Consider the following 143,024-nt stretch of genomic DNA (forward strand, 5'->3'; position numbering starts at 1 on the left):
ACTGCACCCTCCTCTGTCCCTGACAGAGAGACGGGTGATTGGAGAGAGCTGGTTGTATGTCACATTTGGAGACAGTGGAAATGCTTCGAGGATTCAGCCTCCAACCAAATAGGACACATGCTGGCAAATTTATAGAAGTATTAAACATTAAATGCTCTGATGCAATTGCGATTTCATACCCGGGAAATGAGATAGTTAATAACTGTCTCTGTGAACAGCTTTCAAGCTTGAGATGAGCCACAATTAGGTCAAACTGGCTGGTGCATTAGCAGAAGGACAAGAGGCAGTTTCAGGACTTTTCTTCTCTGGGATGGGTGAGACGCAGCATTAATCACAGTAATGCTGCTGCAGCGCCGATAGAGACAGCCATGACGCCTTCTCTGCATAATATTCCAAAGTGAACACTGCGTTTTCCTACTAATTTATGTTCTGCTACAAGGGCTGTACAGTAAAGCCTTGTGAAGATGCTTATAGCTCTGTAGTTCACGGAGGGGATGAGAACACATTTGGCTCAATGAGGAAACTTTACGACGGAGTCTTCTCTAGTTATATATCTGCAGACTTCGAGGGAGTCCGCAGTGCATCCGCTGCAGTGAAACCTCTGAAAGTGGAACAACAACCAACATTTGTTTCAGTTCACCTTACCATAAAATTCAATGAGATATAAAATGGGCATTAGAAGTGCACAATAACTTAAGAATGAAGAAAGAGGTCCTACCAGGCTTTCTGTTTCTGTTCTGCTGCATCAGTAGTGATAAGAATTTGCCATTTCTAGCGCAATTAAGTGGTTTTCAAGATGCTCAGTAAAAGGGAGACCTCACTTATTTTACAAGTTTTGCATAATGTGTGGAGCATGACCAGCATTGTTGGGTTTAATATTAGGAAGTAAAATTGATCAATTTATCGGCCGAATACATTATATGCTAACACATTTTTTGCAATGATCCCTCAAATGTGGCTATCAAACTTTTAACATACAGATATGTTATGGAGGCAGAACATTCACAGTTTATTGTCCACACCGACATCACTGCACTAAAACAGTCAACATACACACCAACATCAATATATCTGCAATGGGCCAATATAGCCAATAAAATTGTCCGGCTGTTGGTCGGGCTCTAATAATGTGATGATGCTATTCACAGCTACGATTGAAACCAAAAACAAAAGGAAAGCTCATCTAATTCAACTGAATTTGAAATGATCCTCTATCCAAGGCAAAACTAGTAGTTGCTTTGTTTTCCTTGTTCATTTTATGATCAGAAAAGTCATATTCGTAGAAGTGTTTTGATAAGAATTACAGATCTGCTCTTTTCTCTCCACTCTAAACATCGTGTGGATTTGTGTCAGCAAAGCAACACGCTGTAACTTTAACTGCAAATTACAAAAGGAGCCGCATGAACACAGGACGATGGAGATTGAAATACGAGATCCAATAAGCTGTTCTGTGGTGACAGTGCTGGTTCAAAAAAAAGAACATTGACAAAGATGCTCTCCTCCTCTGCACGTCTGCATGGGAGAAGATGATACAGTTCGTGCTATCCATCCGATCTGCTGAAACAGCAGTGTACCTCTCAAGGCTTCCCATCTCCGCAGCTGACAGTCAGCCTGATATGGAAGGCAGCAAGCAAGAGAGAATCAATTAGTGGCCCGTGTGTTTGAATGGCAGCCGGGATGGAGATTCAGAGAGCAGGATTCAAATATTGTCTGGAAATTGTCAGTGAAGCAAAAATAATGGCGATCAGATGTATTTTTATCTCAATTCAAATCAGTGTCAAGAATCTTTAGCAAGTGCACACCACACACACACACACACACACACACACACACACACACACACACACTGAGACAGCACTGTAAGGTACAGCAAGGAACTGCACCCTGCATAAAAAGCTAATTCCATGGTGATGAAATGATTTGGTGGAGGTGACACAGCAGAAACCGTCAGCAATGTGACATTGGATGAAAAAGTGATGATGCTCCCACAGAATTATAATAAGATGCGTTCAATGTATAATTACATACTGTATTTATTAACGTTGTATTGCTGTATATGACATTACAGGGAAAGGAATCTCAGGTTCAACTAATCACGAATACGTCTCACTATATAACCTACAGAAAAAGAGAAAGAAGTTCCTCATTCAACATCCAACAGCGTGTAGGTGGAGACCGAGACAAATGAAGATGACTGAACACATACTAATACATGCTGTATATAGAAAGTTGTTTCTCATTCCACTGTATGAAATAGTGATGAAAATAAACTTTTATAAGATGTTATAATTAAAAATCCCGTAAATAGAAGGTCCTGTATTATATAGAAAACTGTCTGACTTGTTTAAACATTTATTTCATGAGATGCACCACTCTTTGGTTTTATAAGGGAAGAATCATTTCTCACTGATCAGACAACCCAGTATCACGTCAAAGGATGTAACCCGGTGTAACCAGGCGTAACCGGGTGTAACCAGGCATAACCAGGTGTAACCAGGTGTAACCAGGCGTAACCCGGTGTAACCGGGTGTAACCAGGTGTAACCAGGCGTAACCCGGCGTAACCGGGTGTAATCCGATGTAACCAGGTGTAACCCGGTGTAACCAGGTGTAACCAGGGCGTAACCCGGTGTAATCCGGGTAACCGGGTGTAACCAGGTGTAACCAGGCGTAACCCGGCGTAACCGGGTGTAATCCGATGTAACCAGGTGTAACCGGGTGTAACCCGATGTAACCAGGTGTAACCAGGTGTTTAAGATCAGGAGAAGATGATTGTTGGTGACGCAGTCACAATTAGGTTTAGGCCCTTAATTCGGGTTAATAAAAGGACAGTGTTTGGGTTAAAATGATTGTAATTACGCAAGTTATTCAACCTCTCTACGTTAACTTTTGCTTTTCCGTGGACACAAACATCAGTCTGCACCAGCGAGAGACCTCCGTCGTTGACCCGAGTCAGACATGCATGTACTTTTTACACAAACGCAGGATGCAGTCTGGCCACACAAAACCTCGGCAGGTTTATTTGTTGCATTGAACTGTATAGGAACCATACAACAAAACACAATGCTTTGCACAACCTCAAGGACATGTTCGTGCTGAAACACTCAATCACATCTGCATTAGTGTTAGGAATAATTGCATTCACATGCTGAATAGGATTCTAAAAAGTGCAACCATTTATTTCCATTTGATGACAAAATGCAGAATGGCCATCGTATGATGTATTTAATGTGCTGCCAACCAAGGCTCTGTAAAAGCATTTATTGCTCAGTAAATCTCCTTAATAGATGAAAAAGTAGGAAAAAATCAATACTAAAACAAACACAAATTACAGACACCTCCAACACACACTGTATACAAAGTCCACAGCTCTGTTTATTCACTGAACTAAAGTGTAATTCATTAACAGATAAAAGCTTTAAAGTACGCTGGACCTTTTAATTTCATAATGAAAATCTGTGTATATTTCTTCTGCTGTAAAATCCATGTACCCTTTGTGTACCCAAACACACACAAACACACACAAACACACACACACACACACACACACACACACACACACACACACACACACACACACACACACACACACACACACACACACACACACACACACACACACACACACCAACCACCAAAACATATGACATAAAATGACATACAGATGAGTGAAGTAAAACCATAAGTGATGCTCACAAGGTCCAGTGAAAGATCTACTAATTGACAGGAAAGTAAAGTGTGTTGGTGGGCAGACATTTCTGTCAGCACGGTTGACATACAAAAGACGAGTGTTCATCTAGACGGTTCTGACATTCTCTGGAGTTGAGGGAATAACATGCAAATATGCTAATAAATCATGCTTGAAAATGGCCCCGTAATATCACAGTGAGGAAATTGGCAATTTTAAACCAGCAGACAGGACAGCCACAGAATTTAGATGAAAAAGAAAATTATACAATAGAAAGAAAATCGGAGAAAAAACAAGATAATTATGTATAAAAAAAAAACAATACAACATCAAACATATATATATTACTAAAAAACGAAATGTCTGAATTGACGCGTTTATTTATTTACTTTGCAATTATCAGTTAAAGCACCTTCCTGGGGAGGCAGAGCAGACACAACTGTGCTACTGTGTAAAGTTAGAAAATAATCGTTTTAATTATAATATAGCCTTCATGACAGTCACGGGTCTTGTGATGCACACAACACATAAAACCACCTAAAATTAGGTCTATTCTGTAGAAGGTGTCTTTTACATTGCTTCACAGATGATACACAATATAGAGAACTACGTCAACCTTATCTGTTCCTTTTCTGAAAGAAGAACTCAGTTCTCTTCAGATCTGTATTTCTGGCTTCTGTCTTTTCTGTTGTTTTGACTATCGTGTTCATGCAGACGGACGCGCTATGCTGGTCTGAGTCACACACAAGATAAGGCTGCTCTGTTACAGAGGGACAGCTCAGTAAATATTCGGACTTTCGACTCGCCCTATCTTGGCTTTCTCCAATAATAAAATGAACAAATGCAACTCGGTTACAATTTAGAACAAGGAAAGCGCATAGATAACCAGGAATGAGCGACCAATAATTTAATTATATGGTGGAATTACAATAACTGGGCAGAAGCTGCAGTTGGAGATGAGTTTTGAGGCAGCGATCGGCCGCAAAATCTTTTATATCTGGAAACAGGCTGAAAATAGCCCAAAACTTTTATTTGTGTTTTACAGCTTCTATTTCACAGTTTATTCATGAATTACATAATCCCCCATTTAATTAAATATGGTTATTCCCACTGGAAAGTGTGTGTGTTTGTGTGGTCTACATGCTAATTTGAAGTAAATGACTGAGCATCTTAGAGGACGACACCAGTGCTTTGCATCATGAAGCCAATTTACTGCCAAGCACATGTGCATGTTACTGCTGATCATTTTCCCAAAATGCTGTGCGGCTTTTAAAATATATAACTGCACGGCAGTAATGGAACTGACAGCAGTGAACGCAATTACGATGCTCCCTGTGATCAATTACCTATCGCAAGCAGTAGCCAGTTGTGTCAGTTCAGCGAGGGATTGACACTCACTTCGGTTGAGATGATTCATTTCCCTCAATCATCGCTCTCTCTGATGCTCCACACATGTTCCCGTATACACTGAGTGCCAGGTCTTCGGATTCCTCTGGAAAGTTCTCCGGGGAGCGGCGCTAAGACAGCCACGCTTTCCCTGCTCTACCAGACCGGGATGAAATCCACTAATCGGCTTTTGTGGTCAAACGTGATAAAGCTGCAACCAGGATCGTGGCCAATTTACAGTGTGCCAGTTCTGTCTGTCTTGTGTGAAGTGTATATCCACAGAGCAGCGGCTCAGCATCTTCCTCTTTAAAAACAGATTTCATTATTATCAGGCCTGGATTGGCAGAATCTCGTGGAATAACCCCATTGTGAAGAGGCTGCTTCACTCTTTTATACAGCTGGTGGCTCAGTAGAAGAGGAGCGCTGAGATGAGGCTTCTCAGTGTGGGGTCCCTCCAGCAGCTCCACGCTAAGAGGAGCCTACCAACACATCTGTGCAGATGGGGACTGGCTAGCATACATGTAACTGAGGACTGGATATGTTGTATTATATGGAATCAAGATTTCTATAAACAGTTGATTACTGTTGAGCAAATCAGACATCACAGAAATTAAGACTATTTTGATTTATTGCTGTTTGTCCCTGTTCCAGGATGGTGCGCTACCAATCGTAGCCCTGTATGGACATCTCCTTGAACTCCGTCGCAGACCTGAATATGAATTTACATGGATCATGTTGTAAATACAAACTGGGTGGCAGGAAATCTTGTTTGGAACCATTAGGCTGGGGAAAAAGTCAGGCAGCTTTAAAGCAACAAAAGATAAAGAATATTCTTGATAATGAAAGAAATTGGGAAATGAAAAACACAGGTGTGAATGAGTGTTGGCCAAATTCTATTTCCTGTTGCAACCTCAGTTTTAAGATCCTGGTCATGTACATGCCGGCTGTCCTGGAACACTTGATAGAACAGATACGTCGTTAACGTTGCAGGTTAAGAGTTTGTATTGCCGACAGTCTTTCCGAGTGGACTCGACTGGAGGTTCCAGCAGAAATCCAGGATGAGTTCAGGCTCCTTTGAGGTTTGACTGACCTGAGTCTTGGCTCCTTAAAGAATTTATGTGACTCGGGCCATGAAAGCAAAAAACTTTGAAGTCTTTGAAGTCTTTCATGTTTGGACCTTGTACGGTACCAATAAGGAATCTTTTTTAAATCTCATTTTAATAGCCAAAATTCACCTTAGATCTGAAAACTTGCAACTGACTTTCATTTTGGTTAAAGCAGCTCCAGTGCAGGAAACATAGCTTTTCCCCAACATCAAGATTAGAAACATGGTCACCCTCAGGCTCAGCAGTGTTGCTCTAACAACACTTCATTATCATGTCCAACAGCTAACTTCTTTTAAAACCTCCAGACAACACAAGTTTCTTATCAAAGGCAATTATGTACCTGGGATGTTTCAGTTACCTGGGGCAGCATGTTATGTAACACTCGGAGAGAAAAAGCTTGTGCATGAATGTACCTTGTATTTTAATCAAGAAACTTTGGGCAACAAAAAAAGAAATCCACCAAAAGCATATTACAAAATACACAGAGGAAAATTTAGACCCCGTTACAGCTGATTAGTTTGTAAGACCTGTGGGAACAGTGGCAGAAGGTGTACATCAACAAGGAACGGAAGCTCTTTATTCAGCTCTTAGACTGATTAATAGTCGTGGAATACTTAAACTCTAGACGGGTTCCGAGTTCAATTAATCACAGGTTTTATTGTGGGTCTTAAATCAAGAGGGGCAATTCTGGGCTCTCGTAATTTTAGAATATTGCTTTCATTATTTTTGAACAGGTCCCGTTTCTCCCTAAAGCCCTTCGGTAGAGAACGGTTACAGTAGCTGGAGTGCAAATTGAAGCATTTTAGGGTGTTAGAGATTGAGGAAAAGGGCAGAAGGTGCCTGCTCTGACTTGGATAAGAAGATACTTTGGCAAAGACAATCAACCTGTGACTCCAAATAGAAGTAGTATTATTATAGTTGGCTTTCTAAAGGCCTTGACTTCTGCAAAGTCAAATCATTGAGTGCAGAGGCAGAAAATCTGGACATTTTGTCAAAGTCCTAAACAGCCAGTGGCCGACCTATCCACTGAACTGAGGCGGGCAAACTGGGTGGCTGATTCCTGCTGGCCTTCATGTTACTCTATTGCTACCTTTATCTGTCCAACAGTTTATTATGCTCTGAACATGCCTTTTCAATTAACGTAGCACTGCTGGTTATAGACGTTTTAGCGTCTTTTGGTGGCAGCAGAGAGGACGAGGGAAGCAGGGCTGCAGGAGAAGGAAAAAGATCTGAAAGATAACTAGCTTTGGTTATTAATAATACATTAAAAACGATGTCATTATGGTCAAAAATCAGGGATATTACATCCATTCTTACGAAGAATCAGTAAATATGACGTAGCCCTGGTGGAGTGAGCGAGAAAAGTAATTATTTTCCAAATACTCAGATCTGTCCAAATGTGTTTGTTCAGCATTGGTTCAGTAAATGGAGATACATGTATTTCATATGAAACATGGCATGAAATTGACATAATCAGTATTTGTTATTTTGTCACATCTGGGAAATTAAATTCGGTTAAAACAATTTATTTTATTATAATTTGCATTTCGCTCTGTTTTATTGAGAAGTTAAAGGGCTTTATCAATTTAAAAGTTTCTTAAGATGATGAGAAAGAAAAATATGCAAAGAAAAGAGAAGAAGAGAAACTAAGGAGAAGGTATGGCTGTATGGTTTGTGAACAGAAGGGCAGCACCATGGCTCGGACATCTGTTTTTCAGATGGTCTGCCAGTTCTGCTGCCATGCACAGATTTCATACCGGCCCTGGAGCTCAAACATCACATGTAGATGCAAGGACCTTGTGCCCTGCGGGTAAATACACAGCGAGACCAGACTGTACATTAATATCCACAACATATCAAGTGATATCCGCTCTCTGGTCTACTGGACAAATCGGACTGTTGACGCTCTAGTTTTGAACTGGCTGTGAACTTGTGTATTTTTTCCGTCTCTCTTAAGTATGACTTCAGGTTTATGACTGTTACTTTCTTGCCAACACAACATGCGAAATATATTTAATGACTTATGTGGGCGAAAAAGTTTTCTTGGTGTTTTTAACAGCGCTTGTTGTAATGTGTTGCTACTACCAGACGGTGGCAGTAATGCACCTAAAAGCTGTTTGCCAACCGCCCGTTAAGCAACAGAAAGTGGAGAAGAAGACCACTTTACTTCCAGGCTCCATAAACGTGTGCGGCTCTATGAGATTAGATGCTACAGTAGAAACATGCAAATACTTTTACGAGCACCAAAAGCGCTCCGAGGTAAAGTTGGCATGTTATAAGTCTACCACAGCTTTGGACAGTCGTTTGAGGATGAAGCACAGAGCAGACGATCCCTCCACATATTAACAATCAACAGCTTAAAGCTTATATCAATAGCTAAAGTTTGACGTTAGATGTGCAGAGCAAACGATGGTCCACATCTCAAAAATGATAGCTAAAGAAAAGCTACACATCAGCTTTATTTTCAAAGTTTGATTGCATTGGTTTGGCCCGAGTTTCTAACGTGTTTGTGGGGGCTTCCAGTAATATCAAATATTATTTTTGTTTGAAATGCCCAAACCTAAGATGGAGGTTTGTGTTTGTTTTTCCACTGGAAGCTGTTCTAAAGTGATGCTGCTTGGCATCCTGCCCTTTGTCTTTGTAAATGCTGACATCACAAATTTAATTATCCAAAATAAACACACATGTAACATTTTGCAGTCAGCTGACTAATAAAAAATCTCATTAAAAACCATGGTGGCCATAATAAGTAGCCTCAACATGTCTGCCTCTTTCCTCTCCTCTGTTACTTAGCCTGTTTTATTAAATCTCTCCACCCCTTCCTGATATCTCCGTAATACTTCCTCTTTTTCCCGTTAGTTCGGTTCTTCTAGCTCCTCCCTAACTTTAATGATCCTGCCTCCTTCAGCCTCATTGCCCCATGCCCTCTTGTTTCTACCCCCATTCACAGAGACATCGTGGGTCCAGGCTCAGAGGTGTCCTTTTTGTCATTGGCAGCGATGACCTCCACGTCCCCCCCACAACCCCCCTCCCCTGGCACTGGGTCAATTATTCACTGCACGGGAACTACACCTGTGTCCCTCGTGAATCTCCTCGACAACCAGCCGCCAGAAAAAAATGAGTCTATTACCATGGTGGTGCCAGGTGATGGATTTCACGTTCACTAGTGGAGTGCAGGTAAAAACCTGGGGAAGCCACTGAAGGTGACCTTCGCAGCGAAGGCTTCTCTGCCAGTCTTATGTGCAAACATACAGACTCCCATGAGAGAGTATCAAAGGAGTGGAGCGGAGCATCGGTTTCCGTGTCAGACTTGTTTGTTTGTGGTGGGTTATTGTTGTGCGTGCTGTAAACCTGAACGACCTTGAGCTGTGAATTCTTCTACAAGACGTTCCCTGGTGGACTATAACGCCTGCGTAATAGCTATTAGACTAATAAAAACATAGTCCAACTGGCCTTTTGCATGGAGCACACTGAAGTGTGACATGATAAAAACCTGTGTCACTGAATCTTTGCATTGTGTCGTCAGAACTGGATGAATGATTTCTGTCCCTTTTCAACCTTAACTGTACGCCGTCATTCACGCTGATATGATAAAAGTTTATGATCACCATAAAAGACTATTGTGAACTGTTAAAATAGATTTTAAAGCTGGGCTGTGCTAGCAGTGAGGTACCCACTAGTAAGGTGGCATCTGCAGTGCTCAAGGCAGCATGGCAGCCATGCAGGGTAGCACCAAACCAAGCTGTTAGGCCTGCTGTCTGCTAATCCATTCCAGTGTGGCAGCACAGTCGCTGAACCCCATGCGAGCAGCACTTCAGGTCAACAGATATGGTCAATACATGTGGTCAGAACATGTGGTGAGGACAACGGTTCTGTTGGACCAGAACTAACAGACTCAGTGATTTGGTTTGGTGTGGATCTCACTCTGTTTTGACCGTGTGTGTTTGCCTGCTGTCAGCATCTTTATGGCTTCGTGTGTACGTTTGAAGCTGCATGTCCTTTTGTCTTTGTGCACTTATGCATGTTCATGTGAAGCATGTTGCCAGGCGACTTGGCTGCATACATGGAAGACAGGTGAGACATGTAGCGGGGGACAGGCGGGTTTTTGGAACAGCCTCGCCTCTCTGTAACTTTGGACCGTAGATGTGTCTGTCTTAATACCAGCGTGTGTCATCTGTCCTCAGCATGCAGAGGCACTGGAGTGTACAGCTCCAGTCTGCCGCTCCTCAGATTCACTCGTTTCCCAGTCGCTGCCGGGCCCGCCAACCAGGCCAGACATGGCACCGGCAGAAGACAAACACGACATGACTCAGGCTTGGTCACCCAGATATGGCTTTTGTTCCAAAACTAAATCTGTTCTTTGCTCAAAAATTAATTCATTTACTGTAAATGATATTTTCATATCAACGTCAGTGTAATTTATTGTTAAATATTTTATTGGTAAAGGTTCCATAAAGCTACAGAATTAAGGAGAAGTTGCTTTTATTTTGTCTCACTATGCCATCATCTCATCAGGTCAGAAGTTGCTGTGGAAATGAGACTAACAAGTTATGAACTACGTAGTGGGGGTTAAGAAACACAACTGTGAAACATTTATAGTATGCTTAAGGTTTTATGGGAAATTTTATTGCCCATCTGCCATTGGCACAGCTGTAAGTGCTTGAATTTACTGACATGTGTGAAACTCCTTTAGATATATAATGAATTGCTCAGATTATATAATTGAATATTTGCTCCTCTTTTGTATTCAATCACCATAAATATGCAATACAGCAGTGGTAATGTGCACGTAGCTGCAATCTCTGAAGATTTTTTAATATTCCCTTTAACAAAGGCTGACAAATAATTCACAAGACCAGTTAATAAATGCTCTTACACCCTATTACAAAACCCTCTTCATCCTCTAATCTTGTCATAGTTAATGATGTCTAATTTGAGCATGTGACTTATGAGTAACGAGCATGTCAGGTAATGAGACAATATGCATATGCAACATAATTCAATGTCTGTCATCAATCACACAGACCAAGGTCATGTGATTTGGTTTTACTCTGAAAAAGAGAAAGGCCCTGACAGGTCACATGGTCAGAGTTCCATAAATTATTAACCATAATACCTAACCTAACCTAACCTAAGTCAGGTCAGTTTATTTATAAAGCTCCTTTAAATATGATAAAGTGCTGCAGAACAGCAGACAGAATGAAAACACGTCAGATATAATTTAAACATATTAGACCATCAAAAACAGAATAAGCAATAAAAACTGAAATTGATGACAAAAATCAAAGAAATTAAAAACTATATTATGCAAAAACAACATCGTACATGAGTAGTAAGTAGTAGTATGTTTAATCACCGTGAGTTTCTGGAAGCTCTAAAAGTGTTGCTGTTGGCTTTGTGTGAGAAATTTAACTTTGAAAAGAAACAAATAGTCCGGCTTCACTCTTAGTGTTATATGGTGTGAAACTTCTCTTGAATTGATGTGTTTCCTTCCTGCACTTGTCCTCCTCAGATGTCTACAAAAGGGATCCAGTATAACATCTTGATAAAGAAATAGAAGTATCATACTTTGTACTTATAGTCTTTAAACGGTTGACTACTGAGCACTTGTTAAAATTTTACTACAGCATATTTATTTAGCTCATAAGAGGCTTAAGTATTAAACCTAATATTTCACAAACCAACATTAAATCAAAAAAAGATAAAGGTTGAGTGTTTCAAAGATTTAAGAAGTAAGATTGTAGGGCACTGAAATTGTAAGGAAAAATGTGGGATTAAACAGGTTTTATTAATGTAGAAAATAAAATCCAATTTAAACGTGGGCCTCATCTGAAAGTAAGACTGAATGTTTTCAGTCTAGATTTGAATTTGTAGTGAAGTTAATGACCTGATCTGGAGGGGGATGCTCTTCCAATGTTTTGGATCTGCCACTGAGTGAGTCTGGTCGACCCTGAACTTTGGATCTATGAACTATTAAAAGCTGTTGGTCCAATGACCTGAGCAGGTGATGTGAGGTGAGGTGTAGGGGTGCACCAGGTTGGACAGATAATTCAAGCCTGCTACATTTAAGCACCGACACACAAGCAATAAAATCTTAAATAATGCTGACTGGCAGTCAATGTAAGAACATCAGGATAAATAAAACATAACTACAAATCAATTATAAGTTCAACAATATTTTCTAGAAATGACTTTCCTATATGTTTAGTTTGAATGTAACTGCCTGGATTGTTTTATATTGTAAGGTTTAAAGAATCAAGCACACATGTATGAACTGCATGAGATTGTGCTCGTGGCTCGTGGCCATACAAAGCCAACAACTCTCAGACTGCCAGGTTTGCATCCCGAGTCCCATCTGTGTTTAGTTTGAACTGTATTTGCTTGTTCGGTTTAGTTGTATGTTATAAATATTGTTCCTTGGAGACGGGGTTGGCTAGTTTGGAGTGAGATTAATGTCTGATAATTATGCAATTTATACCTCATCAGTATTTTTAGACATTCATGTGATATTTTCTAAGAAAACATTTTCCTGTGATATTTTATCTCTATAGTATTATGAAAGAGGTGGAATTTGAGTGGTATAAATGTTTGGCGGTGGGTGAAATAGCACCCCCTGAGGGCACAAAGATAAGTTATGAATTTAAATAAAAAAGACAACACCTATTCCCACACAGAACCACAACACAGCACTTACTGAGTATCATGAGCTCAAACAGCTGTGTACATTTATTTGGTACCAAAAGGACCAGCATTTTATGTGAAAAATGTTTGTGATGTTTGAGAACTGATCCTCAATAACAACATTCATTTTGATGTCGTAACTCAATTTATTCAGTCAAGAATGTAGAGTCTCCTCCTGTGTTTTGAATGTTGATCATGAGGGCCGTCCTTTTATTTACATTGGGATCACAGATTGCGCCTTTAAGCCTCGTCCCTTGAGTTCTGATGATGAACTTATGTGTTACGACATTTAAACAGGCGGGTCTGGACAGCTTCTCATAACTCAGAAAGGTTATTCTCTGGCAGCAGATATAGATAAATGTCAGCAACGTTGGTGAGGCTTTACTGAAATAGAGCAGATATGATGCTGGCTGCTGATATTTACAGAGCCAAGTCTGGTGGGTGGTGGGTGGGGGGTGCTGTGGTTCTCACAGTAATTCTTGTCCAGCAATGCAGCTGATACCCGAAACAAACTGAATGAGCCCATCAAATGTCAATCAAGATGAGCTGAAGTTGTGCAAAAAAATCAGTTCTTCATCTGACCTCCTGGATTATGATGCAAAATAACAGAAGTTTACCTTTTCACATTGGATTTAATCAACTCGTCTCTTACATCCGGTTGCACCGTTTCCCCTCCAAGTGACACGGGTTGCAAACCAGAACTCATCTGAGTCCTACCGTCATTAATCCGGGGAGAACCTGGGGCATGCCTCCGCGAGAGGTGAACCCCAGAACTCGAATGAGGGATTGCAGCAGGGAAAAGGTGGAGATAACAGAAGAAGGCCAATTTGTGTGTTAGCCCAGCAGCAGGACAGGCAGGCACTTAATTCTGTGGAAGCGCATCATTATATGCACCATTTACCAGATGCCTATTTAACATGCAATAATTAGATCACTCAGTTTGGAGAGAGAAAAAGCAAAGACGTGGGCTACTTAAATGGGGTCCCTTGCCATAACATTAGCAACCCCCCACAGGGTCACTTGTCAAAACTGCTTGAGAGATTAATTCTTTGGAGTGTTGAGGAGAAAAATGTAAAGGCAGGCTCGCTTTTTTGTTTCTTTTCTTTGTTCTTTGTTCTCCAGTTTTACACTAAAACAAAGCACATGGCTCAGTATAAAGTTTTTACACTACAAGTATCGCATATTATTATTACAGTGAATATAGCATTCAAATATTGAATGCATACTTAATATATTGTGGTTATGATTGACAAAATAATGAAGACTGAATTCCATTTATTGTGATTTATGATGGTCACAGGCAGAGGGAGGGTTCAAGAAACGTTGTGACTCATTTTAACTGATTTCTGAGTATGTTTGTGGGGTTTTTTTCAATCTTCGTGAGTCAAACAAATTCTGTTATTAGATTTTTAAATTTTGACTCTGAACTCTTTGTCATATATACAGTTACTTGTTGTTACAATTTCCCTAATTTCCAAACCGGTTTCATCTCCTCATGAACCTGTCCATCAGTAAGTGACTATTACTCCGCTATAACGTCAGACTTTCATGGTGCAAACCAGACGAAATCCCTCTCCGCTGAACTCTCCCTCTTCTATTTGGACTGCGTTAATAATGCCCGTCCATTTCAGATGGAAAATCCTTTCATTTCTCTCACAAGCAACTTTGCCCAGTTCATCACAGACACGGCTACTCAGCTCATTCTCTCAACCAGGGAGCAGATAATAAAAGTGGAGTGTGAGTCTGTGCAGGGGTTAGACCCGGTCGCTCTTGTGTGATGGGCCAAAACCTGTGCGCTCTGTCGGTCCCGAGAAGCAGATGTTGAACCCTCTGCCTTTACTGGTGCTGTTATGGAGGCATTAATGGAGTAATTTATGGAAGAGATAAAGTGAAATAGGTCATCATCAGCTTTCAGCCCTTTCGTTGTGTGTGTGGTCTGTGCTGCTTTCAGATGAGGTTCAGCCGTGGAGCCCTCTGGGCCGAGCAGAGCTCGCGGCACCTGAGGAGTTAAATGGTCTGAGAAGGACACGGTCCACCATGCCTGTATTCTGTGAAGCTCTATAGAACAGCCTAATACAGTGGTAGAGGAGAGGTTGTGCTTCAGTGGTGACCTGAACGTGTGTCGTGAGGCTGCAGATGGACCGCAGGACAGTACAGGCTATACTCAAATATTCAAATGAAACCGTTGTACATCATAAAGCTTTGAAATGATCAAAATGAGGTGTTGAAAAGAATCAGCCAACCTTAACTTTATTTCTTAAACAGCTCATTTCTCCTGCTTTACACTTTGTAAGTTATTGTCAAGTGACAAACCACAGTGACGTCACCCATTGGTTTAAGAACTGCAGTTCGGAACCCCCCAGTCGGCCATTTTGGTTGTTACCATCTTGTTATTTTGGAGCCAGAAGTGACCCATTTGGATAAACTGGGTTGGAGTGAGATTTAGATCCAACTGAGAAACCACCTATACAGCCATCCCAGGCATGTTAATCAAACCAGGCATGCCTCTGAACATAACTCTCCTAATATCTAATTGAAATTGAAAGAAGAACTGAATTAAGCGAATGACATGACTCTTGGACTCCCGGCAAAAAAAATTGTATTCTAGTGGAGTGGGCGTGGCTAAATGGCGCGCTATCGCCCCCTCAAGAGATGCCCCGGCAGCTACATTTACATACTGTACATGCACGAAATTCGGTGGACATGTGTATCACATCGAGATGTACAAAAAGCTTCCAATGCACCATGACGTCAACTCAACAGGAAGCCCGCCATTTTGAATTCAGTCGCCATTTTTGGCGATTCACACGTTGTACTTTAATGAACTCCTCCTACAGATTTTGTTGGATGGACTTGAAATTTAGTCTGTGCACTCTCTTAACAATTACAAGTTATCAAAATAATTAGTTTTCGTTGATCGGTGTGCCCGCGGTGCCAGAGGTTTTTTGGAGCCAGCCCCTGGTGGCCCCCAGTGGTGTTGCCCGATAAGGCACTTCTGCATTTGCCTCAATTTTCAGATCTTACTATATTCATTTGTGGTCTATTGTTGCTGTGAATTGGCTTAAAGTCATAACCTGGCATGAAGTCAATGCTGCGGGTTGATTATTTACCTCATGATAAATATTAACTAATACTCGGCTATTACTAAAAGTAAAAACTATGGACAGCTTGGTTACTAAGGAAAACCAAAGTTCATTCTAAAACCATCACAGAGCTTTATCACTAAGAGTGAAAGTATATGAACTCTTCTTCCCTTCAGAAATGAAAGGTGTTTAGTGAGTAATGCAGCCATTGTCATGTGAAATGTCAGTGTCAACCAGAAATGATATACTAATTTAATAATAGAAAGAGCTTTTATATGACTGTGTCTCTGGGATAGGCAGATTTTGATTGGCCAGCGAGACCATTTCGCTTAGCAGACAAAATTAAACTACCTTCAACATAATTTATAGATGCAATTTTGTGGGACAGTCCTAAGCTCATATTTGATATGACAGTTTGAAGATGTGTGTGTGTGTGTGTGTGTGTGTGTGTGTGTGTGTGTGTGTGTGTGTGTGTGTGTGTGTGTGTGTGTGTGTGTGTGTGTGTGTGTGTGTGTGTGTGTGTGTGTGTGTGTGTGTGTGTGTATTCACATGTAAGAGTGTAATAAATAAAAGCATTAAATCTGAGACCAGTTGTAATTTGTATAGTTCTTGTAAGTGTACTTGATCTGTCAGAAACTGATCCAAACTGAGCAGGTTAATATTCATGTGATATTTCTATTGTAAACACAATATTTTCACACTCAAAACTTCTTCCCCTTGATGAGTTGCTGCAGTTTTTTTCTCCCATTGGTCTCCAACCACAACAGCAAACACAGGTCACCTCTCCTCCCATAAGATCACCCACTAGCAGGGCCGGTAGCGAACTTTGGCACCGACCGAATTGCATCAATTCTGCTATTGAAAGAGGCCAAATTCTGAAAACTAGGCTACATCCACGCAAACATGTTTACATTTTAAAACACAAAACTTTTGCTACATTTACGCAGAAGTAAATCCCATCAGCGTCAGTGAGCTACAGGATTTACCTTTCACCTGGCCAAATAGATCAAATCACTGAGATTAAAATTAGATTGAAACTTCCACTCTTCTTCACGCTTTTCAAAAAAACTGTTGGCCACATATGTCTGTGTTGCGTGTGGCTTGAGTAGTGGCTTCTCTTTGCACGGTCAAATAGATTTTATAAAATTGATAATGGAAAAAGTGTCTTTCATGAACTAGTATTGAAGTCAAAGTACCGCTCCTTGAATTTTTAAATGATGCCAGCCCTAAAAACAATCAAATAACAAATTAAGTCAATGTTTGTTTTTAATAAATATATTCCACAGAAGTCCATGAGATCTTTCTAATATTAGTAATAATGAAAAACAGTAAAAACTTTGCCATAACTTGTCATCAATGTCAATAATCTTCCCAAAAAACAGATTATCAGCACAAACCTGTCCTGTGAATATAAGGTAATGCAGCTCTTTCAGCAGGAGGCAGAGAGCAGCAGCATCCTCCAGGCAACAACTGACACTTCTTATGTGATCCATTAAAGTTCAGGGGAGTCTGCATCGGCCTCAAATCAAAGAGGAGGAAATTGACCAAAATATCTGTGAGGCAGGGGCATTCATCATCCGCAGATAAAATGCGTTCTCTCCATATGGATGTAATATTTTACAGCGACGGGCTTCAGCGCTGACAAAGTTCGGTTCACGGTAACACGGCTGCAGCAACCGGTCGGCACGGTACCGGGGTGATTAACATGTGACCTCTATGAATCCATCCAACCTTATAAGATGGGCAAAATATTCTTTGAGAGGCACCACGGCGGCTTTTAGTAACGTACCGTCATGCAGAGTCCTTGCAAAGTTAAAGCACTTTCAAGCATATGAGCAGAATCTATAAAGGACCTATTATGTGAGAATTAAATGGCAAATAACATGAATTTTACACTAACATGCTGGTCTTGAATGTAATGTGACAGCATGGTTTGGGCAGAGTTCTCTTTAGAGACCAAGGGGTCCTATTACTTAAATGAGCTCTATTAGTGTCTCTGTGGGGACCTCTGCATCTACCGAACTCAGAGCTGCTCACAGACTCAAAAACAGCTTTTGTTATGCCACCCCTCTATTGCCCTCCAGTTTCTTACTGATTTACATACAAATTGATCTTGAGGTAAATCAGATGTCACTTTTCTCCGGGTCACAGAGAACACGCTGAGATAATGAAATCAGGGTCCGCTGAGTGCTACACTTGCACAAGCTACCAGATGGGTCTCGCCTTTAATGCAACGCCTCAGTTTCTGTGTGCACACATTTGTGTGTCTGGCTGAGTGCACACACATGTTGGTGTGAATGCACATACGTGCATACGTGTTAGCTTATGTAAAAAAGATTTAACATCTTCTATTTATTTTGCCAGTAAATGAGTAAATGAGTGTGCTCATGTGTGCTCATGTCTTTGACAGCTCTGTACAGAACACACTTCCCCTGTGATTTTGAAGATTGCTCTGATTTGCCTGGTGAATAAATTTCCATGTCGCAAACTTGGAGGTTTCTGTCTTCCTGAGGAGAAAAATACAAAAACAATTCTCATTACTGGCCTGGGCTAGTTGTGCTGTTTGATGGTTTCTTTTCTTTATAAAGTGTAGATGAATAGTGTCTAAAGTTCTTAATATTAGATCAGTTAAACACTCCTTTGGATTCCTCCAGGCTTTCCTTTCCAATAAATGATTGACAGTTTGTCTTCAAGAAAGAAGGAGCAGTGAGGTGACAATTAGATGGACAAGAACCTGATGAACCATCACATTGCATTAATGTTGTCTGGGGGAAATTAAAGAGGCATAATGTGTACTGGGGACGGCGTATTTTAATAGATTATGAGTGTTGATGAAAGGCGCAGATTAACAGCATAAAATGGTTGTTAAAAGTAATTTTAAAGATAAGCAAAATCTCATGCAGCATATTAACGATCTAAAAAAGAATTAAATGACCTCACAAGGATTTCAGCACATTTACATATGCAAAATCCAGTTTTCATCAGCATATCACAATATTTTGATTGATATATTGTTCCAACTTATCTCCTCGTATCAGTTCATTTCTGCACTGTCAAAAAATTAATTAGCTGAAACCTTCCTGAGTTTGGTCATTTATCACAGGGAACAATGCAGTTGAATTGTTGTCAAAGGTGTGTTTTTGCTGTTTGCATTGTCTGCCAATGCAGTATGTATTATATTCACAGTCATTCTATTTTGACCATGATTTCAATATCGTCTTCATGGAAACCAAATTGATTATTTTGATTATTCCCTGAAGCAGCATCAGTGTTCACATCTCTTCTCTCGAGCTCTCGCGGCCCTGTGAAGCTGGTTGGTGGTGAATCATGGGCGTCCGCTGTGTTTCTGTGGACATTCAACCGGCCACCTCGGCTAACGTAGGAGCTGCGCTGCTTCAGCTCGCAGCAGCTACTCGGGGCTGGATAATTACAGCAGTTAACTACTGGGTTCTCATTGTGCTGTGTTTTAAATTTAATTCACTGAGTCTCTCTATCACAGCAAATAAACTACATTTATTACATTTACCATTATTACTTAAGGAGGCAGAGGAATAACTGAATTTAAGACACACTGAGTGAGAGAGAGTAGAACAGTGAGAGGGAGACCAAGACAAGCCATCGCTAACTGCTACTTAAGGTAATAAGCAAGCGGCAGTTAACAGTGACGTCATCGTTGGTTTGTGAACTCCGTTATAAAGACCTGAGTTCAGATTTTGTCCGTTTCCATCTTGTGAGCTTGGAATGTTTTGGAGCCAGAAGTGACCATATTTGGACGATCTGGGGAGGAGTCAGCGGTAGATCTGACTAGATATGATTGGAAACGACACTATGCCCCGCCCACCTCTAGCGAAAGCCTGACTGTATCACAGGCATGTCGATCCAATTGACACGCCCCCAAACACACAAAAAAACAACAACAACAACAAAGGCTTCATTTCGGATTGATGGATCATCAGAAAACTAATGAACTATATGAATATAGTAGATTAACAGCAAAACCACTGCCAGTAACAAACAAACATCAGCAAACACAAACAATTCACTTACCGCAGAATGTCATCCTGTTATTAATGAAAACAACTGAGGGAGCATCTGCCTTTTTTTATTTTATTTAATATGGGCTACTTATATTATATACTTTACATGTCTTGCAGCTGTATATTTTCAAACATGGAAGGAAACTTTGTCTTTTACTTCGATCACACGTTTAAATAAAAGTGCTTGTGGCATCTAACTTACAAATTGACATTAACCACGATATACAAAATACCAAGATATATAGTGTATCGCCATTCAGCCTAAAACACACATTTTTGGTCCATATCAGCCCTGATGTGAAATTAATATGCATGTATATGCTTGACTGTAAAGTCACTGAATAGAGTTTTGAGAAAAAGAAAAAACGAAAGTTGTTCATTATGGTGGATTTAGCTTTCCAAGCAAGATTCAAGTCTTTGATATTCTTACAGTATCTTCGCTTAACTGCATGAATAGCTGTCTGAAAGGCAGGGAACACATTTAAAACACAGTGTTTTGAAAAAGGTTAGAAAACTGCATAAAACCCACACAAATAGGCGACTTGTATAGATATTTTCAGTGTGTTTGTATTGTTAAAATTCATACGACTTTCAGGGGTGAAATCACTGCAGCTGCACTTGACAGTCAAATGAAGATTTAAAATAAATGTCGGAAACTCTGCAGACCTTCTGTGTTGTAATTCTTCTACTTTAAAATCATAAATACATTGAAAAGAAAGAGAGGGATGATGCGAGGCCTCTAAGTCATCAGTCAGACTGACAGCCTTGAAATGGAACAATACCATCGTCTCCTCCCCTCCTGGGCTGCAGACTGTTTGAGCATTTGTTAAATAACTCTCACATTCATGAGACACAGAGCAGTGCCTCTGAACCTATCCTATAGCAATCAAGGAAATGTGAAAAAAATACTGTTAATGTGTTAGTTTCAGACCCGGACACTGGTCCATTACAAGTAATGAAGTAATGAGTGAAATAAAAGCAGAAAGATGTACCATTATTAATGTATAGTTTTTGGAAACATGTGGTATAAATGAAATACATGGAATCAATATTTAATGGCTGAGAGATTAATGACTATATTATGCTTTATAGTGACTAAGGTAAAACAAAATCATATTATTTTATGTTGCATCATCCACTGATATAATTATTGATAAATTCTGCTATAAGATGAGCAGACCACCAGTACAGTTGAATGAGTCGGTATATCTTCCCCCCTCATAACACTGTCATCAGAGGATAAGAGCGCTCATAATGAAGCAATAGTTTATTTTACTCTCTGTGGGCACTCTGTGGGCAGTTTCTGGCCAGTTTCCGTGCTATGAGGGAAATAAATCAAAGGAACAATAACAAAAATGACCAGAGACCTCTCAGGGACTATGCTGAACTACTAAGAGTGATAAAGGCGACGCCTGACGAGTTCTGGACCAATGGCAGCGCAGCCTTGGCATAATAAATTTAACACAAATTGCTTGCTTTAATTGGGTTCATGATCTGTGGACTGGAGTGTCAGGAGCCTCCAGTAAAAAGGGCTGACAAATGAGACACACAGATCTCCAGCACCATTTAATGTTGTTATAAAGACTGAAAAACTATTGGAGATGTCTGCAGATAGAGACCGAGCTGGAGCCAGGCTTTGTATCGCCAGGATGGGGAAGACCAAACAGACCTTATAGGGACCGCTGTGGTCAATGTTAAAGAACTATGAACCAAGAAAAAGACCATACATTAGTCTGAAAACTCTCCTGCGTATTATATCTCCTCTAACAAACCTAATCTGTCAATGTGTTTAACATTTGGCGGGCTACTTGGATGTTGTGTTGCCAACAATTTGTGTAAGAATTTAGAAGCTCTTAAATTATACAATATAAAGTAACAGCAAAAGAGTTTGTGTACTCATTATCCACAACTTACCACAACCCATCATAGATCTTGGTAAGAGACCAGCAGTACAATTAAAAGCTGTTGTAGTCGTGAATTACAGACATTTATTTTACAGCAAACCCTCTACAGTCTTTCTATCTTGTTCAGCTGTGAGCAAGGTAGCAAAATATATTTCAAGTTCCTGTGCTTCATCCTTTTATTTTGAAAGTACACTTGAAGATGTCATTGACTTTTTACAAAATATTCAGAGGCAAAGCGGATATACATTTTGACTTTTAGATCTCCTCGTGGAGTTTTTGACCACTATAGCGCTGTGGAGAAATGTTTTTATGATGATGCACATGCTCACGATTCCATTGATGTACAGTCCTGGGCCTTTCTGTGCGGAGTTTGCATGTTCTCCCTGTGCTTGCGTGGGTTCTCTCCGGGTTCTCCGGCTTCCTCCCATCATCCAAAAACATGCACCTCAGGTCAGGTTACCTGGCGCCGCGCTAGTGGCAGCCTGCTGCAGCATCTCCCCCCTGAGAGCCCTCCTGCTGTAGTGAAGACATTTCCCCTCGGGGATTAATAAAGTGTATAAAATCAAATCAAAATCAAGTGAAGGTAATGCAGCAGGAAATGGACCAATGAGCTGGCATAAATATTGAAATAAAGAAAATGGGTGATGTTTTTACAAGCATACCTGGGATGAGGTTAATATATTTGCTTACAGATTGGCCCACTAAGGACTTACAGTTTGATTATATGAAGTGCTGTCATCAGCATAGTAAATTTGGGGGATTCAGAATGAACCCGTGGGAAAGAAAGATAAAGAAATAGAATTCCCTACAGTTAGAAACTAGATGCTGCGCCTTTTTAATTTGGGTCCAATCACATGCGTTTTAATTAAAAACTACCTGATCATCTGTAAAATAGTAAGTCAAAGATAAGTCTACAATAAGAGCAGCTGAGAATCCTTTCATGTTGTAAAATGTTCAAAACATTTTGATAGAAGTCCATTTTGTAGATTAAATCTATAAGATGTCTGTAAAACACCATTTTAGCCTGAACAGTAGCGCCCACGACAGCAAAGTCATTCTGTTGGTTAGTTTGAGGAATGAAAACAGTTTTGGAAAACGAACGAGCAGGAGGAAAGTCAAGAGTCATGATGACACACAACATCTGTGGTCATGAGGGAAACAGCTTGTTCTGCTCCATCCAGAACCAGCAGGACCAAAGTGGGACTGGCTGTAACACAAGCCAGATTTTGGCTGGAAGGAAGGTCAGCTCAGTCACATGTCGAGGAAAGTTGTGAAATCAGTTTCAACCATTCTGAACAAATGATATTTGCAAGTTAAATTTGGAAGTTTTCTGTATGTATTTTTTCAATGCGTTGTGCACAACAGACTAAAGCACATTTCACTTAGTTGCACCAAGCTGGTGGTAAAAAAACAAATGCTTCAGAGTTTTAGAAGAAAAACAAATTGAGAAATGTTTGTAATTTGGGTGAACTGATCATTTAATAAATGGGATTCTGAACAACAGTCACAAACATTAATGTTGAGCCCTGTGTCCGGGAACTTCATATAGTTTAATGAAACTGTGATGATGATTAAATCCGTTATTATTTCTCATTGCAGGGGATATTGTGTAAAAACCAGTCGGACTTCCACGTCGCGATGGAAAGACTTATGGAGACAAGACTCCCAAGTGGAAAGCAACCAGCAGTGCTCCTCTGCCCTAAGGGCCAGCTCAATGTCAGTTTTACTCATCAACAGACACACACACACACACACACACACACACACACACACACACACACACACACACACACACACACACACACACCAGTACACAGACATACACTCAGAGGCTGGACGAGGTCCTGGGGCAAAGAGGGATGTGATATGGAAATCCCTGTCCACTGATATCTTCCTCTGATAACTATGTGTGAAGGTCATTTGTCCCCTGCTTTGGCAAGACTCTCCATAAATCACAGCGAATTGGCATGATGGGTATTCGGGGAGGCAGCTACCGCCTCCCAATCTCTCCACTGCCCCATTTTCCCCTTGTCGCCAGAAACCTAACCAGATGTGTACAATAAATAATGACACATCTGGACAATTTCATCTTTTACTGTACACTTGGAGTAGACATGGACACCATCCTTCTTGAGGTCTTCATTTCTCTCTGCCTTCCAGTATGCCGGTGTGTCAGTGCGTTGAGTTATAGGCATGTCGACGGTGGCTGCAGATCTGGAAATGTTTTCAAAAACATTTAACAAGTGTCTAAAGGCAAGTTTGAAAAAAATGGTTTGACATCAAGAAATGTGTTTGCTGGTGTTGCAGGTTTTATGCAGTAGGACGGAAAAAAAATGCTCATGTCACTGTTATTGTCATGACATTTTTAGATAGTTAACATTGTGGTTCAATAATTCGTTAAATGATTTCATACCTTTCTCTCTTATTTATGAGCATCATTTAAAAATGATGTCATGTATTTAAAGATGTAAACTGCAAGAAGTTTCTAGAGAAGCCTATCTTGAAAATGAATTGTATCTAAATATGTTGGGTGCCATTTGATAGCAATACATCTATATAAATGGCACACCATATACATTTTCTTTTCTGCTGTTTCTTGGCTGCAAGCAGTTGCCAGGCAACCAGCTAAGACCCCAGGAGGTTACTGATGCCGGCCAAGAAATAGTTGCATACTGAGCAAAAAGGTGCCAGTAGCCATATTTTGGTACCATATTTTGTGAAAAGAGCCTGGCCAACTGTTTCCTCATGAATCCAGTCTTTTTGCTAAGCTAAGCTAACTGGCTGCTTGCTGTAGCTTATTTAACAGACAGATATGTGATTAATAAGTGTTTTATCTTCAGTAAATGTCAAACTCTTTCTTTAACAACTGATGCCAGATGCTTGTGAGATTAATATGGTTTCCCACAACAATGTCAGATGTGACATCTGTTCTATCTGGCAGTTCATTAGATAGCAGGCGTCTTTAGAAATAAACTGATTGGCCTGCTGCTGATTGGTCCACTGGTTTGAATTTGACCAAACCTGCGGATATGAAACTTTTGGCAATGAGTGCTGATGTTAAAATCAATACTGCACTAAGTAATAAAACAAAAACATAATTATTTCAGTCTCAAAAATGACCTAAAACTGTGCTGCATTCACGAATCGATCAATACAAAAATTATATTTTGTACATAATCTATTCATGAGCTTGAATCTTAAATCAGTCCTTTATTTAACCTCTCTGCCACGATGCATTCGCCTTGTTTCACACACAACACAAAGACACACCAAAGGCATGCAGCCAGGCTGAACCAAAATCATTCTCACATTCTCATGCAAATGGAAGTTGTTATGTGTGTGTGTGTGTGTGTGTGTGTGTGTGTGTGTGTGTGTGTGTGTGTGTGTGTGTGTGTGTGTGTGTGTGTGTGTGTGTGTGTGTGTGTGTGTGTGTGTGTGTGTGTGTGTGTGCGTGTGTGTGCATGTGTGTAAGGGGGTGTACTTATGAGAGCGGCAGGTTTGGCCCCCGAGGCGATGACAAAGCGATCAAACTCTATGTGTCACATATAAATTGCTTTGACCTTTTTTCCTCTCAGACTCATGGCTCGATGGCAACAAGGGACATTTTACCCAACTGGAAAGAGTGCTCAAGTCTGCAAAACATGAGGAAATGGCAAGCGAGGAAATTAACAGCGGTAAGTGTTTGTCCTCTACGGGGTCAAAACACACCACTTTGTTCCCTCGTGTTTATGCTGTGCCAATTTCCCAGAAGACATCTAAAAAACCTTGAGCATTTATTTCAACACTTTGTGTTCTGAAATAAAATTGAATTTACTTCATCATACAGACAGTATGATTGCAGAAACAAAATGTTGCCTTGTATCACAAATTCTTGCTTTAACAAGCAGACAGGTCAGCAGTGTTAATTCATTGCAACGGAGCTGCTCACTCACGTAGCATTTACCATCATACCTCTTAAACCCATTAAGTAGAGTGGCTATTTTGTTTTGAAGCCCCTGGTTGTCACACTCTTGACCACTTTAATACATTTCAATTCTTGATGGCTGCATAAGTAGACCTCATAAATGGACCTGTTGTTGTCTGTGGTGGCCATCTGGCCAGAAGTCATGTATATAAATGGACCTCGAGACACTTGACTTCTGTAGCTATCAGCTGTGATTACTCTCTTGGCCTAATACAATATTCATGCATTAGAGTAGGCATGCATTACTTTCTTTCTCCTCCTCATGCTGCCATCGGTAATTGAAATTTCTGAAGTGCAGCATGTTTAATAATGGAATTAATTTCCCATGCAATGTGTGTATGATTGACCACGCGCAGGGAGCAGAGGGAGCAGGCGCTGTTTCCAGAGAGCAGAAAATAGCAGGCTGTGAGCCATATTGTTAGATTTGTGAATTTATGATGGAAATAATGATAAAAGCATTATTTAAGATGATATTTATAATGCTCATTTTAATTATGTTGTGTGTAATTTAATCTAACTGCTTCACTCCTGCAATGGGGACATTTATTTTAATGCAATTTGACTGAAAGGATTTTCCTTGTAGATAGAAAATAAATGATTTCTTGCCATGAACGGCTCTTAGCAAAGACAGTAGTGTGGCTGTTTTTCAACACGGTGCAACAACCTTCAATTGTGGGAGGAAACAAAATAATTTTGGGGGAAACCAGAGAATTTTGAAAAAGACTTAGAAATAAATTCAAAAGACTTTGGGAAGGAGGCTGAGCTCCCCGTGAAGATGATTTAACCTCTCGAGTAGTTAATGTGGAACAGGCTGTTCCTGGCGAGGCAAGTCTGATCACAGGAACAAGAACAAAGGACTATCTCTCACAGGAAAAGCATTCATAGAGGCATGGCAATGTTTTATAAAGGCAGGGAACAAATCTGTTTTCAAGATTGTCTGCAGAGCTTTGTTTCCCAACTACAACTTGATTGCAAACCACTTCTCCTATAACCATCTCCTTTCTGTTTTGTTTCTCCATTTCTTGCTAATGAAACTGCACAAGGCAATTGCCCCATTATATCATGCAGAAATACAAAACGCAGAAAATGTTTTTTCCAGATGCTTTGTTCAGACATAAAATGCATTTTGTAGTGCAGGTGTTCAACACGGATACAAGACAAAAGAAGTTCAAATCAAAAACGATCGTTCGTGGCTTTATAAGATCATTCTCAGTTTTTAATTTGTGAAGAAAACACAGGACAAGCACATAATAAATTGATCTGCTTTACAACTGACAGAAAGGCATGATGAGGTTAGCACAAGGGGAGGGGTCCGTGCAGGGAGTGTGATGAAAACAGTGGGCTCAGCACAAAAACACTGTATGTTGCAGCCAAGACATATCAGGCTAATGAAATGTTCACAGGCTGTAATTGCTGTAATGAGCATGCAGATTGTGAAGAAGGGTGAGAGAGATGCAGCAGCAATCAACGACCCAGAAGAAGAAACCAGAGTCGACGGAAGAAAAAAAAAGAGCAAAAAATGTAAAGTTTCTATTTCCAAAATAGAATCTTTTCAAAAACAAAGAATACTGCAGAACATTTTTATGCTTTAATTGATGTTCAAACATGAACTTTAAGTGACATTCATTATGAGCACATCTGATGACAGGATTACAACAAACACTGACATTTTTATTTTTCCTCTTCATCTTTCTTCATCGTTCTGCCTTTTAGTTTATTGGGTTTCCTGTTTTACTTTGAAATCACTTACCTCTTGAGTCTTATCCTACTTCCTTTTCTTGTGTTTTTTTTCCACACTAGATCTTGTGTTCAGTTGTTTCATCAACCCATCAGCTCTCTACATATTTAGTGCATTTTGTGCTTTCCAGTCATTTTATTTCTCGTTAGTTTCCTCCCAGATGACTTTTGCTTGTTCCTCATTTTTTCTTGCTCTGAGTTTTATTTTATATATTTTTTATTAACCGGCAGTTTGCAAGTCGAGCTCACTCTTGCTGGGATTACTTTTTTCTGAACATGCCCCAGGTATTTTATGAAAGCAAGAAAAATCGAGCTTTAAACACAAAACTCTTCATATTTTTGTTCATAAAACTGAAAAATAGTTACAGCCGCGTTGAGTGAGAAGCCACAGTCTAGTAATTTCCAATAAATAACCTCAATCCTTCCAACTCTAAAAGGTGCCACCCACACGTTCTCTGACAATTTCACAGTTCAGAAATGAACACAGACAACCAACAAACACTAACAGATGATAAAATGCAAGAATGCAGGGATGAACGCAAAAGGCAGAACTGAGTGAGTGAGAGAGGGGGAAATAAATTGAACAGGAGAGAAACACAAAAGGTGAGAAAGCATCAAAGAATGACAAGACTGGGAGACAGGGCGTTACATAGAGACATTCAGCAGCGAACTGAGTTGAATTCAAATACCCAATGATTACATCTCTTAACGTGTCAAGTACATTTCCATTTAAAGTGCTTGCTTAAACATCCATGAAGAGGTGTTCTCCAGCTGCTCTGCACAGTAATGACTGGGAAGTCTCCTAAGACCCTCCAGCTTTGCAGTAGTTGGGTTCTTCCGCCACTCCTCTCCTCTTCTGCTCCAGTTTTGAAACAATACATCATGTCTATGCAAATGTCAGTCCACAAAATTCACTCTCCCTCAATGCTGTTTTGCGACTCCATCAAATCCTGAGGGAATATCTCTCCATTAAGTTCACCGGCTAGGTGCTAACTTTGTTTGCTGTTTGTAGTGCACAGTGCTGTTTGGCTCAAAACGGCTGCTTGAGTCTGGAAACGATGCGAATGAGAGCAGTAAGCCCGAACATCAGCAGTAAAGTAAACAATGAGCTGAAAGACACGGAAAGATCCGAAGAACTGAGAGAAGAGCAGTAATTTTCTGCTTTCAAATTACACTTTCAGACGGCAGACATGAATACGATGTGGTTCAACTCAACGAACGTCAAATGCATCCGGAGAGAAAACTGTCACACTCAGTGTGCTGCATCCTTCCATACATTTCACTCATAAATTAGAGAATTACACTTAATTACATCCAGTAATTACTATACATTTTTTTTGTCTGGTTGGTTAAATGACATTTGAAAGTTGGTATAATTGATTTTATTTGTATTCCTAGTAGCAGGTGACCAAAGCCAGGCTGCTCGTCCGACCCTGCTGAGAGGAGAGTTAGCTTCCACACACATCTCCCGGAAATGAGGGTTTAACCCGTTTGACTGAGTTGGCCTGCAAAAGGAAGCCATTGGAAATAGAAAAGAAATACAGATTAGTGCAGCTTTAAAGCAGGACAATTAATGCTTAATGACCGGTGGCCGATGTCCTCTGAAGGGACAGTCACGGAAATCACGAATGTGTCTCGCCCTGTTGCACATGGACATGCAAGGAAAGCAGATTTCAGTGTGACTGCAGCATAAACTGAGAGACTCCACTCCCGTCGGCACCAGAGATCAGCTCCTGTTTTAAATTGGCAAAAGAGCTTTTTCACAGCAGACGTTTCGACTTGCAGGCTGACGATGTGGACCTGCTGACACCGAGACCAGAGAAAGCTACGGCTGAAAACTGAGTGTATTCAGTTGAGTAAGAATGTGCTTAATTGCCGGACGAAGGTCAATAAAACAACTAATTTATTTTATTGGAAAAGTATGAAATGAACACAGAAAAAACTGAAAAAGAAACATGAGTCTGTATAATTTGTTGATATTTTGAATGGCGCTCTGCTTGGACTGAAGAAGGGATTCATGGTGCATTCAGGCAGCTGGGAATAGAAACGTTTCCAGCCAAGGAAACTGGGAAAGTTTGGAAACATCAACACTCGCTAGTTGAGAGAGTTCACATTAGAACAGCAAACAGAAACTCCCCCAGAAAATGTGTTTTACTTATTATAAGAATCACGTCATCATCCATATAACAGAGGGACGAAACAGAGCTCAGGAAGTCAACTTTATTCCTTCATGATATTTTCACGTGCTGGCGTTTTTAACATTTGACATTTGACATAACAAACTACGTCGGCTCGGCTAACAAGTCTGGCTATTTTTTGGAGCGAGGGCATTTCTTTCTCACCACAAACATGTCAAGTGACATCAAACCTACATCTCAGAGCTTTAAAAACCTCCCACGTTCAGAGTTGGTTATTCCCATCTCGACATGCGGTCAGGTGTATTTTCCCACTTGGATGTGGGAACTTTCCGAAGACGTGAAATCTTCGTCATTCTGAAGCACGTTCACCACAACCTTCCTGCTGACTGCATTCAGCATTGATAATCCCGTCACTCCCCGCAGGTCCGGGTATTAAAATGCAGCGCTGATGTTTGCCTTTGTGAAAGGTCTTTATTATTAAAGTGCCCTCACCTGCTAACACATTACAGCCCGTAAACAACATGAATGATGTGCTGAGCACTGCAGCCTAACACACATTTATTAAATTACACTTTTCAGCCACACATCAGCTTTCTCCTTTGATTCATTTCCTTTAATGAGTTTGCTGATGTAGACTGGCATGCTGTAATGAAAAGGTAAAGACAAGCAAGCAGGAGAGCCATAAATAAGTCTCGGAGCATGAGGAATAATGACAGGAGTTTAATGTCCAATTAGATTAAAAGGCTCTCTGACACAAAAGCAGGATGCTGAGCGCGCTGCTCAATGAGCCTGTGAGCGACATTGATTAACGCTAAACGGATCTATTACTCTCATCCATAGTGCTGATCAACAGCTCTACCTGCCACCTCTCTAACACTATAAATGTGTGTATAGTTGTACTTACTCGTACAACTAAACTCGTGTGTACAACTCGTCTACTCGTTGAGTCGGTTGCAAATTAACAAAACTGGCAACTAATGTCCAAAACATCCATCAGTTTGTGTATTTCTGAAGGACATCCAGGTCATTTTCTGTTTCCTGCCGTCTCTCTAAATTTATTTCTGTCCATAAACAAAAGACAAGCCGAGCCAGTGCATCATCGCTGATGTGAGTTTCATTACGCACTGGAGAATTGTCTCCTTGTAAAGTCTAGAAGAGACCGATAGCAGGCCACATTATTTGCTTTAGTTGAAAAAACATGATCGGGAGATCTGTCATCATATTTGTTTTCAGACACGTGTCAGCCTCAGCTTGCATCTTCCATTAGAGCTGAACATGAGAGGGCTTGTGGAGGTGTTAAATATTGCTTTGCTGCAGGGGACAGAAACTAACTGGTAGTCTCGGCTCTTCCTTATTCTGCCGACAGAAACCTTCGTGGGTCGTCCCTGTGTTGAGGAGAGAGAGAGATGGGCTGATGAGAGATGTCCTCCTGTGGAGGAATAGGTCACTACCTTTGACATATAACAGTCGACATTAACATTCACATGTCCGGTGTGTTCTTCACAACCAAGATCAAAGAAGCTATCGTGTGTAACAAACTGTGTCGTAGTGTATAACGTGCAGTTTCCTTTGGGGTCTCCGGCTCCTCTCTGAGATCTGCAGAGTATTTATTACAGGCTGGAAACCACGTGTGACTCATCAATAACATACATGAGAAAATGTTAGCTGTCTGCTGCCAGGCTTTTCTTATTTTATTACAATGCAAATGTGCTCTAAATCTTTTTGTAATGACAAAATCATCATTGTTCCAAGGCTGATTTTCTAATAAATACAGTGTGTGTCACATCTCATTTTCACAATTCATGCACTGAGGGAATATTTCTCCTCTGCCTACTGTTTTAATAAACAGCAGAAAGGAAAAATTGCATTATGTTTCTGCCAAATGCAAAAAAGACCAGAGGCTTACGCTTGGGTGGCCCAGTGATTCACAACGAGACAAAACTAACTGGGATGGTACAAAGCGACAAAGAATAAGATCAAGTGACTGTTAAGACAGTCTTACTGTCAGAGCGTCTCTCAGCCCGGACAACCAAACCGCCCGGCTGCTGGCCCGTCCCGCCTACAACCTTGTTTTGTATGAGATAAGTCGTCACTTCGACACTCGCAGCCTCGTTTACCCAATTTGCAGATGCAGATTTCAAACCAAAAGAATATTGTAATTCCCACTGTTTATATGAAATAAATGTGTCTTATATTATTTACACAAGTCCTCCAACCGATACGACCGTAGAGGTTGTTATTTCTGTGATAAAATCGATATAATTTGAACTGTGTCTGAACTTCAGCTTGACATTTGTGTGGCTAACACATCAAAGGATCCTAACTGACTCTGGTTCAGTGGTGTTAAGAGGTGGTGGTTGTCTCTCCTCAGGTCAAAGGTCATTTTATGACATCAGACGGTTGTTATTTATACGACCACTAGAGGCTGCTTAACGTTAACATATAAAGGTTACGAAATAAGCTGCTCCATGGGGCATTTATTTTGGTGGCAGACATTCTTCATTATTTATAATGTGAGAAGCAGAGATGTTACGTCTGTGGTGACTGAAGGTTTTTCATCAAAGACCGCTGACTGGTTTTATATTTAATTCAAAGCCAGTTGTGTATTGACACACTTAAAAGAAATGTTTAATATCTGTGGAGGTCATGAGACGCCAACCTCCGTCTCCTTGACAAGCGTCTGTCCTCTGCAGAACAGAAACAGCCTCATCAGTAATTTTGTTCTGAAAAAGTAGAAACAGATCGGAAGGATGAAGCCAATGTGACTGAACCAGGTACATCAGGCTTTCCTAAATCCAATTAGAGTTTAATTGGCATGATGTTACTCATTACAAGGTGCTGCATGTAATTATTCGACAAAAAATGTGTGAAGTGTCATCAGAAACGTGTATTATGTGTAAATAGACCAAACTGCAGAGAACATTCATGCATGCACACAGTCTGCATTCAAATTCATACCATGTACACTAATTTACATGGTCGCATGTATTATTGCTTGATTACAGCATGCTAGTCACATAATGTTTTGATTACTTGCATCTGAAATTGCTGCTGCCACGTTTTAACACTCAGCAAAAGCCTGCAGTCGTATCCTCATCAAACCGCACTGACGAAATGTTTTATTGGCACGAAATGCCTTGTGGCTGGTGGTTTGGAGCACAGACAGACCATCCCGTCTTTCTCCATTATTTATGAACCAGAATAATTGTATCAGTCGGAAAGCACCTTCAGAGCGTGAGTTAATAGCTGACAGAAAATACGTACATTTATATGGTGTCCATCTTTGTTTTCCTCAGTGTTAAACTGGACAAGAGACGGAAACCATGTTTCTCGAGTCAAAAGCATCCCGGTGCCTCTTGGAGAATATGAGGGCTCAAACCTGCTGCATTAAGGATTCTTTTATTTATCCAAAAAACAACTTAGTCCAGAGAGATTTTCCTCTTTAGAGTTGTCCTGAGATGCCCGTGAGTTCTTTCACTCCTGTCTGAATTGTTTTTTGTTTTTTTTTACTTTTGCAGGAATACTTTAGAGATTATGGCAGTTCGTCCATATAAAATAGCCCATATGTGTTGTGTAAACTTTTGACCGTGTCCTCCCAATGACCTTTCTGTGAAGCATCAGCAGCATTATAGTCTGTGTTCCATTTATTTGGTCTCTGTAGCGACAGCAGGAGCTCTGGTTATCAGCTTATTTTGAGTTGCTGCAATAATTGATTTATGGCCAGAGCGAGAATCAGCTGCAAAACAAACTGACAGACACGCCGGCTTGACATATCTTAAAAAGAGTTGTGTGGTGTTAATATCTGGGTCACGTTGTCTGACTGTCTAAGCACGTAGCACACACGGGGTTTATCAGAGCTTATTTTGTTGAAACGCCTGGTTGCTGCTGCCAGATAGGGATTGATGAGATTAGTAAAACCGTTTCATTCATAAGGATTCTACAATTACTACCTCGCTGTTTTAGGCCTTCACCAACGTAGTCAAGTTCCAGTTTAATTCCATGTCTCTTCAGGCTCATTCGATTTACGTAGTGAAGACGTTGGAGGAATTTGTCAATAAAGCTGATTGTGATAGAACAGGAAGTTGTAGCCACAACAGCGGACAATTTAAATATAGATGTGGATGCTATATATACATCTTCAAGACGACAGCACATAAGATCTATACAATCAGCACATTTTCAAAGTGGACACCCGAGATTTGCACATTTTACAGACCTGTTTAATGTTTGATGTCCACATTGTCTGATGTGGACATCAAGGATTTTGAGGAGGCTTTAAAAATTTCACAGGTAACCGTTTAAAGCTGAACTTCTTTTATGAAATACAGTGAATGGAATTCTGCTTTTCTTCTCATCTTACTAATTTAGTTCATTGAAAAAATATATAAGCCTCTGCAACTTAAGGAGTTTTAAATGCCAAGGCTGTGTTTCTCACCTGAATATTGAATCCATCTAATTCTGCTCTGGGAGGGCAGAAAATAGAACTCCTTGCAATGTTGCAGGTAAATTTTTCCATATAGGTTTGAATCAATTTGACTTTTCACTCTTCACGGGAGCCTCACCGAGGCCATTGTTATTGTTTAATTTGTTTCCTGGCATTGGATAAAGTCACATACACGCACCCACACCTTTCTATATTTGGAGCTTCCCTTCCACCCCTTCAGAGTATTCAAACTCCATATCACCAAGACAACTCCACTGCATAGTTCATGTGTACTCAGCAAAGTTTCTTTCTCTTTCTTTAGACAGTTTTTCTTTTGATGAAAGACTAATTTCTGGTAATCGATTCAAGTCAAGTAAGAGTCATATAAATATTCATCAGAATCATCTCATAACAAGATATGCTTTTGCCCCTATAAACAAGGCATCATGCAGAGGAGACATAATATCCGTCAAACACTCAGTGACTGCAGAGAATTGGCTTTGTGGTGCAATGAAATCACAAGTAACATTGTTTTAATAGCAGAAAAACTTAATTAACTAGGTGAGCCTTGGGGGTTCTTACAAAACGCCTCCCCAAGCAACAGCAGAGAGCAAGAATGACCCCGAGCTACGACAGACCTGCTTACTGATACAGAAAATATGATTGCTTTTCATATTCCAGTGAATTTTCAACATTTCCCGTTTTACCTCGGGACACGCAGACGCTCAGAACACATTAGAATAGGTACATGGCAGGAAAAGGGGCAGTGCATGTGGGCGTTATTAGCTAAATGAATTTTAATAAATAACACTCGAAACACAATGAAACATAAGACAATATGAAAGACGAGATTAAATGCTCGTTCAAGTATGCAAGACAGATAATGGGATACAGTAGTGAAACAGATGAGTTTAAGGAGGTGCGTAATACTGCATGTTCAATTTATATGTAAATCAATCTACCTAATAGAATGACCTCAACCAGGTGCCAGAGGATAGGAAAACGATCCCACCCAAAAGCATTTCTGAATTTTGAAATCTCATGAGCTTTTACGGGAGCATTGGTATCAGCCTGGTGCTACAATAACCCATTAGAGAACAGTCTAATGAGGTGATTTATTTGAGTTACCACACAGTACCTACAACAATCTGCGCAATACACATTCCTAGCTCAAGTCTGCACAGGGTGCCCACATACAAGCACCGGCACCGGGGAGCAGGTTGCCCTTTTCACCCCTGTGAGTGGAAGGTGGATGTATAGGTGACAAACATGCCACCACTATCTGACTCTGTTCCCTTTCACTTCTCTGTCCTGTGGTTGCTGAAACAAAGATCCCATGTGTCTGTCACAGTGACCCTCCTTGTTAGAGAGACAGCAGAGGATAATCAGGAGAGAACAAACGATGTGCTGCGAATCCCCTGCTGTGTGACTTTTGACCGTGTGCGTACTGTATACATGGACGCCTGTCTGCCTGGTGTCTGTGACACGCCACAGCTATACAGGCAACGGCTGGATGGTGAACAATCCGAAAACCCAATGCAAACATTCTGTTTAAATTAAGAGTTTTTCCTTTCAGAAACCGCTATGTGGCCGTGTTCTGTGGAGCAAAGTCGCTTTAGTCCCCCTGTCTATCAGTCACTAATGGTGTGGAGCAGTGGGAGGCCAGGACACCTGCGTCTGCTGCCTGATAATGAATATGATGAAGATGGATAATACTTTACGCTGTCTGAAACCGTGCTCTCAGCTAGGGAGTGATTACTGCTGTAATTGGGATCCATGGTGGCTGCCATTGGAGATACTTATGATGAGGCTGTCTCGGCTAAAATGTAGATAACATTTATATTACTCATGCCGGAGCCACGAGTTACAACTTCACAAATCGCCACGGGCAACCTCAAAATCAAATCTGTGACCTTGTTTCACTATATTTATGTGTTGGTGCAAGACTTCTTCGATATTAACAAATGGACAAAGAAGACATGAGTTTTCAGGTACTGAGTTCAAATGTGATTGCTACAGAAAACACCCAATTTAATAGTGCTCATGAAAACAAGAAGCAACAAGACCTACGTGACTATGACATAATGTGATCATCAACTCCAGCTTTATCCAACTTTATTTCTGATATGCCAGTCTCCTAAAAGTGGGACAAAAATATATAACTGGAAAAAGAAATAGAACTAAAAAACACTGATGGTTCTACCTTTTTTTGGGGGGGCCCATTAATTTGTCTCAGTTTTTTGACCTCGCCGTGTTTGTGTGACAGCGTTTGACATATTGATCCTTCTGCTCTGGTCGATAGTCATTCACTGATTCTCGTATTTTTGAAACTTTCCAAAGGAGCTCCCCGAGTGGTCATTTTCAATTGGCCCCACGTTTTCCTTGTTGATGCGGTTTTCTGGGATTCCCGAGGGACACTGGGTGTCCTCTAGGTAGTGTCCTAGTGCATTGTGGGTGCCGAGACTAAAGACAGGGGGTGGGGGGGGGGTGCGCTGTTAATGACCATCTGCTCAGAGAGCAACCTTTTTTAATGAAGACAGATGTTGGGAGGATCTGACCAGGGGGCTTCAGGCAGGGGTCTAATGACACATCCTTCATGTCTGGACGTTCCAGCTTTTCTTACATGGCCTGACGGCCCTCACCATCACGCTGGTACCAAGGAATCCAAACAGGCTCCCTGAAGCTGTACTCACACGCCCCGCAGCAGGTGCTGCACCACTTCACTATGATAATCGAGGACGACATCCACCCTAAGTAGTATGAAAGTCTCAACCCGACATCACACCAAAGCATTTACTACACCCGTCGGTCCATTAGATCATCATGTGTCAGTGTCGTATTTTGCCCTGCCGAGGCATGAATAGTAAGGTGCCTTAGCTTTAGGCACCAGAATCACCGTGTTCAGGTTTGGAAAAGGATCACGACTTGTGTTCAAATAAGTAACTTTACTTTTGTCACGTGAGTTAATTAACGCACATCACATAAAACATGAAACTGACATGGTATCTTCTAGAGGACCGATCGGTGTACGACGCGCTTCGGTGTGATATGGGGCTTTAAGTTTGGTTAAACTAAAACTACCACGGCATCAGATCGAAGAGTAAAATGTGACACGGTACATGGGTTCATTTTTGAGTACAAATAACGTCTTATTTCCATTTTTTTTATAAATGTCATTGAAATGGATTGTAATCTGTGTTAATCTTCCACGTAGAGAACGGCGGCGTGGTCACTTCTGATGTGACCACATGAAGAGGCTCCAGGTCTGCTGCATTAATGTTTTACAAGTTGAAAGAAAGCATTAAGTTTCGTCACTGAGCCACATCATGTTATGGTTGAGAAACACAGATCTAATTGGATTCCATTTACTTTAATTAAATTCCCTTTCACTTTTGATCCACATCTTACATTGTCCAATCTTCTTTTCACTCATTGTGTTTATATTGAAGTCTTGGGAAATGTTTCTGTGATTGGGCGGTGTCACAGTGAGTCCTGTGATTGTGCTCCAGTGCTCAGGCCTCATCATCCTCAATGTGATACCAGAGCTGCAGCGTTGATAATATCCAAAAAGGAAAGAGGGGGCTTACAGCACCCGCACCCTCAGGCTTCACCCTGAATGTGCGCTCAAATTAAAAACAAGCCCATGGCCTAACAGCGGTTCTAAACATTCGGGCTGTTGTGTCAGCAATCTTTTATTAGAGTAATCCTGTTCAAAAACACAGCAGGGAGGGAAAAAAGATGAGCGTGGCGGAGAAGGCATGGACGCCGTGTTCCCCGCTGTCCTTCCTTTTATTCCATCAGTCATCACTTCTTAAAGATTATGAGAGAAGCCAGCGAAGATTGATGGATGGAGATGGAGGACGCTCAGAAGCCCATCTCTCTCACACTCATCTTCATCTGGGCGATGGTGCTGACAGTAGAGGAGCGGAGGAGGAGATGGATGGATGGGTCTTTTCTTCCTACTGTAGCTCATGTACAGCAGATGGTGCTGCATCCCTAAGAGCACGCTATTTATAGCCTTTTTAGTTTAGACATCTTACGAAACATTAATATAACCCCATTGGCAGAAAAACATGAGTGATTGTAATGTTTATGGGGAACTTTTGATGCTGTCTGGAATACGTCTGGTTGCGTAACATTGCCTTCATCTTTTAATATCCTGAGACTAAGTATGTGAGGTGCAGCAGGCTAATAGGAGCAGTTATAATGAGGGATGGTACCAATAAATTGATACTGTACCTCCTCCACTCACCGCTGCACTCTCTCCTGCTGCAGTTAAAAGGATTGACTCAGCCTTCACTAACCTTGTATTTGACTTGGACTGTCATTAGCAAATCAAAAGTAGATTAATTAATCGTGGATCGACTGGGGTGTGCATTACCTTAAGTGACTATTGTAATATAACTTAAAGAGAAATCACCAATGATTTCTCATCTTGACACCAGAATGAATGCTATGCTACTTCCAGGAGTGCTGATGCTGTCATCAAGGGGGAGAAAATGGATTCTGTAAGTGGTGGAGACTCTATTACCGCATTAATTCTGCTACAAATGGAGCGCCTCACAAATGGTCCAAACTTATATCTCGTCTTCAAGTCTTTTTTTCCGCTCCAATGGCATTTACCCTCTCACCTTACACTTTCCTTAGAAACTTATTATTTAAGGAAAATGTGACGCTTTGTTTTGGTTTGGCGGAAAGAGCTGCATTCTGTAAATGTTATCCAGTACGAGCCTATAAGGTCAGAGGACTTGTTGAGTGTCAGTGTTTGACGTTAAAAGGAGCTGTGGAGTGGCTATCTGTGTTGTTGTTCTGCCTCCAGCTCAGATGCTTCACCATCCTGTTACAGTGACATTTGGAAACACGCTGTGACTCACTTAGTGGAGAGGGGAGGAGGCCGAATCACTGCTTGACGCAAGAAAGATCCCTGGAAGATGTAAAGTATTTGATATAATTATGTTAACAAGCAACAATCTTATCTTTTTGACCTTCACAAGCATCATTCTTTGTCCTTCATTGCACGCCTTTTTTCTTATTCTTTTTTCTGTATCTGAAAATGTGTGACGCTCCTACAATAACCAGATTACCACCAGCCCATTAGTGTACTAATAGTATCCCCTGCTGGTGAGAGAGGGAACAGTGATCTGTTCTCCACCACTATATTGTTTTGAGAAAAGACAGTAATGGAGGTTTTAAGGACATCAGAGAAGAGGAATGTGTGAAAAGTCAGTGAGTGAATAGTAACGATGTGATGACCTGAAAACAGTGAATGAATGTCGGGTCTTCAACAGACTGGAGTGCAGTAATTAAGTGTTACACCTTTAGAGCCACCAGAGGCACTCAAGTGATCATTTCATTTAGCAACAAACACTTCATAGTCAAAGGATATTCTTTTACAAAACTTGAGGTTTTAATTCAGCAAATAAACAGACATGTGATTTTTTTTTTTTATTAAAAAAAAAAGAAAAGAAAGCAGAGCATCCTAATTTATGTATCTTCTAAATAATACAGTGAAAGAGAAGCAAGCAAGAGAAATCACTGCATCTTATCCACCTATTCTGATCAACGCCATTTTCCAGCATGGATTATAAGTGCTTGCTGAATCAACTTGCAGCACCCAAGACACAAAGGTCACCATATTTGAGCTTAGTCAGTGCTGTCTGTCAAAATATGAGATCATGGCAGTTGTGGAGCAGAGGCCTTTCTCCGTTTATGCCCCCCCCCCCCTCCTTACAGAAAAAACAGTTACCTTCCCTCCCTCTATAAACATGCTGGTTTCCATGCCATCCTGGAGCAGGATCCACACAGCAAACAGTCCAACAGCCAGCAGAAAAGAGCCAAACAATGGCGTCTGATCTGATGTGGAGGGTTAGAGGAGGGAAGAAGAGCAGGTAGCTGATCCATGCAACAGTCACAAGCAAAGATTACATTAGGATTTAGTGGGAATGCTTGATGGCATGCTTGTGATTTGAGAGGGATTGTTAGAGGAAGTAAAGAATGTAATGTTTGGATTTGTCCCAGCATGTAATAAGTGGTGATAATTGCAGTAAAACTATTTTTTTTATAGCTTCTTCCTCCTTTTCAGGAAGTTTTACTGACAAGAAAAAATATCGATAAATCACATCGAAAAACAGCTCACGTTTTCATAAAGCTCATCACTCCCTTTAGTGAATGTCTTGCTGCATCTGTATGCAGAATGCTGAATATAGGCCTACTGTGATGTCTGTTGATCTGTTTCTACTGCTGAAGTTATTACTGCTGTAACCCGAAGCCATTTGAAAAATGAGATTTATCAAATCGCTGCGCGAGTGTTTTCTTCTAAAACCTTAACTGTAGGATAAAGGTAGAAAGGGTTCATGAATTAAAGAAAGGGCTGAGTTCATGATTTTCTTTCCGGAAATATAACCTCAAATATGATCAAATTTACTACTGAGCAATTCATGTGTGACATTCGAGATAAAACCATATTTTTCATCTTGGGGTGATGGTGCGCGCTTACCTGAAGACGGTATGTGAACGCGCACTAACACATTATAGGCTACAGTGCGACAACGGTAACTAACACATAAAGACATCTTTAATTATTTACTCTCAGTTTCGCTCAGTTAGAAGTGACGTCGTTCAGAGAACCGTGTCAAGGGCAAAAGTGTAATCGGGAGTGAAAGAAGTTCCTGGAAACAGAAGAGTGCGCCAGGACGCGGCGGACAGATTTCTCCTCAGTGTGCCCATCAAAACCCGGAGAAACACCACGAAACCCAACACCTCAGACCCGGAGAGGAACACCCCGGAGAGGAACACTCAGACCCGGAGAGGAACACTCAGAACACCCGGAGAGGAACACCTCAGACCCGGAGAGGAACACCCCGGAGAGGAACACCTCAGACCCGGAGAGGAACACCTCCTCAGACCCGGAGGAACACCTCAGACCCGGAGAGGAACACTCAGACCCGGAGAGGAACACTCAGACCCGGAGAGGAACACCTCAGACCCGGAGAGGAACACTCAGACCCGGAGAGGAACACTCAGACCCGGAGAGGAACACCTCAGACCCGGAGAGGAACACCTCAGACCCGGAGAGGAACACTCAGACCCGGAGGAACACCTCAGACCCGGAGAGGAACACCTCAGACCCGGAGAGGAACACCTCAGACCCGGAGAGGAACACCTCAGACCCGGAGAGGAACACTCAGACCCGGAGAGGAACACCTCAGACCCGGAGAGGAACACTCAGACCCGGAGGAACACCTCAGACCCGGAGAGGAACACTCAGACCCGGAGAGGAACACTCAGACCCGGAGAGAGGGGTTCATCCTGACATGTCACTTTGGGTAAAGTGTTCGTGGCATCTACAATAGGTGAGTTAACGCGCCACGAACAACAGCTGTGTCATAAAGAAAGATGTTTTAAACTGTTTCCAGCACTTCTTAGATGGAAAACAACATGGAATCGATTAAGCTGAGCAGATGTTTTTGTGCAGATTTGGAGAAAACACTTAACCTACACTAACTTTTACAAGTGACCCATGTGTTTGTCATATTGATATTGGCCCTAAAGTCATCATGTTGACAACAAACTATGTGCTACTTATGGTCTAACCTGTGGTGGAAGAAGTATTCAGATACTTCACTTACGTAAAAAGTAACAATACAGCAATGAAATACTTCATTACTGGTAAAAGTAGCAAAGCAAAATATAGCCTAGTTAAAACATCAAAGTAAAAGTTCTGCTTTGGACCCTCTGACTGATATGTTATTGCATATGTATGACATCATTATATGATTAATACTGGCATCAGTGTGTACGCTGCATGTTCCTGTTGTAGCTGCTGGAGGTGGAGCTAGTTTGAACTACTTTATATCTGCCACATAAATCTGAGGGCTTGTTAGAGGAGTACTGAGAGGAAAGGACCAAACTAAGTACTGAACCACAAATCTCTTTTCAGTTTTTGGATTTTTCTCTGATCTTTGATTTTTGCTGATACACTGGATCTTTGAAAATGTATTTAAATGAAATCTGAGAATTTCAAAGGGGAAAATTGCTATTTGGTGGAGCTGTTAACAACTCAGACATCGAAAACGCGGCCGAACTATATTCTGCATTTTGCAAGATGTCAGGAGACAAACAGGTTGGAAACTACATATGTATTCTTTAACAATGTGTTGAATTATAAAAGCTTATTATATTATCCATTGTGACACATCTTCATTTTAACATTAAGATGTCAAACAAATGTCTTGGAGTAGAAAGTACGTTTCCCTCTGAAATGTGGAGAAGTTGAAGTATGAAGTCACATCAAATGGAAATACTCAAGTAAAGTATAAGTACCTCCAAATTATACTTACGTGCAGTACTTGAGTGAATGTACTTGCTTTCATTCCATCACAAAAGTTAGATAATACATATATTGTAGTATTTCTGGTGTGAAATAGGATCACTTCCTATCTAAAAGTACACAAGATCTTTCTAGTTGAGTGGTTTTCAGCAGGTTTGAGGTACAAAGTACAAAAACTGTGTTGGCTTACTTTTGCGGTTTCATTCCATATTTGAATATTTGAAAAACATATTTTCTGTGTTGCTGTGTTTGGATTTGTTCCCAGGTATGAGTCTTGGATTACTGCCATCTGCATAAAGACAAATTTACAAAACACAACTACTCGAATCAGCTTCCTCATGAGCACAGACCTTCTTGGGAATCAACCATGAGTGGAAAAGGTTGTCAGCTCCTGGTGTCTCCCTGCAGCGTGTCCCCCTCGCTAAGCATGATCAGAGAGCACCAGGCCCCGTCCATCAGGATGTCCATGTCTTCCACACAACGGACCAATCTGAGTCCATCCTCGGGGAGAATGGAGAAAGCGAAAAGAGGGATCATGCATTCCTTAGCCTCTGGGAAACAGAGCGGAAGCAATGTTGTCCTGCCAACGCTGAGCCTCCGCAGACAGGTGCTGACCACCGGAAAACATCGAACCGAGCCGACTGCATCTGCACATCAGCAACCGCCAGCTCAGCATCCTCCAAACTCAACAGCTGCAGCCACCATACAGGCAGGACTCTGCTCCGAAGGTGAGAACACACTCGTCAAAGGTTAAAGCTACCTAACAAACCAAGGTGTGTGAAACTTTAATCTCCACGTCAGCGCTTTGATCTGCTCAACACACAACCTGTCTATATTTTAACTGAGACATCAGGGGACACATCCCATAAAACAACATGTCTGAAAAAGTGACGTTGTGGATAAAGTTCTTCACTTCTTCACAGATGTGATTTACTCCTCTGCATCCCTCAGCTGGCCCTAAAGTGTCTTCACAGCCTCACTGTCCTCCTGCCAGACCTCCTGTTCTCTTGTTTATTGATAATTTACCAGGCATAAAGCTTGTCCCTGAATGTTTTCTCCAGAAAGGAAGGATATGAAACACTGATTAGTGATTAACAGAGCAGAGAGTTTGTCTGGCCCGCTCAGGTTGGGGAGTGAAACTACTCTCAGTCAAAGCCGACTACAGGTGCTGCACCTGAGTTGGATTTGAATTTGTTGGTGACTTTTCCAGATAGTTGTGTAATATTATTTTAAGACTTTAAACTAATTTGAGGAGGTTTGTTGAATGTGGATGAAAAATGTTGCTGTGCTCCGCTGCTGACCTGCAATATGTACTAGAATAAAGTATGTCCCATGTGGATATTTTATTTATTGAGTTCTGGGCTTGTGCCCAACAGATTGCTCTGCGTCCGATCCTGCCGTGGGTGGATTCGATCGGGCAGCTGCTGTTAACCTAACAGTGACCAGTAGTCCCATGACTGTTGTCACCGCAGGGCCTGCAGCTCCTCATCCTCCATCACAGTGTCATAGCGTGCTGATTCCTCACACTGATGCCAGGTGAGCAATATTAGTAATACTATGTAATGATGAGCTCATAAACAAATGGTTACTAAAGTGATTAACAACAATCTTTTTCAGGTGCGTACTGTCCAGAGAATCGCTGGCATCCACTACCCTCAGTCTGTTTGAAACGCAGTCAGTGTTTAGCGGCAGACACGACTGGCCATATGGTTACCGTGTGCTTCCTCCCCTGGGACTACCTCAGTGCTCTACCCAGGCCGGCGAGGGCGGCGAGCAGCTCAGCCTGTCCCCTGGCACGGCCATGTCCGGCACGACCATATCAGGCGGCACGAGCACCTCCGCCTCCCTGCCCTCGTACCTCTTTGCAGGTGAGGTGGGAAGCCCCAGACAATCCCACGCTAAGAAGAGAGCTCTCTCCATGTCGCCTCTGTCAGACGTCATGGGCATTGATTTCAACTCCATTATACGCACCTCGCCTACCTCGCTTGTGGCTTATATCAATGGCTGCCGTAGCTCTCCGGCCTCCCACCCCACCATCTCACCTGTTCAGTCTGAGAGCTACGGACACTTCCTGGGTGTGAGAGGCCGCTGCATCCCCCACAACCATCTCTACAGCACGCCGAGCTCTTCACAAGCTCTGGCCCCACAGTCAGAGTGTGGCCGTATGCAGATGCTTGAAGAGGGAGGCGGTCTGGAGAGCCAGATGGCTAACATGGTGGTGGAGCAGCAGTGTCTTCCAGATGAAGGAGGGGCGCTGGAGAAGACTTCAGACGGCTGCAGCCAAACCACCAACAATATGCTGCCACCTCTACAGTTAGAGCCAGCTCTGTTGACTGCTGTCCAAGAAGCTGCTACTCCACATGGGCCTCCACCACCCTACCACTCACACATCCACCTCTCCAGACATCACTGCAAAATAGGGCCCCCTCCTCAGGATCCTGTCACACAAGCCCCCGTGGCTCCTCTCAGGCACGGGGTCAGCTTTTTACCCCAGATCCCAATGCTGGAGGAAGAGGAGGGAGAGTTGGAGGACTACGGGGCCCACTGCTGCAGGTGGTTGGACTGCAGTGCATACTATGACCAAAAGGAGGAGCTGGTAAGGCACATAGAAAAACTGCATGTGGACCAACGGAAGGCTGAAGATTTCACGTGTTATTGGGAGGGCTGTCCGCGCAACTTCAAGCCCTTCAATGCCCGTTACAAGCTGCTTATCCACATGAGGGTCCACTCAGGAGAGAAACCCAACAAGTGCTCGGTACACCTCTTCTGTTGTCATGCAACTGAATTGAATACTTTATTTTCTTTCTTTGTTTATCTGCCTCTTCGAAATAAGATCCCGTATACTGGCTCCCTTCCTAACAATAAGTGGAGAGCAAACTGCCTCTCAATCAGATGAATATTTATTTACTTATTTGTGAGTGAATGCAGGAACATGATGAGTATCAGAGCTCACTGAATTCAACTCTGTCGAGTTGAAGCCTTTAAAGTGTCAGGCTGCTTCAGAGAAAGTCTTCTAAGAGTGAATGTCTTCATGTGCTCCGGGTTTACAACAGAAATATGACCTCTCTCTCCTCTTAATGTCAGCCATGAGGTAATTAGCGGAGCTCTGTGATAATTGACATGGGAGTGAACTCAATTATATAGTTATTAAATCAGCACAAAGGAGGTCTAGCACTTTAGATCTGGCATGGCACCGTGTAGCAGCTTCTGGTCCTGTCAGCAGCCGGGGGTTTGCCAGGCCAACGTCTGACAAACTTGGCTTTCGTTCAGGGAAGGTGACGCCCCGTGGTCTGGGAGAGTGGGAGTTTATCCATGGGCCGAACAAACGAATAGCTTTGTTTATCCAAGATAAATAATGTCGATTATTTTTTTTTAAATCTGTTTCAATTTAATGACAACTCTAAAGTCTGGCAGTTGTTATTCTTCATGTGATGAGAAAGATTTCAAAATGTAGTGATCCCAGTTTCAGTGTAAAATGTGGAAACAAGACTAATGCTGCTTGTTTGCGGTGCTTTGCTCTAAATGCTAACATGAACATCGTGCTGCCTGTGACAGTGTAAGGCCGCTGTAATATTTGCAATATTTGATCATGTTAGTGTTATTGCATGCTAACATTTTTTAATTAACACCAAGCACAAATAACAGCTGAGGCTGATGGGGGTTTCACTCCCTTTGCAGATTTGTTTTAAATTACTGAATGTTGTGGACATCTGATGGTGGCGTTAGATGCAACAGCAGGGAATCGATTCATCCTCGGGGCACAATGAATATCTGAAACTAATTTCACCGCAATAGCACTTGTTTACATATTTTATTAAAAGTCAGAAATGACAACGGGCCAGAGGTTCTGGAGGAAAAGGTAGAGGCTCGTGGAAGTCTGTAGAAAAGATCATCTCGGCAGCCGGCTGTCGACACCAAAAACTGTGTGAATCCACTCAGTAGATGTTGAGATATTTCACAGGATGAAGGAAAACTTTGACCTTGTGGTGGAGTTAGACTTCAAGTCAGGGGGGTCACCAAGGTCATTAGGATTCACCATCTGGGTAACATGGCAATCTGCATCAACTTCCATAGCAATCCATCCTATATTTGTTGACTTGTTTCATAAGAAGTTATAAATGTCAACCTACTGGTGGTGCTGGAGGAAAAGATGGAGGGTCGCCAAAGTCGGTAGGATACATCATCCGTAAGCCATAAATATCTGAACCATGTGGTGAACCGATTGGCCGTCAGACAAACCCACGTTTCTGCCCATATCTGCTAGCATCTCAAGATATTAAGCGTGGATTGTAATGCCTCCTTTGTCTTTTCTTCACTCGCTCTGTGAAAACACTTGAGACTTAGATGAGTAATTAACAGGCCACCGGCCAAACATGCTTCATGGAGCTGCTTTCAACAAGTCAATTATTAACAGCTTGCATACCTGCAGTCGACCTTTTGCTCCAAAATACTCACTTATTAGTCGAAGCAGTTTGTTGCCATGGGGCTGCGGTTGTTGGATGGGTCCGCGTTCCTTGTAATCGCTCAATGATGAACGATTCATGGTTGCAACCTTTTGGAAAAAAACAGAACTAACGCACTTTTTGTGTTTGTGGCACAGCAGTTGTACAGTTATGGTAGTTGTTGTACACAGTGAGTCTAAATTTACACACTAGAATTATCGCTGCTACACTTCATTGAGACATTTTGATTCTTCGTGGACTTTTTTTCTGGTCAAGACTGAACATAATGTCAAGAGTTCAGGTTGTTTTTCTATTTACATAAACATTTTCATGGAGCGGGGCACTAGTCTGGGCATGAGATTCCTTCTACAGAAAGGTTAAAAAGTTGTGTCTAAACAAAGGAAATCATTTTAAAACTGAAACAGAACAGTTCGAGCAGCCAAATGTACTTTTTATATATTTACTTGAGAAATCTAACATCCGAGATGCAGAACCCAGTTCTACCTCAGGGAATGATTGGCAGGTGAATAAACTGATGCATGATATATGAAATGTTCCAGCCTGCAGCAGAACAATGAGGAAGCTTTTGTTACACAGTGAACATGCAGGGCAGGCCCAGACTTGTACATGTCATCTCACAATCTGTGGAAGGATGAACAGTTTGTTAATATATCCTTGACTCACCAGTCTATTTACATGTGTCACGATGATTTAAGCTTCAGAAGCAAAGTTTGAACCCAAACGACAGATTTCCACAGTCATTGTGAGGCAGCAGATCAATTATGATTTCTTTTTAATATCACTGTTATTTGCATAGATTGAATGACGCCTCAGGTAATGGAGACGGCTTGTTCTCATGAATTATTAGTTTGTACCACTCCAACACTGAGAATAATGATTACAAAAAAATTCAACCTTAACTTCATAGTAAATTGCATTTAAATGTTTTATTATTTGCACTGAGTCTTAAATATTTGATGCCAAGTAAAACAACAAGACTAATTTGGCCAAAATGTATTTAATCTCAGTGAAAGTCTTCGTTAAGAATCAGTGTTTTCACATAAGTGAATATGAAACCTTAGTTTCTTCCCGAATTCACAAAATGTCCCCACATGAGCAGCTTGTAATTCAAGCCTGTCTGAAGGCCGGCCTGATGGGATTTCAGGTTTGGCAACATTTTAAGCGCCATCCGTAAACTTGTTTGAACGGCGCTAACTTGGTTTTGGCATCAGAAAATGATGCTTCAGAAGCTGGAATATAATTCCACATTACTGGCTCTGTTCTTATTTTGAATTTTTGTTTGCGGATGATTTTGTTCCACAGCAGTTTTCTTGTTTCTGATAACAAAAGAATGAATCCCAGTCTGATAACTGGAATTGGAAACACTGAAATGATCCAGAGCTCTAAACCAGTCTGACAAGTTCCCCTAAAATGTAGGTATGACACCAATTTCTGACAGTTTGTTACACATATTGTTTAAAATGTTTTATGATATTTTATGTATTTATTTATTTATTTTGATGTCTGTTCACACTCAAATGTTCTGTCCCACTTTGGGGAGTCCCACTGTGAGTTAATGGGGACAAAGACCTAAAGAATCTAAATTTAGTAGCTATGAAGGAGGCAGTGAAACAAAAAAAGCAGAAAGGGTCGATCTATCACTGGTGGAACAGGGAAGAGTGGAGTCCAGAGTGAATTGACCTCAGAGTAAGATTGGGCAGCGGACAGAGTCTGCTGGCACAGACTGCAGCTGTCATTGTTCAGCCAGGGCATGAATCCCTGCCAGGACCTGTCAGAAGCTGGCGGTAACATTCATCTGCACTGAGGAGCCATACTGCTTTCTTTTCAGCCCAAACATCCCTTGTGACAAACTAAAAAGCCTTGTGTGCTTTATGAGAGCTTTGTGAGACGGAGAGCGAGCGAGAGAGAGTTACACAGTGACCCACCTCTGGATGGTCTGAGAGCCTGGCAGGATTTCAGCTGTGCTGGTTCTCGCTTGTCTGTCCTCTTTGGTTACGAGAGACTATTTATCTCTGTCTGTGCTGCTTTTATTTGTAGCGCGCTCAATGAGGCGCCTGTTGTTAATCCTTTTCTTTTAACTATATTTAGGATGGGTGTATTTTTCCACTGCTTGTGATGGAACATTTAGTGCCACTCTCCTGTTTTGTTGCTTTTCCAGTTTAATTCATTTGCTTTGACCAAATATTAAGAAATCATATCGAGATCTGGTCATGCATTTTCCTAACAATCAAGAAATGGTTGGCATATCATTGAATTACAACAGCAGCTTCACTGAAAATAAAATTTAGATAAACGTGATGTGAAAAATTATGAAGTTGAATAGATGTTGACAGGAAATAGCTGCGTCGTGATGAGAAGGAATTGCAACTATTTCTAATAAGACAAAAACATTTTAATTTGGATTTGGCAGTGATGACTGAGAGGTTTCGGTATGTGAGGAATCCGGTCTTCGAGGAAGAATAACATTATCGGACATGGTCTGTGTGTTCTGTGCATGAAGATTAGTAAGGAAATTCCAAACCCCCTGCGTGCAGGAAGAGGGAGAGTAAAGTCGTGGCCCCATTAAAGAAAAGCTTTGATGATTCACATATTTTAGCAGTGAAGTCACTGTGGTCGCATGATACTGCGAAAAGAAGCAGCTTTGTCGGCTGGGATTAGTGTGGTATTAGTATTTTCCCTAAACCCCGGACACAGAGCATTTGCAAGGCCTTGTGGATGATGCTGTCACATACTGTAAAATAATTAGTCATTTATTTATCTGATTTTTACTGCTGCAGTTCTATGAAATCTTCTAAATACTCTTCTAAAAAAAGTTTTTTTCTCTTTTTTTAATTTTCAAAAAAGTTTTATTTAATAATTGACAGCTACCAACTGCTGTCAAGGTGATACAAGACAGACGATTGAAAGCACAAAACATGTGTGCATAAACACTGACCCCTGCTGGTCACACTACAACCATCAAATATTTGTGTGAAGTGTAAAAACAGAAATGAAATGTATATTTAAACGGTGTAATAGCATTAATACCCTTGTCTCACTCAGTCACATGGTTTTATGTATGTAAATTATTTTAAGATTCCTGTATCAATGGGACAACAGTTCCCTATTTTGTGGCAGAAGTGCATACAAGACAGAAAAGTAAATGAAAAAGACAAAAATATATATATGTGTAACTATATTTCCACCATGCAGCTGCCTCACTGAATATGGTCCAGTATTATGAGACTAATCTTTAACTTGTTAATAGTGAATTCCTAAGACTTTGTTTTTTGAGAAGAGACCAGGATTATGATTGTAATCAATGTGCTGCAGATTCACTTGCTTTTTAAATTGGGTTTTGATTTTTTTTTTTTCAAGCATAAGCATGAGATTGCTGAAAGGGTTTTAAGAATCTTAATGGAACAAAGTGATTGTATCGTTTGTGTCCAACTAAGTTATCCAAGTTTAACACAATATTTGGTATAAATAATATTGTGTTCGCTTTATCTCCTGCAAAATTGCATGCTAACATTGGCCAAACATCCAACTATGAAGAAGTACGGCTTAACAACATAATTAATTCTTCAATGGATGATTACAATACAGTATATTGGTGTTAATCGAGTAATTCAAGTGAAATAATAGAGTCTGTTACAGTCAGAAGTTTCAGTTCTTAACAGACAACAAACTTGCCATAAAACCGAAATCCACGTGTCTCTTCCAGATGTTTGTCTCTGTCTGGGTTTTGCTGATTTCTAGTTGCTCTCCTGTCAGTCACGGCAGCAGCAATGAACAGTCAGGGCTCACTTGAATGTCAGCTGAAACTAAATGACAGTAATTTTTCTATTCAAAAGGCTTTCTATACTTCTTCCACTCCTTCCCACACACACTCTGAGGTCAGCAGCCTTTTGTCTGTGGTGATTCCAGTGAACACGCTGATACTCTAAGTACACAGTGTGAGCAGCATCAGGGTAAAGAGGCTAGTAGAGTTAAGATTAAATATTGAATACTGCTACTCTGGGGCAAACTACTCATCTGTGTTTATATTCGTTTACAGTTCGAGGGCTGCAAGAAGGCTTTCTCCCGGCTCGAAAATCTGAAGATCCACCTGCGCAGCCACACGGGGGAGAAGCCGTATGTGTGTCAGCACCCAGGATGCCACAAGGCTTTCAGCAACTCCAGCGACAGAGCCAAACACCAGCGGACCCACCTGGACACGGTGAGTGGCGGCGCCAGCACAAACACTTAGTGACAGTTATGAATGGTGCTTCACTGCTTTGCGTCAGGGTGCGCTTCCATATGTGCCGATGTGTCTTTGGTTGTACAGAAGCCGTATGCGTGCCAGGTGCCCGGCTGTGCCAAGCGTTACACCGATCCCAGCTCTTTAAGGAAGCACATGAAGTCCCATTCAACTCGAGAGCGACAGTTACGGAAGAAGGCAAGTACAGTGCTGCAACACAAGAACAATTTCTACATTTTTACAAATAGTATTCTTCCTGAGAAAATATTAGAACCGATAATAATATGGAATAATAATAATTACAAACACTACACCAGTGAACATTGACAAACAATGACTGACAAATTAAACCGGATTTCTAAAAGCATTTATTTTTATTAGATATTTGATGTCATAAAAAACTTTTCACCTTCACTGAACCTCACTAGTGAAGACAACAAGGTGACACTCTCACTTCCTCAACATCACAATCATGAACAAAAACAAGCCACATTAACACATGTCACATATTTCACTTCAACGTGCTTTAATTTGTCCTAATTAGCTGACAGGATGCTCTCTGTGACGCGCTCTCCTTCCCACTCTGTTTGCTCTGCATCTTCGGTGTACATAGACAAATGTCACTAACATTCATTAACTTACATCTACGTGTGCCTGCAGTTAGATGGAAATATTTTGCAATGCGGCGTCTCAATTTCATACATGCGCTTACAGGTGAAGAGTGACAGAACAAGGTCACACAAACATACAAACAATGATGTCGTTTTTCGCGTCTTTGTTCAGTTTTTATTTCCTTCAGTTTCCACCGAGCGACTCCACTACAAAGTTTTACTTTTGCTTGTGTGTGCGAAGCTCTTCTTAACTCTGAGGTTTATGTCACCATAGATACAGATAAAGACGGTCGTTTGTTACTAAAAAAAAGTGACACAAAAGTCTCCCACACGCTCAACCTATTTAAAACTCAAATCAATACTGTAATTGTGATTTTGTGGGTAAGTGTCAAGACGGGTTGCATGTTATATTAGCTTTTTTAATTTGTTTTGTTTCATTCAACGTTTATTTAATCAGAAAAGTTCCCGTTGGGATTAGAAATATATATTTTCCACTGCAAAATGATCACAAATATGCGGTCTCATAAGCGTCTTATAGGTTTTTCTTGCATTCTCTGCAAATACGCGTGATGGTCGTAAACAGGCCAAAATAGCAGTAACAGAACTTTCCCATGTAAATATTTAATCTTTATTTGGTAGTGAAGTAGCAGTGAATGTGAGAGATGAAGCAGTATGTCCACATTCCCATTTCAGACGCCCCACATTCGTTTCCACATTCATTTGGACTGATTTTAATATTGCTTTTGCAGAGAATTAATGGCTCAGGCAGAACCAACATTGACTTTCCAATTTTGCAGCTGTTAATGATCTATGATGCCTTTTAAAAACAAGAACTGGTGAAGGTGACTTGTCAATTGAAGCATCATGATGAAGTTGGATGTGTGAGGTTTTAAGGTGTTTTAGTAATATTAGACTGATTAAAACTCATACATACACATTGCAAAAACATGAAAACAAATTGTAAATGGAACTAAAGTTTTACTAACATGCAATATTAGTGACATGAAAAGTCTGCCAGAATCCCATCAGTGTTTATGATCTTCATTACAATTTATGTTTATGTTTGATGTGTCATTTCTGCAGATGAAATCCACCGCTGATGTGACCCAGGACACGCTGACAGACTGTTTAACCATCCACCCTCTGCAGCCGAGCCTCTCCCCTCTGGCAAGGCGAGACAACAACTTGAACCCATCTCCCGGTGCCTCCCATGAGTCATACTCTGGTATGTCTGAGCTCTGGCTCTCTGCATTAATGTGGTTGATATTGAAAATAAACAAACAAATAAAAAAACTAGATACGTAAGCGTATCACCCTTCAACCATATGCACGTAATATTCATGATAGTTGCTTAGATTCAGGCTGTGGTGGAGCGCCCTGACCTGTCTGTCGTCCCTCAGCTGCTCCACACGGACCACAATCCTACAGCGACCCTCACTTGGCTCTGCTCTTCTCCTTACAACATAATTACAGGTACCGGACATTTTTTGTTCTGTCATCACTGATTTAGGTTTGTGTTTATCCGAGTTGGAGAAAACATGTTTTGGCAGAATATAAATCATTCAAACTGTTATATTCTTCAGTTCATGCGTCCATAATGTGAAAGAAATTGTATCGAGATGTTTTTTTTAGATTTCATTAAAACCAAGTCGTTAGTCAAGGCATACTCAGTTTGTGCAAACATACATATTCAGTACCTTTTTTTTTAAAAAAAAAACAGTTCTTTTCATGTTTAAATACTGTGCAGTCGTCGGAGCAGTTAGCTTTACTCACTAAGCGCTCTGATATCTTCTTTTCATTTTGTTTTCCCACTGGCACCGTAAGAGCCTAAACCCTGACTGATTTAAATACTTCACAAATCTTGTTTTCCTCTCTTTTCACGAACTGAAAGAATTAACTTAAACATTGGTTGTCATGGATTCAAGACTATGAGCTCATAATTAGAATAATCAGTTTAAAAGAAAGCACTATTTTGTACCCTGATAAAAGACTGCAAAGGATTGCGGATTTTTGGGGGGTGTTATTGTTGTTTGTGTTTTTTGTTTATTTGCCGTGTGGGTGGATGCTGCGGCTGGGAAGAGGCTTTTTGGGGTTGGGAATGGCCAGCAACACATTTCCCCTGTCAACCCATAGGAAAACATCCCTTCATCCATACACTTCAAAGCATGTGATAAAGGATTTCTTTCGTCCTGAGCAGCCAGATGCTCATGGCTCCTCACTGGCTTTGATTGTTCTCATATCAGCAGTAGGCCAAAGCATTCACTGCAGGACTCTGTGTAGACAATCAGCCTTTGAAAGCAGACCGTGCCTTGCCTCATTGGTCTCAACGGCTAGTTTTAATGGATGCTATAGCCACCGACAAGCACGGCTAAGGAATTCAATAAACGAGTCATAAAATCAAAAAAAAAACATTTAAGATCCAAGGGAGAAGAGAGAGCGCCGTAATTACGTTTTAGATGTTTAATCAATTGTAAAATCCTTGTTGCCATTTTCGGTACACTTTTATCTGATTCCTTTCAGCTCCTACTCAATCCTTGAATATTGTCAGCAAACTTTGGCTTGTTGAATGTTCTTGTTATTGGCAAGTAGACGTGCAAAGTGTCGTTCAGCCAAACCCAAAAGCAGGATTTTCAGCTGCCATGGACACTGGATAATACTTTAATTTACTAATTGAATCATCTATAGTGAACAACGACTATATTTTATTCAGTAAGTTATATCAATTAAGTAGTGTCCTAATTTTTTTTAAATGTCGTAAATGATCGAAAAAGACCTAAAACATAAGTTTCATGCATTCTTATTCCCAGCGGTTGAAGAAAAAAACGTGTTCAGTGTCATGAAGCTGGCTAGCGGTTTACAATAAAGTTGGTCGAAGTGACTTGAACTATTGTGTTGGAAAATACTCTGAATGCTCTGTGCTGCGGGGGTGTTGAGTACACGGTGTAATATATCATAAAGCCCCAATAGGTGCTACAGGTCTTAATTCAGCTGCATGAACTCCATAAGTGAAACATATGAGATGGTTTTCTAAGTCCTGTGCAGAAACTATATATTTTATTGCAATTGGCAGCACAATACATATTTTTAAAGGAATACCAAGCTTCAAACATCAAAATGAAGTGCACAGTGTCTCACCATAGTTGGACCAGAATTCTGCCGTGCAGAAAATGAAGGGTTAAATCTGCTGTGCAAGCAGCCACAATGCATGTAGCAGTAAATCTTTCCTCATTACATGGATGCAGCAAAGATGGAAAAGTTAGAGGGAGCTCTCTGCACTGTTTTTAGTGGTTATTTCAAATAAGAGCGATGCTGCCCGTCTCATCGGCATCCAACAAGAGATGTGTTCAAGCAAGTGATGACAGTTTATCTGATGCAGATGCTCTTGGAACCAGTGTTTGTAAATTTACACAGATTGATTGAACTTGTAATTATCTCATGGTGGATTAAATGTGGATTCATGTTTAATTTGCTGTGGACATTGTGTCTTTGTGTGAAGTAGGTGTGCATGAGAATACTGTATTACTAATAATATATACAAATCTAAAATTTAAGGATGGCAAAAGGACGATTCCGTTTCTCAGCTTAGATGTTTTGGATTTCTTTAGCCTCTGAGATGCACATTAAGTTATTTAAAATGAGAGTATAATACCCTTTATTTGGTGACGTTTGTCACGTACCTTTATACAAACTGTATAATATGATGTCTTAATTTATTTCTTAAGGAAAATACCAGACACTGAAACATACACAGGACAGAGGATGGACACAACAAAGGCAATACCTGTAGAAAACACCCAACGAAATACTGTAATCCTTGATTCCATTCAGTGGGTATATGTGAGAAATATTTAAGATTCTTTTTCTAAGTTTTAACATTTTTATGGATTACATATAAATAGAATACCGCCGTAAAAATAACTCTAAAACTGAATTACGACTCAATTTCATTCATCATTGCTGCACAAGGATGTTTGTACCTGTTTTGTTTTTTTAATAATAAAAATGATATGCTGTTCTTTATCTTCCGCCCGCAGAGGATTTACTCTGGTTTGAAATATTTCAGGTTTGTTGACGCCTCCCCTCACCAGCTCTTCCCCGGGGACCAGTGTGGGTCGTGCTCTTCCACCTGCCTCCCTCATCCTCCCGGTGGGGCCTCCCTGCAGAACAACTGTGATCTGAAGCAGCCCAGCCAGCCTCCTGATCTGGCAGATCACAGCCCAGGTACGCTCACAGGTTATAATCGCATTATTCTCCCGGTTTGTCAAAAGCTCGATCCACAGATGTAAACACAGTTGTGCCGAAGGGTGAGGTACGCCTGAAAGAAAATGTTCAAGTTTCAAATCTGAAGAGGCTATTAGCAAACATGTGGGTGGTTTGACAATCTGTTTGAACAGATTTCCACACATGCACATTAATCGTGCAGTATATCTTTATGATGTGTGGCAGGTGGCTGATGGTTTTTCGAGTTAGACCGAATCAGGCAGCTCCACTTCGTGTATCTTTAAATAGACATCACCTATTTTTCCCTCAGACTTGACAGCCACAGTGATGTTGACAAGGTGCTCAGAAACACAGTTCTTCATTTCTAATGCTGCTGGAATGTCTCATTTAAGGAGGAACGCTTCAGTCTTTAACCGAGCTGGGGTTTTTATCTTAGGGATAAAAGGTGAGGTTTTCTCATTTACCCTGTAGGGCTCTCAGGACAAATGAAGATGATATATTCTGGAGTCGCCTCATGCACACTGATGCCTTTGGTGACAGTTTATCTCCAACAGTCAATAATCCCAATGGGGTGAGCAGCTCACAAACAGCTCTTCAAATGATGAAAATACAATCTAAAGCCAGGTGGTGTAGGATGAGGCTCTATGGCCACTGGTTTCCACAAACCCCACGGTGCAATACTATGTATTTCTGTGTGTGTGTGTGTGTGTGTGTGTGTGTGTGTGTGTGTGTGTGTGTGTGTGTGTGTGTGTGTGTGTGTGTGTGTGTGTGTGTGTGTGTGTGTGTGTGTGTGTGTGTGTGTGTGTGTGTGTGTGTCCACAGGACTTGCTGCTAATCAAGAATTACTTGGAGGGGATTTCTTCAGTGTGGTGGACCGCTGCACGAGCCACATCTCCTGCATCTATTCAGAGGGATGACACTACTCACTTGTGGGTTTCTTTTCTTTGCACTATTTAGTGTGCGTGTTCCTTTTAGACCTAATGTTTAACGGGAACAACACATCCACAGCACTGTGACTTCATTTAGCGAAATAAAAGGATATTAGATGATAAGACTGCTCCCTCAGTCAGACAGAAATCGAGGAATTGACTGGCTTTCTCCTTAATAATCAATGTACTGTATAGTAATGACTGTGCCTACAGGATTTAAATGTTTACTTCCTCGGTTCTTGTACAGCCTGTAACATGAGTGTAACAAGTAGTAAGTATTTCAAGTAGTTTCTGGTGACATTTTTCACAATATTCAACACTGCAATAAAAGCAAAGGGATCATTTGTTAAGGATTTTCTTAGAAGCATAGCTTTGTAACTATAGGAACAAGACAGCCATACCATTTCACTGTAAGGTTCATATGCATAACCTGTTGTTAGACTATAGTGATGTGCTATGTGCTCCTGTGCCTACATCCTCAGGCAGATGTGTGTTGATGACCAGTGATTTTTTTTGTTTTTGTTATTGTATGTTTATACCGCAAATTACTTACCCTTCACTTTATAGTTGTTTCTTTCTGACAACAAGGCATAATGCTGTACAGTTTTTGAACATCTTTTCCTCCATTTCAGGTCATTTACTGGTGTTAAGAAAAGGCACTTTTGGATGCTTCAAAAGCTGCTTGAGATAAAGAAAATAATACAGTTATTATAATAGCTTCAGTTGTTGTTTATAGCATTCGATTGAGGTGCACATGTTACCATCCAATTTGTAATACCGTGCAAAGATCATGCACACGTTACATCCACCGTGGAACACAAAAGCAAATTTGAAGTCTCCACATTTATTAAATGACCGTGAGACTAAAACCACTCTTTGAAATTCTGAAGCAAGCTTCAGCAGTGATGTAAAACGGACACGATTTGTAGTGAATGTGCTAACGTGCAAAAATATTGCTGTGGTGCTGAAATATTTGGGATGGCTCAAGAAAAAGAGGTCAATTGTTTGTGCCCTCGTTTGTCATTCGTCTCTCAGTAATATGTTGCACTAAACTTTCTTGTCGATCAGTTCATTTTCTATTTCTAAATCTTCAAGTTTACCACGCAGATCATTGACAAGGTCAAAGACATGCTCTTGCTTTTACATAATGAGAGGGCCACGACACTGCAGTCAGTTTCACAAACTGCACTACAAAATAGAAATGAAAGGGGAGAAGTGTTAACTTTTAAATAAACTACACAAGAGCAAAGACACTGATTCACTCATTTATTTGTGTCTCTCAAAAACAATGTGGAAAAATAGTGTAAATAGGGGATTTCTAAAAATGACTTAGTTGATACTCTAAGAAAGAAAAGCAGCCGCTTTGCAGCTATTAACGATTCCAAAATAAACTAATTGAATGGTTTGACTCAGTTTCTCTCTGCAGAGTTAGTATCTTTATCTTTATCTTTATCATTAAACAAGATGAAGTTAAAAGGCAGCGACTGCTATGTGAAAGCCATACAAATAACTTGTTACGGTGAAATGCTGAAGGCAACAAGCTAATGTAAATCCCAGAATAAATAAGCCACCACTGCTGTGTTTGAGTATGAAAAACCTGTCCGGGTCCAGTTGGCTCCAATCTTCACAGCGGTGTATTCCTCATGTTTCAAATTGAAAGGACAAACATTTTTACTTGAAAATAATTCTTTTAGCAAGAGTGTCGTGCTTCAGATGGGGGTTTCAGTTGTTGCTTAGCAACAACAACAACAGCTTTTCCAAAAAGCATCTGTTTAGTACTGCTAATCAAAAAAAAAAAAAAAAAAAGGAGTGCTTCGCAGTGGACATAGGTGGTTGGTTAAGCTTTGTGCCCAGTAGGAAGCCCCTTAACAACACCGGCTTTGTTTGGACACCGTTTCCAGTTTGCAAGTTTTGCATTTGTGCAGCCCGGTGTAAATGTGTTACACTTCATTCATTTCATAGACTTAATCCACCACTTTTGCACAATATACACACTAATTCTCACATAAAATGGCATGAAATGTGGCCACAGTTTATATTATCATAAATAATTAGCAACGGTGAACTAAAACAACCAACTGTTTGCCCCCAAAATGTCATAAAGTTCATCCCCAGATTGAGAATCAAAGGAGGCACGTTGATTTAGGCTCCAAAGCTCTGCGTTGGTTGTTAACATGGACAGCAAACAAACACCTGCTCTGGAAGCATATACTTGTTCATGAAGAGAAGAGTATTCACCGGGAGGGTTTTAACTCTTAAAGACTCGCAGCGAGAACAAAAGACTCGCCCTTCATCTTTGTAGACTATAGTGATGTTACCTGTTGTAGGTGACAGACCACCCTATGGATGAAACCCCTCTCAGGCCACGTGGAGCATCTCTGTTTGCTTTGTGCCAACATATCAAACACAACACACCCTCACCGCTGGTTACCGCCCGCTGACCGCCACACCTCCCGTTTGATCAGGGAGGGGTTTTGTCTTAATTGAGTTTTTTGATCAAATAAATTCGTTTTTATTGGCCCTCACTCTGCATCTCTCTTTTCTCATGTCTTAAGAATCAGCCACATCTGCTCCACCAGTTTTACCTCTTTGAAAGAGTCGGGTTTTTATTTAGGGAGAAAGATCTTCTAAATATGAGGAACGAGAAAGACTTTGTTTACCCTTTAAATATGTTTGGACATACAAGTGAGATATATTAAGATCTCTTTTAATTTCAAAGATTTTGGGGGGAGGATTTCACATTTGCTGAATAATCCAAATGGACGACGACCTTGAAATGACTGCAGGTGGACATGTGTGGTGTGTTTGTACAGTAAATTGCTTCTTTTTTTAATGATGTGCGGTTTGAAGCTGGACTTGATGACGGGCCTGGTGGGCAACAGATATTTGGGTTACAGATTATTAATGTCAATTGATTTCTTTGTTTGGTCGAAACATAAATAAAATAGAATGTAGATTAATTACATGAATCATCTTCACAATCCCGATTCAAACATACAGCTGACAGTTAAATCACCTTGAAAAGAAGAAGAAGCACAATTATGATCAGAAATCACCATCTAAGTCTGATAATAAGAACATGATAATAAATAGTAATAAATGATTTGATGGTTGTATGTCTCGTTATTGTTTAAAGGACATCTGAAAGGACCTGAACTCAAACACGTGACTTTATTCCATCAAACATCCAACATGTGATGTCTGGATTCGTGTCTTAATGAATCACAGCCCGGGTGTCCCGTCCCGGCTGGTCCCGTCCCGTCCCGGCTGGTCCCGTCCCGGCCACACGGAGCAGCTTGTCCCGTGGTTCCGGTGGTTCCGGTGGTTCCGGTGCGCTTTAATCTCCTCCCACCTGTCCGGTGAGGCTGCGCGCCGCCGCTGAGTTTTATAGCAACTGTTGCCCGGTGAGGCGGCGCCATAGTCACCGTAGTCCTGGCGACTGTAACCCACCAACAACAAGCTCTCCTCCATCACCTCCTCCACCATCCTCATCTCCATCAGCCGGTCCACAGCTCAGGTTTGGTTCCGTTCTTTACTGCTTTCTCTCGGGCGGGGGTTTTCCCGCGTCGCGGGGTGTGTTGGAGGAGGTAGGAGGTGGTGCTCGGGTGGTGCTCGGGTGGTGCTCGGCGGCTGATGGAGGCTCGAGGAGCCGCCGGGGTGTTTCTTTGTAACGTGTTAGCCTGCTTGCTAGCGTTAGAGACCCGCCGCCGCTAGCATCGACGGGTGGAGCTGAACACGGAGCCCGGGACGGACACCTGCGGTCCGGCAGGAAAAAAGGCTTTTCTGTGTGACTCGCTGGTTTAAAGCTGCCACGCTGAGGAGGTGCAGCACGCTGAGGAGGTGCAGCACGCTGAGGAGGTGCAGCTCGGAGCGGGGAATGATGCTAGCTGGTCAGCTGGAGCAGGTGTCTGTTGTTGCTATGCTAGTTGCTAACCCAGCGGTCCCTGTTTTCGGGTTTATGTCCCGGGACTCTGGTTCATGTCCCGGGTCTCGGGTGGATGTCCCGGGTCTCGGGTGGATGTCCCGGGTCTCGGGTGGATGTCCCGGGTCTCGGAGACCTCGTGTCCGGAACCTTCACCTGTTTCAAACATTCAGCGCGTCGATTAGCAGCAGAAAGTGCTGCGAGCTAGCGGTTCACCAGCTGGGCTGGACTCCCCTTTTGTCTCGAGCTGCGAGCTCCATCTGTCCTCGTTGTGGCATCAGGTGGACCCGAGGACATCCCGACGGGACACAGGGACACGGGACACAGGGACATGGGATACAGGGACACAGGGACATGGGACACAGGGACATGGGATACAGGGACATGGGACACAGGGACACGGGACATGGGATACAGGGACACGGGACACAGGGACACAGGGACATGGGACACAGGGACATGGGACACGGGACACAGGGACATGGGACACGGGACACAGGGACATGGGACACAGGACACAGGGACGGGTTCAGCAGGAGAACACGACTTAACCGGGTCAGATGAGGAAAGAGATGTTTGTGTTTATTATACAGGAGTGGATGTAAGAGGAGCAAGAGGAGGAGGAGCAGCAAGAGGAGGAGGAAGAGGAGCAAGTGCATTGAATGCATCATGACATTTTCCAAAAGGGGGAGGAGGTGGAGGAGGGGGGGGGGGCTTTTGCCAGACTGATTTTAGGCTATTGGCTAAAATCATGATGTCACATGTTTCACAACAGAATAGGAAAGTTGAATTTGAGGATTTCTTTAATCCGGCCGGCGTTAAATAGAATAAAACATGTTTCTGAATGTTGCATCACAATTCTCTCGGGTCCACTTGGTCTCATGTTCACCTGCAACCTCTGATTCCCATTAGAGGAGAGACCAGGTGTGTGTGTGTGTGTGTGTGTGTGTGTGTGTGTGTGTGTGTGTGTGTGTGTGTGTGTGTGTGTGTGTGAAGTGGGGGGAGGACAGGTGCACCTCCAGCAGAGCGGGACTCTTTTCCGCCACAGAAGATTCAGCCGTAAATAAACTACAATTTACCATCTCTCCAGTTATGGTGTTAATTGTTTGGTAATTATAATCACGTCTCTGCATCTCCTCGTGTAGTAAAACGAGATGTGCGGTTGAAGTCGACGGCATCAGAGCAATTCAAACAAAATAGGTCAAAATAATGTAAATATATTAATCTGTTGTCATATAAAACCCAAATTAGGTCACCTCACACAAACAAAACAGGATGTTGGGAGCTGCTAGTTATCAGATCATGTTACCACTTACCTGTAGTCCAGTAGGGCAGAAATAGCACCGTGCCACCTGCTGCCGGATCCTGTTGCATTTCCAATCACTTAAAGAGGGGTTGATTAATTCAATTATTCACTCGGCCGTTTTCATGGCTTAGCAGCATGTTTTGTTTGGTATTTGTCGCAGTCTTCCAAAAATCACGTAAACTGTTGATGAAAGCGGAGACTTAAAGATCCTTGTTGTTGTTTTCATCATAGAATCAGCGTTCGAACGGCTGCTTCATAATATTCCTTCCATTGATCAGCGGTCCCTAGAATATAAATCACCACCTCTTTTCTTTATAATCATAAAACCCAAACTCCTAAACAAACACAGTACATTGCATCCCCCCCCCCTTCATCTCCCAATCACATCCCCCTCCACCTGTTCTCCTGAACTAGAAGCTGATCATGCTACTGTGTGTGAGAGCGAAAGGTTTCAGTACTTTATGTCTTGGTTCACCAGCACTTATTATTATTATTATTATTATTATTATTATTATCATACTATCATATTATTATTTGACTCAGTGCATTAGACTCTAACTTTGTCATACATGATCATTAAAGAGGCAAATTACAGGTCGTTGTATTTTTGTAGTCGCTGCGACTGAAGCTTCTTCGTTGTGTTGCTTGTGATGTCAGCAAGAAGATTTGAGAAACTCTGGGCAAGATGTTGCACTCGGTGGCTTTTGTTCTTCTGTGTCTTTGTAGGGTTTGCACTTGCTCAGTGGAGCAAAGCATTTAAGTGGGCCACAAGGGAGCGCCTGAATGGTGTGGCAGGAGGTGTGTGTGTGTGTGTGTGTGTGTGTGTGTGTGTGTGTGTGTGTGTGTGTGTGTGTGTGTGTGTGTGTGTGTGTGTGTGTGTGTGTGGAGGGGGGGTTGAGGTGAGGCAACAGGACGGTGCTGTGATGCAGGGTCTCTCCGTGGATTAGGTGGGCTCCGTTCGTGGCGTCTACTTCAGCTTCCCGACTGCTCGGTTTAATATAAAGTCCACGTTCTGCTCTCTGCGAGTCCTTTTTTTAGCTTCGGGATATCGTACGCTGGAGCTGAAGGCTGCAGTCGGCCTGTGTGGTTTGAGATTTTTAGAAGTTTGGTGGCCTGCATTCACTGGCCTTCAAACTACAGGCTGAAGGAGTTGCTTGTGTGTTGTAGTGTTATTCGAATGTGTAGTCGGGTCGTCTTAATGTCAGACGGTAACTTACATTGTCTTCTCGAAATTAGAGAACACAAATATTTGCGCTGATTAGTTTATTACGACAACAGCCAGACTGCAGTCTGTCTGACAGCGATGGTATCGACATCCAGTATATCCTCCTCCCAAAGGTGTTCAAACTAAGTGGCGAATGAATCTCGGTGTTAAGAAGATGCAGCTTTTTCTTGCTGTTCCTGCCTCACTCAGTCCACCTGCTTAGATTGACTCGGCGCTTATAGTCCAACATGTATGAAGTGATCTACGTTTACGTGTCAAGAAAAAGGCCCTGTGTCACATAGAAGGTAAAGAGAAGGGGCAGCCTTTCCCTGGAGAGGTTTGAAGCTGTTCGGAGACCCAGCTTAATTAACCAAGAGAGGTTTGTTCATGGAAACTGTGATGGGGAGGAGGTGGCATTTCCCTGGAAGGAATGGGTGATGGTAGCCATACTATTATTAACTCACAAACACAGGTTTGCCATCAGGGTTTCTTCTCACTCTTGTCCTTATCTTAGAAAGTACTACACATACACCGTCTTAAATTTCTGATGCACAATATCTCTTTTATTATCGTTATGAGACCATCCAGACACACTTCTTAAAACCAGCTCCAGGACTTTCAGTCTCAAGTAAACCTGTGAAAGTGAGGACTGACGGAGCAACAAGAGGCAGCATCTATTTGGAGTTTGTTAAATATTAACTTGTTTTATGGCTGTGAACATGGAGACAAGACCATGTGTCACTGATGCATGAGGCTCTCAGTACACTGAGTACCACAAGGCAGAAACAGGTGGTGGTGGTGGTGGTGGGGGGGAGGGTGGGGGGGTCGGTCTGGAGCAGTTTTAGTAGCATGGATTTGGGTAAAACTGAGTCTGTGATGACACCTCATGTTTCCTGTTATGCTGAGATTAGTGTCTCATTAAGGCGTATTTTCTGTCCTGGGCAATTCAAACCATGTGGATAATTATTGGATTTATTTTCGTCTGCTTGAAGAGTTTGTTATGTAATGTGACAGATTTATTCTTTAAAAATATGTCCGCTGGAAAGATGTGAAGCTTAAAGTTTATAGGTTACTACTAAAGGCTGATGTCACTGATTCACCAGTTATAGAACAAGAACGTGTGACCAAAGTTTTTGCCTGTTATTAGTTTGTTTTTTGACAACCAGAAGAATCCAAACCTACATCAGTTGATTTACTCTTTGTGTCTTTGATAACACATGAACGTTGGATCGATACCGCATTGAGATTATTAAAGTATTAAGTTGGCAGTAAACCAGCAGGTTAAATATGTTTTGAATATATGAGACCGTCGTCTGTCTACAGTAAGTCTGTGGTTTCTGTCTTTAATCCAGGCGCCATGCAGACCCCTGAAGCAGGCGCTGACTCCACCTCCACTGTCCCTCTTCAGACCACCGTGCCTGTCCAGCCTACCGGCTCCACCCAGCAGGTGCCTGTCCAGCAGCAGGTACGTCTGGGTTTGTATTTGTGTCTGCATGTTCCTGCACAAACAGCACCTACTGTACCCACATTCACGCATGCCCGTGCTTCTCACTGCAATATACAAATGTGGTAAATTAGTTAATTCATTTGCAACCTTTGCGATTTCTCTTGCCAGGCCCAGACTGTTCAACAGGTTCAGCATGTTTACCCAGCACAGGTGCAGTATGTGGAGGAAAACAGTGGCGTCTACACCAACGGCAACATGTGAGTCAGTCTGTTAGCCAGCTCTGCTCTCACACCACTCCACAAATATTAGCGCTGCGTCTCTGCAGCCTGTTCGCTCCTCTTCAGTCTCTTCACGCCGTCATTCATGTCACAAGCACATGATGTTGGTGGGAGGGCGTTGGGATTTTGTGTGTTTGTTTTCTTTCCTGAGAGGTGTGCAGTCGCGTGTTTGATTGTGCTCAGTCACCTGAACATGATCACAAGTAGCCTGTCTTTTAAGTGCTGATGCTATGCAAGGGGTCCTCAGGGGTCTGACGAACGGGGTTAGATACACACCAACACTAACCACCCCAGGCTGTGTTTGTCCTACTGTGATCCACATACACATCAGTGAATGTACAGACAGAAACACACACGCTTTATGACCCTCGCCACTGGTGGAAACACTCATGTAAGGGCTACCGCCGGACTCGTGCTTAGAAATAAGAAATCATACCACCAAACACATTATCTAAGGTCCAGACGTGTGTCAATATAATGTGTGAATTAATATGTTTAATATGTTGCTCACATCACCTACAAATGAAGGCTTCTAAATTCATAAACCTTTGCTGTTACTAAGAAAAAAATTCAGTTTTAAAAGTGATGATACATTTTAGATTTGCTTTGTTATGCTAATTGCTGGTAACACTATTTGACTGTGCCTCCAAAAACAATAACCAGCATGTGTAATTAACACCATTTAGGTGTGAGGTGTTCTGCATAATTAATGAATCAAATAAAACGTACTTGGACTAAAAAAATAGTTTTTACAAGAACTTTATTCCAAGAATTGCAAAATAACACGGCCAATTTAAAAGTGTCAATAAAAGTCCTTTAATTGTTTGGGTGTGGAAACAGTGACTGACTGCCGACCTCTCCCCCCAACAGAAGAACCTACTCGTACTCAGAGCCGCAGCTGTACAGCCAGAACAGTGGAGGGAGCTACTTCGACACGCAGGGCAGCTCATCACAAGTGTCCACCGTGGTGACATCTCATGGCATGACCAACAACGGAGGAGGGGGCACTGGAGGAATGAGCTTGGGTCTGGCGGGGGGTCAGGTAATCAGCAGCAGTTCTGGGGCTTACCTCATGGACAGCGCTGGACCCCATCCCGCCACCCAGACCGCACGAGCTTCCCCAGCTACCGTAAGTTGCGTTTTCAGCCACTGAACGGGTCCTTCTGTCTTAGTCTGCCTGCTTTTGTGAGATTGTTGATAGACTTCGCCGTGACTTCTTCCCTGTTACGTTCTGCACTGCTATTAATCCACCTAGCCGTTCCCTGTTATCACAAACACTCTGTTTCTGCCATGCTTTATTGATCCGTGCACTAGTTTGGTGCATAAAGTAGGTCACCGGCCTTTTAAATAGAGTCCAGTATCAAAACAGTTGCGGCATGTTGGCAAAACTTCAGTGTCCACAAATTATGCTATATTATGTAGAAACAACTTTTCTGTGCACCTCCCCCATGATGGTGTGTTTTATCTCTGGCGATTATCTTTTGCTGATGTATGCAGTGCGCTGCGTAGGCTGGGTCCGAGTCTCTGCGGTGATCCAACTACTGCCAGCAATGTTCTTTGCAACCTTTAATATTTAATATGCAAGCAACACAAGGTTTTGTTTCCCTCCCTGATTTCATCCGTCTTGTTATTCCCACTCTTTGGTGAAGAAGAAAGGAAGGCCGATGGCCTGAGAGTCCTGAGTTAGATGCACACAGCTCTCCTGCTACACCGATGATCTGAACACTCCAAATATTCCTTCAAATATTGAACCATAATGATGCTTTTTAGCAAGAATGCAGCAATGTAGTGTGACTGACATTATTCTGTGAATGTCAGTCATGACAGATCTGGCTGAACGGAACATATTCCTATGTAAAGAAAGTGTTTGCCATTATACATTGAATAGCTACTCATTTAAGAGTAAAAGTAATATTTTCTAAGCACTGCTCATCTCACTGTAAGTAAACATCGTCCTCAAATGACACTCAGAACTAAATGTAGAAACCATGCAGTCGCTGGAGCAGCGTTTCCATAAGTGGAGTCGTGGAATAGTCTGAACTGTCGTCTCATTTTCTCAGCTGTGTCGCTCTGTGTGTCTGTTAGACGTGAAGCTATTAAAGAAATGCTTATACTCAATTATACTCAATTAGACTTCTAGCAGCTGATCAGTGTCTCTGACGGATGATATGCAGGTGTTATTAAATCATGTGGGCAGATGGCCGTTGGGTTTTGTAGTGGAGCTTTTCCTTTGTGTCTGTTCTGTTGTTCCAAGTGAGTCCTGAAGGTTTGCGTGTCTGCCAGCAATCAACCATCAATAGTTGGACCTGTTTAGCATACGAGCCTGTTCGGCAAACATTGAGCTGAAATGTCAGGTAGTCGCGCTCTGCTTGGGTTTAGTGGTGCTTGCTTTGGGATCTTTTCTAGATTCTCCTTATTTATTTTTGCTTGTGGCCAGTTAATGTGTTTACATCAACTCTTTATTTTTCTTGCTTTTCTTTTTATTTCCCCCCTCTTACATTTTGTTGTCCTGTGCTTCGTGGTTTATCAGATTGAAATGGCGATTGAGACGCTCCAAAAATCTGAGGGTTTATCCAGTCAGAGAAGCTCGCTGCTCAACAGCCATGTAAGTTGCTTTTACCAATGCTTGCTCTTGCCTAAATTTAACTTTTTCTCACTCTCTTGCTCTTCTGCCTCTAAAATCTGTACATTTGAGTTGTGGTGCTTGCTCTTTTTGTTGCTGGTTTTAATTGTTAGTACTGCTGTAAATTTACTGGCTGCTATAGAAGCGTTCGCTGAGTTGTGATGCAACAGCATCAAGTTTACCGATGTTGGCCTTCAGGTCTTCATCTGCATGGACCCGTGTTCAATCCGCTTGAGTTAAAAAAGCATGTGTTCCCCCTTGTAGCTCCAATGGCTGTTGGACAATTATGAAACAGCAGAGGGAGTCAGTCTACCACGATCCACCCTCTACAATCATTATCTGCGCCACTGCCAGGAGCAGAAACTGGACCCTGTCAATGCCGCTTCTTTTGGCAAACTCATCCGCTCCATCTTCATGGGACTCCGTACACGGCGCCTCGGGACACGGTTAGATTTTCATCCATTAGCAGTGTGCTGGTCCTCTTCTCACGCTAGTTTTCTGTACCATCACACTGTGACTCTATCAGTGTGTTTATCTTGTGGTTTTGTCTTGCAGAGGGAACTCCAAATATCATTACTATGGTATACGTGTGAAACCAGATTCGCCGCTCAATAGACTCCAAGAAGACATGCAGTACATGGCCCTCCGACAGCAGCCTGTTCAGCAGAAACAGAGGTAGAACAGACGGCCCAGTGCGCTCTGCTTGCTGTGACATGAAGTCGTACTTTTTACTGAAGTTAGCTGTGTGATTTCAGGTTCAAGCCGGTGCAGAAGTTTGATGGCAGCTCTGGGGACAATTACTCAGGTGGAGGCCAGCACCTCCCCGGTGCAGCGGAGCAGACGGTCATTGCACAGAGCCAGCACCACCAGCAGTTCCTAGGTCAGCAGCTTCTCTCTTCACCACAACACCTATGAAATTGGAAAATGTAAAATGCACTGACATGTTTTTTTCAATGATTATTCTGTAGTAGTTTATTTAAAAAAATAATAATAATAATAAATAAATAAAAAATTTCCCAACAGATGCGTCGCGGGCACTCCCTGACTTTGTAGAGCTGGACCTGGGACAGAGCAATACGGAGAACATCAGCCCAGAGGATGTGAAAGCTCTCCAGTCCCTTTACAGAGAGCACTGTGAGGTTAGACATGCTTTCAGATCCACTGCAACATGAGTGTAACTCAAAGATTGCCAAGCTGTCCTCATTCAGAGATACACAATCATCAATAAACCTGTGTGGACATTGGGATTGTACATTTTCCGATTGCTCTTCCTGGACTCGCTGTGATGCACCACCTACTACATCTGTTCCTTATTTTCTACTCAGTCTCATTCTCTCCTACAATCGAGTCCATGTTTTCTATCATGACACCAATTTTATAGTTCAATCCTATTTAAGCTGCTTTTAATGAGAGACTGAAAATACTGAGCTAAAGTTTTACAAAGTTTAAAGTTTGGCTGGTTTGAGAGTGAAACCTTTGGAAAGGTTGCATGTGTTTATAGTGACAGATTCTTAAATGCCAGCGGCTGATAATTCGAAACAGAATTTTCTCTTCATGTGAAGTTTTTTTTTCACACAGCTCTCCTAATGTCTAAAAAATTGGGGATCAAGTCACTCACAGGAGGTGACCAAGGACTTAAATGGTCATTTCATCGAAATAAAAAACCCCAAACATATGTCCTGACAAGCCACTAGTTGTGTCTGGCTGTGCAGAGAGTTGATGTCACACAGCCACACTGCCGTCGCTGGAGAAGTCAGTCAGACCGAATCCCAACGTCCTCCCTCAGACTCTGAGTTTATGGTTCAGGGTTTATGGGTTTATGGTTCAGGGTTTATGGGTTTATGATTCAGGGTTTATGGTTCAGGGTTTATGGTTTATGGTTCTGGGTTCAGGGTTTATGGTTATGGGTTCATGGGTTCAGGGTTTATGGTTATGGGTTCATGGGTTCAGGGTTTATGGTTCAGGGTTTATGGTTATGGGTTCAGGGTTTATGGTTATGGGTTTATGGGTTTATGGTTATGGGTTCAGGGTTTATGGTTCAGGGTTTATGGTTCAGGGTTTATGGGTTTATGGTTCAGGGTTTATGGTTATGGGTTCATGGGTTCAGGGTTTATGGTTATGGGTTCATGGGTTCAGGGTTTATGGTTCAGGGTTTATGGGTTCATGGGTTCAGGGTTTATGGTTTTAGGGTTTATGGGTTTATGGTTCAGGGAGTTTTGAAATTGCTGCTTGCTTGTAAAATAGAAGTGAATCTAATTTTCTTTTTCTTCAATGATCTGTTTTTTTTCTGTGTCATGGACAGAATTGAAGTTGTCAGACTTATGTCTCGCTCTTGTAGAGGGTTGTTGTTGTTGTTGTTGACAGTACCTGTTGTTTATTGTGTGTTTCTGTTTCAGGCTATCCTGGATGTGGTTGTCAACCTCCAGTTCAGTCTAATTGAGAAGCTGTGGCAGACGTTCTGGCGTTATTCTCCCCCTGACACTGTAGAGGGTGCCACTGTAACAGAAAACAGGTGAGGTCTAGTTGAAGAGAAGCATTATATACCAGAATATATAAATCTGGACTTCAAAAGAACATTTTCTAAGTGTGGTTTGTTTGCCGTGCAGCAGCATAAGTGAGATTGAAGCCCGGCTCCCCCGATCACAGCTATTGGTGCTGTGCAGAAATGAGGCCGTACTCAAGTGGATGAGCACCTGTGACCATTTAATGTACCAGGCCCTTGTGGAGATCCTCATTCCTGATGTCCTGAGACCCATTCCCAGTGAGCCACCATCACACGCACCTCCTGATTACTTGTTTGTAACATCGCAGCCGTTAACTCACCGTTGTTGGTTGTCTTTGTTTTTCAGGTGCCTTGACTCAAGCCATTCGCAACTTTGCCAAAAGCCTGGAAGGTTGGCTCAATAATGCCATGAATGCCATTCCACAGAGAATGATCCAGACCAAGGTTTAATCAATATATAATCAGATATACTTTAGATAGTTCCTACATGAGAGGATTATTTTTGGTGTCAGTTGTAAAAGTTAGATAACAGCTGGGCTCTTGTGTGCATCCTTTCCACAGATTGCCGCTGTTAGTGCCTTTGCGCAAACATTGCGCAGATATACATCTCTGAACCACCTGGCTCAGGCGGCACGTGCCGTGTTGCAAAACACATCACAGATCAACCAGATGCTGAGTGATCTGAACCGTGTTGACTTCGCCAACGTTCAGGTCAGAGCAGCTCTTTGTGTGGATATTCAGCACTGGTGTTTTTCTCGTGTACCGGTCTGAACCTCCGGTCTGAACCTCCGGTCCTTCTTTCCACGTTGCTGAACAGGAGCAGGCATCATGGGTGTGCCAGTGTGAGGAGGGAGTGGTTCAGCATTTGGAGCAGGACTTCAAGGCCACACTACAGCAGCAGAGCTCTCTGGAGCAGTGGGCAGCCTGGCTGGACAACGTGGTCACTCAGGTGCTCAAGCCGTACGAGCACCGGCCCAGCTTCCCCAGAGCAGCTCGACAGTTCCTGCTCAAGTGGTCCTTCTACAGGTCTGCAGGAAAACAGCCATGTTTGAAAGCATGCAGCGAAGTCCCGGAGAGACAAAACCCTTCTAATGTTTGTGGTGTGTCTGCAGCTCCATGGTGATCCGGGACCTGACCCTGCGCAGCGCTGCCAGCTTCGGTTCCTTCCACCTGATTCGCCTGCTGTATGATGAGTACATGTTTTATCTCGTGGAACATCGTGTGGCTCAAGCTACCGGAGAGACACCCATTGGTGTCATGGGGGAGGTACAAATGTGACATATTGTCATTTCTTTTTTGTACAAAACACATTTGTTTTTTCTGCTATACACCATTGTAAATGTCAGCTACGCTGTCGGTCAGTTAATAACAACTAATGAGCGACTGTTGGTGATGTTTGTCTCTTTTCAGTTCGACAGCCTCAACACCTTGTCCCTTACTAACATTGATAAAGGTACGTGGCAAAATGAAAAGCCAGAAAACTCAAGTAGCGTGTTTTCTGTGATCGGTAGGATAGATCATGTTTTCCAACAGTTGAATATGTGGTTACAGATCTGATACAGATATAATGCTGATGCACAAACAGGCATCCTGCTGTGCTGTTAAGATTGTGATATTTTTGTATTTGCAAACTTTAAAAGTATTTTTACTTTTATCTGTGTACAACTTTAAAATCCTACATCGTGGAACAATAAGCCTGCATAATATTAACTGTATATCAAAAGATTCTCATGCTTGTGCTCATGTTTCCTGTCCAGATGAAACGAGCGGGCTGGACAGCGACTTAGAGGACGACACCGAGGAGTCCGGGGAGCCTCTTGCCAAGCGGGAGAAGCCAGAACACGAGGTAATCCAGGTGATCCAGGTCGGGGCCCTGGAGGACGGGTCCCACCCTGTGGTGGGCGTCGTCCAACCAGGCGTACTCCACTCGCTGCCCCAGCCGCCGCTGGACCACACCGAGCACATCCTGACCCCCTCCGCCGGTACGCCCACCATCCGCCACTGCAGCACCACGGGTAACACCTACGCCTCGGTTTGAGGGTCCGAGGGCACCGCGGAGCTCGTCTGGCCTCGTTTCGCCGTCTCTCTCCACATATCTTTGTCTCTGTAAGTCTGGATGTTGGGTCTGTTTCATGCTTTGTCTGTTTGCCCTTGTGTGGACGTGCCCCCCCCCCCCTCCCTGTCGAGCCCGGTCAGTGGAGGGATGATGAAATGATGATACTGTTGGCCAAGATGTGCTGTCCGTGTCTGACTGCTTAAAGTCTGGATGTGTTGTCATTCCGTGAGTCTGTGCTGTCACACAGCTGGAGGCGACCTGAAGGAAAAGGACCGATTCGACCCATTAAATGTTTCCCGTTAAGGTACCGCGTCCGTCTGTGAATACAGACGGATTTAATCCTGAAGGAAAATTCAACTCCTTCACACTGCTGATGTCTCAGAGCTCAAATCCATGTCACTAGTCCCAGCGGAGCGAAGGCACTGATTGACTCATCACCTTCACCTATTGTACATAGTTTACTTTTAATTGGTATTACCCAAAACTCATGGTGCTATCATTGTGTTTTGTCTTAAGTTAGCCCTCCTAATTTTAGTATGATTTGTGTCAACATGCATTCCAACTGCTGATACACTTTTTGGGTTGAACAAAATGTTTTTGAGTATTGTATGTAGCTAAAAAATAAAGGGACAACTTTGTATTTATATACGAAATTGAAATAAGGATCACGGGGCAGTTTCATCTGTCCTGTTTGAACATGATTTGGTAGCTTCCCACCGATAACGACGTCGAGCGTTTAGCCACAGAAAAAGATCCCCTGAAGAAATGTCTGTGCTGCTGCTGCTCCTGTATATAGAAGAGAGGTTGAGAAGAAAGGCTGTAAAAAAAAACCACATCCTCGACGCTAGCTTTTCTATGCACTCTGTGCATAACGCTTGCCTTTGTTCGTTTTAGATGCTCTGTATTGTGGTTTATGTAACGAGCTGTAACCTTGAAAGTTCCCCTGGTTTTGTAGTTTCTGTCTTAATTCAATCTCTTTAAGTTCGCAGTGGACCAAAAACAAACCCAACAAGAGGAAGCTGAGCGTGAGCCATCTGGGCCACACAAAAGCTGTTTGCTGTCCCACAGTGCCATGTTGCAGAGCAGAAGGAATGTCAGGGATTTAATGTACCTCGGCTTTATCATAGTGCCTTATCCTTTAAATGCAGCTGTCCATGTAGTCCTGACCGTGTGCTGCAGAGAGCCCACAGCCCCTCTGCATTGTCCCAGCCACAGACTTGGCTTTCTGGTGACTCGTGGCTGGATTTGTGCTGGCTCATCAGTGTCCAGACGAAGGGATGCAGGTGCAGACACACCTGTTGTTTCCTCTGGATGGGCTCCGCCGAGCTCTTCCTCCTCTGAACGGTGGTCTGGAGCCTCGCTCCGGCCCTCGCTCTGCCCTCTCGAGGCCTATTCTCGCATTAGCCTTGGTTATCGGCTGAAATGTGTGCGTGTGTGTTTGTATGTGTGTGAACAGGTCTGCTCTGTGTTTTTAATGTGCATGTGTGTGTATATATGCCTGTGTGTCTTGCGTGCTTGTGTGTATGTGTTGGAACACATCCATCAGTCACCCTACCTCAAACCAGTGGTGCCAGCCCTTTTTGACGCGTGCAGCACAGTCACCAAACCTTATTGCACACACACCACTGTACTGCACAAATCTCAACGCGATAGAGAAAACCTGCATTGCTTTTCTCTCACCTCTGATAAACATTTTTCTTTCCCGTTTTTAGCCCATAAAATGCTTCACCCTTTGTTCCCTGTTTAAAGATCATCTTTGTACAGTGGACCAAAAGTAGATATTTTCTGATATTCAAAGAGATATAGAGATATATATATGTATAGTATATATAATGACGATACACTACATATATTTGTTGCTTTTTACGTGGTCGATCTGATTGTTTCTACGTGAATGTTTCTTTCGGTCGCTCATTTGTAATTAGTTCATAGACTGTGAAATGGGAACGGCTTGGGGACTAACTTCTGATTCTTTAGACTGCATCTATACTTGAACTGTTAGAGCCTTCTATGTTGTGGAGAATATTGAGATTAATCCTCTGACTAGGAACATTTTGTTACTAAGATCGTTTTGTTCTTCTGTTTTTATGCTTGCTGAAATGGTGTGTACCATTTCTCTGCAGAAATGTTTATTTATTGATATTTATTGTGTTTATTTTTTTGTTTTGTTTGATTGCTTATGCATATGTTGTAATGGGTACCGAGGATAAAAACATTTACCACTGCAAAGAGCAGACCTACTGTACAGAAAGACCGGAAGGTTTTTGGTTTTGTTTTTGTATTTTCTTTGTAAGTCATTTAATGAGGGTTGATTAAAGTTAAACAGAAAAGGGGTTGGCACTGTATTTGCTGTAATCTCAGCCCTTAAAAGGTTTACTTGTCAGAAAACATCCTTTAGATGCTCGCAGTACACAGAAACTTTGCCAGGTTTTGTTTTTTTCAGTCTCGGTCGTGTGCCCGTGTAGAAAACATGCTCAACGGTACAGAAAAATGGGAAAGTGAAATGATTTGGTGTGATCGAAGCTACTGGGTCAGCGGACTCTTTCCTTTGGTGCTTTGGGGGAATCCGATGGTAAATTCTGACATCCCCGAAGTCACTTTTCTCCCTGGTGAAACCTACTGTACACATCTCATACTGAAGCCTTACCCTGAGCCTGCGTAGCGTGAAATGTCTAACTGAGCACTTCTTGGAACTGGATGCACACAGATCTGACTTTCTAATTCTATTGATCGATTGAAAAGGTTGGTGAACTGCACTGTAAGCAGCTGCAAGTCGAAGGCCTGAGGCATTTTGTTTACATCAGTCTGTGACCGTCATGAACTTGAATGAGAGATTGTTCCTGCACTCTTGGTGGTAAACTGTCAAATACAAGTTGGAAGAACACAGAAAGTAATGAAAATGTTCAATAAGGAAAATGAGTGGATAGAAAAAATGGAAGCTCTACATCATCTCTTAAAAATGCATCATAAATGTGGGTGTACTGTTAGCAATGAATGCTTTTGCAGGATACATTTAGTTTTTACCTTTCTTTCGCTAATTTCTTTTTCATTTTTTGAATGAATCTCAGTTTCCTTATCGTATATATTAACTCCAACGCTGTAGATGGTAACTTGTATTATTTTGTGCCTGAAGTGAAAATGGCTTAAAAGAGGTTTTCTTTGAATCTCAACAGTGTGCTTTAGGATCATAAGTGCTTTCTGGTCTTGCACACCCGCCATGTGCTGCTAGGAACTGTTTCTCTCAATCTGTCCCCCGTTTGGTTTTATTTATTTTTTACCCGACTGTGACCGTGATTTTTAGCTTTCTGCATCTCAAAGCCTGCCTGGTTAAAACTGGACTGATGTTAAATGCTGCCAACACAATTGTACTTTCTTTCTCAGTGTCTTTGAAGGTGAGGAGTAAGATTGTTTTTTTTGTAACCGCTGTTTGGAAATGAGCCCATTTCCAACCATAAAACTAAAAAACAAAAAACAAAAAAAAAGGTATAAGCTATTCCTTAACTTGTCATAGGAGTGAAAGCTGAGAAACCGCCTCTTCACGTGGACAACATGGCAGCTTCAGTGACCCATAGCAGACTCCAGTGCCTTTAATTTCGCCCCGGCCAGAGCAGATGGTCTGGGTGACTGTTGGGTCTCTGGTGGGCGACAGAATAGAGGCTGCAGAGCAGACATTTCATTGCACAGGTGAGACAGCGTATAGACCTGTCCTTACACTGGACTATTTATTATTTACTGGACGTGACACCACAAAAACACAACTTAGTGACACACGGTAGATGACCTGCAAACGAAGTTTTATTGTATAGAACTGGTCAATGAACCAGAAGAGTTACTGTAAGTAAAATGCTGAGTTGTTCTCACATGATCGTGATTTCTTTTGTCAAATGATATTTTCTGAATGCTGTGACCCGTTTGAGATTTGTATGTATTTTGATTTTTTTTTTTAATAGTTTTTTTCAAGTGCCATTTGACAGTCTAGTGAGTCGTGGCCATCTGTAGCACGCTCTAATGCAAGCACAAGCATTTGGCAGTGGCATTTGGGGAAGGTTTTTTTTGTTGTTGTTTTTTTGATTCACCCTAAACAGAAACGTGTATATATCAAAAACTGAAAAAGGTATATTTATTTGTGTCCTAATTATTTGATTTGTTCTTTTTGGTGAACATTTTATCTGATATGTTGGCTAAAGTGCTTTTGTGATTTCTTTTTTTTGGATGATGTATAGTATCTGATATAATATATACACACAAATTTCATGTGACTTTCTTTTTGTGTGCCGTTAAGTTTTCTTCATATGATGTATATTCTCTCAAATTGGCAAGCAAAGCGATGTGTGTAGGGTGATTTGTATTGTGTATTTTACATAAAAAAACAAGGACAATTGGGGGACTTTTATATTTACAAAGACATTATCATTTAGTGTGTCGTATTGATGATTATAGAACCTATTAAAGACACATGTAGTTTGGTTTTCTGAATATTTCAGATCTCAGCTCAGGCTAGCTTCTTTAGTGTTGTTTTCTTAAAATTTGTGAATTGTCTTTGCAGTAATAAACGTTTTCTTGTTCAAAGCCAGCGTCCTTCCTCACAAGTTTGACTCATCAAACGACTCGATAATGTTATTAACCCATTGAATTTTATCCAACCATATTCATACATATAAACATCAATATCATTCAAACTCCATATGTATTCAGATTGTATGACATGATTGTAGGATATGATGAGAACAAACTTGCATTTCCTGAATATTGTACAGCATTCTTCTTTCTTTTCTTTTTTTTATAATTTTTAATAATGACTTGATGGTCCGTCACTGTAAAGGTAGCAAAAAGTATCAAATACTGCAACAGCTGCAGGTAAACACAGCTCCAAATACCCAAATATTGTTTGATCAATAGTGTTGAGCAAAAACTAAAATGGTGCAGATAATTAAAACTGAGCTTTAACGAGCAACATAATACTGAAACGACTGCACTCTGTGACCTTTTCACTTTCCATGGAGTATATTTGGCATCAATATGGCTTACACTTCCTCTCACAGTTCATTCCTCGTTTACTCAGCTGTTGTCTAGAATATATTAATCCAAGTTATACTCGAATTAAAACGGGAGGGGGAGGGGCCTTAAAGTTAAACTCCTACTCCAGCGCACTGAACCATGTTTTTCATGGATCTCAACAAGGTCATTAGCAAGAAAAAGGGTTCATCTATGCTGAGAGATTATCTGGATACAACAAGTAACCACAAATGAGACGATGAAACAAGACAAAGTACAAATGAATAAAGTGTGAATGGACACTATGTGGGCATCTCGTGAAAAAATGACGAACATAATATCAACGCAGGCGTGTTGTAGTCTTTTTTTTTGTAGGAGAGGGGAAGCATTTTATACTTCGATCAAATTTGGAGGTTGAACATTTTCAGTACAAAATATGACTTCTCAATGTCATAACAGCCTTCAATAGAATAACAGAAGTTTGTTAGTGTTGAAAGACGCTAAAATGGGCTTTTAAATGCTGTCAGTGGCGTTAAAAACTATTTAAAAAGGAAAATATAAATCAAACATGAAACAAGGACTGTCAGCATTGAAGAAGATCTTTAAGATCACGAGGAGGACGTGACTCAGACGGTCGGTTGACCACTAGTTAGAAGGTCGGTGGTTCGATCCCCGGCTCCTCCGCTCCACTTGACCAAGTGTCCTCGGGCGAGACGCTGAACCCCGAGTCCCCCCATCGGTGTGTGAAGGAGCTCCTGATGGAGCAGCTTGATTGGCAGCTCGCTCTCATTAGTGTGATTGGAACTGTTTGAAAGCCAAAAAGTTTGTTCTCACTCATCAGTTCAGAAAATAAAAAAAGCTCACTTCTGAAAATCTTAAATACATGAATGTCCACATCGTTAAACGTCTCGTGGTGCCGCATCTGTTTGACACCATTAAGCCTAATTTAATGCAACACGTACTTCAATTCAAATCAGTGTTTCCGTATTAAACTTGAGGTTTGTGAGAAACTTGTTCGTTGGTTCCAGTTAGCGAACAACATCTGAATACTGGCTTCCTGTTTCACGCTCGTCCTCTTGGCAGCTCGTTTTCCTCCCGGTGGGACTCACATGTTCCTCCAGCTGTTGTTTGGAAGTCGTTGGACTCTGAGACCTGGAGGTTCGCTGGCAGCGCTGCCCGATAGACGTGTGGAGCACACGGCCGATCTTTATGTCCTGATTCCTACAACCTCCTCAGCAGCGTGGGCGATCTGTTCAACCTGCTTGGTTTCTTCTTCCTTCTTTTTCTTTCTTTTTTTTTTTTTTTTTTTTCATACAGTTCATGTGTTTTTAACTCAGTCCAGAGGTTGAGGGTCAGCTATGGGCATGGTGTGCAGAACTTCATCCAGTAGTTGTAGAGCTCGGTGTAAATGGATCTCGATCCAGCAGGGCGTCTCCTTGATGCTCTGCCGCGGGTAGTCGGGCCCCCAGCCCTTCACGAAGCTCATCCGCAGGATGCACAGCCTGCGCAGGTCGTCCACTCCGATGCCTGCGGCCGCAGACAAACCTGCAGGGGAAACACAGCCAGCGGCTTTTAGATCGATGTGGCACGACGGGCCGAAGCAGAGCTCAGCTGTGATACCGAGTTCCTCCGTGTGTCAACGTCGAGCAGAATGAGTCCAACTCGTACGGTATTTAAATGACCTTCCACGTAACGCTCTGAATGTAAGTCTGGGGGCAGATTCATCTACAACTTCAACTGTCAATGATAAACATGAAAATGATGAAGTCCTTTTTTTTAAAGGAATCTGAAGAACAATTAAAGACTTTTGGTATGAAACCATGAAAAGAGGAGCAGCGCAGAGTAAAGTCAGAACTCTTCCACCTATTTAAACACTCAAAAACATCCATCCATCCATTTGGTGCCTGCGGCTCTAAAACAAACAACCTGTCCCGACATTTTCCACTGTTCAATCATTCAATCCGTCAATAATCACAGAACACAAGAAAGAGCTGCTCTATAATTCTCAACCGGGCGCCCGAGGGAAGACCTCGCTGGTCGTCTGGTCTCGAGCCCCCCGCGGAGAATAATGATGAGAAGCAATCCAAATAGTACACTTGTTCAGGTCTAAGTGCAGCAATGAGAGCACTCACTGATGGCGGGAGCGATGCCCCCCACGGAGCCGGGTCCGGGAATGTTCCCGGCCACCGCCGCTGCCTGCGCTGCTGCTGCTGCCTGAGCCGTCGCCGCCTGCTGCTGCATCTGACGGTGGCACTGACGCAAGTCGAACACCTGACGCCACAAAATATCAGGAAGGAGAGATTTCATGAGATTCATGTTGACCAGCGACGAAACCAGCTGAGAGCTGAAACTCAAAGATGTTCAGAAATACAGAAAAACACAGACAGTCCAACACGGAACATAACAGACACATTAACCACATACTGACTGACTGACTGACTGTGTGTGTGTGTGTGTGTGTGTGTGTGTGTGTGTGTGTGTGTGTGTGTGTGTGTGTGTGTGTGTGTGTGTGTGTGTGTGTGACCTTGATGTAAGCGCTGGGGTAGATCTTGTGAACTGCGTCTCCAGGAGCTCGTCCAGCCTCTCGGTCCAGATAGTAGCTCTGAACGAAGACAGCGTGGTCGCTGAGACATCGAACCCACACGTCTCCTTCACCTTTACACTCCAGCTGCACACCTTTACCGATGTGGAGCCTGAGGACGGAAACATTTATCATTTTAATGTCTTATATAGACAACACCTTTCAAATAACTCAAAAATACATTCAACAGAAGAATAGACATGTTATCATATTATAGATGACATGCTATAGTGTGACTTTTTTTATCATATTTTAGACGACATGCTATAGTGTGACTTTTTTTTATCATATTTTAGACGACATGCTATAGTATGACTTTTTTTATCATATTTTAGACGACATGCTATAGTGTGACTTTTTTTTATCATATTTTAGACGACATGCTATAGTGTGACTTTTTTTATCATATTTTAGACGACATGCTATAGTGTGACTTTTTTTTATCATATTTTAGACGACATGCTATAGTATGACTTTTTTTATCATATTTTAGACGACATGCTATAGTGTGACTTTTTTTTATCATATTATAGACGACATGCTATAGTGTGACTTTTTTTTATCATATTTTAGACGACATGCTATAGTGTGACTTTTTTTTATCATATTATAGACGACATGCTATAGTGTGACTTTTTTTTATCATATTTTAGACAACATGCTTTTGTGTGACTTTTGTTGGAGAATAATTTCATGTCTCAAGCTGGAAACGAACCCATGACCTTCTCACTGTGAGGTGACAACACTAACCACTGAACCACTGTGCTTGTGATAGTATGCCTTTTTTTTTTAATGACATCTTACAGTTTGACTGTTTTTTCTGATATTTCGGACACCATGCTTCTTTGTAACAGACTGTGACAGACTACCTGGCTCTCTCTATGTTCTCTGTCCTGTGGACATTGCTCAGCTGTCCCAAGCAGAAGCGATCCCCTCCCGATGGATCCACATAACCATCCACAGTCACTATCGGACATGTTGAAGGCACCTTGAACGTCTCCCCGACCTGCACGTCCATCTCAAAGTATGCAATGGAGCACCAGTATTCTGGAGCTGGAACCAACAACAAGCAGGCAAGGTCCAATGAGTTGATATAGAGTGAGATATTAAGTGTGAATATGTGGATTCTCTTCCATCTGCAGCTTGATACTCACCCGGGTGATTAGATATGGGGGGCTGGAACGCAATTTCATTGGTAACAGGCCCTGCAACAACATGTCGATATTAATTCTGCCCATATCTTTTTGAAAGCACGCTTGATCTTTAAGCTGTGATAAACTATTCAGACATGAGCACAGATCCTGCAGCAGCTGAAGCTGAAATAGTTCATCAAGTGTCGGGGGTATTAACAGGGTTGATGTTTAATGTCTACAATTAGTCATTACATCAACCACAGTAACACATTTCGCTTGAGTACATCACATACTCATAAATATAGAATACATTAACGGTTGTTCACTGGAAAAAATGTTGCTCTTCAGCCTCGACGTCTCACTGCAGCTACTGTCACTTTTACACATTTTCAAATCAGCTTTTACATCTGATCAAATCCCCTTAATAACTTATTAACAGGGTTCATTATCATAACAACACAACATCTCCATCGGCTCACAAGAGGAAACACAGTGATGAATCAGGCACTTGTTCACGTTTGTCTGAGAAGATATGGACTATATTTCAGGCTCGTTCTAAAGTTGTGCAGAAGGTCTTGTTCAGCGTCCACTCACAGTAATGCCCCGTGTGAGGCATGGGAGGATGATGCTGTAGATGTCCGTTCTGGTGTTGAGGCACCGCAGGAGGGAAGCTGCTGTTTCTGCTCCAGTTTGGGGTTGGATCTGGAAGAATAAATATAAAGACAGATTTGTTACCAAATTTAATGAGACTTGAAGTTTTTGTTATCCGTGCAACAAATCTGAAAGTTAAAACGATCAACAGAAACTTAATTAAAACCCTAATTGAGTATTTAAACTCAGTTTGATCCAGATTTGGTTTTCAAAACTTTGTAAACATTCTTCCACAGCAACTTTGAATTACTGCATTATTAAACTTTGCACTTTAGGTGTTGACATTGTGTCGTGTCTCACTTGAAGGGCCGGCACTGAGAGTGGAGAAAGCAGAAGTTGAGGCTGAGGTGCTGCCGTCCGACGGGGGGAGGAGAGCCGGACTGCTGAACGGCTCCGGTGGCCCCGGCCGTGACGGTGGATGCTGGATAGTCTGCAGGTGGCTTTCAGAGCTGGAGTGAGATTGCTGGTTATCATAGTCATACTCATCCTTTACCAGCAGTGGACCTAGCAGAACACCACAGACATGGTTAAGACTGATGAACATCCAAAACGTCTTTGACTAGAAAACGAACAGTTGAGCGTCCCGCTACCTGAACTGGAGAGAGTCAGTCCTGATAAATCTGCAAGCACATTAACAAGAAGAGATATGAATCAACTTCAATCAATCACTTTATACATGTTGTCTGAACATGAGTGATAATATTACAAAAAAAATTCTTTAATTGAACATCTTAAATATACACAAACTTGTAAAACTCTTCACAACCACTAAGTTTAACGTCATTCTATATCTAACAATAACCTAAAATATCAAGATCGAGTCGAGACGAGCAAACCAGGGATTCTGACTTACCGATTCCTGCAGAGACAACCCTCTCGTAGTGGTACGGGTTCACACAAACGTTGTCGCATTTCAGGTCGAAGGCATACTGGCAATATTTCACGTGTTTCAACTCATTCTTGTGTAGATCCGGCCATCGCCACAGTCTGGCGTAGACAACATGGGGAAAGCCTTTACGCCCCGCGACCTGAAACACACAGAGGATTCAATGAGATGGGAAACTTACAATTACAGAGAATAACCACAGTTGTTACTGCATCTGCTACGTTACCTGGAGGCGTCCATCCAAAGTTCGCTGGATGGTGACACACTTGCTGGGATGAGCTCCGTTCGTAGTGATGGCTGTGATGAGGGAGTCCAGCTCGTCTTTTTTCTCTTTCAGTTTCTTGACGAGACTCTCGATAGCTCGCTTTGCGAAGCTTTCGCTCTCTCCGCCCTGTCGGTGGCACATGAGGCTGTGCACAATGCTCAGGCAGGCGTCATTACTTGTCGGAGTGTTCGTGATTGACATCTTGCTCCTTAGGTTTCAACCTCGGAGAGGCTTTCCAGTTGTACCCTGCGTGCGTCCACCGGAGAAAGTGACCAGGTGACGTTACGGTGATCCGATCCTGCCCACGTTCAGCAGCCTACAACAGAGGAAGCATCTTATTACTGACAGTTCAGTCTCACACTGCTTTCCATAAAGTCACACTCAACACACAACGTGTGCTTCACCCTGAACTGATCGCAGGTGGAGGAAGAGAACTGATCATCATAACAGTTCAGGTGGAAGCCAAAGTTGATGGGGAAAAGATGGTGTCACCTGATAACCCACGGTGACGGTGTCACGCACCATCACACTAACTGTATTTCTGCAGGTTGATGAATCAAATGTTTCATCTGAACATATTTCGACATGTTTCAACAGAGTTTCATACATGTTAACATGAAATCATTAATCATTAATCATTGAATCATGACTCATTAAATCATGAATCATTAAATCATTAAATCATGAATCATTCAATCATGAATCATGAATCATGAATCATTAAATCATTAAATCATGAATCATTATTGATTAACCTGAATTAGATGTTTTCCTGAGATAATTATATATATATATATATATATATATGATAACAACATGTTGTTTGTCTGTGAGGCTTTTCTTTAAAACCTATATGGAAGATACCAAAAGCAATAAAAATTACAAAATAAAAATAAAGGTAGTAAAAGTATCGATATGAATACATATCTATATAAATTATAAAAATAACCAGAATATACAAATAAAATAGAGTCAGATCAAACTTAAATTAAATTGTTAATGATGGATGAGGAAGTGAGTTATTGAACAGGAAACCCACAAATACAATCATCACTTGTCTGAAGTGGATGTAAACTATGTTTTAAATATCAACAACTAGTTTCTCGTTTTCTGGGAAAGTTTTTAATTTAAATTTAAGATCAAATCAACATCAACGTTTTCTACTAGCTAACGTTAGCACTGATGGCTAATGTATCCGAAGCTAATAATCAGAGAGCATTTCTTCCAACCCAACAATACAAAACTCACATTTTACTGACGACTACACCTTCAAACACACATAATGTTTGTTAAACAGAAACTGTCGAAGAGAAAAAGGTTTATAAAGTCACGTTAGGCAGCTGTGAGCATTCGGTAAATAAGGCTAGCGGCCGTTAGCCGATGCTAGTCACGAAGTCATTCATTCTGTGATCTGAATCAAACAGCTGATTTCAGGACTTACCGTGATTTCTCCGCGGAGTGAATCCAGATTCAGAGACAGAAGATGATTGTTTTATCTTCGTTATCTCGACTACTCACATCAACTAGCTTGTGATGTGTTATTTTCGCTAGCTTGCTAGCACACGTGCTAACAGACATTCATCAGCTTCACGCTAGCTCAACGGCTAACGGCTAACGGCTAACCTTCTTCTATGACGTCCTGAAATCAGCTGACAACTATTACAGAATAGTTATATAGTTACATAGTTACATAGTTATATAGTTATATAGTTACATAGTTATATAGTTATATAGTTATATAGTTATATAGTTACATAGTTATATAGTTATGTTGTTATATAGTTATATAGTTACATAGTTATATAGTTATATAGTTATGTTGTTATATAGTTATATAGTTATATAGTTATATAGTTACATAGTTATATAGTTATATAGTTATGTTGTTATATAGTTATATAGTTATATAGTTATATAGTTACATAGTTATATAGTTATATAGTTATGTTGTTATATAGTTATATAGTTACATAGTTATATAGTTATATAGTTATATAGTTATATAGTTACATAGTTATATAGTTATATAGTTATGTTGTTATATAGTTATGTTGTTATATAGTTATATAGTTACATAGTTATATAGTTATGTAGTTATATAGTTATATAGTTACATAGTTATATAGTTATATAGTTATGTTGTTATATAGTTATATAGTTATGTTGTTATATAGTTATATAGTTACATAGTTATATAGTTATATAGTTATGTTGTTATATAGTTATATAGTTATGTTGTTATATAGTTATATAGTTATGTTGTTATGTTGTTATATAGTTATATAGTTATGTTGTTATATAGTTATATAGTTATGTTGTTATATAGTTATATAGTTATATACTTATATACTTATATACTTATGTTGTTATATAGTTATATAGTTTTGTTGTTATATAGTTATATAGTTATGTAGTTATATAGTTATATAGTTATGTTGTTATGTTGTTATATAGTTATATAGTTATGTTGTTATATAGTTATATTGTTATATAGTTATATAGTTATGTTGTTATATAGTTATATAGTTGTATAGTTATATAGTTATATAGTTATATTGTTTTATAGTTATATAGTTATGTTGTTATATAGTTACATAGTTACATAGTTATATAGTTATATAGTTATGTTGTTATATAGTTATATAGTTATATAGTTATATTGTTATATAGTTATATAGTTATATAGTTATATGTTATATTGTTATATAGTTATATAGTTATATTGTTATATAGTTATATAGTGATATTGTTATATAGTTATATTGTTATATAGTTATATACTTATATACTTATATAGTTATATACTTATATAGTTATATAGTTATGTTGTTATATAGTTATATAGTTATATAGTTATGTAGTTATATAGTTATATAGTTATATTGTTATATAGTTATATACTTATATAGTTATATAGTTATGTTGTTATATAGTTATATAGTTATATAGTTATATAGTTATGTAGTTATATAGTTATATAGTTATATTGTTATATAGTTATATACTTATATAGTTATGTAGTTATGTAGTTATATAGTTATATAGTTATGTTGTTATATAGTTAAATAGTTATATAGTTATATAGTTATGTAGTTATATAGTTATATAGTTATATAGTTATGTAGTTATGTAGTTATATAGTTATATAGTTATATAGTTATGTAGTTATGTAGTTATATAGTTATATAGTTATGTAGTTATATAGTTATATAGTTATATTGTGATATAGTTATATAGTTATATTGTTATATAGTTATATAGTTATATAGTTATGTTGTTATGTTGTCATGTTGTTAGTCAACAAGAAATGACACAAAAATAACGTGAGCTAACAACAACAACAACAACAACAACAAGTCTACTGGCCACGAAAAATAAACCAAAAAAACACCTCCTCCACCCACTGCGCATGCGCACGTAAAATCTGACGCTGAGATTTGTTTACGTATTTTAAAACATATGTATATATCTCTATATAATATATATAGAGATATATACTGTACTGTATATACTGTATATACTGTGCATTTTATATTTTATATTTATATTTTATATTTATTACTGCTATTTTACTGCTATTTTATTGCTTTTCTATTGTTCTATTATTATCTTATTGCTTCCTGTATGCTGCTGTAGCGAAAAAAAATCCCCCTCGGGGATTAATAAAGTAACTACCTAACCTAACCTAACCTAACCTAACCCTTGAGAAACAAAACATATAGAACGTTAAATCATTTTTGTTTTTTAAACGTTTTAAGAAAGTCTATACTTATCACCCGAAGGTTGTCACCATATAAATAAATATTACGTTTGTTTTTTTATGTCAGCAGTGTCTTCTCTATCTTAATGCAACTTTCATTTCTTTATAAATCCATGAACTTTTATTCTCTGTTCGCACATTATCTCCTGTGGGAAACCAGCCCCATCCCTCATGTGATGATTTTTACTGTAACAAAACGTCTCCCCCTTGTGGTTAAAATGTAATGAGACATTACAGTAAAGAAAAGGGTCTTTTTTCATCTCTACATAAGGAATCTTACAATGAGATTAATTGCAAAATGCTGCCACCCAGGGACCCCTGAAGAGGGACTAGAAAAGATTGTAAGACATAAACCCTGTTAATGCAGCAGTGAATCTCTGCACCAGACAAGGTAAAGGTTCAGTAAAGAAAATAATACATTTAACATGTCATGAGAATTTATTCCTTATCTTTAATCAGCAACTAGTAAAATGTTTGTCACAATGGTGAGCTTGACCTGTCACTTTCAGCACACTGTATTTTACATCATAGATTCCAGCCAAGATGTAAAGAAGGTGTTTTTAATGGTGGACCTGAACAGGAAGTTCAACGTGTCAAATCCTCAGTACGTCTAAATCATATCATGATGGATTCACAATAGTAAAAAAACCTAAAACTAAAACAACAAACTATTACCAACAAAGAAGTCATATTTTTAAAAGGACGGGACATTTCCTGTAGAAACTAAACGGAGCAGCCTGAATTTAATTGTTATTCACTGTAAGTACAGTTGAAACCAGAAGTTTACATACACTGTGCAAAAAGACACATAACACTTTTTTCTCACTGTCTGAAGTTAAATCAGACTAAACCTCTCCTGTTTCAGGTCCGTTAGGATTACCAAAATTATTTAACTTTTGCTAAATGTCACAATAATGAGAAAGAGAATTTCTTAGAGAATTTCATATTACTTTCTTTGAGGTCAAAAGTTTACATACACCAAAAGTACTATGTCTTTAAACAACGTGGGCAAGCACAGATGATGATGTCATGGCTTTTGAAGCTCCTGATAGGTTAACTGACAACATGCGAGTTAAGTGAAGGCACACCTGGGGATGTATTTTAAGGCCACACCTCAAACACTCTGCTTCCTTGTTTGAAATAATGGGAAAGTCAAAAGAAATCAGCCAAGAAATCAGGGAGAGAATCGTGGAGCTCCACAAGTCTGGTTCATCCTTGGGTGCAATTTCCAGATGCTTGAAGGTGCCACGTTCATCTGTGCAAACAATTATACGCAAGTATAAACATGGGAATGTCCAGCCATCACACCGCTCAGGAAGGAGACGGGCTCTGTGTCCCAGAGATGAACGTGTTTTGGTCCGACATGTGTAAATCAACCCCAGAACAAAAGCTAAAGACCTTGTGAAGATGATGGCTGAAGCTGGTAAGAAAGTGTCATTATCCACAGTAAAACGAGTGCTGCACCGACATGGGCTGAAAGGCTACTCAGCAAGAAGGAAGCCATTACTCCTAAAGAAACATAAAAAAGCCAGATTACAGTTTGCAAAAAGACACCAAGACAAAGACCTTAACTTCTGGAGACATGTCCTGTGGTCTGATGAAACTAAAGTGGAGCTGTTTGGCGATAATGACCACCGTTACATTTGGAGGAAAAAGGGGGAAGCTCGTAGACCTGAAAACACCATCCCAACTGTGAAGCATGGAGGTGGCAGCATCATGTTGTGGGGCTGTTATGCTGCAGCAGGAACTGGAGCTCTTCATAAAATAGACGGCATCATGAAGAAAGAACATCACCTGGAAATATTAAGGCAACATCTCAGGACATCAGCCAGGAAGCTCAAACTTGGGCACAAATGGGTCTTCCAAATGGACAATGACCCTAAGCATACTGCCAAAATAGTTTAAAAAGTGGCTTGAGGACAACAAAGTCAATGTCTTGGAGTGGCCATCACAAAGCCCTGACCTGAATCCCATCGAAAATTTGTGGTCAGATCTGAAAAGGCGTGTGCGAGCGAGGCGGCCAACAAACCTGACTCAGTTCCACCAGTTCTGTCCGGAGGAATGGGCCAGAATTCCAGCAGAGTACTGTAGGAAGCTTGTGGAAGGATACCCAAAACGTTTGACCCAAGTCATGCAGTTCAAAGGCAATGCTACTAAATACTAAGGAACTGGATGTAAACTTTTGACCTTGAAGAAAGTAATGAAAAATTCTCTAAAATATTCTCTTTCTCATTATTGTGACATTTAGCAAAAGTTAAATAATTTTGGTAATCCTAACGGACCTGAAACAGGAGAGGTTTAGTCTGATTTAACTTCAGACAGTGAGAAAAAAAGTGTTATGTGTCTTTTTGCACAGTGTATGTAAACTTCTGGTTTCAACTGTACTTCTGGTGTCACTCAACAAAGAGCTCAGGTATACAGTATGCAGCACGGGTCACTGTTGCTTTCAGGTGTTTGACCCCGAAGGGCAAAGGGACTTTTGACCATTGTGGTGCTACAGTTTGTACGTTGTGCTGTAAGTTATGTACTGATTCAGCTCTGGAAAATGGACATTTATGCACTGTGGAAACATATTGTTACACAACACACAGATACCACTTTGCAACAGCAGCCAGGTCACCCCTGGGTTAGACATCTCAAAGACTTTAAATAATAAACTTAGCGCCTATATTTCCTACATATTGAAACTTTATTCAAATGTCACATGAAATCACCGATTGGAAATAATTTTGCTCGCTGCCTGTCGATGTGCTTGCTCGAAGCTCTTGGTCTATAATCTGCATGCTGGGTAAGGATCCTATTAACGTAGAAAGTTCCACAGCGTTATTCCATTATTGTTATCTACTTCCGACTGTTAACAGCAGAAGCTGGGTGATGATGTGACATGTATTTTTTCCATTTGTACTGTTGCCGTGGCCTCGATAAGGGCGTAAGCATGCCAGTGTCACAAAAGGGAAGTGGGAGGGTTCAGAGGGCACCAAGCAACCTGATGGCAGGATTGTCATTAGACCATGTTGGCACCGGAGACCAGGAATCTGACATCACCTTCTCACAAATGCTGCCACTTGGAGTGGCGTCTCATCCTGAGTGATGGTCTACAAGACTCCAGGCTCTGACACCTCTTTATCACTGTGGCATTGAAGCGGGCAGCGAGAGGCCCGCTAGGCATGTGACACGAGAGGGATGGGGATTAAGGTTGTTAGATGGGGAGTGCTGTGATTACCTGACATTGAAACAGGGTGTACAAGAGATCAAAAATTGCTCAATGAATATGTTTCTTTTCAGATATTTTATTTTTTACAACCATAGTAACATTCATATTGGTGTGAGAACCAAAAGCAGGATATGAATGGTTGGTATAAAGACAGATTTCACAGCACTTGACAGTAATGTTAGGTGAGAGAAATTTAATTTTTCAGACAAGATGCCCTGAAAAGCTCAGAGACACCGTGAAAATCGTCTTCTGGTCAAAAGCCACTGAAAATAAATGTTCTGCATGTTTGGCAAACAAATCGGAGAAAAAAAAAATGTCACAACGGCTCCAAGATGCCACAGGGCACAGAAATGAATTATAGCATTTACAAATATTCAGCATGTACAACTCCCTATAAAGCAGTTTGGCGAGACTGTTACTCTAACAAATAAGGCGTTTCATATTTAAAAAAAGCAAACAGTGTATCAGTAGTGCATATCATTTTGATATTTACCATAAAATATAGATTTTTCTTGAAATAATACATAAGCTAGTGCCTTTTATCATATTCTGTTCCAGCACCTGCAGTGAAAGAAACTTCACTTTTGTCAGAATCTCTACATTGAAACTCTGTACTGTACTTAAACAGATCTCACAAACATATTTCCAAATTATTCACAAGGCTGTTAGTGTAAGTGATGTCAGAGCAGAAGTATTTAAGCTTTTGACCACTCATGACAAGTATGCCACTTCATCCGAAAAGGTCTGAGCAGATATTTGTACCACAAGATGGCCTGTTACTGCCACTCACAAATAAGTATGTTGAATACAAACTCTAAAATACAAAAAAATGGCAATTAATTATGATAAAATCAAGACAGACTGTTTATATTCTACATTATTACAATTATTACAATAATTATTGATTTGCCTTTATACAATTGCAAATTTACATCATGTGTCCATTGCTAATTTACAACTAAGTCCAGCATGTGTTTTTACACACCACTGAATGAGATCCGGACTATCTACAGCCACACTCTGCCACCACCATTCCCTCGTACTTGTGGTTGAAAGTGATCACTCCGTTATCATGATAAAGGAGGGAGATTGGCTCCAACTTAGTGGGCACACAGCAGGCACGCGATGCTCTCTCAGGACTCTTGTGGCTCAGAAGTGTCTGCACGATGGCATGTTTGGTAGGCGAGACCTCAGACGTCATAGGTGAGTTGCATATGCCACTGCACTCGTACGCTTCATAGCCCAGAGGCTGGATGATCCACGTATCCCAGCCAATGTCTTTAAAATCCACAAAGAGAGGTGTCCTCTTGCATGACTCGCTCTTAACATTGCGACGGATTCGAGGAGGTGTGTCATAGATAAGGTTGGACTGCAGTTGCATGAGAGACTGTGTGTGTAGCTCGTCCTGGTTAGCGTGGTCAGTGTTGTGATTAACAGGCCCCCAGAAAGGTTGCTGGCTCCTGCCCATGTTTTCAGGAAGGTCATTCTCATGTTTAATCATCTGGTTAAGCTCTTGTTTGTCCTGTTTGTGGTCTCTGCTCTGATCATCTGAGAATACAATCATCACTGCATTGTGTTTCCCCTCCAAGCTCCTGTCAATATCAATCTCAACCGAGCTGTCGCCCTCCTCTGTGGCCTCCTGCGTGGCCCCTTCCTCCTCTGACCCCAGACTTGCAATATGAACCTCCAGTCTGTGAGTTACACACCCTGACTTCCGCCACAGTGTCACCACATGAGTCAGGTCAAATGACACCCAGCTATTATCTTTGGCATGGATATGCTTTGTCACCAGTTCCTCCAAATCCCTCATCTCCACCACCTCCTCTTGATCCCTCCCTCTCCCTTCTTTCCTCACCTCTTTTGTCCAAACAACACCCTCATGTATTTTGTAGATTGTCACCTTGCAGTCGAAACCAGCATACGGTCTTTGGGCCCTCCGGACCAGAGTGAAAAGGCGAAGCTCGGCTATTGTTATGTGCTCATGATGGGGTATGGAGATATTGAACAGCAGGGGATGTGTCCTTACACCCCTGGCTCTTATACTGTAGGGGGAGGAATCTGAAATCGAAATATCAAAGAGTGTCTCAGTGGAGTTTCTGAGGTCATAACTCAAGTTAATTTACTTTTATATATAAAAATGTATTGTTTTAACAATATTAGACAATATGAATGAGGAAAATATTTACAGTACATCACTTTGACTTCCATAAATCAGAGTGGCTCGATTATTTGAATGATTAAATAGTTTCTTTGGGAAAATCAAACAATCCATTTTCTGCAATGTATAAATTGTCAAATTTTTATAGTGTTAAACAAAAAAGTTTGTACCTTCATTCTTGAAACTGCGCACAATGTTGGCTGACGGCACAGCAGTGCGGTCACGGGCAAATCGGTTGTACAGCTCCAGCATGTACTCTGGTGGCTCTCTGTGGGCAGCGAGGGGCCTGGTCTGCAGCCTGAGCTTTGTGAGGTTCAGTGTGGACAGAAAGTGGCTCAGAAAGTCCTGTGCATCAAGCAGCGGGTTATCACCCACATCCCTACCAACTGCAGCCCTGTGGTGGCTCTCAGTAGACCTGATGGGACTGCTCAAGCTCAAACCAGTCAACACCACAAGTAGGACATTCAGAGAGTGGACAAACCCAAGGCTGGAGAAAAGTGAAGCGGTCATGGTTGAGTAGAGGAAAGATTTAAAATCCAAAGAGCAAGCATCAGATGAGACGATATAGATCCTTTGGAGAAGATACCTGCAGATGGTTCAATCTTTCTCGGGAGGACTCTCCGTCGTTAAAGGACAACAGGGTGCTATTGGGGGCAAAGAGAAGACCGCTGTGCCCTTGTTGATCCTGTGGTTTGGTTCTGAGGGCAGGGCTGTGCTGTCCAATGTGCTTTGCTGACATGTTTGGAGATGTCACCAAGGCCCTGCTCTGCCCTCCTCCCTCTCTCTACACCAGGAACATATGACTATCCATAAGGTCCACTGATATTGTCTAATTAGTGTACTTTTCTTGAGATTAAACACTGACAAAACTTGCCCCTCACACTGGTTTTAAATTAAGACTCGGTTTATGAACTGCTGCGCCATACTGATATCAAAAGATGTCGTCCTGATAAACTACTTGACAAGCAGCAGAAAATACAGAGATAAAAAACGATTACACTTTCTCAAAATGTAGGTTAAGTCAAAGTCAATTACCAATTAATAGCATTATTAATTTATGCATTGCAATCTCCACAGGAGGCCACTGTAGACTCAGTAACTACTTCTGCCTCTTGCTCTTGACTTAAACATTTTCATTAGATGGTAAAGAAGCTGATTTGATCTTAGTTGTAAATGTTTTCAGTTTGTACCTCCCTGGTTTTGTGTGAATAGTTTTGGATATTGGCCGTGGCTGTGAACATTGTACATCAGACAAAATAAAAAAAAAAAAACATGTTCAGGTTGACCATGACAGAAAACTTCAAAAGAGGAATATCCACAAATAATGATCTCCAAGGTCAGCTCAGCTGAACTGAATTGTTTTTAATCTATTAATTTCAGCCTGTCCAGAACACATAAGAGTGGAGATGTTTAATCTGTTTAATCTAACAGGTGCTGATCAATTAGACGAGGACTTAGACCCGAGTCTGTAAAACAAACAGAGGATATGACTAAAAATGAGAAATTATGCACATCATTTATTTCCATTTTCATTCAACATTGCAATGCAAAAAGGACCACTGCAAAGCAGAGTTGTATTGAATGTAGGATCGCTTACTGGTATTAGCTAATACACATATATAACTTTTAATTAATAACATGGGTATTACAATAAACATTACAATATAAATGCCCTCATTTAGAATATTAACAATCCTTTGTTACACATTTACAATCCCATTTTGCCTATCATGAAACAAATGGAATAGGGACGTACATAGAGATTTCCTAATCACCCCACAGTCTACTCTGATTCATCAAGAATAAACTAAACTCCAAATATTTTGGATGATCAGGCTGATGATCGACCTAATCCTAAATGTCTCAAACACTTAATAAAAAATATTTTAAAACTGATTTTAGATCAGAATCTCTCTTTAGCCCAGAAACCATGGAGGTGGACAATAACAAATCCACATGGCATGTTAGGCCTTACCGCTGGTCAGACTAGAAGTAAACTATAGATATGCTATAGATACAATTCTAATTGTACATGTCATTCTTTGGGGTCATGATTTACCACAGTTTGCATATTCGGGCTGTTTCATATGTCATACGTAATCCGTCGTGAGTTTCAGACATACAGAATATCATCCTAAATGATAAATCCATTAAATGTATTGCCAAATACCTTCCATAATAAATACATGTAAATGTTTGGCACATAATTTCCTGTAAACAAAGGAAATCATATTTAACTGCGTGTGTTTCTCTGTACAACAACGACGTCTCAAATCCGTGTATCACCAATGGAAAGTGTCTCTACAGGATTTTACCCGCCTGATTGGCTGTGTGGTTATGTTTACACCCAAGAGTCCAGTGGCGGAGGTTTGTTATCCATGAGACCCACTGCAGGCCTGCCAGCTCTGATGAAGTGTTTTCTTTCACTTATCGCCTAGTTCAAGAAATATGCAAACAGCCAGTGTTGGTCAATTTTCACCAGAAACACAAGTCACAAGAAAGAAATCCTTTAAACCGAAATCCTGTGACAAACCTCTTATGTGTTAATCCTACATAGTAGAGACGGTACTACTGGTACCAGGAGGTAATGACGTCAGTTATAATATACAGTTATATTCGCAAAACAAATTCTAAGTCCTGCCACCAGTTCTTTAAGATATTCAGAAATTACAGAAACCATCAGTACATTCAAAAGGTAGATTACCTGGAGAGTGTCTCTTTCCACAACAGGTGCCTTCCCGTCTCCAACTCTATCATTTGGCTCTAAACTGGAATAAACATCTGCAAAGAAAAATCACTCGTTTTAGCAGTGGACAATACGGCAGGGTTGTGAGCAATGGAGATACAAGAAGGAAGTAACAGAAGAGATTCATTTCACTGAGCGAGGCAGGAGTTGAAACTAGGCCCTTCTGATTAGTAATCAGACACACCATCTATTGCACCACTAGCCCTGTACAACATTGATTCAGATTACAAGGCTGTCATCACAACATTGCACCTGGAATTGGCAAACTATTTATGAGAACGTGGACTCGAACCGGGGAAGGCTTGCTGCTGTGTTCACGTCACAGATCATGGTGAATAGATATTGGCATTTTGTGTTGTTCCTTTCATGATAACTGTCCTGAGTTGTATGTTTGTGTGTGAAGAAGCAACAGTAGAGATGTAGCACAATGTTAAGTTAAAGTTTCATGAGTTATAAGACACATTCTCCACTGCACCACTAGCTCTGTACAACGCTGGTCCGAGTACAAGGTTGTCATGACATTATTGTACTGTACAGTTGTACTTGTAATTATTCAAGTAGATTAGAGAATCTGATCAAACAAGTGGTTGAGTTTGAAACTAAGGGGCCTCATGCAGGATAATCTTGCCTAGTTTCAGTCCATGTGAAATGAAGCAGGCGCTCCGGCACGCCGAGCAGCAACATCAGTAAAATCCCTGTTTTGGTGTGAAGCTGGAAGAGGGACCTCCCTCTTGTCGTGGGAAAGTGGGTGTGCGTTTTGAAATAATGTTCAAATTAAATGTGACTGGTGATGCGTGAGCCTGCCCTGCCTCTGGGAGAGACTGTTCAGGCTAATAAGCCAAGTCTGTGCACTGATAACCTTGGCAGCACATCATTGGTTTAAGGCTATTTTTCAGAAGAATACGGTCTGGGACTTCAAATTCACATTTCTTTGTCCCTGACATGACAAGAACCTCAGTATGTTCAAAAATGTCTTTTTCTTCCCTGAACTAGAGGACACTTTACTCATTTAGATGATGGTTTAATAAGATTTTACTGAACGAACGCATGCTGGAATATCTGACCTTGGTTTTTGTCCATGAGAGGTAAGGTGATGTCATCACTGCCTTGCTTTCCACTCTTGGATTTTTTAGTCGCTCCGATTGTGGTGGGCTTTGAAAAACGAACATTATGTTACTGGACGACAAGTAGATTTCTGTCCTGATGTTCTAGCTTCATAAAACGAGAAGACATTGGTTTTAATTGGAACGACAGAAAGACAACTTTTGCTTTTTCTCATGTTTTTGTTGCAACAGGAGACAATAAGCTTAAAGTTATTGATCCGTATTTCTCCTTGAATGAAGGGTATCCTGAGTCCTGATGCTCACTGGCCTACAGCTGACTTTAATCATCATCTTCAAATCAAACCACAAAATCGCTGCCCGCTCTTTTCCTTTTTACTGAAAAAGCACAGATTTCATATGTGAAGGTGTGTTTATTTTTTTCCTTATCCATGTTTGATAACTATGTTGAAAAGTAACTGACCCTGTCTATGATTTACAAGTTTGAAATTGCCATGAAATCGAAGTAAATACCTTAAAGTGGCTCTTGTTCCAACCGGCCTTGTTCAGGGTGTTTCTCAGGTCCTTGTAGGCCCATATTGTCTGAAGCACATGGGAAGCCGCCTTGGTCTCCCGTCCTGATTGGCTGACAACAAATCATTGGACATTGTGGTAAACAGCAGAGGATCGCTCTGAGACACTACTGTCCCAATGAGTAGCAATCACATCTGAATGCTCTGGGAAATGATGCATGACGCTCATGATATCATGACATAATGCACTGCGGCTGTTTCAGTAGTATAAGATGATATTAAGTAACTGCAACACCATCATTATTTGATCTATTTTGTATTTTATTGTTTAGATTCATTTGAGAGCAGTACATTTTTCTAAATTATTGTAAATGTTCTTTAAAAGACATTTGTGTACCTTGACTTATTGATGGCCACCAGTTTCTGCACAGCATGACCCTGTATGAGCGCTCGAGTGTTCTCGGGGTTATCGGTGATGATCTCATGGATTGTGTTCAGAACAGAAACCACCGTATCGCCCTCCAGATTCTTGGCTGGGTGCTGCTGCCCACATGGCAGATTAGCGACGAGGTCCCTGAGAGCGTAGCTCCCTGTGATGACAGACAGAGTTAGTGTGAGTGTGCCGGTGTCCATCCATGTTTATGGAAGTGAAAGTTACAAGCCTGTACCTATCAAGTCTTTATTCCTTCTGTCCATTGCCAGGTTGCGAAGAGCAATAGCCACGGCTCGCACCACTTTGTCCACATCGGAGCGCAGCAGCTCCACCAGAATTGGCAGCCCTTTCTCTTTTCTCACTGTCGCCCGAATGAAGCTGGACCACTATGAGGGGAAACAGCAAATATATGACATCTGGGGAGATTGTGTTTTTCTTCTTCCTTCCTTCTTATCTAAATGATCAATTCTTCACCTTTACAAACCTATTACCACAAAACTGATTATTAACAATAAAAACATTGTAAATAAATCACAAATTACACCACATGTAAGGGCCCAGTTATACACGCTCATCGGCTCTCTTGTGACACAACTTGATTTCAAAATGAAAATATTTTACAAGTCCCTTAATCTGGAAAGAGCCTTGATCTTAAGTGAAAGTGACATTCATGGCACAGTACATCTTTGCAATGCACATTATTTGGAAGACCCATGGACCCACTTGGGGGGACAAAGCAGCAAAAGTTATTTTTGATCAAGTAAGCTGATGACAAGGTCAATCTAGAGAGTCCGTTTGGATTAAGCTGATTAATGATACCGCCTCAAAACCAAAAGCAACAGGCCAAGATAAAGACTTTGGGCATGCGAAGGTTGTCTTTTTTAACCCTGCAGTTTGCAGAGTGATTTCGGTGGTAAATCGACCCCCAAATTGAATTCAATTATGTTGTTTCTTTATGTTACAGCTCCATTTTAAGACTTTCCTTAAGCTGAGCAGCAGACAGAGATACTGATGATGTCGACAGGAAACACATCCTGGAGCAGCTACATTCAAATAGAACCTACTTTATGTGCAATGTCTGAGCACATGTCACCTGATAACTGCACTTAGTTTCATGCAAATTCCACAATCACAACCCCTGTCGTCGTGAGGATAAGAAATAAGTTGGAACCACTCCATCTACTCACAGCCCAGTGTCCCGCAGCGAGGTTCTGCAGCGCTCCTGCGGCTGCCTCCAGGGTGTTGTGGTTGTGACTGCAGGTGAGGAGAGAGAGGTAAAGCCTCACCACCTCCGGCTGGTACAGCAGCTCCAACCCTTGAACAGACATTCAGAGAAATGTGACCATCTAAAAACTGAATAGACGAAGTCATTATTATTAGCTTTCAGCCACCAAACCGGTTTGTATAACTATCATTGTGTGTTCTATGATTTATTCTATCCAGGCCAGTTGGTTAATAGGTTGAAAGCTAAATGTATAGATTGATGTAATGAAACTGCATGGAAGAGAATTACAACTCCAGCAGATTCCTGCAGAGATCTTGTGTACTGAGCCAGTGGAGGCTGCTGGATGGCTGACAAATAAAGCAGACCCTGAACCGTAACATGCTTGTCATTCTGATTTGCATTCACTGGCTGCAGCGTGGGAGGTGAAGCTTAGCTCTGATCTCTGTTCTAATGGCAGCCACATCCTGATACACTGTACAGTATTCAGGGCCTTTAGTACTACTGCGAGATATATATTGTTTCAAAATGTTCTATATACAGACTGCATTCGTGGCTAAAAACAACCATGAGGCAACACAAAAGGTAAAAATAGTTTAGCAGTACCTTTAAAGACATGAAGTCATGCAGTGTTTTGAGCAAATGTCATTGCCCATCTAATATTGCTGGAGGAAATGTTCTTCCTGTAGATGCTGCCAGGTACATTTTTTTAATCATTTTTTTCAGTTGATGGGCTGTTTTTGTTTTAGTAATGAAACTCTCCACAAGTGGTGCAGGTGCTGATGTGTGGCTTTGCATGTAAATCAGACCATGTCAAGGTCATGCTTATACAGCAAATGACACAGAAAGCAGGTCCTGATGCTTGATAGTAGTGCTGTATGATGATGATAATACATGATGAAGGGGCTCTTCATGGTGTTTACCTTTCATCTTTTAGCTATAGGCTACTTATTTGCAAATGTCACTGTTGGTCATACTGCAGTCAGCGTATGTGGTAAATTGAAAATGCAATGTGAAGCTCATATTGTATACCTTTCATTAGTTCTGTACGTTTTGGTAAATCCAATGTACTGTACTTCCTGTCCATAAATCCATTTTTCCAACCTGTACATCACAGACACACACGTGCACACAAACACAAACACCAGTGTTCATTTCACAGTACACAACATGTCAGCAAATTCATCTCAAATCACAATATTAGTGCTGTGAAAATATTCAGGAGTAACGAGCAGACCGACCTTGATTGAACCACTCCTCTGATGGAGGCCGTTTAAAGCGAAGAGAAGAAAGAACAATGTCAAGGATTAGATTGTGCTGCAAAAGGACACAGCAGCCGAAAAGCCGGAGCTCCTCCATGTGGCGACACACCGAGCAACCCGCAGTTATCAGACGCATTTGTCAATTTTAGCATGATGTCAATTTATCACCATTAACTCTAACCCCAATGTTTCTCCTTTAAGCTGTTAACTCCAGCACAAATTGCCGCAGTCTATTAATAACTGTACATCAGCCATAATTCATTTTGTCACTTATGTTCAATATAAGCTGCACATTCAGTTTTCACTGTTTTAAAAACTGTCCTGATTGTTACATCAGTCAGATGGTGCAGAGGGGAAAAAAAAAATCACATCACTGATGTAACAAATAAGCTTCTTTTTTTTTTGTCTGCAATCTGGCATTTCTCCAGGAGAGCAAAATCTATCATCTTCTCCATGTGTGAGGATATGAAACATTCAGGCTCTCTGTAGCATAAAGGGAGGATAAGAAATGCAAACCCTGAACGCTCAAAGCCAGGACACACCAGCAGCAAATGAACAGGTACAAACATTAAGTGTAAACTAAGAAAACATATCTCACTGAAAATAAGCAAAAGAAAAAAAGTATGAAGATCATTATGGGAAGGGAGAAAGAAGGAAGTTTCCATTCATATACTGTAAAAGCCTCAGACAGTTACTCTGTGTTTGTACAATCAAAGACATCAGTGGATCTGTTTTAAAGGTTTGAGCTGCAGTAACTTTTATTTTAAGCTCCTTTCCGACCGGCACCTTTCATAGAGCAAATATTACATTCTTAACTTTGATTGCCAAAAATATAGTATCATATGAATCTCAAGAAACCAAAAATACAATAGTTCCCAAGCAGCAAGAACAAATGAATCAACCTGAGAAATGTGGAGACGGTTACTGTGCAAACATCAGAGATAATGAAATTCTATAAATACCGTAACGTAGCCCACCAACCTTTGGGTCTTTTCCCGATGAAACAGTCGGGCTCGTTCTTCTTCTTCTGATGCCCCACTGATCTCATCAGATGATTAGCATGGGGCTCCTGAAAGCGCTCGGCTCCGGGTATCTCTTTATGAACGTGATAGGACAGGTTGCGGAGGATGCAGACGCAGTTCTCCACCGACTAAATGGAGAATAATGACAGACTTCAATCAGAAATGCTGCACAGAACCTTATATAAGACTGAGTAATTATTCAGCTCCTTTTTCAGAAAAGAAAGTAGTGATTTTTCTAATTAAAACTTTGAAGAAATTTCACAGACTTTGAGGAACCGTGTCCCTACTTCTGTTGTTGAATTGCAAAAATGTCTAAATCAGATAATTTACAGGCTATCAACTTAAACTGGATGCTGAATCAGTAAAGTCTCTATTTTCAATTAGAAATGGAGGCATAATAAATGAATATTTCAGAATAAAAGCTCCTGAAAAGAAAAATCAGCTCACACCCCCAAATACAAGAAAGCATGAATGAATCATTAAACTGCAGTTCTGTTTATTTTTGCCTAAATGTACCACGGTGTTAGGTTTAGTGTCTTCTTAATCAAATTGATGCATTCGCTGACCAAGATTTACTTTGCTTTACTTCAGTATAGAGTAGCTGCTACTCTCAGAGACTGTAAACATCAGTTTAAGTTCAAACACACAGTAAAGTGGAGCATTGTTGGCTTATAAACAGGCTTAAATTACAATCACTGCTCTTTACTTATGTGCACGAGTAATATTTCCTCATTTAGAGCCAGTAAAGATTTCAGACTCTGGTCTCCCGGCATCAGAGAAGAAACGGTGGCACAGAGCAATATGTCCTGATATAAATCTTCTGAGGCTTCTTCTACCCACGAAACATCAGACTCTGAAATGAACAGAGCGACGCAAAGAATAAAAGTCTCTTTTTCAAACAAAGAGTAAGGCAGTAACACTTTAACTAAAGTCCCCTTATTTTGGATTTATGTGCAGTTTAACCAAATTTAATGAATTATTCATAACGAAGCATATTCTAGGTGTAAGCAGATAAAAGTGTTCACAACTCTAACACCTATAAATTGAGTCTGGTGTCAGTGGTAGCTTCGGAAAAAATAAATACGTCTTCCTATGAGAAGTTGTACTTACTGAGAAATACTATAGAGATAATACTAACTCTTCAAATGTCCTCACATCTGCTCACAGACACATTTTAGTGTTAAAAAACGATGATAATATAATGCTTACAACTGTTGACTAGATGGACGTAAATGTAAAATGTTAGCAGGTATGATGCTCTCATCAGGATTCTACACATTATATATATATATATGTAAATACATGAAATGAGGGTGATGACATCAGTGACCTTGTTGTCAGTGTCCTTGTTGATAACAGCTGACTGAAGGGCGTGAAGGAGCGCGTCCACCAACCCTTCACACTCCCTCAGTCTCTGCCGAGCCTCCGCCCCGTCTGAGCTGACGTTCCTGCGGGAACAACTTTGTTAGCAAAGCTGCACAAACTCCATCACAAGTAAACGTTTCATGTCATTGTGTTCCGTGACAGCAGTCAGAGTTACCTCAGACATCCAGAGGTGTTCTTGAAGACCGTGGTCCACTCGGCGCTCTGCAGTTTGGAGGGTTCGGCCAAGTCTCTCCTCCAGCCTGAGTGAGGGATGATGATTTCATCAGTCAGTGTTTGAAGTCCCTGGTTGATGACCATCAGCTTTAGTGGTTCATGTGATGAAAGGTTCCACAAAGTGCCTGCAGGGAGAAAATAGAACTAAGAATAATGTAACTTGAAAGATTGCAGGCTGCCGCTCTCAGACAGAAAGAAATCCAGCTGTACCTGTGACCAACTCTTTGACCTCCATGCTGCTCGACTTCCTCAGCAGTCTGACTAAAGCTTGGATGCCATCGCAGTTCTTGATGGTCATTTTATTATTGTGGTCTTTTCCGTAGGATATGTTGCGCAAAGCCCCGCAGGCTTTGCGATGGACTTCAGCTTTAGGATGGTCCAACAACTCCACCAAGATGGGCACCCCATTCAGCTGGCGGACCTCCTGCTTGATTCGGTCGTTCTCGTAACACAGGTGCTGCAAATAGGCAGCGGCATTGGACTTAACTGGGTCCATTGGGTGGCTGAGCATGGAGATCACCTCGTGCAGGTTGGGGTCTCTCCAGCGCGGGTCTCTTCGGATGCTGTCCAGGCTGACCATGCTGCTGCGTTTGTGGGGTAACTGCAGGGTCTGAGCCCGGCACATGGCCTGGAAGAAAGGATTCAGGTTGCCCTCCAGCTGGGCCATGAACGCGTCATCGTAGCCACTTCTGAAGAAACAGAGACAGTCATGTACACACAATAGATCAAACAATCTTACATGTTGAGTTTTGGTCAGGCAGCGGCTCAGTGACTTCCTGAAGTCTCTTTATGTGACAGCCTGACGTGACAAAAGACTTGAGGTAACTTTTCTTTCTTTCCTTTGCACAAATCCTGGTTATCAGTTTCTCTCTACATCCAGCCTTCATGCTAAACTTTGGCCCCACATGTGACCAACATTTCACTCTGTATGGGGGCCCCACGTGGGCACAAAACCAAACAGTCTCCAGGTATTAACAGATATCAAGAGTGGTCTCAATCTCCTTATCAAATTCTCAACAAGAAAGTCAGTATTTCCCAAAATGACAAAGTATTCCTTTAAAATTTAAAAGGTTGAATGAAACCGGTTCAATTGAATTTCTGCATCGAACAGACCGAACTCAGGGAGTTTAACAGCTTTGTGTAAACAGCTCTGTCATTCTATATGAGCGAAGGAAAAGCTCCTGGCAGGCAATAACAGGTCAAACCTCCTTATTTATCAACTTTGCTGCCGCCTGCCATCCCTGATTGATACCAACTGCTCCTAAACTACTTGTCCATCTGTCTTTCTATTATCCAGGCGAAACGCAAGAACAGGACGGAGGCAGCATCCGGACGTCTGTGCGACTCCAGAGTTTAATATATATTGTTGTCGAAGCAGGTCCTCCTTGTTACAGCCAGGGTTGATTTGTGCAGCATATACACTACACTCATATACTTTTGCCTGTTCCACTCCATTTTGAAAGGAAATGTTCAGAATTAATTTCCACGCATGAAAGAACATGTAAATATGTGAAGATGGTTCTGCAGTTTTTCGGGGTTTTTTCTAGATTAAGCATCTTTGCATTTAGAGCCTTTAAAATGCAAATCCTCCTTCTGGGGGTGAAAAAGCTTCTTCTTTTTTTAAATGCAAATGCTGGAAAAGTATTTATTGGGCCTGTTGTTAATCAGTTACATGATACTCTGAGCCTATTTTGAAATACTGTGTTCTTTTTATCATGTTATTAAAACTAAACTGTCTATCCTCACTAGTAATGCCAAACGTCAACTGGCTTTTCAGTGTCTTCCCAGTATCACTGTTAAAGGTGGTACTGGTGACCTTATCGATATTTCACTGACCCAGACTGATCAATTACCTCCTCAGTCTGTTTTCTGATGCACCTTCAAAAAATACCGGATCCAAGTTTGATCTCAAATAAACAGACTTCATCTCAAACCTGCTGCAGCATACGATATTTGTACAATCATCTTTTCTAAATGGATTTTCTTTGCAGTACAGCGACTGAGTGGGAAAGCAGCACAAAAATATCACTTTCCCTTTTGAAAGTGTCCACATAGGGTTGATCTGTATTTGACCCTACCTCCAGGCACCATGGAAACCACAAGAGTCCTTAAAACCCATTTAACTGGTTGTTTAAATATTTAAAAAAAAAAAAAAATTAAATTTAAAAAAAAATTGCACTATTGTTTAGTTAGTTTTAATTTAATTATTCTATTTTATTTTATTGTATATACTGTGCATTTTTATATTTTATATTTTTTACTGTTATTTTATTTCTTTCCTGTAACTATAAATGCTGCTGTAGCGAAAGAATTTCCCCTTGGGGATTAATAAAGTAACTATCTCTCTATCTATCTATCTTAAACCCTGTCCACCTGGGGCATCGATGAAGTTTGTCCAATGTAGCATCCCCTTACCTGGTTCTTGAGGGCTCCCTGAGGAGCTCCATGGTGGTGATTGGCCTAAACTGGTGGATCCCCCCCAGTGTTGAGTAACCAGCAGCTAAGTGGTCAGTCTTCATGTCCAGAGGGTTGTCTCCCCGTTCAGGGAGGCCGTCCTCCTCTGTCTGGCTGCTGAGGCCTGCGGGGGCATAGCTGTCCCTGAGGAAGGGTAAAGTGTAGTGAGCCCCGGGCTGGAAGTTTTTAGTGGGCCAGTAGCCGTGGAGGGCGATGCGGGACAGACTCCCATATCCCGTACATAAGTCACCCCCGATGCCTCTGTAGGCATCGGGGAGGCTGTACACTCTGCTCTGGCTGTCTGGGTTAAGCGGCTGAGGCTCCCCAGGCTGTGGGGTTGCTGCAGGAGAGCTGCTGGTTGTTGTGGTCGGCGGCACAGATTCAGAGGGTTCGGTGTTTGCCTCGGGGACAGGTGGCTCAGTAGGAGGGTCGTCTTGAACCACCGGAGTCGATGTGAGATCAGCTGTATCTGATGTCTGGAAGGTGTCCCGCTGCGTCTCTGAGGAGTCCTGGGTCTCACTCGGGGCCCGTTCACCCTCTTGTTCCACAGCCTTGGACTCCTACAAGGATTGATGCCCCACAACTGTTATCTCTGCAAACGTCTAATTAGAATCTGTGTTTGTCTTTAAAATGCCTTTTGTCTGAAAGGTCGGTGAGTTTCCTCTCGTCCATTAAATTACACCAAATTGGTGTTTTTTAAGTCAGAGCAGGAAGTATTTAGTCTTTCTTTGCAAGGAAAAAAGCAAACATGTTTCTGTTACCTGTCATGTGTTTCCCATTTAGTTGAAACTGTACAGCCCATCCTATTTCTTACAGTGATGATCAATCATCATTTCTGCACATCCCTGGCTTTGTGGGCCTTCAGTAAATAATGAATTCTTTGTTCCTGCCAAACAATAATGAATTCCTCTTAGCTGAAAATGAGTTTAGATTAGGTTCTGATGAAACAACTTGAAGTCCAGGCACTGTTTAGAAGCAGAGTAAACTGCAGGAAATTTAATTGCCTGGTGTCACAAATTGATTATGATTTTAACTCTTTGCTTGCAGATTGTAAGAAAAACTTGTTTTTTGTCTTTTCTTCAAGCACAAAAATGAATGCGTAAGCATATACTGTGGCATCTCAATGAAACTGAAGCTAATTGGTGTCAATTCTATGGCGTCTTTGCCTCGGAGGGTAATTTGGCTCCCTCTGTCTGTCAGCATAACCAAGAACTTCACAGCATCTTTAAATAACTTAATTCAAATCAGATTAAAGACACTCACTTTTTTATTATCCAATTCCCAGAACACCATTATAATGACAAATTTAGTCATATCTTCAAAAGTTAAAAACAATTTGATCATTATTTATATTAAAAAAAAAAGAAGAGAAAAACACTACAACTTTTTTTTAGTGGCCATTACAGTTTAGAAGTCAGTGGTCTTACCAGTCAATATAAAACTTTATTACAGCAGTAAGTAGTGACAAAGTGTGATCATAAAGTCACAAACCTCAGTGTCCGTCTGATGGGGGGTGTCGGTCTCTGTGGAGCTTTCATTGGTCGAGGTCATCACAGAAGCAATGGAAGTGGGCGTGTCCAGTTCATCATTGGCAGATGGGTTATCCAGCGTTGCCTCTTTGGCCTCCTGGGACAAAGAGAGTGAAGGAGGCCCCTCTGAGCTCTGCTCCTAAACCACACACACAGACCAGTGAGGCTCTGTCGCTGATCAGTGCAGCTTCATTTCTGTGCATTATGGACAAAATATTTACATTATACACAAACATAGAAATGATTAAGGTGCAGACAACACTGTGATGGTGCACCATGTCATCAAGCCTGTCTGCACATGACAAAGGAGGTGCCTTTAGTGTTGTAGGAGCAGAATTAAAAGCTGAGAACTCGACTGAATTCCACTCCATTATCATATAATTTGTATAATTTGAAACATGGACTGTTGAATTCATGCTGAAAAATGGTCATGTATTTGACAACATTTTCTCCGTGTATAAGCTTTCTGGTGAACAGTAATCTGATTCGATGTGGCCGATGAAAACTTAATGGGCTGGTAGAGCAATGATCATGTCTAGACAGCGGGAAGGAAATACAGAGCGATATAATAAAGGATGAGAGGAGCCATAATAAGGGAGTCTCCCTGGTGTCGTATCCTCGTGTGCACAATATCTGCTGGTTCATCTAAATTTTGGTTGGTATGTCGAATAATAAAAACTGATCAGCTCTCGAGTGTGCTTCCATTAGTTTTTGCCACAATACCTCTTTCAGAAAGAATACATGAGTTTCACGTGCAAAATCTCAAAAGTGATCACATACAATTCCTCTTTAAATTGATCATTTATTTGCCTGTTGATTGATCGGTTGATAAAGATATCGACATGCCTCCTCAGCACTTGTTAAAAATTTTGTCATGATTTTTGGGGGCAAATTTCCCTCTTTTGTACTAAAAGTGACAGACAACATGTCACAGGGAGGCTCAAAATCAAACTAAAGAAAAAAATAAGTAACAAAATATATCAAATATGTGACAAGTTCCCTCATCTTCTACAGTGATTGCATCTACAGGGCGGTGGGATAAAGCACAGTTTCGCAAGCATGCATCTGCACCAGCATTTTAGGTGCATTTTAGTGGGTCACCTCCACTGGTGGAAACATCATACATGAAATATTTGGTTATCTTTGTCTGTGTTGGATAAAAGGACCACTGAAAATATTGGCTGTATCAGCAAATTTTTCAAACCCAAGTTTGTTGTTAATCCTCATTTTGTTATGTAAGCATTTATATAAATGGCCCATTGACAAAATGCAGCAACACTGTAATGGGATTGGATGTGAGTCAGCCAGTTATTGTCATTTAAACATAAATTGTTTGGTGAGCTCTGTTTTCCCACCGCTGGCTCTTTTGTCAATAATCCAGCTGCTGCTCTGGTACCACATGTGCATATTTTTGTAATTTACTCTAGTTTATTTCAAGCAGTACTTGAATTTCTTCTCCTTTTCAACAAAATGGGTTTCATTAAGTGGAGTGGATTAATTATTCAGCATCTCGGTCTGAGAAAGAACCGGAGGCAGTTTTTGACTGTAAACACATTTTATGCTGAGTTTCCTACAAACTTTGCATTCATTTTAGTGTGTCTTAAAAATGTCCCTTCACTGCTCTATTGATCTCAATAAATCACTGATTATCTGGCACATATCTTTCAAAACCCTCTGAGTGCAGCAGTAAAATTTCTAGCAGACAAACAGTGACGCAAACAACCAATCAAAACAACTGAATAAGATTGAAAGGTTTCACTGTTGAAAAAGTCCGTGCCGAGCATCACTTATGAGTCAGTTTACTATTTGAGTTGCTAGTCCACCATTGAAATCCATTTGCATTTTGATAAATATGACACAAACACATATAATCTCATCTGAAATCTATCACTCAATTGCAAAGATACAATATGCTAAATGACATGCTGAGATAAAAAACAAACAAGCTGTTAAATCTCCTGAAATTCTCTTCTGTCTGAGGCTGCGGCATTAAACCGAACAAGTGCCGGGTACTAAACTCCACTGCATTAAATCAGGCTGCAGTGAACAGCTGACTGAATGTGGAGGGAGAGAGAAAGAGAGAGGGCTTGATTCGCTTTTCAAACACCTCACCGAACACAAGGGCCCCTCATATCCACATATAAAATGTGTCAGAGGGAAGAGGAGATGAAAGGGTCACTCAGGAGAAGCTGGCAGCGGGGAGATGATCCTGGCTTGAACACCTCTGGGGGAGGTTGATTGGATATTGTTAGGCAGCGCTAAACGAATGCTTGGCCAAAAGACAGACGGGGTACTACTGTCCTCTACAGACAGCTTGATTAAGGATTTGGAGGACGATAATAGGCTGGACAGGGCCCTGTGTATGCTGTCCCCATCTGATTCAAGCTCCAGGGAAGGCCAGGCCACTGTGAGTCAAAGCTCATTTAAATAACTCACTGCACCATCACTAACTAAATGTGCTCGCAGAGCCAAATAGGTCAAGATGATGATTCTGAATCTGACTTCACATTAAAAAAAGAGAAAAGGTATAGCATATAGATGTTAGGTGCAGTGGTGCAGGAGGCAGAATGACATGATTAGCATCTTGTTCCCATCAACTTTCAGTATTGAGGCCAGCTGCAGCCTGAGTATTATTTTGGGAGGCGCAGAGTCTGATCTAATGCTGAGCGAGTTCAGATTTTTTGGTGTCCAGCTCAAGGGCACGACGGGCACAAGCCATGACTCAAACTTGTCATAAATCTGTTTCAGACAGATGATTGGAAAAATGGGCCTTCTCAATTGCAATTACATCAGCGGGACAAAGTCACTCTGTGGTGATCAAACTTGAGTATAAATGAGCTCAAACGGGCAGATTGTCTTTATCAAACTGCAGGATTGAAACAGTAACGCTTCCACGGGATAATAAGACATGACATCAGCCCACTAATGCCAGAAGACATTAGTCAGAACTTTGTCACAACTCATCTGCCCTCCACTATCTGTTGAATCAGTGATGCTCATATTGGTTAAGTGTAAATTCACTGAATATGTCAGTGTACATTGGACACTGAAATTGCACTGAAATGGCAAATGCATTAAAGGACTCTTTCTTGTTTAGGACTTGTTTCCTGCAGAAACCCCATTGTCCATTATGCAATACATCACGTTTCACCTTAATGTAACCCGACTGCTCCATTTAAAAGAAATACTGATTCAAAATGACAAGCCAGAAAAGAGGATGCAAGGATATTCATTCTTAAAGTTTCCATTTGGAGCCACCTTTCACTCCTGGTCGGACTCTGATCCTCAAATAGTTAAATGCTGCATGGTCAAATCTGATGTCTCCCTGATCCATCGTGGCAATGCACTTATACCGGAGTGTGTGCAGCAGTCCTCCCCTGAGGGACAACCTCCCCTCATAATGTAATCAAAAATTATCCCCTTATAAGATTGCTTATGCATTTGTACACATGCACAGCCAATCGCATGCACACGCACACACACACACACACGCGCGCGCGCGCGCACACTTGATGAAGATGTTAGCATCATGTCCCCATGCACACAAGGAGACTGCACCGACCAGCAGTGAAGGAAGTGAAGCGATTGATGCCTCCTTCATTCATCATGACAGAGGCGGAATGCAAAGCTGTGGATTGCTACAGTTCTCTGCAGGAAGAAAAAAAAAGCTGATGGGCAAAAAAAAGAGGGAGGGTACAAAGCATATAGAGCCATTCCACCACACACTTACCTCTTTCACTTCAGCAGGCATTGCCAAGTCTTTTCCGCTTCCCCACAAATGATGAACAAGATGCGTCCCCCAGTGAGACGTCTGTTCCTCTGCTGAGTTTGTGCCTTGTCTTTCTTTCCCTTTGAGCATGTGAGGCAGTTCAAACATGAGCAGCCATCCTTCCTGCCAGCTCGCACCAACACACGTCCTCTCTCCCCCTCGCGCTCTCTCTCTCCCTCTCACTCTCTCTGCCTCTATTGCTCTTTCTCCCACAAACACACACTAGACGCACCATGCACACATTTGCTCAACACAGACGTTCTCTCACATACATCCACACACACACACACACACACACACACACACACACACACACACACACACACACACTGGCTCTGTCATTACTGCACTCCTCTGATCTGTGCTGCAGTTCATGTGTACGTTATGAACAAGGTGCTGAATCAACTGTGATGCTGAGCCTGTGAACGGCTTCGGTAGGTGCAGAGTCCTGCAATCCCTGTGGTCTCCCCATATTTTCTGGCACCACTGGTGCACACGCAAAGTATACACGCGCACACGCGCGCGCGCACACACACACACACACACACACACACACACACACACACACACACACACACACACACACACACACACACACCGTTCCCTGTGGGCTCACAGGCTGATGCAGCTGGAGCACAGAGCAGCCCGCACTAGTTCGGTCCTATGTCACCCATGTGCAGCATAACAAGGAGGGATGTGAAGGTGCATAAACACTGCCTGCAGCAGCGGGCGGACAAACACGCTCCATCCTTCCACCAAAAGATTCTCTCGGCAACGTGAAACAAATCAAACCCTTTTTACTGCCCGTCACCGTCGGCCCACAAACCTGCCTCCTCCTGCACCTGCTCAATTCAACGCCGTTTGATTCAAGTGGAAATAAGACAAACAAAGAAGACGCAGGTAAATGTTCCAACTGTTTTTTAGATGATTTCACTGTGAAATTGTGACTCACTCGTTGTAGATGTCTTTTGTGAAACAAAGCTCCTCTTGAAGAGTAAAATATACAATTAAAGCTCACTGTCCTTCTCACTTTCACAATATAAAAAGAAAGATCTTCCAATTTTCCACCAGACCACTGGAAGAGACAGCAAGTAAAAAATGATATGCTATCATCTGCAGACCAGTGCGCTCTACCTGCTGTCTTTCTTATTGATTTCAGAGAACACCTCAATATCATTGATCTCGGAGCATTTAGAAATCTTTTTGGCCTCTGCGGTATTTCCTCCACCTTTCAGTCTTTCATAGTTGATAGATTGTCATTTTTCAAGCAATCATTTCTGGCAATCAGCCTTTGGTCTCTTTCATTTCATGTATTCCTTTGTTGATACTACCTTTCACTTTAGGATTTGTCCTTGGTAGCACAATTCAAAATATACACATCAGTATAGCAGCAACAGAATCAGAGATGTGAAACTTGAATTGTTTTTTTTCAGGCATCAAAAGATCCTGCAGGATTCTTCCATGAATCCGTTTAAAACTGAAAAGCTATTCCGTCTCCCTCCTAGTGAAGAGGGACGAGTGATTTTATAGAAAAATCCCTTTTCCGTAGTGAAATCAAAGTTAAATCCATGAAATGCAATTTTCACAAACACTGGAAAGATTTATTGATGTGAAAACAGATCCATTTGTTCCAGATGTGATTTCTGCTGTTCGCTGCTCTCCCACCGCTCCATCTCACAGTGTCATTTCTACCAAATGGGAAATACCAGCATTTAGTGTCTTAATATGTTTGGTTGAAAAATACACACCATAGCAGCTGCAGGGTTAGTGTCAGCCCTAACCCTAAACTTTGTGAATGGGACACGGATGGATTTTTAAAAAGCTGCCAAACCTTTCTGCACCTAATACAGCTAATATTAATCCTAAATCTTTATATAAAATATGTATATTTACTACTGTCAATCATTATTTCAGATAAGACCACCTGTTATTGTGAACACTACATTAAAAAATTACATTCATCTGCATTTGCAAAAAATAAAACATGCATTAATGTGAGTGAAGCCTATTTCAAGTCATAAGAAACCAAATTAAATATCTTATGTTTCTCTTCTCACCGCTTTGCAGGGTTCCATCTGATAAACAAGAAGTGGACTGGTGATTAGGAGTCTCTGTGAGATAGCGGATAGTCACACCTTCGAGCAAAAGCTTGAAATGCCACTCATGATGGATGAGACCTTTCAGTTCTCAGAATGAATTATGCGGCATTTATTGACATTTTCTAAGGATGTAAATTTTGGGAAATTACTTTGAGTTTATTGCACTTAATGTTACAAAATGTCGCTGTATAGATCAGTCAGCCAAAATGAATGTTGTATTCATGATGAGCCTCTTTCCATGTTAGATCAACTTTGCATCATACCACTCACACATTCAATGAGTCTAAACCACAATTTTGTATTTATTGACTTCCTTCTTTTTGTGTGCAGGCTCAATAGAGGAACTGCTTCCCGGTGGGAATGACAGCGAGAGCTGCTGTGACACGAAGTGTCTGCATTCACCTGATACGCTCACGTCTTTCAGTATAACAGCGTGTCTTGCCTGCAGGCTCCTTCATTGTCACTGAACTGCTTTTAACTTCTTGGCATTAGCACAAGCCTGCAGTAACCCCCTCACAGTGAACTCATTAGTTCATCGGACCATCCCGTTGAGTGGCTTTGCCAGATTTAAACCCCAAATGACCGTTTACCCTCCATCACCCGTGTGAGCCGCTACTCACCGGCGATGCCCAGCGTGAATGTTGAATGTTTGCAGGCCTTTCTCTGCTGGGTTTGTTTAATCATAGTGCAAAGAAAATAAATTTCCTTCAACAACATCATGTGTTGGCAACAGAATAATGATAATGATATCATTAATAATAGACTGAATTTGTTGGACCCACTGAAAACACCGAAGGACACCTTAAAATGCATAAAAGCATAATACCACAAATAATGAAGCAGCAAAAGTTCAAATCCAAGTGAATATGACCTGATTACAGTCGAACTGTAAAACAGCTGCTATGTTAATGTGCTTTGCTTGTTTTGAGCTGAACAACAGAGTCCAGCAGAGAGTTAACTCTGTTGGTGCAGAGCAGCTGAAGGCTCCATGAAGCAGGGACAGGCAGCTGATGGAGATCATAAAGGAGTGGAACGGGTGAAAGGATGGAGAAGGTGTGACAGGCATGTGGGAGACAGATTATAGAGCGCTTCGGAGGTAAGTTGTAGAGTCATGTCATGAATACATAAATGAACAGGCAGTCAGCAGAGCTGGATGAGGAAGAGTGTGATGTGGTTAAAGGGAAGCAAACCGTTGAGTACGACACCAAGACAAGGATTTTGGCGTAAATGTGGAACGGACAGTCGTACATGGAAATAGTGAAGACATAGGTTTTGGAAATTGCGGTCTTTGAGACAATGAGGAGGTCATTAAGTCTGAGAAAGTTGGTCAACATCCAACTGGCTGTTGGTTTAGCGACAATTAGCGTCTGGGAGCAACAGCTCACATTTCTGTGGTTCCCAGGTGGCCGGAGGATATCTGGGCCGAGACGGCTTCATCCTGTCATTTTAACACTGATGAGCAGCAGTGGAGTTGGACGACAGCCTCAGCAACCGGATTGTTCCACAATTAGTCTGTTTATGCTCAGTTCACAGTTTAAAACCACTAGCAGGGCTAATACATGTTAAATCATTGCCAGATAATAGCTGATGTGTTCAGAAACTGCATTTCATCATCTTTTGCTCTCCACATGGACTCTTTACCTCCATGCAACCAAAGCTCTACTCAGACGACAGACACAGACCATAAGGCTGAGTTCAAGAGAGAGATTAGTAGAGATGCAGAGTTGGATGTCATCGGTATAATGACAGAGAGTATTTCTACAGGAGGGAGGGATAAATAATGAATCTGATACTGATCGATGATCCATGAGTCTCTGAACATCGTTCCCCCAAACAAACTGTTTTCTATCGGTGATATTGTGGCAGGAGGTCTGAGACGAAGACGGGAAGCGTCACACCGGACTCTCAGTCGCTGTTCCTTCACAGACATTTAAACTTCCACAATCTTTCTGTGACTTCAAATAAGTGTTTTAGTTGCCCAACCTTACATCAACTATAAAACTGTTGCTAAATGCAGATATTGTATTAAGATGGATTTTATACAAAACGAGTAAACGGGGTTTGCAGAAACATCACAAATTAAAGTTCCTGTGGTGTTTTTGTGCTTCAGTTATTTGCAGATTTGTTTGAAAACATAATAATGAAACAGATTTTTAAGCCACTGTGTGCGTTTTGAATATTTCCTGCTTTGTCATCCCTCAGTGAGGCTTATCTAAATTGCATATCTAAAGCTTTATTGAGTTTGCATATTTTACAGCACTTCTGGATTTGAAGTTACATTTCCTTAATGCTTGTGTGTTTGTGTTTTGATTTATAAGCTGTTCCTTCATCTCCAAATTCAAGTGGACTTTAATACAATACTGAGCGTTGCTTCAGACAGATATATATTTGCATACAGAAAATTATCTCCTGTGTAAATTATATAGGTTTGAATTCAAATGAGTTCATTATTCAGTCTTTTCAATGACCTCCTTGTCAGACTGTATTTACTTGTGTATCCATATTAATTTGTAAATCAAAGCATTTGTTATGTTTTGTGTCATTCTTATATTTGTTCAACCTCAGATATCTGATGAATGCAACAGCAGAAACATTATTTTCATGCTCATCAAACTGTCTGACAGTATCCCCTCAGGGTCTTTGGATGGAAGTGAAAAACTGAACTGTATACTGGAGCCAGAGAGGATTCATCTTACGGTAAAAATTATTATTTAATATGGCTTCACAGTGACTGACACTACTTTGGTATTAAAGGGATTCAACAGACTTAAACCGGGAACACATCTCACACCTTAACAAAGAACTTGAAGGACTCGCAGGACTTTTTAAGTCTGTGACACATTCATGAGAGTTGAAATCATCTTATGTACAGAAGAACAAAGAATTTACTCAGAATATTAATTATAGCTCCCACAAGCTTAATAAAGTTAGAGGAGCTCTGTTGTAATTAAATCATTTCATTTAACCCTCTACAGCCATGGTTTGGCTTTCTCTCCCTCCTTTTATAAAAAAAAAAAATAATAAAACCCACACAGACTCTCCACTGACCCTCATCGTCGCCAAACGTATAAGTCAAACCGTCATTACTTCAATAAACCGTTTTCCACTCCCAATGATGTCCTTATTGAAATGCCTGTTAAACAAGACTTCCCAGTGAAAATCTGTGTTCCTTCCAATCGTTATTCGTTATGTTTCGGTCAGATAAATGGAGGGATGTTTATGAGTTGCACTGTCTCGCAATACGACAAGACAAATGTTGAATTGTACCCAGGGTGGCTTTAAAAACCGTCCAACTAAAATCTGAACAACCAACAACTTCCCTTTGCAGAACAGAGTCAGATCCTGGAAGAGTTAAACCCTTCCCCAGATTCAAATTAAAAGATTTTTCTTGTCAGTCTTTTATTGCAGGACATGCAAATTTAACCAGTGCAATTCATTCAAATAGTCCTCCATTTAATTTGACCAAAAACAGATAAATTGCATGATTTTCCTTTCAAACCAGCACGCCTTGAGCAGAATACTGTTTTGTTGTCATGGCTGCAGAAAGCTGGACCATTTTTGAATGTTATCATCTCCACACCCCCAGTGCCTGATATTTCATGGCACTCTGGCTCATGGCTGTTTACTATCTGTTCACTAACTAATAAAAAGACAGCCAAAAAAAGACAAATCCACAGCAGCAACTGTGTTGATGCTGCCAAGGCTTCCAACCATGTTCCTTTTTTTAATGAAGGACTTTATGTTCCTCTACAGTCTACCTGGACTCCTGTTACCCCAGAAAATGTGTTCATTTTGGATTTTATTTTCTGACATGAAATCTTTCACACAAAAACACATGAAGCCATTTTCCATGTAAACAGCAGGAATAAATCTCTGGCTGCTGTATCCATGAATTTAAAACAGGGACACATTTTAAGCCACACACCTCGCCTTAAAGAGTAAATAATGATGTTTTGTTGTTTCTGCACAGATGATGAAGCTCCTTCTCATCTCCACAGTAAATGGAGTAAATGAATTGCTTATATGACAAAGATAAATGTAATAATTGATGACAATTATCTTTACACACAGTGGGATGAACGGAGGGTGAAGAGTACAGAGTAATACACAAGATCTGTGGACAAACACCCACATATTACATTGCAGCGTGTCTGGTGGTATGTTAATTGCAATGAAAGGCCCACACAGTCTTCTGAGTTTAGCAGGGCATTTTACATCTTCTTCCTGTGGACACAGACGCACAGTCAATGCAGATTTTTGTCCTAATTAAAGCCCCACACTGCCCACCTCTGCTCCGCTCAGGCTGGCATGTGCAGCTGAGGCTAATTCATTTTAATCTATGAAGAGTTTACATAAAAAAGATAGGAGATTGGTGCCAGCAGTGTTAAATGTTGCTCATGTTTCAGATGGCGCAGCTACACAGAGTGCATAATAACACTGGGAATACCAGAAAAGGTCATCAAATCGGCTTCAGAAGGGAAAGGTCACCATTCGTTCTCGCATATTTAAAGAGGATCTACACATTTTGGTTTGAGTGCAGACAAACTTTCAGGGAGTGAACCTCAAATTTGTGTAAATTCTGCTGCTTCTAGAAAGGATCCGGTCAGATTGAGAGTCTGTCTTCAGACTATAAATGACAAAGCAACATCTCATGTTCTGACTTTCACTTTGGCTTAATGCTACGCCACCTTGGCAAGCTATAGGAACAGCAATAGCAGCCTGTCAGGATCACCCAAACAGAAAACAACTTGAAGCCTGAAGCACCACTACAATACATCCCTTCCCAGTGATTTGATAAATAATGTAAATATTATAAAATATGCCCCCATCCAATGGAGAAATGAGCCACGGTTGCTATTAATCCAAATCCTCCCTGTCAAGTGGCGCTGCAGCAAGTGCTTAATCACACCAACAGAGCCCTGAGAGGAAATGAAATGCATCAGTGGCACTGCAGCTGAAAATGACAATCAGCCAGTTCAGCGATGCCTCTGATGATCAGGCATATCAATGAGCCTGAGAAAAAGAGGCCAAGAGAGGTACACCCACAGCTTCAGAGAGTCAGTGGCACAAATGTAGGTCAGTCTGCAGCATCTGAAGAAGTTTCATAAAAGATTTAAGTGACTTAGAGATTGATTTGAATTAAATCAACTAGTGTCAAAGGGGTTATCAAGAGTCTGTATTCCTCAGATGAAGAACCATGGAAGCACTGAAGAGTGTGTGGTCACTGTAACTGAAATACTGAACAGTAATTGTTATCAATTCATCATCTTTATTAATACAAAAACAGCAATCTAGATTTATCCTTGTATGGTCAGCTACTTTCACGGCACTGTGATAAACACAAGAGTCATACACACAAACATTTCTGACATTGTTTGTGTAAAGAAGTAACCTGTTCAATAGTATGTACACCAATTCTCTCCAATTGTTGTTGGAACTTGCTGTGATCAATTCTTGACGGTATTCTGTTGTCAGAGTTGGAGGAAACAGTCCGGCGTCGAAGTGGATCATTTTTCTCAAAATTTCTCTGTTTTCTTTTATAGTAGCGAAGAAATAGTGATGAAACACATTCGGAAAGCCACTTCGTCTGGTTCTTAAGGCAGAGGGAAGCATTTCTTAATAGCCAGAATTGACAGGAGGAACAATTACAGAGACAAATAACTGTCAATGTTACGTAATAAACCCTTCAATGAATGTTCAATAGCAGCGAACGGTAAACTTAAGGGACCGCTCAATGAATGAACCTCGAGGTTCCCTGGAAGTTTCGTGCAGATTATTATCATATTGTGAAACCTATTAAGAAACATTAGGGAACATTCTAGGAACGTTCTCGAAGGATATTTGTGGATCATTTCTGCTCTTTAAAGAACATTTACAAAACTATTTTCTGAAGTTTCACAAAAATAAACTGAGGAACAACTTTTTGTTCCAGAAATGATTTCCAAAGGTTGTGAAAAACTGCTACTTTCAGAGAACCATAACTTCCAACAGGTTATTTTTTATGAAGCCAGAGGTAGAAATAATTTTATATATATATATATTTACAGTATATATATATCAAATGCGCAGTATTTTGGAAGAATAAACCCTCATTATTAAATCATAACAGTATATTACACAGAACATTATAGCCTATTGTTGCTTGTATCATGAATTACATTATTATCAAGTATTATCATTTATAAAACAGTCAGCAGCCCTTTTTTGTGCAGCTGTTATTTGTTCATGTCTCACTTTTCACAGGTCAGTACAAAAAGCTTTACGCTTAATTTGGGCCTCCACATTTCATATATCTTACAAAATGGAAACAACGGGATCAAATCAAATAATGTTAAATTGTATTCTTATTACCACAACAACTCAACATTCATTGATAAACAACTGTTTAACTGTTTTATGACTCAGTAAACGTGTGGTTGAATTTGGTTGCATTGATATTTACAACCGATGTTTTCATGCCTGCAGTTAGAGATGACTGCGATAGATGTAAAGCGTGAGGACACCAGCCTCTTCACAGACATGTTTGTTATGGAGACACATTGTAAAAATAGCATGATGTAAGATGGAGGGCTTCTCAGACACCCAAATCTGCACAGAATACTTCTGATCCACTCCTCTAACTCAACGACTTGCAATCCTTCTTTGCACAGCAGCCTCGTCATTACCATTTTACCTCTGGCTACAAAAATTGGGATGAGTGAGACGGAAGAAGGCAGGCAGGGAGGGAGGGGGAGAGCAAGACAGCAAGAAAACAACAGAGGAAAATCACCAGAACATCCAAATGTCTGTCATTACAGGAATACATTTCTCCAATGTTAGCCTGTGTAGAATGGTTTTAGTAAAATGGAAAAAGCCCAGCAGAAGTCTAAAATATGGATATGAGGCCTGAATGACTGCGCTGGATTTGAAACAACAGACATAGAGACGACGATATAACACTGAAATATGATGATCATGTGTTCCCGATGCAAACAGTAACGTACGGGGACATTACAAGAGAATAATCGATTCTCCAGAACACAGAGTTACCGCTATGTGATAAGATTTATGTTGATAAATTAAAATACTTGAAACAAAACATGTGAGCATGGCTGATGTGCTGATTCAACGGTACCACAGCAAAGCGTGAAATAGACACACCCTTCCCCTCCAGCAGAACGTGAGATAGCTACGCTTGGCCATGTCTCGGTTTGACAGTTGCATGTTTTGCTGTAGGGGACGGGCGTGTCTATTTCACGCTTTGCTGTCATACTGGGTCTGTGGTTTTCTGGTAAGAATGGGACTTCTTTATGAAGTCATATGTGTAGTTGAACTGGAGTTTCTGTGTAATTTATTTTATCTATGTTTTAACTTTCGATGGTGCCGGCATCACTTCATGTACAGTACATCTACATCTTCAAGCCCCTGACGTCAAAGCTAAGCTGTCTAACTAAATGCCTCCGTAATGTTTCCAAACCACATTCCCTGTGAGCAAAATACATGTTTCAGATATGCACGTGTATGTTGACACGTTTTTGCACATGTTAAAGTCGTGTGGTTTACCTGTAATGGTTAAAAATGAATGAACATGTTCCAATAATCAGCTTGCAAAAATAGTTCTCAGAACTTTTACTGCACTCGTCCCCGAGTCCGAACTCAGCTTACTAACTTCACTCATTGGGAAAGTGCTTTCTTGTGGTTAAAAAAAATATTTTAATTGTAAAAGCAGGACTAAAAAGAGAGAAAAGATTATTTTCTTTAGTTTAACTGTCTTCATGTTTGGAGATTAAAAGAGTGACTTTTTAAAGTCATATGTTCATGTGACTTTACAAAGAAATTTTTGATAACCAGGATCAGGCATTTGTATTTTTACATGGTAATCCATCTACGTACTTGTCTCATCCCTGTATATAAAAAAAGAAAAGAAAAACAGGATGAAAAAAAATGAAAGACGGTTGTGAACAGTTTGTTGAGCTCTGGGTCACAGATTGAGAGCAGAGGATGTCAGTGAGTCATGAAATGCAGCTGGTTCATATTCCTCCTGGATTAAGATGATGCTTTGAAGGCTCTGACATTGTCCTCATCTTTTTCCTCTAAATTCCTCCACGTCGTCACCACAGCGTCAACAATGCAAAGACAGTTTAATCTGCGATCTTGTAGACATTTCTAGCGAGAACAACTGCTCTGATGAAGACCGAACAATGTTGTTCATGTCTTGCTTGTTGCTCTCTGGCACTCTAACAGAGAGGCGTCTTATTTTCACCATGCTCACTTCTTCTGTTGTTGTCAGGTCTTTAACTAAGCCTGTATGAGTGAGCTGATTTTGCATCAGTGAATCTTCCGGTCTGGTGAGAGATCTGTCAGCTCTGTGGTGCCCCTGACATGCTGTTTTCTGGTATTTTACACATACCAGCAACATCTGCTGGATGTGGCTGCCTAACTTACATCATACCACGTGCTACAATTGTCCACTAGAGGGCGCCACATACAAATTCAGTGCAGAACCTGACATTGCAGAGCCAGTAAATCTTTCCATGACATGTTGTATCTCACTAAACCACCGATTTCTGTAGTAATTACATTTTTTTCCAGCAGTACTATCATCACTGCTATACAAATGTATGCATTTATATACTGTAGCAACTTTACAAGACAATGAATGATTTGTCTTCATAAAGCATGTCATTTCGAGTTATGAGCTAAAATTATCTCACGATTTGGGGTTTAAATCTTGTATAAGTATAATATCTTTGAAGGAAGAATGATAGCCAACATTAAAATGCCATTTTCTTTTTGCTGCTTGGAGCGGCAGGTGCTTTGAATACATTAAGCCTCATTCACAGTTTCATTACATTTTTTTGTAGTGCTGTGCAGGTTTCTGTCACCTTTCACATCCCAAAAATAACATAAAAACCCAAGTGGAAATTACAAAATAAGTTTATTCATATAAACGACTACAAAATTCTATTAAACAGGGTTTTTTTCAGCAGGAAACAAATTAAGATAGTGTGGTATTACATTTTCACAAAAGCAATATCAAAAACACATACAAAGATAATAAATTAATCTGTAATTTTTACATAGCTCTTCTGCGTTGACTGAGTTTCGGGAGCTCCCGCTGTCTGTAAGAGGAGGCACAGCTATCCTGAGATTCACCGTTTTTTTAATTTGTTTAAACTTACATGACCTTGCAAGAATATTTCTGAGTTGATGCTTCCCTATGTATTTGTTTTTCCACACACCCTCCCACACGGGAAAGTCCCAAACCGGCTCTTATTTACAAAAGATTTTGGAGCTGTGAAGACTGAGACTAACACTGCATAGATGATTCATTCACACCATCAGACATGAAACCTTTTTTTTCTTCATTTCAGGGCTCCCATGGTGACAGAGTCCTTCCCCTCACAGGAGTATGGGAGCGAGGAACGTTTTGTGGTGGCATAGGAGGCATACGGTGGGGTGGAGGAGGTGGAGGAGGAGGAGAACCGGGGCAGGGTGGCTGTAGAGGAGGGGAGGCCTTGCGTCTGCCTCTCAGGATGGCAGTAGGCTGGAGACGAAGACCTGCCTTTGCTCTGCAGGCTGCTGCTGCTGCTGCTCTGCAGAGGAGAGCTGGAGGTTTTTGGGCCACGAGTCAGAGATGACGTGGAGGAGCTGGAGAGAGGCGAGGTCCTCAAGCCGTAACCGAGAATGCCCGTGCTCATCAGAAACTCCCTGGAGCCGTATGCAGGGGGAGTTGGTCCACGGGAGCCTGGGGGGCGAATGTTGTCCGGTGGGAGACTCCTCCTGCTGGGGATGTCGTAAATACCCATATCTGGGCCATAGAGCGCCTGCGATCTGGCCTGGAGACGGAGCATCCTCTCCCTCTCGTCCAGCTCCCGCCTCTCGTGAAGAGATGCCATGATGGTTTTTGAAAAGTTGTCGTAGCGTGCAGCAGCAGACTTCGGAAGCGTCGCGTCCTGCGGAACTAGATCCCGAAGGTTGTCTCGAAGACTTTGAGCGGCCATATCTCGCATCACAAGACCTGGAGGAGGGATGTCTCGTGAGGTTACGCTTTGGGTCGCCAGGTCTCGTGGCATGAGCCCTTGAAAAGCAGGAGAATGGTCTCTTTGAATGAAGCCTTGGAAAGAAGGTGAGGGATCCCTCGAGGTGATACCCTGCAAAGAGGGTGAGGGGTCTCGAGGCTGAGGAGACTGTCTGGTGACACCCATAAACACAGGACTGTAGGCGTGAGGAGGCGGCCGCTGCACACTCACGTCTGTGCTCAGGGCCATGAAGTGAGGGTGGTAGCTGACTGGAGGAGCCCCTCTCTGAGCCAGGAACTGAGGGTCTGCAGGGTTGATGACGTTTTCATAGGAGAGGCTGCTGCTGCTGCTGCTGCTGTGATTGGGCAGCAAGCTGGAAGAGGAGATGATGCCCGGCGAGTGATTGGATCCCAAACCGTCAGCATGCATGGCAGGCAGCTGGGATTTGCTGCCATGGCGACTGCTGGCTTTTAGGGTGAGAGAGCGAGAGTTGAGTGTCAGGGAGTTGAGCTGTAGCGGGCTGGAGACTGCGCCGGTCTGGAGGGGAGGCTGGACGGGCAGGCCGGCCTTATGGCTGCCTCTCACTGGGCTTTCTTTAGACTCAGAGCGGAGGTCAGGACCTTTGTTGTTCCCTTGCTGCTCCGATGTCTTCAGCAGCTGAGCAACACAAAACAAAACAGACAGCAAAGTCTGTCAGACACCGATAAAAAAAAGAAAAAAAAGCAGGACTTATATACTGAGGCTCACCAAAAACCTGAACTGAAAACACTAACAGTCACCTGCTCTGGAGGAATGGGCGATGACCCTCTGGATATGGCCTCCAGGACAGGCCGGAGCTGCGGCACGGTGGGAATAGACGCAGGAATGATGGTTCTGGTGTGATGTCCCACATCTGAAAAAGAAGTCACCTGGTGATCATTCATAGGCAGCAACAAATTCATAGAAGGATATGTAATCACGTCTCAGAAATAAGGCTGGGAATCATACATACTTTTCTTACTGTAAACAAATCCTGTGAAAATACTAAAACCAATTAAACACTAGTTTGTCTCTAAATACTTTCTGATGAGTCTGTCTGAAGCACTCAGCCTGAAGGCCACTGTTTCATACTGAAGATGTAGAGCTTGTGTTCTACAGGTCACAATCTAAAAGCTGTATTATATCCTCAAACAGAAAGGCCTTCTAGCTTTCACAACACATCACTCAAATAACGACCTTTAGTTGGTTATTAGTAGAGATGTGTTGCAGTAGTCAGTTCAGTATTCATGGCACAGTGTGTGTGTGCGTGTGCGTGTGTGTGTGTGTGTGTGTGTGTGTGTGTGTGTGTGTGTGTGTGTGTGTGTGTGTGTGTGTGTGTGTGTGTGTGTGTGTGTGTGTGTGTGTGTGTGTGTGTGTGTGTGTGTGTGTGTGTGTGAGTGAGTGAGTGGGCGGACGGGGGTGGGGTGGTTGTCAAATCAAGTTAAGAGCTCTGCATGTCACGTCAATGTGAAGAGAATCTTTGTCGTCACCACACAACTATGTATGTCATGAAAGTACAGCTGCAGCGCTGCGTCTGGTTATCACTGTATGTCAGTCGCCGGTACCATCGCTGGCAGCTGCTTGGCTCCTCAGCAGACCGTGGTCGGGTTTCGGTGGCAGCGGTGGTGGAGTTTTCAGTTGTTTGATGTCTGACAGCTCGACAGCTCCAGTTGAGGTGAGAGAGAGAGAGAGAGAGAGAGAGAGAGAGAGAGAGAGAGAGAGAGAGAGAGAGAGAGAGAGAGAGAGAGAGAGAGAGAGAGAGAGAGAGAGAGAGAGAGAGAGAGAGAGAGAGAGAGAGAGAGAGAGAGAGAGAGAGAGAGAGAGAGAGAGAGAGAGAGAGAGAGAGAGAGAGAGAGAGAGAGAGAGGGGGGGGGGGGGGGGGGGGGGGGGGGGGGGGGGGGGGGGGGGGGGGGGGGGGGGGGGGGGGGGGGGGGGGGGGGGGGGGGGGGGGGGGGGGGGGGGGGGGGGAGAGAGAGAGAGAGAGAGAGAGAGAGAGAGAGAGAGAGAGAGAGAGAGAGAGAGAGAGAGAGAGAGAGAGAGAGAGAGCTGGCAGAAAAAAAAAAGACACAAAGACAAGGGAGATATATCTCGATTGACTTGACAACTGTGGTCACAATCTTTTAGACGATGTGTGAGAAAAGATCCAACTGTTCCTGCATACTTTATTTTGAAGGTCCCGGCTCTGTATCCCGTTGTCCCTGACTTTCACCGGCATCTGTCTGTCGATCTCTGGCCTCAGGAACGGAGGTTGAATATGGATGACTGTCTTCTTATAGGGCCTCGACGTGTACCTGGTGTCACAGGGCAGACAGACACCCAGAGGTGTTGCTCAATATCTGACAAGGCTGAAGATAACGCAGGAAAAGAAGAAGTCTCTTACTTTGGAGAAATGGGACTGCAGACCAGATACTCCAGGTTGTTACAACAACCTCGTGTAAAAGGATTTACGCCCCCTTGAAACTTCCCAGTTACCTATGGGAACATTAGGAGATGTTTTATTAATATATCCTATTGTTGCACGGATGTAAATTCATAATATTCTAAAATAACACTACTTTTTAGTCCTAAAGATCTACATTGTGGCAACCTGCAGTTTAATATTCAGGAAATCAGACTGACTTGTTCATTGGTGGTTCGTCCTCTGGAGACCAGATACAAGTGGAATCCAGTGAGACCCAGGACGGGGATCAGAAACAGCCCTGATATACTGATCACCACCAGACTGGAGATACTGATAAGGAACACTGCTTCATATTAGCATCAGTTAACACACGTAAAAACACACACAGATGTTGAGTGAGTTGAAGGATACGTGACAGTGCAGTGCAGCTTCCACAGTTCATCCATGTGGTGCAGGACGTAAATGAGGCCAAAGGTGAACACACCAATGATGTGGACGGTCAGCGACAACAGAAACAGAAAGAAGTAGCGGTAGTTTCTCCTCCCGATGCAGTTGTTCACCCAGGGACAGTGATGGTCGAAGTCCTGGGAGGAGATGGTGGAAACAGTTAAAAATCAAACCTTCATTGGCAACTAGATACACGTTGTTTAATACAGGCTGTCTGAACCCTTTTTCAAATTGTATTTCTACTGAGACCACAAAGGATCTGAGAAAAGGATTAACCTGATTAATGAGATCTCTCTCTCCCTCCATCACACTCTCTCCATCATTCAGCCTGCAGAAATCCCCTTTATTGACTTTGCCCACACACACTGCTGCACTCACTCATAAGCACTACTCACTTTCTCCTCTCATCTGTTCATCCATGTCCTCTATTTACTTACCCAGATCACTATTTCCCCCTTTAATCATCTACTTTTTGGTACCTGAGACTGATTCTATTAAAGCCGTCTGTTGTCCTGCAGCGTGCACTCACCTCCACACAGTGGTCACAGACGCTGCAGTGGGAGCAGCGTGGAGGTCTGTAAAAATGACAGGACGCGCACCACTTCATCCGAACCTGGACGCCCTTCACGTCCACGTTCTTGTACAGCGGAGCGCGGAACTCATCGTCCTTGTCTTCATCCTCGCTGGCTGGAAAACACAAAATGTGACTAAATAACACTCACAACTCTAAAACAACCCCAAAAAAAGTGATCTCTCCTGCTGTAAAACACAACGTCACTTCGATTACTCACCCATCGGGAGCACCCCAGCATCCATAAAGGTTGCCATGGTGAAGTTGGCCAGGACAAAGAGGAAAAGGATGGCACAGCATGGTGGCACAGCAGGGCAGATGGTCACAGCCAGCCACGGGCATCTGTATATACACACAGCAGAGAAATACAGATTAAAACTAGTCCCTGTACTTGTGTTCTTTCAAAGCAGAATTCTGTTGTAAACAGAAGGTTTGAGTGTTTTTCAAGTATCCGTCCCTTCGAGGTTGAGGTTAACACAAATCACCGCAACCGCAAAGATTTTAAGGGATCAGCTTCATCCCATTTATTCTGATGGGAGATGTGGATCCCAAAAGTAATTGTTTACAGTGAAGATAAGCATGTATTAGCGTGTGTTCGTGCCCACAACAAGGGATTAAACTACGGGGTCTTTCCTGCACAATCTTTCTGCTCCCTGCAGAAAAGACAAGACACTTACTGCCTCTTTGTTACACACTGAAGACTGAATGAGATGCATTGATTTCATGGTCTTTTTAAAGACGTTAGAGTCTGATTGTGCTTCAACCTCTCAGACGGGTTCAAGATAAATAGTGATAGCAGATTGTGAATTATCATTGCAGTGATAAAAAGAAAGTTAGGTGGAATTACTGTAAAGTAAAACTTCGTTTTTTGTAATCATATTAAATTGATGTAAACTATAAGTACTTCTAAAGTGAACCTGTTAAATTTGTCTGAAATGTGAATTAACCCGAGTGTCCTGTCGAGGATTAGAAGCCGTATAAAGTTTGCCCTAAAATGTTAGACGCCTGTCACGTCTTATCTTCCACCGCTTCAGTGTTTGTAGACGTGCTGAATTATACCGAATGATTATATCTGTACTGTGAGATTAGAGGGAGGGGCAGTGTAATCAGGTTACAGCGGTGGACACAGAGACAAAGATTCACTGGATTATATCAACAGTGTTTGATTGAACGTCACTTATTTAACCTAAATACTGCGAGGGACATCAGTATGAGCAGAGATAATTAATGTGTTGTGAATAATTGCAGATGAACCCGGAAATTTTTTGAAACTGGTGACGTTCTTTGCTTTTTTTGTTTCAGAAATGACCTCGTAGAATCATCAAAACATGATGTGAGCGATTAAACACAAAGTCGGGCTGAAAGTGAAAACTGACAAACGAAAAAAAAAATGTTTGAGTCCTTTGCTTCATTTATGCACTTCATCCCAGTGCAGCTCAATCCCCAAACCCCTGGGCCGGTTTTAGGGGGTGGGGGAGGGGTTCCTGCTGATGCCATGCCAGCTGCAAACCCAGTAATCCCTGGATTATCAACTCTGGATTACAGACCATTTCTGCCAGTCCACTGTATTGTGGAGGCCTCAAATTTAATGCTAAACATACAGAATACACAGTGAAGGCCATATATCGCATAGCATAGCACTATATATTATATACCATGAGCTAAATACAATTGATTGTCTACTGGTGGCCCATGAATGCAGAAGACTCCCTCAGATTACAGATGTTCCCTCAGATTTCAGCAGATGAGAAAACACTGAAAATACAACGTGTATTTCTTTGTTGGTTTGGACAAATTCAGCTTTATGAAATGATTAGAATCTTAAAATATGACAAATATGTGACAAAAAACAAGGAGCATGAAATAATCTGGCAGCCCCCATTCACCCAGGGCGGCTATTTGGGATTTGTGTCCAAGTTCTTCTCGCTAAATGTGCTCATGTTTGACATGTGCTTAAACTGTCATAGCTGATCAGTTACATTAAGCTGTGTAACTCAAGATGGTTATTTACAACAGGCTCTCACCATCCTACAAAAGATGTTCAAAAGTTTAAGAGAAGCCCACTAAAACGGGACACAGCTAAATAACACCATCATAAACTCTAGTTTATTGTTCAATTATTAGCAGAAGCTGAGTGTGACTTTCTCTTTGTGAATCTAAAGGTACATAGACGTGGACCAGATTACAGCGCGGACGCCTCTGCATGCGTCTGTGAGCCTCCATCATTTGGTCTGAGACCATCTGGACTGCAGGGAGAGACAGTTCATTACACTGCAGCGTGGCGAGACAAGCTCCACCTAATGAAAGCGGCCGGGCACGGCTCTATCAAATCACACAGAACAGTAAGCTGCTCTGCAATCTGCACACTGGCCTCAACCCCTGCAGTGGGTCAGTGGCACGGCCGACGCCCGCAGCCGGGTTCACTACCACATCCAGCAGGTCCGGCTGCAGGTTCACTACCACATCCAGCAGGTCCGGCTGCAGGTTCACTACCACATCCAGCAGGTCCGGCTGCAGGTTCACTACCACATCCAGCAGATCCGGCTGCAGGTTCACTACCACATCCAGCAGGTCCGGCTGCAGGTTCACTACCACATCCAGCAGGTCCGGCTGCAGGTTCACTATCACATCCAGCAGGTCCGGCTGCAGGTTCACTATCACATCCAGCAGGTCCGGCTGCAGGTTCACTACCACATCCAGCAGGTCCGGCTGCAGGTTCACTATCACATCCAGCAGGTCCGGCTGCAGGTTCACTATCACATCCAGCAGGTCCGGCTGCAGGTTCACTATCACATCCAGCAGGTCCGGCTGCAGGTTCACTACCACATCCAGCAGGTCCGGCTGCAGGTTCACTACCACATCCAGCAGGTCCGGCTGCAGGTTCACTACCACATCCAGCAGGTCCGGCTGCAGGTTCACTATCACATCCAGCAGGTCCGGCTGCAGGTTCACTACCACATCCAGCAGGTCCGGCTGCAGGTTCACTACCACATCCAGCAGGTCCGGCTGCAGGTTCACTACCACATCCAGCAGGTCCGGCTGCAGGTTCACTATCACATCCAGCAGGTCCGGCTGCAGGTTCACTACCACATCCAGCAGGTCCGGCTGCAGGTTCACTATCACATCCAGCAGGTCCGGCTGCAGGTTCACTACCACATCCAGCAGGTCCGGCTGCAGGTTCACTACCACATCCAGCAGGTCCGGCTGCAGGTTCACTACCACATCCAGCAGGTCCGGCTGCAGGTTCACTATCACATCCAGCAGGTCCGGCTGCAGGTTCACTACCACATCCAGCAGGTCCGGCTGCAGGTTCACTATCACATCCAGCAGGTCCGGCTGCAGGTTCACTAGGTTCCACATCCAGCAGGTCCGGCTGCAGGTTCACTATCACATCCAGCAGGTCCGGCTGCAGGTTCACTATCACATCCAGCAGGTCCGGCTGCAGGTTCACTATCACATCCAGCCGGAGACGGTGGTGAAGCATCACAGTTACAGAAAGCACATCGCTGCCCAGGAAGCTGGCACATTTCCAGACACAACATCAGTGCAGGAAATACTGGGAGTATTAATACTACCAGCACTATTAATACTACTAATACTAATACTACCAGTATTAATACTACCAGTGCTATTAATACTGTAAAACATTGCCACAGACTGTAGAAAATCCAATCTCCACAGCGCTTGCTCAACTCTTTCCTCAACGTACATCAGGTGACAGATATTTTGGAGATGCTTGTTTTGCTGGATGTATTTAAATCATTCAAGTTTTAAAACAATTTAGAAAATAAAAAGCAGAAATATGCATTGAAAAAAGAATTTCAACATTATTTCAATATATTTGAGCACTCTCAATGTTCTGTTCATGTGTACACTTCACTGAGTTTAACTCCTTTAATGAGCAACTATCACCCTAAATTAAAAAATCGCAGCGTCAGTCAACTCAGTACACTCCGAGGTTCCGCTGCTACAGCTTACTTGTTCCATTAGCTAATGGAGGTTCATGTCAGACAATATAGATGTATGATGCAGAGTACCAGCTGGCCACTACTGAGTACTGTGCCACGGGTAACCTCTATACACCACACATATATTTACTAGCTATATATTAGCATTTAGCATGTCGTGACTCATTTGGGGCAATTTGACCTGCAATTCTTTTACAATGAGATTTTTAGGTCATTAAAAACTGTTCAGAAGAAGCGGTGCACAAAGCGTTTCTAGTTGTGAACGAACACTTTGCTCACCAGACTGGAAGGAATTTCAACTTCCAGGCAAAGTGAGACGTCACAGTGAACAAGGGGAATTCTTCCTGTGTTTCTGGTGTGGGATCATCGTTGGCCGTGAGTGACCTGCTGGAGTGGAAACAATGAACCGAACCTTCAGCACTAACTCAAACAAAGGTTCACGGTCACACGAACAAAAGCAGGAAACCAGTAGCTGTTGAGTTTTATCAGGCGAAGGAAGACAAAGAGCGTCTGTGAATGTAAAGGTCGTTCAGAGACTCCAGCAACCTGCAGTGGAAACAAATGAAAACGTCGGTGCTCTAATGCTCCTAGGAGCTGCTGACACTGATGATTGCAGGCAAATTACCAGATGAAAAGGGGCTTCGACTTTATATACAACAGCTTTATTTCTACAAGGGGTTCTCATCTTAATTAAAATAAGGGTTGAAGGTTAACAAATGAAAGTCTACTTTCAGAATATGAATATTGACATTGCAGCATGCAGGAGAGCCTTCAAAACACTAAGGATGCTGTTCACTAACTAATCTACCAATCTATGTTTCCGTGACTCAGTGACCAGAGGAAAGGCCTCCGTCAACTTACAGCAGAAGACAAGCAGCGTCCCCGAGGTGGAGATGAACCTGATCATCTCTGCTTTCCCAGGAAGACTCGCAGATACACGAGACACCGAACGACTTCGTGTTCATGTCAGAAAACTGGGATATTAACCGGCGTTCAACAGCCCTCATGAATTCAGGAAAAGAAAGTGGTTCATATGAACCGGCCTTTAAATCCACTTCCACACTGTTACAGCAGATAAAGAGCTGGTGGACAACACGGCACTGGACGGATATTTAAGACACTCATAAGACAAATTAAACAGCAGACATTAAAACAAAGTGTTGCACTGCTGGTCAGTCAGACGATGACGTATTCAAGAGTTTTATGTAAAGATCAATATCCAGTCACCGAGCTCCTCAGAGCTCCCCGGGGATGGTGAGCTTCCTGCGCTCTGAACGGTTCCAGCTCTGCGTTCATGTTTGTGTCTGAGCAGCAGAATCACCACTTGTTCCTTCAATCATTTGCAGCGCAACGGTTTTGCTGGTTTAGCATCGCAGCCCCAATTAAGAAGTCTCTCTTCAATCTATCATGTCAGCAGGTCATTGATTTATTTTTTTTTCTTCCCCAGTAAAGATGGAGTCACGAAGGTTTTCTGGTCCACGCACGGACTCGTCTCGCCGTCCCGAACGTCTCAGGCCTGCAGCAGTTCGCCGCCCGTCGACTTGTCACAGTGACATATTTTTGTATTCTCTCACGGAGAGGCCTCCAAATGGAGGATTCCAGATTAAGTCATTTGCATAATAAAAAAATGCAGTACAATGGCACAAATACAACTAAACCAGATTCCAAGAGACACGACACAGACTAGAAACCTACAAATACAGAAGTTATCAAATAAAGACGAACAAATTCATTTAGAAGTGTCGAGTAAAACACAGCAGAGATCATTTAAACATATAAATTAAAAAAATGTCAAGGGCATGAAGAAGGAAATAAGGAAAAACTGTTGCAAAACTGCATGATTTCTGTGCGTTAACGGCTCATATTTCCAGGATCTATTTTATCCACAAACAGCTGATGATAAACTCAAAGATATCAGACTTCATTTTTCCCAGATGGGGGATCACATGGCATCAACCAGAGGATCCTAATCCCATACCCCCAATCTGGTGTCAGATTCCAGCAGAAACGGTGCACGGCTGGAGAATACGGGAGAAAGTAGGACAGATATGGCTTCAGAGGTCAAAGGTCAGCAGAGGGGCGTACAGCTGATGAGGTGGGAGCCGTCAGTCAGGAAGTCTGGAGTAGATACCAGATTTCATTCGGTGTATTTTGACATCATTCGGTGTGTTTATTTTGTACCTTTGTACTTGAAATACTTTATATTGCTCAAATATCAGCTCCACCTATTGTCATCATTTAAATTGGATTCTCAGGGTATTATGGGATATTACATTTGATTTTTTTTCTTGCATGCCAGCGTTGGACGGAGTGGATTCAATTCAAACGTCCCTCCACGTCTGCTTTTCCTCACAAATAGGTCAAAAACAAGATGGCTAAAATTAACTCTTTCCAACAGATGTTGCATTGAAATCTGAATTTCAATCAGATCTGGACACAAACTATATGCAGTCAGTTCTTAAAGCCTTTGATTTCCTCCAGATACATTTATGACACATATGGGTCATAGTGACACGGTGACACACGCTGATTGTGGACAGCTTATCCCCTAAACTGTGCTCACTCCTGAGTCCTCAGGGTGCACTGGGCAGGAACCCAGACCGGCCCGGAACCGCCAGCCAACCAGGTCAGATGTTGGCCCTGATGGGCTGCCAGCAGTGAAGGAGGAAACATTGCAGTTTTTAAGGCTGATTTAAGCAACTTTTTATAAATTAGTTTGGTGATCAAATTAAAATTAAAATCCCAAAACTGAAAGTCATTATTTGATTAATGCCAACTTGAGTTTATGAATGTTTAAGGATGCAACAGAGGATGGAAACTTTTACATTTTGTTGCCTCAACATTAAAATCGTCATCTGTTTGAATGAATGGAGACTTGAGGAACGACGGGTGGCTGCATGCAGGAAAAGATGCACAGACAGAAATGTTCCGTGGCGCAAACCAACACGTGCATGTCAGCAGTTTTTCAGGACTTGGTCGCACTTACGTGAAGGCGAAGAAGAGGGAGGTGGATCCGACCAGGAGGCAGGCGGCCGTGCACACCGGGATGAAGGCGCTGGGCTTCAGCGAGTCGGCGCCGCTGGCGGGCATCCTGTCCTCTCCGCGCTCATCAGCGGATCATACCAACGAAAGCGACGGCGAATACACCGCGGAAATGCTCGTCTAGGTCGGACAAAGCCCCTCGTGAATCGCCCGAGGCCGTAAAAACGATCATCCCAACCGGAGGAGGAGGAGGAGGAGGAGGAGAAGAGGAAGAGCCCGCAGCACCGCTGCTCACTGCTGCAGCGCGTCCCGTCTGTCCCGGCAGGCAGCGGCGCACAGATGCCGCCTCCCGTCCATCCCAAAGGTGGTGCTTCTACTCATGAATGACGTGAAGCACTACTACAGCACACAGGCGGAGACCCTCCCCCCTCCTCCTCCTCCTCCTCCACCACCTCCCCTCCGAGCTGATGAACAGCTTTAAAATAGGATCAGATGGAGCCTCATTCTTTTCCCCTGAGTTCTTCCAAAGCTGGCTGCTGGTACTTATAATAAGTTGGAAGAGTTCAGCCTATATGCTGCTGTAACTACAGTATTTAGCTATATTAAGAGTTAATAAATGGTTTCCCACTGATTAACAGCTCATTTACAAAGTCATTCATATCAACATTTGTGAAAAATTCTCCTCCAGTAATAAGATTTGCTTTTTGTCTTTGGGGCTCTAAATTCATCAGGAGGCCAAAATAGACAAAGATGCTGACAACCTGCTTTTTATTTACCATTAAAGGCAGAAAAGTTGTTCATATTTCACAAGAAATATTGTCAGTTTTTTGCCTGTGATTTTATTTTGAAGTAGCTAAAATCAAACCAGTCAGCAATATTTGAATGATTTTTTTTTTTTTTGGGGGGGGATGAAATAAATATTACCCGGGTGTTTTTATCATCAAAAACAGAAGTGACCAAATCCATGAGTTTTTATTGATGGTTTACAATAAAGAATTAATGAGTTATTTTCTTCTACTAATGAAAACGAACTGGAGGTTTGGCTGCATTAGACAAAAGCTTCTTCCAGGAAAAGGTTGATTGCCACAGTTCAGTCGGTGTTTGTTCATTCTCTGAATTAGACTTAAAAAATTCAGAGGAAACCATTTTCAAATTCAGGAGCTTCTCCCACTTTGTGCAGATGAACGAGGACCAGATGATTAATGACGACTAAAATATAATTTGCTTGCAGCGATTGAAACGAGCGAACAACTAAAGCTTCAGCTGAACTCCGGAGCAGCTGCAGTTATATTTAATTATACATCAGGAGGCACAGACACCATCAGGAGGCACAGACACCATCAGGAGGCACAGACACCATCAGTCTGTTGGTTTTCTTCACCTGTAGGGACATTTTCAAAGCTTCGAGTCGCAGCTCTCCAGATACGGTCGCTGTTTGCTCAGTGAATGTTCAGATCTGCTCTGTATTTGCTACCTCGGAGGGCCCGTCGAGAGAACACGCCTCCGTCTCAGCGAGACCACATGATGAAGGCTGCATGAGGATGTAAATATTGGGTTGGGCTTCTCACACCTCTATAAAAGACCAAAGCACCCTTCCTACATTAGAGGAGTGAGGACGAGTGTTGTCGCCTGATCTTCTGAAACCATGGATACGATGAAGGTGATTGAATCCATCATCAGAGGCCTCATGTTTTTAGCGGGGATCCTGGGAAACAGCTGGCTGGTTATACGTTCCCTGCCAGGCCACAAAACTGTCATCCGCACCAACGAGGTGCTCTTCATCAACCTGGCCTTCTCCAACCTCATCACCAACTGCCTGGTGGACCTGCCCGACACCATCGCCGACTTTGCCGGACGATGGTTTCTCGGGGAAACCTTCTGCGGCGTGTTTCGTTTTTGCGCCGAACTCTCTGAGACCAGCAGCATCTTCACGACCTTCTTCATCAGCGTCTTCTGGCACCAGAAGCTGGTCGGCTCCCTGAAACGCGGCGGCGGCGCCGTGCGGCTGGACAGCCTGCGCCCGGTGGGCTGTCTGCTGGCCGGCAGCTGGACGGTGGCCGTCATCTTCAGCGTCCCGCACTTCTTCTTTGTCGTAGTGGAGGCAGGAAATGAGAGCAAAGAAGACTGCTTAGAAGTCTTCCCCAATCCTGTTGCCCAGCAAGCCTACGAGATAACTTACCTCACCGTGGCCAACGCGTTCCCTGTAGCTGGGATTGTATTCGCCAGCGTGCAGATCGTCATCACGCTGCTCCAAAACCAGCGACGCATTCAGAGTCATAACTCGGATCAAACAAAGGAGGCGAGTGAAGAAGGAAGCGAGAGTGTTGAGAGCAGAAACGAGGACACATCAGTCAGCGCCGTCTCTGCCTCTGAAGATCTGAAGGAAAGCCACGTTTATACGGGCGCGGCTGCTTCTTCCTGTCCAGACGCTCCTCCTCGCTCTGCCCTCGGCAGAGAAACCGGCAGCGACCGCAGAGCTGGAGCTCAACCGACTCTTTCAGGGCCGAGCCAGATGCCATCGAAGCCGAGCCCCAACTCGGGCCCTCAGGTGAGGGCGGCCAAGAGCGTGGTGGCCGTGGCCAGCGTGGTTCTGGTCTGCTGGCTGACTCATCTGCTTCTGCGCATCACCAACAACATCCACACTTCATCAATAGTGTTGGAGGTGGCCAGCTACATCGCTGCCTCCTACACCTGCATCATCCCCTACATATTCCTGCACGGAGTCAAGAAACTTTCCTGCTCGTGCAAAAGATAGAAAACGTTTTTTGTCTCTGAATCCTCGTCCGTGCTGTTCCTCTCATCAAATATTCAACTGATCACCAAAACCTCCGTTTGTCTCTCCTGAATCCAACACGTTAAACGGCTTCGATGTTTATTCATCAGCGTGTGATGCGACGGCATCATTAAGAACTAAATCTGTCAGAATAGTCTTTGATAAATCATTTCATGTCCATTACTGTGATTTGACTAATTATTGTACTTCTGCTGTTTCTGAAAACTGAGTGTTTAAAACGCTCCAAACTAACAGACGAGCACAAACTGCATTTTGAAAGCTTTCTATGACCGAGATCAGCAATCAGTTTATCAACACGTTTGATGTTCCCAGGCTGATAAAGTCTGTATTATCTTTTAAATATTGTATTGAAGCTCCTCATGAAGCCCGTTTATCTAATAGAGACACGGCAAATAATATAAACTGCATCATACATGACAAATAAATATAATATACTGTGTTGCTTTTGGCATTGTCATTGGTTTGTCACTAGTTCTGTCATTTACTTCCCAACTATGAAAACAGATCTCTAAAATGAAACGTATTATAAATATAAACTAATATAAAAGGTTTGTGCATCCTGACGTGTTGCTGTTCGCACCGGAGTCTATCAACAAATCTAAATTTACTGCAGCTGAATGTTTTCAACAAGGACGCTCAAACCCACAATTAACTATTTGAAGGATTTTCTGCTTTACTACTTTTTTCTTTGTTAAAACAGCATGTTGAGTGAGAATATTATTATAATTCAGACACAACTGAGAAGATAGTTTGATGCGACGGACGTCGGTGCGGCTGTTTGCATTGATTGAAGTTTTAATCATTATTTATTGGAACTTGTGCAGTCAGGATCAAGTCAAACTTATTTATCACGAGCCTGAAAATTAAACATAATTGTGTACTTGAGCACGCAGCAGTAATTACTGCCCTGTTGGTGATGACGCAGAGAAATCTGGAGTGCCGTTTTAAATGATGGATAATTACATAAACAGTGTCACATCGCCGACGCAGAGCAATTAGATGCTCCTTTCTGCTGATAACCAGCTAACAAAGATTTTCTCCCGCTCCAAAAATGACCTGTTCATGTATTTTCACACCCTGAATCCAAATACGCTCAGAATTTCTCCATCAGCCATGTTTATGTTCCAGAGTCCTGACAAACATGGAAACTAAGGCAAGTGGAGCCCCTCTGTGTTGGTAGACTATTGATGGACACGAAAGATGCCAACTTATAGGTAAAAATCAGTTTACATACTGTAACATAATAACAAAAGCCTTATTTATCAACAAGCACTACACAATCTATCACAAAAATAACAAATAAAGAACATTTCTAAAAATGGATTTGAATTAAGTTTGAATTCAGCTCATTTTTTTTGTTTGAGACACAAAAAAAATGTCCATTTTGATGTCCATTCTAACAAAGTTGTCTCAACTGAGACCAACTAGTTTCTGTGTAGCGTTTTCAAACCATTCCCAAACACAAATATAATGAAAGTTTTTTTTATTTCGTTATAAAAATGTTTTACTTTTTTTTTTGTCAATGCAGGACAGAAGTTTGTTAAAAATAAAAAAAAAGTGTTCTGCATTCAAAACCATCACAAAAACAATCGGACACAAACGTCACTGTTAAATTTATCACGCAAAACGTTCACTGCAAATAATGCACATGAAAATTAGGTTTGAGTGTTTGAATGACTTTTGGCAGCAAAGACTATATTGTGGCCAAGTTATGTACATAATTACAACAACACTAAACTGTTTGGTTTGAGGCAAAAGTAGAACAATCAAAAATCATTCCCGCGTCATGACGAGGCTCCGGTTGGTAAACACGACCTGTTTACCAACCGGATTCATATGAAAATATACCAAATTAGATGCATTAGCAAAAAATGCAAACTCACCTCTAAAATTCAGTGATTTCATGTTTTTTTATAAACAGATAACAATAGTTTGACATTTTTTGATATCCAACAGCTATTTGCACACGATGCAAACAAGCAGCAGCGTCTCTCAGCATGTTTAGACCAACAAAATGTACCAAATAAGTTATAAAACTCCTCAGTCTGCTTCATCTGCTGCGACCGTCCCTGCAGCAGACTGAGGAGATCAAGAGACCGACTCGACTGCGGAACACAAACATCCTCGATTTGTGCTTTCTGATAACGTAATCGCACTTTTAATCAGCTGCTTGAGGCCAACGGTGCAGAGGTCACCTGTCGCTTGTCTTGATGAAGAGGGTCATTAGTGACGTCAGTGGAGTTTCTCCAGCTTTGTCTGCAGAGACTTGAAGTTGCCGATGGTTTGTTGCAGGGCAGCGTTCGGGCTCAGAGACTGCAGCTCCACCAGGTATCCACAGATGTTGTCCAGACACACGTTGGTGAACCGGCGTCTAAAAAACACGGAAAACAAACCGTTAAATCAAACGCTTCACTGGTTTCAATATATTGAACTATCATGTGATACATGCTGCCGTTGTTTCTTTTGTTCATCCTGACAGTGTCTCCCTGCCGAGCTGTGGCGGAGCGATAATAAGGCGAAGGATGTTTACTAAAAAAGGCCGTAACTTTGGATGATATACACCAGACGGATGTAGATAGTAACGCTGCACGATCGATCATGTTAAAAACACAATCTCATTTCTAAATACAATTCTGCTGCATTTCCATTTGGGACATCCGCTGCATCAAAACGAGCGCTCCTGTTTTCTCCCTCAACGATAGGACAGCGTGTCGTCACACCACGCGATGCAGAGCAGAAGAAACCAGCAGCAAGGAAAGGAAACGCAGTGAGAGCGTGGGAGACAAAAGACAACACAAAAAACACAGAAGACAAGAGACTGACGTGCATTATTATTATGTTCGGTTGTCCAAAGTCGACGTGTCTTTTTCTATCAGGTAAATGAGAGCAATAAACTAAAAAGAGAAATCATGAGAGAATCATGATCACAAGTCTCAAGAAGACCGTGACTTGTTTCATCCTGAATCGTGCCGCCATGAAAGATAAATAGACGTTTCATCCTTCAACAAGCTGCTCTGACCTGAAATCTGACAACCAAGTCATGATGCAACACAACATCAGGCTCGGTCAAACACCAGCAGCCATTCGGAGATTATTCTTGTCTTGTATCTTTGACTGCCTGCAGGTAGCTGGTAGCACACGAGTGATTGACAGATATGATCTGTTGCCTAGAAACAGCAAAAATACATCTCGCTAAAAAAACCCATCCTGGTGTATTTAAAGCCTGATGAAGAGTTGTGCTGCTCTCCTGGAGCTTAAAAGTGAACAATTGTCCAAACTGCAGTTTCTCCCTGTAAAATCACAGCATCCATGTTTTTGAAGCACGTTTCTTCTTCTGGTGGCAGCAGAAGGTTTAACACCACAGGGAGTGTCCTTGTGTCCTTGTACTCTTTTAATAGATGAATTATAAAGGTTTGAAAATGTACAATCTCCTCAAAACAAACATCCCTTTCTGGATTTCCTGTTGCATCCAGTCTTTTTGCAGAAGGGTCTCTTCAGACCATCGCAGATGATGAAAGTCAGGCAGACGTTGAAAGCATGAATTGGCCCTCAGTTGCCGTGGGGATTAAAAAAAACAAACAGACGGTGGTTACCTGTCGTAGGTCGGCACTCTGCTGGGGTCGTCCACGTATCCCGAGAGCAGCACGTGAATACACTCCACCAGGTGGAGAGGCTTCTTCAGCCGCTGCCAGCAGGGATCCTACCGAACACAACAAGGCAGCCAACGTGACGAGGGGAACCGATCTCGTCCTCACCGGGAAGGTTCGCACCGCGACCCGATCCCGGGCGAGCGGAAGCAAATGGATGAATGGATTAAAAAAAAAAAAAAGGTTTGAATAAAGTACAACTTTATGAACAGACGTACCCGAGTCTTGAAGAGTTGGTCGTAGACCTCCAGAAGACGCGGCAACTGCACTCCGATCTCCTGCGTGGTGGACGTGACGAAGCCCACGTCCCAGTTCAGTCGACAAACCTCCTGCTCCAGGAACTTTACCAGGAACTCTGCAAACCCAGGACACATCAGCACCGAACAAATGCTTACAAACCTTTACTGGGCAATTTGATTTGCACCAAAACAATCACATGACAACACTTAAAGACTGAAGACAAGAAAATAATCATCAAAAGATTAAAAACATCATAAAAAAATTTAAAAAAAAACATCATCAAAGCAACATTTGGGGAATTCATAAATGAGTGCCAATCCCGAACATCTGATCGAGCTTGTTAAACAGCTGAATGCTCAGAGCTGATTACGTGTACACATCCGAGGATGCGTGTGAAACGAATCAATCCACAGACGTGACAAGTTTCAACATGTCGGGTGTAAAATGAGGCTAATGAAGCAATCACCTGCACCACCCTGCAGACCTGTTCCCCAGAGACAACGCTCACATAAATGATGCAAAAGGGAAGTCTAATTATATTACTGTTCACAAAATTGCAAACAGCAAGCAGGAAAATTCTGATGAGACAAACGCTGACTATAACTACGGCCTACCCAGAGGGAAATATCTCGGTGTTCCAGCGTAAATCTTCCCCAGCGACACCAGTTTCAGATTGAGAGACCTCATCCTGTCTACTGGACTCATGACCACGGTGTCTCCCAGTTCTGAAAGACAACACACTCCTCAGTGACGAGCCACACGCATTCAAGTGGAAAGAAGGCGGCGGGAGGTTTGACTCACCTTTCTCCAGGATCTCCTGCCACAGCGAGTGCACCAGGATCGGGTCGGAGTGTCCTGCGCAGTGAATGATGGCCAGCTTGCACTCAGACAGTTTGAAATGGTCAGCAAACTCTCCGTAGAGCTTTTCACAACAAAAAAACACACAAAAAATCAACAGAGTTTTGAAACATTTCTAATTTACTGTAAAAACTAAAAATCTTCATCCATCACGACTCGACTGCTGTTTCTGAGTCCTCGAGACTTACGATGGTTCTGGTGTTCATCTTACCTTTGTGATGTCCATGAGCTCCGAGTCCAGCTGAGAGATGACATTCTTCACCGAGGGGTGATGGGAGTACTGTCGGATCAGGGTGTCCTGAATCTGAACTTGGATTCGTACAAGCTAGAAGATGAAGCAGACAAACAGGAAGTGAGTAGTGGCTAAGTTTCATGCCTGCGTGTCCGCTGCGGTGATCAGGTGCGTATAACTACCTCCATCTTCTCCTCCAGCTCGTGGAGGAACTCTCCGTCGGATGCCTGAGCCGAGATGCAGGAGGAGCTCTTGGCAGACAGGATGGCTCGGGCGATGTACTCCAAACGCTGCTTCAGAGAGATCTCGGTGCTGCAGGAGTCAGTCAGGAGTCAGTGATGTTCATTCACTGTAGACACGACAGGTTTTAATAGTTCACGGGATGGTTGTTGAGTCCAGACCTGTGCATGTCAGCGAGGCGGGCCAGCACGTGGGCCGCTTTGCCGAAGTTGCGGTTCTTCTCGTAGTAGCGCCACAAGAGGTCCATGTTGTGAACTTTACTCTGGTCCTGCTTGATCATGTGCATCAGATGTTCCTCCAAGTACGGAGAATTCACCTGGAAACGTTCAGACAAACAGCCTGGATCTTTAATGAGCTGACAAAAGACTCTTTATTTCTTTACTGCAGTAGTCAGTAGCAAAAAAAACAAATATATTTTTCAGTAAAAAAATAAAATCTTTACATAACAATACTAAAGTCAAGTTATTTTTTTAAAATTGCACATTTAAACACAACATCAGACAGAACTAAACCGCTAAAGAGAAAAACAACTGATTGCATATGTATGAACACGATACCTCCAGCAGCTTGTCAGTCAGGTCGGCCTGAATCAGCCAGTTGTACAGAGCGATGTGAAACAGCTCGTCCTGAGACCTCTGGGCCAGACCGAGCATCTGCTCACACTGCCAGGGAACAACACATTTACATTACAAATGCAGATCAGATGCACCGCTGGGGAAAAGAAATAAGCTCCAACCGTCTCACTCACGTGGGCTGTAGCTTCTTCGTTGCTGAGCATGTTGGGGTCAGAGGTCATGACGGGAGGTCCGGGCTGCTTCGGGACGCTGGGAGACTGGGGGGCGGCTTTGCTCTGGTTCACCAGCTCCTGCATGGTGTCTGTGATGCACTTATAACACGAAAGTCTGGAGCGGAGGAAGAACGGAGGTGAGTTCAGCAGCCGTCTCTCGTGCAAATAATTGGTGTGCTGCTTGTTTCCTGCGTTACCTTTCCTGGAAGGCCTGCTGTCCCACTCGGTCCTCCTCCGGCTCGCCGTTCTTGTAGAAGTGAGGCCCGAGTCTCTGCGGATCCTTCTTGTCTGCTGCTGTGAGGCACAACTCGAGGACTCCCTCGTAGAAACGCACTGAACACAGAAGTTCACCAGTAAACAGACATGAGCAAACAGCCCGCACCAACACCAGCACCAACACCAACACCAACACCAGCACCAACACCAGCACTAACACCAGCACCAGCACCAGCACCAACACTAACACCAGCACCAACACTAACACCAGCACCAGCACCAACACCAGCACCAGCACCAACACTAACACTAACACCAACACCAACACCAACACTAACACTAACACCAGCACCAGCACCAACACTAACACTAACACCAGCACCAACACCAACACCAGCACTAACACCAACACCAACACCAACACTAACACCAGCACCAGCACCAGCACCAACACCAACACTAACACCAACACCAACACCAACACTAACACTAACACCAACACCAACACCAACACCAACACTAACACCAACACCAACACCAACACTAACACCAACACCAACACTAACACCAACACCAACACCAGTGGAGGCGTCTGGTACCTACCTTGCCTGTACTGGGAGCAGACGAGCGGCAGGTCTGTGTGCTGACTGATCTGTTGGTAGAGCCGGAGAGACTCTCGCAGCATTCTCTCTTTATCTGCTTTACTCTGTATTTGCTTCGAGCTCTGCAGCAACTCATTAGCCTGAGTGGGAGACAAAAAGCTAATTTAGTACAGACACGTAAATCAATGCCAGTAAATCAATAATCTCTTAATACAAGATCTCTTTGCCCCAAAATTATCTTGAAAATCAAAAGAAATGTGAAAACAAGACACATAAACATCGACAGAATAAGATTGTAACACCCCTGAAGCTCTGATAAATGTAATTATATATATATATATATATATATATATATATAAAACAGGTTTTCTGGTGGGGGGTGTTGGTACCTTGGAGCAAACACTGTCATCGCTGCTGTACAGAAGGGGAGAGATGTCTCGCAGGTGATTGCTGATGGTATCCACGGAGGCATTATCTTTGATGTAGACATTAATGAGTCCTGTGATGAGCGCCCCAGATAACTCCTTGCCCCGGATCACTACATCCTTAAAACTTGCTCCCTTCATTTGCTCTTGAAACTCCTACAAAAAAAACACAAAACAAAAAAACTGAAAGGAGGAATGAGCAACGAGCATTTCTGTAACGGGGAAGCTTGCATTGTTTCCCAGGTTTTGTGTGTTAGGTTCAAGGTGGGTAAACTGCAGAGATGTATGAGCATCTGGTTGCGATGCAAATTTGTGCACACGTGTACCTTTGGCAGCTCGGACATAATGAGGCTGAACTGATGATCACAGAGAAGCTTCCAGAGGGACAGAGTCTGATAAGAGCGATGCACCAACTGCTGGATGCCCTGCAGGGACACTTTCTCATAGACCTGAGCTTTGGCTGAACACACAGACAGAAAAACACATTACAGACATTTTAAGGAATAAAGAAATCAGCGAGAAGTGTTGAACAAAAAACAAATCACCTTTTCTTCATTTGTTGGTTCAGAACACTTCCACATTTTTATTGATTTTCTTTAAAATATTCAGTAAAATGTATAAAGCTGTACTCATAACTCACTGTGATATTTCCTCTGGAGTTCCTGCTGAACCTGCTGAGAGCTGGCTCCATCAGGACGCATAAATCCCAGCAGCCTCTGCTGCAGGTTGGCAGGTGAGCTGAAGCTAACAGAGCAGAACAGATGTTATAAACGAGGGATGAAAATGAGACCCTGCAGGTCTGGATCCTGTTAGTGTTTCGTATAAGATTCACTCACAGCGACTGTAGAAGTAATTTTACAAGGGGAAGCATCTTTATTTTTCATATCAGCTACATAATATAATTAGATATAATTAAATAGTTTAAGAAAACCTTGGACATGAAAGTATAGCTTTGATCTGGTAGTAGTTTCCTGTCTTCAACATGCA

The 143,024-nt window shown here is 41.9% G+C and overlaps 8 protein-coding genes across 14 annotated transcripts in view; 3 read left to right on the forward strand and 5 right to left on the reverse strand.

Moving 5' to 3' along the window:
• Positions 1-42,817: 42,817 nt before the first annotated feature.
• glis3 (GLIS family zinc finger 3) lies at positions 42,818-59,433 on the forward strand. Its single transcript, XM_069713827.1, has 9 exons — positions 42,818-43,203; positions 43,852-44,011; positions 44,093-45,230; positions 50,975-51,136; positions 51,245-51,355; positions 52,852-52,993; positions 53,169-53,241; positions 55,832-55,989; positions 56,812-59,433. Exons 1-9 carry the CDS (start codon positions 42,843-42,845, stop codon positions 56,904-56,906), a joined length of 2,400 nt encoding a protein of 799 aa, XP_069569928.1. The 5' UTR covers positions 42,818-42,842; the 3' UTR covers positions 56,907-59,433.
• An 859-nt stretch (positions 59,434-60,292) lies between these two features.
• Positions 60,293-76,826, forward strand: rfx3 (regulatory factor X, 3 (influences HLA class II expression)). Of its 4 annotated transcripts, none has more exons than XM_069713831.1 (17): positions 60,293-60,435; positions 64,703-64,815; positions 64,966-65,054; positions 65,946-66,204; positions 67,606-67,680; positions 67,963-68,144; positions 68,254-68,373; positions 68,454-68,578; positions 68,722-68,837; positions 70,095-70,210; positions 70,305-70,459; positions 70,548-70,645; positions 70,763-70,912; positions 71,019-71,227; positions 71,314-71,467; positions 71,612-71,654; positions 71,959-76,826. In XM_069713831.1, exons 2-17 carry the CDS (start codon positions 64,708-64,710, stop codon positions 72,237-72,239), a joined length of 2,280 nt encoding a protein of 759 aa, XP_069569932.1. In that variant the 5' UTR covers positions 60,293-60,435; positions 64,703-64,707; the 3' UTR covers positions 72,240-76,826. The 4 variants fall into 4 exon arrangements, with proteins under 4 accessions (XP_069569932.1, XP_069569929.1, XP_069569930.1 ...); XM_069713828.1 differs by lacking the exon at positions 60,293-60,435 and adding an exon at positions 60,657-60,808; XM_069713829.1 differs by lacking the exon at positions 60,293-60,435 and adding an exon at positions 60,657-60,808 and having other exon boundaries at positions 70,308-70,459.
• Positions 76,827-76,874: 48 nt separating this feature from the next.
• On the reverse strand, positions 76,875-84,381 carry smad4a (SMAD family member 4a). Its single transcript, XM_069713833.1, has 11 exons — positions 84,210-84,381; positions 82,730-83,084; positions 82,471-82,645; positions 82,208-82,237; positions 81,918-82,121; positions 81,561-81,668; positions 80,988-81,038; positions 80,703-80,886; positions 79,777-79,945; positions 79,385-79,523; positions 76,875-78,797 (listed from the first exon to the last, which is right to left on the reverse strand). Exons 2-11 carry the CDS (start codon positions 82,967-82,969, stop codon positions 78,586-78,588), a joined length of 1,512 nt encoding a protein of 503 aa, XP_069569934.1. The 5' UTR covers positions 82,970-83,084; positions 84,210-84,381; the 3' UTR covers positions 76,875-78,585.
• A 5,475-nt stretch (positions 84,382-89,856) lies between these two features.
• Positions 89,857-93,309, reverse strand: LOC138629818 (bone morphogenetic protein 10-like). Its single transcript, XM_069713772.1, has 2 exons — positions 92,071-93,309; positions 89,857-91,800 (listed from the first exon to the last, which is right to left on the reverse strand). The coding sequence occupies exons 1-2, from the start codon at positions 92,408-92,410 to the stop codon at positions 90,746-90,748; spliced, it is 1,395 nt and encodes a 464-aa protein (XP_069569873.1). The 5' UTR covers positions 92,411-93,309; the 3' UTR covers positions 89,857-90,745.
• An 88-nt stretch (positions 93,310-93,397) lies between these two features.
• On the reverse strand, positions 93,398-109,730 carry arvcfa (ARVCF delta catenin family member a). 4 transcript variants are annotated; one of them, XM_069713771.1, is made up of 17 exons: positions 109,471-109,558; positions 109,303-109,388; positions 105,703-105,837; positions 104,173-104,771; positions 101,968-102,446; positions 101,699-101,882; positions 101,489-101,606; positions 100,118-100,286; positions 99,116-99,133; positions 98,907-98,978; positions 97,840-97,967; positions 96,888-97,038; positions 96,617-96,809; positions 96,221-96,332; positions 95,711-95,798; positions 94,605-94,681; positions 93,398-94,334 (listed from the first exon to the last, which is right to left on the reverse strand). In XM_069713771.1, exons 2-17 carry the CDS (start codon positions 109,339-109,341, stop codon positions 94,242-94,244), a joined length of 2,655 nt encoding a protein of 884 aa, XP_069569872.1. In that variant the 5' UTR covers positions 109,342-109,388; positions 109,471-109,558; the 3' UTR covers positions 93,398-94,241. The 4 variants fall into 4 exon arrangements, with proteins under 4 accessions (XP_069569872.1, XP_069569870.1, XP_069569869.1 ...); XM_069713769.1 differs by lacking the exon at positions 109,303-109,388 and having other exon boundaries at positions 109,471-109,730; XM_069713768.1 differs by lacking the exon at positions 109,303-109,388 and having other exon boundaries at positions 105,703-105,879; positions 109,471-109,730.
• A 10,776-nt stretch (positions 109,731-120,506) lies between these two features.
• On the reverse strand, positions 120,507-132,366 carry zdhhc8a (zinc finger DHHC-type palmitoyltransferase 8a). The gene is made up of 10 exons (XM_069713805.1): positions 132,001-132,366; positions 125,267-125,388; positions 125,005-125,162; positions 124,440-124,612; positions 124,247-124,349; positions 124,008-124,099; positions 123,789-123,918; positions 123,193-123,307; positions 122,389-122,501; positions 120,507-122,266 (listed from the first exon to the last, which is right to left on the reverse strand). The coding sequence occupies exons 1-10, from the start codon at positions 132,102-132,104 to the stop codon at positions 120,953-120,955; spliced, it is 2,424 nt and encodes an 807-aa protein (XP_069569906.1). The 5' UTR covers positions 132,105-132,366; the 3' UTR covers positions 120,507-120,952.
• Positions 132,367-133,616: 1,250 nt separating this feature from the next.
• On the forward strand, positions 133,617-134,978 carry ora5 (olfactory receptor class A related 5). Its single transcript, XM_069713778.1, has one exon. The coding sequence runs from the start codon at positions 133,642-133,644 to the stop codon at positions 134,749-134,751; it is 1,110 nt and encodes a 369-aa protein (XP_069569879.1). The 5' UTR covers positions 133,617-133,641; the 3' UTR covers positions 134,752-134,978.
• Positions 134,979-136,689: 1,711 nt separating this feature from the next.
• nup155 (nucleoporin 155) overlaps positions 136,690-143,024 on the reverse strand; it is a 12,154-nt gene continuing 5,819 nt past the window's right edge. Inside the window, exons 20-34 of the mRNA XM_069713774.1 lie at positions 142,678-142,781; positions 142,364-142,497; positions 142,002-142,193; positions 141,614-141,752; positions 140,992-141,127; positions 140,756-140,909; positions 140,565-140,669; positions 140,169-140,323; positions 139,950-140,079; positions 139,747-139,860; positions 139,479-139,599; positions 139,292-139,402; positions 138,656-138,792; positions 138,384-138,490; positions 136,690-137,161 (exon numbers count right to left, since the gene is read on the reverse strand). Coding sequence (XP_069569875.1) covers positions 137,023-137,161; positions 138,384-138,490; positions 138,656-138,792; positions 139,292-139,402; positions 139,479-139,599; positions 139,747-139,860; positions 139,950-140,079; positions 140,169-140,323; positions 140,565-140,669; positions 140,756-140,909; positions 140,992-141,127; positions 141,614-141,752; positions 142,002-142,193; positions 142,364-142,497; positions 142,678-142,781 — 1,978 coding nt within the window. The 3' untranslated portion in view covers positions 136,690-137,022. The remainder of the gene's footprint in view (positions 137,162-138,383; positions 138,491-138,655; positions 138,793-139,291; positions 139,403-139,478; positions 139,600-139,746; positions 139,861-139,949; positions 140,080-140,168; positions 140,324-140,564; positions 140,670-140,755; positions 140,910-140,991; positions 141,128-141,613; positions 141,753-142,001; positions 142,194-142,363; positions 142,498-142,677; positions 142,782-143,024) is intronic.

The sequence above is a fragment of the Brachyistius frenatus genome, unplaced genomic scaffold (genome assembly GCF_029030835.1).
Source record: "Brachyistius frenatus isolate BFR_SWC_R1_liver_20210118 unplaced genomic scaffold, ASM2903083v1 Contig_122, whole genome shotgun sequence".
Classification (NCBI taxonomy): domain Eukaryota; kingdom Metazoa; phylum Chordata; class Actinopteri; family Embiotocidae; genus Brachyistius; species Brachyistius frenatus.

Coding starts and splice junctions, on each gene's coding strand:
- glis3 (XM_069713827.1), top strand. CDS start 42,843: ATGAGTGGAAAAGGTTGTCAGCTCCTGGTGTCTCCCTGCAGCGTGTCC. Junction 45,231..50,974: donor AGAAACCCAACAAGTGCTCG/GTACACCTCTTC, acceptor ATTCGTTTACAG/TTCGAGGGCTGCAAGAAGGC. Junction 51,137..51,244: donor AGCGGACCCACCTGGACACG/GTGAGTGGCGGC, acceptor TTGGTTGTACAG/AAGCCGTATGCGTGCCAGGT.
- rfx3 (XM_069713828.1), top strand. Junction 66,205..67,605: donor CACGAGCTTCCCCAGCTACC/GTAAGTTGCGTT, acceptor GTGGTTTATCAG/ATTGAAATGGCGATTGAGAC. Junction 68,579..68,721: donor GCACCACCAGCAGTTCCTAG/GTCAGCAGCTTC, acceptor ATTTCCCAACAG/ATGCGTCGCGGGCACTCCCT.
- smad4a (XM_069713833.1), bottom strand. CDS start 82,969: ATGTCAATCACGAACACTCCGACAAGTAATGACGCCTGCCTGAGCATT. Junction 82,238..82,470: donor GGTTGTCTCTGCAGGAATCG/GTAAGTCAGAAT, acceptor ATGTGCTTGCAG/ATTTATCAGGACTGACTCTC. Junction 80,887..80,987: donor CCCCATATCTAATCACCCGG/GTGAGTATCAAG, acceptor TGTTGGTTCCAG/CTCCAGAATACTGGTGCTCC.
- LOC138629818 (XM_069713772.1), bottom strand. CDS start 92,410: ATGACCGCTTCACTTTTCTCCAGCCTTGGGTTTGTCCACTCTCTGAAT. Junction 91,801..92,070: donor GCGCAGTTTCAAGAATGAAG/GTACAAACTTTT, acceptor TTTCGATTTCAG/ATTCCTCCCCCTACAGTATA.
- arvcfa (XM_069713768.1), bottom strand. CDS start 109,617: ATGTTTGAACTGCCTCACATGCTCAAAGGGAAAGAAAGACAAGGCACA. Junction 97,968..98,906: donor ACGTACAGAACTAATGAAAG/GTATACAATATG, acceptor TGTCTGTTCAAG/GGTTGGAGCTGCTGTACCAG. Junction 97,039..97,839: donor TCGCTGCGGGACACTGGGCT/GTGAGTAGATGG, acceptor TTCCCCTCATAG/TGGTCCAGCTTCATTCGGGC.
- zdhhc8a (XM_069713805.1), bottom strand. CDS start 132,104: ATGCCCGCCAGCGGCGCCGACTCGCTGAAGCCCAGCGCCTTCATCCCG. Junction 123,308..123,788: donor GCCGGGACCTTCAAAATAAA/GTATGCAGGAAC, acceptor CTCTCTCTCTCT/CTCACCTCAACTGGAGCTGT. Junction 122,267..122,388: donor CGCCCATTCCTCCAGAGCAG/GTGACTGTTAGT, acceptor TGTGTTGCTCAG/CTGCTGAAGACATCGGAGCA.
- ora5 (XM_069713778.1), top strand. CDS start 133,642: ATGGATACGATGAAGGTGATTGAATCCATCATCAGAGGCCTCATGTTT.